Below are 144,179 nucleotides of genomic sequence, written 5' to 3' on the forward strand. Positions count from 1 at the left end.
CTGACCGTGGACTGCAGATGAAGGCCCAATCCCAATGTCCCCCTTAAACCCTAAGCCCTGAACCGTCACAGACTTTACTGACGTCACTTGGAAAGTGATTGAGTGGAAGAGGCTTCAAGGGCTCAAAATGCTGTAAACAGGAACGGGAAAGCACTTTGCCACTTTATCACGTTACCTTGACGACGCTGAAACATGTTGCACACTTATTTTATGTTTTTGCCTGATTTTTAAGTCCTGCATGCTCTTGCCCTACAGAGTGGAGGAGAGGTAAATGTCAGTATATATTTGTCAATAATCAATACACTATTGTTGGTCAAAACAGCATCATTAAGTAAAAACTAAAATAAATAGTTGAATAAATTAAGTGTGTAAAGGTGGTTGCTTTCCTCCGATTTCATGTGTTCTATGTACCATCTTAAGTTAAGAAAAATTCTAACAATGTTAACGTCAGCGTTGGCGTCGATGCTTGTTTGTTTACTGTTTTTCTTCTTCTTCTCTTATACCGCAGATTTGCTGGGATTTTTCTCTCGCTTCCGGGCTTCCCCTGGTAACCCTGTGTTTCACGCAAGCCGGAAGCTTATGAATATATGAAGCAATATGAAGCCGATGCGGAAGTCCCTGAAACCTGCATTCTATTGAAAATCCAGCAGGGGGCGACTCTTCTGGTTGCAAAAAGAAGTCCGGCTCCATTAGAAATAATGGGAAATGATGAGTTTATGGTCTCAGTGGCAAGTCTTCTTCAATACAAAATGATCATTTAGTAAATTATGGTCCCATTTATTTTAAAATAGACCACAAAGCAGAGTATGTTTCAGGGCGGGATTATCTATGATTTACAAGTCGTTACCATGGCAACCGGTCAATCAGGCTAGAGCCGACTCGTACCCTTGGCACTGTGTAAATTTAACCAGCACCATTGAAAAAGCTTGTTAGGAGTTGGCTGTTCACTTTCTCTGGTGAGTACATTTAGTTTTAAGACTGTTGTTCGCTAGACAAAGTTATCAGCCCTGTTAAAATGAGTTAACGTGAGTTTCAGTTGCACTCAACTAAGCATGCTGGCTAGCGCTGCACACGGCCGTTGGCTCCACCGTATCGTCACTTCCGGGCACTTCCTGGTTGCAAAAACTCAACATGGCGGCGACCTATCGGCCAAACTCGAGGCTTCAAAACGGGAGGCCACAAACCAACGGGTGACGTCACGATGACTACGTCCATTTCTTATATACAGTCTATGGTTTCATGTCATACCGCTATAAACTGTGGGCAATTCCCTCAGGCAAAGTCTGCAGAAATGCGGACTTACGAAAAGGGTCTAAAAAGGGCTCAAAAAGTCCGCGAAAGAGCCCTCACGCACTTGCCGATTTGACAGTGGGACAGCCCTAAACCCTCACGGACTTCCCGGGAATGCGCCTCAGTCTGTAAGTCTGTGAGGGTGGACACTGGGATTGGGCCAAAGTCCACTCATGGAGAGTTATGTAAACTGAGGTTCAGGAACAGGACCATGCCTCTTCCTTTCCTCTTCACTTCCTTCAGCTACTACCAACAGAGCCATTCTTCCTGAATAGGAGGCTTAATCTCTTCTTGTGTAGCTACTGCCACTAGTGTTGCTGTCCATTCAGCCACGGCTACAGCTAGCTAAGGCGCTGCACCGCATCTTTCCCAATCCACCGCACCAGCCATCAGCATCACCACCAGGACTTACCACGACATAGACTCATCTGTCTTCCCCCATGGCACCACTATGCCAAGCACCAATAGCCCCATCCTCATTCCCATATTCCAGCACTACTGATGTGCGATACCACTTAATTCCTATATGATCCAATACCAAGTAATACCCAGGCTGGTACTTACTTAGTAATACTTTTTACATATTTTATTTCTAGTTTAATGTGACCTCCCATTTATGTATTTATGAGAGAAATAAGGAGTAGGCTGTGCCCTTACCAATTCAAAATAATAGCTGCATAATGACAACACATCAAACTACTGTCATATTCTTTAATTATAATAAAAATATCCTGCTCAGAATTGCCGCTTCATAACATCATCCTATTATTGTGACAGACTTAATCTCAGATGTTTAGGGAAGTGTTGTCAAAGTATTTCACTGTCTTTGCACACTCATCACACACAGCATCATTATTACCTTCAGAGCTAAAATACAGCCAGACGTGACTGTTTCTACAGTCGGCCAGAGTCAGTATTCAATCGCAGGAAATGTAAAGGGCTGCAGCGCTCACTTTAAAGAAGCTGAGTTTAGAAATCGATCCTAGAACAGGAAACTTTGGTATCAGAAAAATCGATACTCGATCTGCACATCACTATCCAGCACCATGCAACCCACCCACATTCAGTTCAATTCAATTCAATTTTATTTATATAGCGCCAAATCACAACAACAGTTATCTCACAGCACTTTTCATAAAAGAGCAGGTCTAGACCGTACTCTATGATGCTATTTACAGAAGCCCAACAGTTCCCACCAAGAGCAGCACTAGGAGACAGAGGCAAGGAAAAACTTCCTTTTAAGAGGCAGAAACCTCCAGCAGAACCATGGCTCAGGGTGGGCGGCCATCTGCCTTGACCGGTTGGGGTGAAGGAGAGAGAGGGAGAGAGAGAGCGAGAGAGAGAGAGAGAGGGCAGGAGAGGAACAGAGAGAAAAAGAGAGGGATGGAAGGAGAGAGAGAGGGGAGGGAGGCAGCCTACACAATATACACACACAGAGGTACAGACAGTGAAGGTAATGTTGCTATAGACTAAATGAAAAATGGTACAGATATTTATAGTAGTGTTAATGGTAACCATCGTAATGTTAATGATTATAATAACAATAATAACAATAAGACTAATAACAATAGTCGTTGCAGCAGAGGGTGTCGAGCAGGAACACGGGGGCAGCAGGTGACCCGCAGCCACAGATCCAGGCTCCACAGCTCCAGAGCCAGAAACACCTGCAGGGTGGAGAGGGACGAGAAAGCACAGGACTACCAGAAAGGGGAGAAGTTGTGTTAGTAACATGCAATAATGGGATGAGGTTGCATACAGAGGGAGAGAAAAGAGGAGAGAGGAGCTCAGTGCATCATAGGAAATCCCCCGACAGTCTAGGCCTATAGCAGCATAACTAAGGGATGGTTCAGGACTACCTGAGCCAGCCCTAACTATAAGCTTTATCAAAGAGGAAAGTCTTAAGCCTACTCTTAAATGTGGAGATGGTGTCTGCCTCCTGAACCCAAACTGGAACCTGGTTCCACAGGAGAGGAGCTTGATAGCTGAACGCTCTGGCTCCTAGTCTACTTTTGGAGACTCTAGGAACCACAAGTAACCCTGCATTCTGGGAGCGCAGTGCTCTGGTGGGGTAGTAAGGTACTATGAGCTCTTTAAGATAAGATGGCGCCTGACCATTAAGAGCTTTGTAGGTAAGAAGAATGATTTTAAATTCTATTCTGGATTTTACTGGAAGCCAATGCAGAGAAGCTAAGATAGGAGAAATATGATCTCTTTTCCTGGTTCCTGTCAGAACACGTGCTGCAGCATTCTGGATCAGCTGAAGAGTCTTACCGGACTTTTTCGAGCAGCCTGATAATAAGGAATTGCAGTAATCCAGCCTAGAAGTAACAAATGCATGGACTAGTTTTTCTGCATCATTTTTAGACAGGATGTTCCTGATATTCGTAATATTACGTAGGTGAAAAAAGGCGGTCCTTGAAATTTGCTTAATGTGAGACTTAAACGACATGTCCTGATCAAAGATAACTCCAAGATTCCTCACAGTGGTGCTGGAGGCCAGGGCGATGCCATCAAGGGAAACTATATCTTTAGATAATGTGTCACGGAGGTGCTTAGGCCCCAGAACAATAACTTCAGTTTTATCGGAGTTTAACATTAGAAAATTACAGGTCATCCAGGTTTTAACATCCTGAAGGCACATTTGAAGTTTAGCTAACTGATGAGTTTCATCTGGTTTGATCGATAGATATAACTGAGTATCATCTGCATAACAATGAAAGCTTATGGAATATTTCCTGATAATATTGCCTAAAGGAAGCATATATAAAGTGAAGAGGATTGGTCCGAGGACAATCCTTGAGGAACTCCATGACTAACTTTGGCATGCATGGACTCATCGTTAACATGTACAAACTGAAATCGATCTGATAAATAGGACTTAAACCAGCTTAGAGCGGTTCCTTTAATGCCAATGAAATGTTCCAGTCTCTGCAATAGGATCAGATGGTCAATGGTATCAAATGCAGCACTAAGATCTAATAAAACCAGTACAGAGACAAGTCCTTTGTCTGATGCAATAAGGAGGTCGTTAGTAATTTTCACCAGTGCTGTCTCTGTGCTATGATGAGCTCTAAATCCTGACTGAAAATCCTCAAATAAACTATTGCTCTGTAGAAAGTCACACAGCTGTTTAGCAACTGCTTTCTCCAGAACCTTAGAGAGAAATGGAAGATATAGCTCTATAGTTGGCTAAAACATCCGGATCAAGTTTGGGCTTTTTCAGAAGAGGTTTAATTACAGCTACTTTAAAGTACTGTGCTACATAGCCTGTTGATAAAGACAGATTGATCATATCTAGTATAGAGGTGCTGACTAAGGGTAAAACATCTTTAAGCAACCTAGTCGGGATGGGGTCTAAGAGGCAGGTTGATGGTTTAGATGAAGAAATTATTGAAGTTATTTGGTAAAGACTGAGTGAAGCAAAACAGTCTAAACATATATCTGGTTCTACAGCTGTTTCTAAGGTTCCTGAGTTAAGAGATAAGTTGGTGCCAGTTGTGGGCAGGTCTTGGTGAATTTTGTCTCTAATAGTTAGAATTTTATCATTAAAGAAGCTCAAGAAGTCGTAACTACTGAGAGCTATGGGAATACTTGGCTCAATAGAGCTGCGACTCTCTGTCAGCCAGGCTACAGTGCTGAAAAGAAACCTGTTGTTCCTATTTTCCTCTATTAATGACGAGTAGTACGCTGCTCTGGCATTACGGAGGGTCTTCCTATAAGTTTTAAGACTATCTTGCCAAATTAAACGAGAATTTTCCAGTTTGGTGGAATGCCAAGTTTCCGCGATATTTGCTTTAATTTGCGAGTTTCAGTATTATACCATGGAGCTAACCGTCTTTGTTTTAGTATTTTCTTTTTTAGAGGGGCTACAGAGTCCAGTGTCATTCGCAGCGAGCCTGCAGCACTATCAACAAGATGATCGATTTGGGAGTGACTGAAACTAGCATAGGAGTCCTCCATTACTTTGTGACTAGATAATGTATTTAGAGCTGATGGAATCGCATCCTTAAATTTAGCTACAGCACTTTCAGACAGACATCTTGTATAGAAATTTTTGCCCAATGGCGTGTAGTTCAGCAATACAAACTCAAAAGTTATCAAACAGTGGTCGGACAAAGAGGGATTCTGTGGGAACACCACTAAATGTTCAATTTCAATACCATACACCAAAACAAGGTCGAGGGTGTGGTTAAAACAGTGAGTCGGTTCATGAACACTCTGAGAGAAGCCAATGGAATCTAACAGATAGATAAATGCAGTACTAAAGCTGTCATTCTCAACATGAAAATTAAAATCCCCTACAATAATAACTTAACCGTTTTAAGGACTAAAGTTGACAAAAACTCTGCAAATTCAGATAAGAATTCAGAATACGGGCCAGGTACACTATAACGAAGAGAATTGGTTGCAGTGATTTCCAACTTGGGTGCGAAAGACTAAGAACAAGACTTTCAAATGAGTTATAGTTTGGTTTAGGTTTAGAGCTGATTAGTAGGCTAGAGTCGAAGATAGCTGCAACTCCACCTCCTCGGCCTGTGCCTCGAAGAATGTGAGTATTAATATGACTGGGAGGGGTGGATTCATTTAGGCTAACATATTATCCATCATCCAGCCAGGTTTCAGTAAGACCAAATAAATCAATATCATAATCTGATATTAGTTCATTTACCGGTACACCTTTAGAAGAGAGAGATCTGATGTTTAAGAGTCCACATTTAACTCTCCTATTCGTTTGCACCATTGCTCTTGTGGTTTGAATTTTTATGAGGTTTTTATGCACAGCTCCTCTTCTGTTTACCTTTGATTTAAATAATTTCGATGGTCGGGGGGCAGACACCGTCACTATAGGATTTTCACTAAGTAACTCCTGAAATGGAGGAGCAGAGACGTGTGTTAGACTGCGACTCTGCGTAGGGTTTTGGGTGGGTAACTGCTGAAAAAGAAGGGCAGAGAAGTGTGTTAGACTGCCTCCTGGTCTCAACTCTGGGTTGTCATGGATTTGGTCTAATCTAATAAACTTGGCCAGATTTCTAGAAATGAGAGCTGCTCCTTCCCAAGTGGGATGGATGCCGTCTCTCCGGATCAGACCAGGTCTTCCCCAGAAAGTCTGCCAATGATCTACAAAGCCCACATCGTTTGCTGGACACCACCTCGACAACCAGCGGCGGAATGATGACATGTGGCTATACATGTCAGATTTGGCAGGGGTCCAGAGAAAACTACGGTGTCCGACATTGTTTTTGCATATGTACACACCGACTCAACATTAATCTTAGTGACCTCCGATTGGTGTAACCGGGAGTCATTACCGCCGACGTGAATAACAATCTTACTGTAGCCAGCAGTTACAAATAAGACTCATTGTCGCCCTGGCCCCAGGGATGCACTTAACTATGGCCGCTGGCTTCGCTAACTTCACGTTTCTGAAAATGGAGCTGCCAATGATCAGAGTTGGTTTCTCAGCAGGTGTGTCGCTGAGTGGGGAAAATCTGTTAGAAACGTGAACAGGTTGATGGTGACCCGTGGACTTTGAATGCTTACGACTATTCCTCCTTCGGACAGTCACCCAGCCACCCCCCCCCCCTTTCCTGGCTGCACAGGGGATGCCGGGGACGGCTACCAGAGGCTAACTCAGGCCGTTCTGCACCGACTACCGGGGACTGGCTAGCTACAGTAGCTAAAGACTGATCTACCAAGGTGCGGAGCCGGACTTCTAAATCACTGAGCCTCGCCTCCATGTCTATAAATAAACTACACTTATTACATGTACCATTACCGCTAAAGGAGGCAGAGGAGTAACTGAACATCTGACACGCCGAGCAGGAGAAAGTAGGAGAGAGAGAGGGAGAAGGAGAAGCCATCGCTAGCTGCTAAGCTAAAGTCGCTAACGGCTAAGCTAAAGTACTGTAGCGTCAGCTACCAAAACTTTAGAACAACTATGAGATTGAACAGCAGTCACTAAAAGATGGAAAGAACTGTGAGTGCTAAACAATCCGTCCACAATCACACGGTACCCAACGGCACTGTAGCCTTGTGACGCGAGTTCCTTTCTCCTTGGAAAGGCATTCCTTTCTCTATGAAAACCACATAGCCCAACCTGAAAACATCACATTACATCAAGGCAGAACCCTCACCAGTTTCAGCGGCCGCGGAGGCAATGCTTGCACCCGAGCAGCCGCCAGAACAGTCCTCACCCTCCTCCTTCTTCTGCCCTTTCAAACTGCACCAGATTACCACCGCTACCATTCTTTGGGGGCACGAGGTCCAGCCATCCGCATCGGGCACTAGACCACACTGCCGATTTCTCAGCCGTCGCTCTTCCCATGCCTACCATAGCTACATCCGCAATAACCATACCGACGTTCTTCGAACCAATTTCCGTTCAATCTGTAATTCTTTTGGGGGTTCATAAGACCAATACGCTTATTGAGACGAGCCCCCACCCTGAATCTCGACCCCTCGGCTTCCTAGGGGTCCACCAAACCCTAAACGCAGGTGGCGGAAAACAAATCTCCAGGTTCATTATGACATCTATAAAGAGAGACTTCGCATTTATAATTTAGAGCTGAGAAATGCAAGGCGGTCCTTCTTCTCTGACATCATCACCAAAAACATTAATAATGCACGTGCCCTGTTTGCTACCGTCGACAGGCTAACCAACCCTCCTGTGTCTGTAGCCTCTGAACTTCTATCCAACAGGGCCTGTAATGAATTTGCTTCCTTCTTCACAGACAAAATTCAAACTATTAGACAAGCAATCAGTGCCTCCATATCAGTAACAGGATATGTCTTGTCCCTGTGTCCACTTAAAAACAATTCATATAGCATGAGACAATTTGATTCTATTAACCATAAAAACCTGGAGGACATAATATGGAGGACATAATATTCAGAATGCAGGAAATTAATTGTTTAATGCTAAAAATCTGAGACCCCAGACCCCACCTCTAAATAAGTGTCTCCTCCAAAGGAAAACCTACACTCTTGCTTATTGTGAACTAACCTATAATATTCCATACATTTTCTACAACTGAAAGAGTCTCTGCATGTACCCCCTCTGATGACGATTTTTTTCATCACGCGGACTCTCGCGTACTCGGAAAGTATAATTCACGCATAGTAGTTGGAAAAGGTCAACCTCTGCTTTTTTATTTTCTCCAATACCATACCTTTTGGTTTGAATACAAATATGGAGTATTTTCCCCCAGTCACTTAGTGAGGCTCAAGTAAAAATATTTGTAGCTCCAGGGAGGGTCAGGATATATAAAAAAAAGAAGTCACAACTCAGCCACGCCCCACTGATTAATAAGAAGCATTCCCTAATTTGGAGTGAAGGTCCACATGGACATTTTTGATCCAGTTGATTTTAAAAGTGTAGTTTGGGCTCATTAAAAAAAAAAAAATCCTAAAAAAATCCTAAATCTAAATAATTAAGGCCGCCAGAGTCAACAGTATTTATTGTCACAAAGTTTTTTATAGGCTAATGGGTTTTGTTTTGCAAACAATTTTAAATAGCATCTTATCAACAAATTCACAAAGAGAGGACTCTGCATTTAAAGCAAGTGAAGCGTATGTTATCCTGGATACCTTCAGCTTTTGTTTTACTGAATGAATTAGTTTACCAGTGCAATACATTTACAGTGACCACCCAAAGTAGTCCAATTCAATACATTGTCTGTTCTATACTCATTGGTCAGATTGAATTTTATCAATGATGGAGCGGAAGTTCATATTGCATCCTTCATCTAATAGGCTACTTAAAAAACCCATGATATCAGGGATTTCACAGGAATGTCATCTAAACATGAATGTTTACACTGTGAATGTGTAGTGCAGTGCAGTGCAGGCAGTAGTGCACATTATTTATATTTAAACAAAGGTTTGTTTATATGCTGCAGAAAATATTTGTTTAGGTTTAATTGGGATTTGGTCCGGTCTGAATCGGAAACCGCAAAGACTTCACCTACCATTATGCCTTGTGTTGACGTAACGTCCGGTGGAGCTGTTGGCGGGCAGAACGGCATCGGTACTGGTTGTGAGCGACGCTCAGGCTATTGTGTTATACAGCAGCAAATCACGTACAGGGAGAGTGGTTCCAAAGCACGCCATTCAGCTCCTGGGTAGTTGTGTGTGTCGCCACTTGCGCGCCGTCGGCTTTTTCATCGTCTACAACAGACAGGTCAAATCACAGCGTTGTCACTCGGGCCTACCGTAAGCCCTTAAAAGCGCTGCGAAGCATTCTCTGTAAAGGTAAGGCTCATGTGTTAGCTAACAGTTAGCTGTTGAGGGAAAACACGCCAGCCATGTTGCCCTCTGGTTGCAGGGAGCAGGCCGACCAGCTCGTCTACTTGCTCAGGTTTTATTGAATTGCAATGTATTGTGGCGAAATCAATGAAATGAGTATCTGAACATACTTTGGCATTCGCCGACTAGCGTTATTTAATGCCGTGCGCGAGGCTACGGCGTGTGCAGGCGCTGTGGACAAACTGCACCACGCTGGCTTCGACGCTGCTCTTATGAAACACTGGACAGAACAGCTTTGTTTTACTGTTGAGGTAATGTAAGAACCCTTCAAGTCATGACATGGTGACTTAATTTGCCCAGGTGTGTAAATTGGAGTTGCGATTCCCGCTGTGTGTCTTTCGGTGGATGCAGCCTGCAGATCATGCTCAGTGTTATTCGAGAGGCATGGAGGGGGGCGTTTTTCTTTAATGTTAACCACCACATTAGTCCTGGTCATGTTAGCCGGCACATTTGGGATTTTCAAAATGACAAATGACAAAATGATAATCAGGTAGACTCTCTTTTGTTAACGGGGTTGTAAGTTAGCAAACAAAGATGAACATTAGACGCCACGTGACTCCAGGGGTTAAGGAGTGAAAGCGGATAGCCTCGGGGTCTGAGAAGTGCAGCCAATACCGTAAACCTGCATTCTGTATAATGGCCGCAAGGGGCGGTTTAGAGGTCTATGAAAAAAATGACCCTACGTCAGAAAAAAACATTTTGCTAATGAGTTTATGGTCTCAATTGCTAGTTTCAGGTTAATTTAGTAAAAATAGACTATAAAGCAGGCTATGATTATGGCATGGCTACCTTGTGGATGACAAGTTGTTACTACAGCCACCTGTTTGGTCAGGATAGAGCCCTAGCAATGCATATTAGAGGCTGACGTTTTTTCAGGATTCTTGATATTCCCCCGGATGGGCCCTGACGGGACAGGGGAGAAACTCGGTGTTGGGGTTAGCAGGTATATTTATATTTCTAGTAGCTTAGGTTGTATTTTATTGTAGTGTTTACTCACTAGCCTGCTTTCCCTTCAGTTCTCTTTTCCCCACATCCCCACATTGACACGCCTCTACTGCAAACACCCCCACCTCGTCCTGTCTCTCACTCCCTGTATGTGTCTGCTGGGTGTACTTTCTCCATCAGCAGTGGGCTACATTTATAAAGTTGCCAAAAAGGCATAGAACGCACAATTTCCACCAGCGATACCGTTTTCAGCCCCAGGTGTGCCACATGTGGATTTGTTAATAACGAAGCTTATCAAAATGACCAAAATTAACGTTGTACCAAATGACACCTCTGTTCACTGGGTCTGTGCTTGTAAAACAATCTGTGTGTCTGCATCTTATAACCTAATAGATAGCATCTCTCCCTATGTTTCTCTGTAAAATGCTCGCCAAATATATTTGGGTTTCCTTTAATAAAACCTGAGTAGCCCACGGACGTAAAATCTTGTGTGTGGAAGAAGCTGATATGAAAAAACATCCGTCAAGCCGATGCTAAACAAGTTCACAGTGCTGATTTTAGGCCTAGTCCACATGTACACGGGTGTTTTCTTTTATAACCAGAGTTTTTCCTCCTTCATTTAAAAAAAAAAAAATCTGTCGACATGCTATCAGGCGCTGTCAAGAGCATGCCAAACCACCAGACGGGGATATGACCCTAACCGTAAAGCCATGTTGGCCAATCAGAGCCTAATAAAATTGTAAACGAAGAAGGCAGTGGCGCGCACGCACTCTGACGTTACAAAGCAAAACTTCCAGTTTGTCTGTCTACATGACAACACTGCAACCAGCGTTTCTTAAAATCTTCATAGAATAGTCATGGTTTTGTAAAATCTTGTTTGTGTAGACAGGGTCTAATTCTCTCACCACCAGGTAAATCTCCCTGTATTCGCAGTAGTGATGTGTTTAATGCCCAACCGGTGATGAATGTTTAAAATATAAAATGTTACTTTTAAGTGTGCTGGTTTTGTTTTTCGTTCTGGAAGTGGGGGGGTTAGCAGGGGTTAGCTCATTAACTCAACATCGTTTATATTTTATAATAGAGTTGACGTAGCTGGTAAAAGGGATGGTGATATTCTTTGTCGTCGCAGTTGCTCATGAAGCCAATGCTTTGACTTCCCTACCCTGTCTGCGCCTCTCAGCTCCAAGCCCATTGCCCCATACTATTGATGTAAATATTTTAAAGTGGACCATCAATATTTACTGTATAAAAAAAAAAAAAGATTTGGGTCACTGTAGTTTTTAGCAAACATTGCAATGTGCCCGGTGCAACAATGTCATACGGTGATGAGTTTTTAATAGTTAGTTAAAAAATGGACGGCATGCTAGCTGTATTACCATACGACGTAACGGCTAAAAAGTGAAAAATTACTTTAGAAGATGATTTTTGGATGAAGCTAAGTTATGGGACAAGTACCCCAAGTACTGAAGGGCTTGTATTTTTTTTTTTTCTGTACTACGAAGCTGATTGTTTTGATTCTTTTAAAATCACAGTGGTTTACATTTATAATACCAACTGGTGTAGTGGTAAAGTAAAGAACACAATAGTTTTAGACAAGGCGGTGGTAGGAATGCTGAAATAGAGTTGGCATTGAATAACAGCGGCTAGCCTGGATGTGGTGTCATGACTTTGGCTCTCTAGTTGTCAAAATGGCTGCTGGAGTGGGACCACTAGCAGACACACTCCAGATGTAATAGTTAAAGGCTTTCACAGTGTTTGTCTGAGCCAGTCCTTTGAAACGGTACAGCTCTTTATCTGGTGACCCCTCCTCCTGTCTTTCTCTACTCAGGTTTCAGCTTCTTTTCTCTCTTGCCTGGCCTAACATGGAATCCCTGTGGCTTTTGATCTGGGTTGGATGGGGAGTCTGGGTCTTTCCTTTTTGTCAGATTATAAATTAAAGGACATACATACATTCTTTTTAAGACAGGTCTTGTGATAGGCCATCACTCCCAGAATCAAATCAAATACAAAACTAAGGATGCACCGAATGTTCAGCCACCGAAATTAATTGTCCAAAAATAGTAAAAATAGCACTTTCTGTGTTCGGTCAAAGTCAGATAAAATTTTACCGACCAATTACGTTGACATATCAGCAGTGTGGAAGAATTTTAAAGTGTCAGAGAAAGACGCAAAAATGCCCGTTTGCAGACTTTGTTCTGCTGAATTGTCCCCTAGCACATCCACTCCATCTGTGGCTGACTTCTTAGAAAAGGCAACAAACGGTCTGACCCATTTTGAAAATGTGTTTGTCTATACAATATGGAAATAAGATTAATTGAACTCTATTCACAGAAAGTATAAAATATATTACATGTGTACATTAGAAGTAAATAGACACATGTAATTTACTTTACCGGACTTTACCTCTTGGGCCTCGGACCCACCCACCATAGTCTCTCCAAATCCTGTGGGAAACACTGAGTGAAAAGGACATTTTTTCATTGTATTTGTTTTCGGCTTTGACCAAGAAATTTCATTTCGGTGCATCCTTACACAAAACTTAGCGGTAACCATTTCATCCCTATTTGAGGTAAATATATTGCATTGTTTCCCCTACCATTGTTTTTGAGGGGACAGGGAGTACAGTGCACTCATGTGTTGCAAAAAGGCATTCATTAAAACTGAGCTGCCCCAACGAAAGAATGCAAATATGAGTAATAAAGTAGGATGTTTAAAGATTGTGGGGTGGTGATGGTGCAGTGGATAATAGACATGACTTTGGTGTGAAAGAACCAGGTTAGATTCCTACTGTGACACATCTTGGGCTGAAACGATTCATCGATTAAATCGAAGAATTTCGATGAATTTGCAATGAATTTGCGTCGATGCTTTGTTTCATCCATGTAACTATCCAGCACACTGTTTAGCACGGACATTTATAACTGTCGCACATCGCGTTTACTCTGTGAACACGAGGTTATTATAATGGCACTGTTTGCAAAGTGGAGGTAGAAAGAGAAAATAGCAAGGGACAAAGAAGAAGTGTCCACAGTATGGGATTATTTCAAGCTAAAAGTAAACAGTTAATGTTACCATCAGTCCACCGTAAAAAAAACTTATGTCGCGTCCGCAACAGCACGACGGCATCTGATCAAAAAGCAGCCGGTGTTCTGCCAGCGGACCACGGACAAGGTAACAGCAACTTTAGCATTTAACTGAAATCATGATTGATTGGTGGGTTGAAGGCAAGCCAAAGTAAGCGGTGGTGTGGGGAGCTGCACCTTTTTACTCCCCTCCAGCTCTCTCTGTAGCTCAGACGATCCCTGGTACCTGCGTGTGCTCATCCATCGTTTCACCCACATTCTTTGTCTTTATAATTTCTATCTTTAGAATAACAAACAGCTGTTTCGTGTGTTTGGAGACCAGCGTCGGGTGACACAGCCGCTGTCAGCTCGTGTAGTTTCACCCTGTTACCGATCAAGGGACAGTGCACACTAATAATACAAAAATAAATGTTTGTGACAAGAACAATTGGTCAATATCAACAACAACGCGCACATACATACACAAGCCAAACTGTCAGTCCATATATCAATACAGTTTTGGACAATATAGCTCGGACAATGACGAACAACAGAGGTTTAACCTATCTAAACACAAATGAGCCACAAATGAACATGTTGGTATACTGGCTCTGGCTAAATGTACATTAGCAGAGGCTCTAATCACAACCTGGAGGAGGAACTAGTATACAAGAGTGTATAATATTAAAACAATGAATAGAGTACCATGGTCAGATGGTATACTGTTAGAATAACAATAATATATTAATTACTACATTCATTATAATTTTTGATATACTATTTAACCACTAGTTGAATAATAAATCCAGTTACAGCTGTTATGTTTTCGCATGTGACATCATCACGATTGTAGTTGCGATTAGATTAATCATGCAGCCCTAATTTTTACCATATCATAGTTGGAAAAGATAAAGCAGATTATATAAAGAACCATAAAGCTAAGGACTAAACTGGCTAGCGCTAACCGACTTCACTTTTCCAGCTGTTTGGAAAATGTGATGGACTTTTCTTGGTCTTGAGAAGCTGTCACACTGTAACAGACAAATACATGGGGGTGTCTCTCTCTCTCTCTCACACTCACACACACACTCACACATTCTGGTTAATACAAACTTAAAGACGACACCAGATTGAAATTTGAAGCAAAATAAATGTATTGCTATAAAATGTACTTAAGACATAACAGACTTACAAGATGCTTATTAATCATTCAACTTAAACCTCCTCATTAATTAATTTTTATTTTATGCTCTGCTTCACTGGCTTTAACGGAGGGGAACGTAGCAAACAGCAGGTATAAATAAACGGGAGATTTACGGGGAGATATTTTAATGGGGGGATACCTGGAGAGAACGGTAAAATATGGGAGAAGCCCGGGGGAGACGGAAGGGTAGACAGGTATGCACGTTATAGTGGTAACTAGCTAGTTAAATGCTAAAAACACTCCAGGTACTCCAAGCACGACTTGACGGCTCCCGACCCCAACTTCAATCTCCTAACGTCCACCCCCTTATATATATATATATATATATGCGCCAATCAGACACAAGTAACCTGAAATGAACATAAAAAACACCAATGAACGCCCCTAATCCGTGTTACACGATTTTAGATCAATGGGTACAGTGGGGACAAAATTAAGTGCGACACATGACAAAAAGAAATGCTGTTGTGTACCATCAAAAAGCTATTATGGCAATATCGTACTGAATAATTTACCCGCCAATGTGGCAGGTAGCCTTCCAACATTTGGCCACCAAATGCAAAATCTACCTGCATTTGGTGCTTGGCAGGTGTTCATTTCCACCCCTGCCTGTGAGTATAGCCATATAACTATAGTAAAAGACAAGACGGCTGCATGTTGCTGTACATGTAGCTTGTAGATCACCACTTTTCAGTTATCTTTCAGTCCCTACATGTCATGTCAGTTTTAATGCAGGAGATGCTTTGGCCTCGTAAGTGTTCAGGACTGGGCAGCTCATATGCCAGTGTGTTTTCACTATTCAAACAGAAAGTTATAGTATTAAAACATGCTATAAATGAACTATAATTCATTTATCACTTCATTATTATAATCCTTATCATTATCCACATGTTTCCTTGTCGGCCCACCAGAGGCGCCCTCAGCAGACTTCAAGCTGGCGACTGTTGCAGGAAAGAAGGGCAAGAAGGCTGATGAGGAGGAGCAGCCTGCCGCACCTGCAGCGGCACCTGCCGCCGCACCTGCAGCAGCGCCAGTAGCTGCAGCACCAGCAGCAGCAGCGCCGGAGGAGGAGGAGGAAGAGGAGGAATATGTGGTGGAGAAGGTTTTGGACCGCAGAGTGGTGAAGGGCAAAGCGGAGTTTCTGCTGAAATGGAAGGGGTTCTCTGAGTGAGTATGAGTTTCCACTAAGGTAACACTCTGTTGGTGTTCTAGGCCCTTTGGTATTTTAAGGATTTGTTTCTGGTAGCAAATAAGTTTTTTTGTTTAAAAATTGCAAATAAATGACAGCATAAAGGATCAGCATTGCATCATGCCCACAAAATTGAAAGTTTAGAATTTTGCTATAAAATTACCGGCCTGCAAATTACCTTAAACATTGCATTTTTATTAAACAAAGAAAGTATTAGGAATCAAAGCTACAAGCGGCATTGGACAGGGAGACAGCTCTGAATTATTGCGTAGTTTGGAGCAGTCATGAAGGAGTTAATCGTCGGTTCCTGTGTCCCCTATGTGGCGCTAGAGAACACCCGGTAATTCTGTTGTGTACATAAAGTGTGGACCACGCTATGAAAATGCCTTGTAAATCAGATGATTATCAGAAATGGCTTGCTTCCTGTTGCCAATAGTTAAGGCTATGGCATTAAGTGAATATTAGCATGTAGATGTGCTCAGGGCAGGACACTTGTCAAAAATGTAAAGTTTGGTGCAGGTCTGAGCATGTACACTGGAAAAACTTCCTGTTTCATGGCGAATCATCGATATTCGAGGCCACGCCATGGACACCCCTTTCGGCGAAAACTCACAGTTGGCACAATTTTTGATTGTCAATGCCTTTAGATTGCACAGCCAAAATTTGAAGTCGATCGGAGGAGTTTGTTAAAGTATGGAGCCTGGGAATCGCCAAAAATGGCCATTAAATTCAAAATGGCTGACTTCTTGTTGGGGTTCGGGCATCACTCCCAGAGGCTTTTTCGTAGGCCTGGACATGATGCATCTGCCATTTTGCCACTACCTGCGCCAAAACCATATTACATGAAAATTTTCCCCAAGCTTGAATTTTGTGAAAAGTTTCTTGAGTTTTCAAGCCTGTTTAGGCTGCCAAAAATGGGATTCATTTGGGGGGGGAAAAGAATAATTCCTTCTCTTTCAATAGGGTCCTCGCATGTTTCATGCCTTAATTAAGAGTGAGAATGTGTTCCGAACAAATGCTGACTGAACATGTTCCATTCATGTGTGCTGTCTGCACCCACCTTTCTAGTGAGGATAACACATGGGAGCCAGAAGAGAACCTGGACTGCCCCGACCTTATTGCAGAGTACATGCAGAAACACAAAGAGAAGGAGGAGAAAAAGAAGGAGGGCAAGAGGAAAGTCACCAGCGAGGCCTCGGGAGACTCAGAGGAGCGAGGGAGCAAGAGGAAGAAGGAGGAGGTGAGTGAAGGAGACTTCATGCTTCAAACTAAAGACTCCCAGCAGTTAGCTAGACCACAAATAAATTTACAATTTAACTAATTATATACAACGTCTACACTCACGTGCTTTAATATTTGTAGCAGCATTATCTGTTACCCGTCTGTTTTTTCTTTTTTGGTCATGTGGCTTCTTGTTTTTATACTTCCTGTCTCCAGGGTGAGAAGGCCAGAGGTTTTGGCAGAGGTTTGCAGCCGGAAAGGATTATTGGAGCAACAGACTCCAGTGGAGAGCTGATGTTCCTCATGAAGTGGTGGGTCTTCACTGTCATTTTATAAAGGTCCAGAGATGGCTTTGTGGTAGATTTATTTTTAAAGGTGATTTGGGATTCAACAGTATGTTTAACAAACAAAAAAACTGAGACAGGTTATGGATTGTAATTTGGAAACCCACATTTATAGCTCCTAGAGCAGTGGTGACAGTAACTGGTATAGCCTCAACGGTCCAGTTTTTCACCACAAGGGGCCGTGTTCACAATGGATCTTATCTTACCACTAGGAGTCCTCCTATATGTACACATCAGTGCAACAAATGAATAGAACTGGACAGATGTCAATTAAAATATGAGCTATTTTGTATATTAAATTATCATAAATGAAAAAAAATGAAATTTCATTCATTGGCTGGCCTACCTGCTTTTTATGCCAGTTCAAAATAAAAGCTCTGCCGTAAATTCTTTATTTTACAAAGTCTATTGTTGTTGACTGTTTGTTCAGTAGTGAAGCAAGCTTCCCCTCAGACTGAGGAGGAAAGTCCATTACAGTGAACAGATGTTCAAGAATGAAGGTCAGTTGTGAAGTTGCAGGTCGCAGCACTGAGGCCCATTAGGAAGTGGAAAACAGTCTTTTAAAATAAAAGCACTGTTGTAGAAATTCACAGTAAAGTTGAAAGTAAACCACATGTTCACGACCCACTCAGATTTCACTCACCAGTTGGGAACCACTGTCCCAGAGAACAACTTTGGGTGGTTATCCTTGTTAATTACCAGACTAAAACCTTTACTTTGTGTTTATAGTTGGAGGAAAGAAATGGCCAAGAGCCGATTGTCAAACACTGTTCTCTTTTGCGCTCTCTCTTTATCTCCCTCTCATTTGTTTGTCCTATCTGTTGTTTTTTTTGTCTTTCCCTTGCTCTTTACTCCTCCTTTCTGTCCCGTCTCTCTTGCATGTTGATTCTCCCCTTCTACTCCTCCCTCCTCTCTTTTCTCCTGAATTAAAATTAACAGGAAGAACTCAGACGAGGCCGACCTCGTCCCAGCCAAGGAGGCCAACATCAAATGTCCCCAGGTGGTCATCTCTTTCTATGAGGAGCGCCTCACCTGGCACTCTTACCCCACGGAGGAGGAGGAGAAGAAAGAGGAGGAGAAAAAAGACTAGATGAGTGGAGGAGGGGGCAGAGGTGCAAAGAGGAAAAGAAAGTATGGAAGTTCCAGGGCGGGAAAGCAACTATATGCTGGTGAACTGTTCAAGTAATTGATTCTAGCAGCCACTTTGGCAGGGAAAGTGGAGAAAATCCCAGATTGTTGGGAGTGAACTGCCAATGTAGCTGAAAGGAAAGAAGTTTGTTTTCTTGCCCTGAAAGGAGACTGGTGTCCTTTCCTCAAAAGATGCTCCCGCCTGTATCTTGACTGAAAATGTAAAAATATTTTAAAGAGGTATGTTGACACTTAGTCTTATTTTAATGTCTTTCTGTCACCAGGGACGTGTCGCTTGATGGGCACCGGGGCCTTTATTCTGCTAGCATTCCTCCTTGGCGTCACAAGATGAATATTGAACTGAATACAGTGAAATTACTTAAAGTGTTTGTCTGCTCGATTTGGTGACAGGTGCCTGGTGTTGGAAATACAGGACTACAATGCAAGCTGTCAAGCTACCTCTTTAACGTGTCCATCCACGTGAGAAGCAAGCTGAATGTTTCTCTCCCCCCGTACGCCACTCTTCATTTAGAATTCCTGTTTTTAAGAAATGTTTTCCAGCTGATGAAAGTGGCTCAAATTATAGCGGATCAGAGAGCACAAGCTTCCCTTCCTGCTTTGTTAGGATACTTCGGAGGGAACGTCTTTTGGAGGGGAGTGAAGTGGCAAGGTATTATGGAGGAATGAAAGAACGGACAAACCATTCATGTCTTTAAGTATCTGTTCTTTTCGTGCCACCTGGGTTCTCATTATTGCTGACTTAACACTGTTCTTGATCGAAGCTATTCTACATTTCATCTAACACGGACAGGTTGACACAGAAACCCGTCTTTGTTAATCTGTCCATGTTAGTGTGAAATGTACAGTCTACATGAAAAGACCACCAGTTGTTGGCTTTGGCCTTACATGTCCTACCAGCCAATGTGGCAGCCAACCAGCCAGTGTTCAAATGTCCTGCAGTTGTCTGCCAAAACAGTTTAAAAAGCTGAAACAGTGCAGTCATTCCAGCCATGGGTGATGCTACTGGCCAAACCCTGTACTGCCTGTTAAATTGTTTGTATTAAAATGAATGAAAGTCTGTTTTATCAAACCATTAGTTGAAGTATTTGTGCTAATTTGGTGGCGGTTTAGAGGCAAACGTGTAGCTTTTCTGTGAATGTAAAACTGTCCATCTGCTGTATTTTGTGTGACACAATCATATGTGTTATAGAAATTAAGGTATATATTATGATGTTGCAGTTTGAGTTAGTCTTGGTATTTTCTTGAACATGGTCAGGGAAAGTCAGTCATGTGGTAATACTGTCAATTCACCAGCCATTTTCAAGACTAGGTCACAGTATTTGTTTAGTAGGAAGCCAAATTGTCGCCCCTAGGACAAGAAGTAAAATGACCACTTACAGAAGTAGTGAACTATAAGTATAACCATAAGTGTACAGACTTTAGTTCCCAGACTTCTCGTGCCAGTTTATCAATTTTATTCAGTTAATTTTTAATAGAACTAAGGCTGGTTGGTTACCTGCCAGAGTGGCTGATAGTGTACAAACGGCAGCAAAATCAGCATCTGGCAGGTTTTCATTTTCCACTGCTAGATTGACGAGCACACTGACTTGAAGAGTTGCCTCTCATATGTCAAACCAAGGACTCCAGTCTAAACAAAGTGAGATGCTCTTAAAGCCGTAGATTAGATGGATCCAACTGATGATCGCTCCGACAAACGCATCATAAAACTGGAATGGACGAAGTGCTAGGCTCAGAATCGGCAGGTTTCCACTTCAGCCAAACTCTGATGGTAACCTCTCAGCGCACTGCGCTCCAATTGCATTTCTTCAGGAACCCTGATAGTGTTTTATTAAAAGCAAGCTGGACTAAAAATCATGTTTATTTGCAAGGTACAGCTATTGTTTGAAACCAAAATGTAAGAATAGGAAAACGAGTAGTATTAAAATATATATAATCTCTCTCTGCTGAAACTTAAAGTTTCTCTGTCTAAACGTGCCCCAGTTTGAACCAGAAGTGAATAGTGTTGGACAAGACAACCATCAGTGGGACACCTGACCAGCCATATGTCAGTGATTTATCAGATGTGATCTGCACATTCATCACATCTGGCTTATGGTGAAAGTTTCTGCTTGTTAATTCCTATGACCGTGGCTGGTAGGTGGATGTGAGACTGCGGCTCTGTAACAAACACAACTAGCTTTTATTGCTAATGGAGGAACGATTGAAAGTATGTTTAAAATCTTCATTTCCACTCCTCTCCGAACCATCACAGACACTCAGCTACGTGTGGTTTTTTTTTATGCTGTATTATTTTAGCTTGCACTGGCCGGGCAACACTCAAGACATGATGTTTCAGCACATTTAGAGTATTTCTTGGTTCATCTTGCTTGCGTGCAGACTGGTCCTATGTTAAAACACATTTTGATATTAAATAAAACTTTTGAATTCAGCATGATTAACATGACTGCTTCATATGAGAGGTCTTTCAGTGGTGTTCTCTCTGCTGCGTTTAATGTGTCGAATGTAGCCCGGCTGTGCTTATTTCTATGTATACTGTATTAAAGTTAGCATAGTAGCTTCCTCTGTTAGCAGACCCGGCTTAGCTAGTTACAATCCCTGATCTCTGAACTGTTGGTTTTCAGTGGCCTGCTGCGGCTGGAGATTAATGAGAGCGCTCACCTTTAAAGACATTTAATTCTGAAAATGTTTTCCTTACTGTAATGCAAATTAATTTTCAGTGGACATTCTTCTGCTTCGCCTTGCGCTGCCATGTGTCACATTTGAAACAGCAGCTATTTTTAAATGTTTACTTTTTGTTCCAGAAAGACTTTAATGAGCCTTAACCCTCAGTGACATTCTATGGAAGACATGTACAAAGCAGCAAGCTACATAAAAACACAGTCCCAATATTTCTGCCTATGTACTTCATACAACAAGGCCAGATGATGAAATGGGAAGATGCTCATTACACACTTGACCAAGATCAGCTCTCTGATGTTTTTGACCTCTACTTTGTTTCCTTAAGAGGCTGAACTGAGTTGAGTTTGTGTGTGGGATTTATCTTATTCTTTTTCAAAGTAAGTTGAGTCAGTTTAAAGAGTTTATAGCATTTAAAGTCAAACCTCTGACTCTAAAATTTCTGTGATACTCTGCATGTTAGTATCTGTATGTTGGGCCTAACCTTTCTACTTTGTCTGTTTTCAATTAAATATATTCAGTACTTTTCCTGAAGATCTTTTATTTTTTTTTTTAGAACTTCTGGCTGTTGGGACTTATATTTTCATGTACATTAGTATTGTAAGTAAAATGTCCTGCACTATGACTGCCTTCTGTTACACGTTACCTTTGATGGGAAGGGATTGGATCAGCTAGACCTGGGTTTGCTACTTAGCTTCTCTATCTTGTCTCTGAAACCTTTCTCTGTATTTAGCAGATTAGCTAGTGTTGTCCTGTTGCATGTTTATTGGTTACCCTTGCAGTGTCACTGTTGTGGCCCATCTACTTTTAATTGTCTGTTTTAGGCAATAAAGGTTTTTCGTTTTCGTAGCTATTTGTACTGGTGTCTCAATTAGTCTTTTTATTATTGTAATGACAACATAAACAACTAACTACCACAGTTATGTGAACATTTAGAAAGTTGTGTGATTGCTAAAATCTTATTTTGTGCTACCAGTGGGTTCTTTGTGCCAGTACAGCATTTTCACATGTATACCACATTGACAACTCCCAATTATTAAATACATGGTATTAGTCGTGAATGTTTAGAAGCCTAAAAAACACCCGGTGATGCCTGTGAGCATTGATTTTTCCAGTTGTGAAAGAAGTATCCAGTAATACCACAACTTAAAAGTCTTGATTTCAGAGTCCTACTTAAGTAAAAATAATAATTAATAATTTGACTTCTTTAGGCCACAGACAGTTAGTTATTTAAATGAAAATATGTGAGAAGTTTAGAGGGGAAGTGTCCTAGTGGAACTGCTACCAACTCAGACAACTGAAATGTGACAAGAGGCCCCAACTAGACATATTTTGGTAGGGGTCACAAGCCAAAAGTTAGTCATTCATTTCATCTTGAACAATTTAAGCTTGTGTAGTTATTTTTTTTAATTACGTTAAAAAACAAGAATAGCTGTCCCATAAATGTAGTGCAGTAGAAGTATAATGTAGCAAAAACTGGAGATACTCAGGTAAAGTGGAAGTATGTCAAAATTGTACATGAGTAAATCTACGTATGTTGCTCCGCTGCCTTTACCTTGCTTTTACATTTTACAGCCAACATTTGACTGCACTTCCTACAATACCTAGAATTCACTGCCAAGGCCGCATTGTAAGATCTACATGGAGCATTTTGTTTGTCTAAAAAGAAAATCTAATGTGCTTAAATACTTAATTACTTAACAATAACTTCATTTGACTAACATTGAGAAAATCAATTCTGACTAGCCCAGCTCATGTGTTCATGCGTATGTACCAGTAGCTGATGTTCAATTCAATTCAATTAAATTTTATTTATATAGCGCCAAATCACAACAACAGTTATCTCACAGCGCTTTTCATAAAAGAGCAGGTCTAGACCGTACTCTATGATGTTATTTACAGAAGCCCAACAGTTCCCACCAAGAGCAGCACTAGGAGACAGAGGCAAGGAAAAACTTCCTTTTAAGAGGCAGAAACCTCGAGCAGAACCATGGCTCAGGGTGGGCGGCCATCTGCCTCGACCGGTTGGGGTGAGAGAGAGAGAGAGAGATGTAAGGAGAGAGAGAGGGGAGGGAGGCAGCCTACACAATATACACACAGAGGTACAGACAGTGAAGGTAATGTTGCTATAGACTAAATGAAAAATGGTACAGATATTTATAATAGTGTTAATGGTAACCATCGTAATGTTAATGATTATAATAACAATAATAACAATAAGACTAGCAACAATAGTCGTTGTAGCAGAGGGTGTCGAGCAGGAACACGGGGGCAGCAGGTGACCCGCAGCCACAGATCCAGACTCCACAGCTCCAGAGCCAGAAAACCTGCAGGAAGTGATAGGAGAGAGGAGAGAGACGAGAAAGCACAAGACTACCAGAAAGGGGAGAAGTTGTGTTAGTAACATGCAATAATGGGATGAGGTTGCATACAGAGGGAGAGAAAGTAGAGGAGAGAGGAGCTGATGTGTGCCTAATCACAAAATCATCGCCAGATGGTGTTTCCCAACTTAACAAAGATCACATGTATGCGTCCATTTCTCAGCTACAATGACCTATTTCATTCCAGAAATGGGGAGTATGAGACAAAGCCACTGAATTAAAATGAACGTCAGTAACTGTGTGTACACCATAGAGGCAAAAATAGTCCATATTCATTGTCTTTTTATTTTTTTTCCGAAGTACAGAGAAGACAAGGTCCCAAGTCCTTGAATACCAGCAAGCACATTGGGTAATCACAACATGTAGACACTTAACAACTAATAAAAGCTCTTTCCGTCAATGGTAGTGTTGGCATGCAGGTTATTACACGGTAAATAGTTCATATTAGGTCTTCACCAAAATCCTGTTTATCTTTCAAATATATGGAGGCCATTGGAGCAGCTGTACTGGCGACCTGTCCAGGGTGTACCCCGCCTTTTGCCCGATGTCAGCTGGGATTGGCTCCAGCCCCCCGTGACCCTGTGCGCAGGATAAGCGGTTGATGATGGATGGAGCAACAGGTCCCCCACTAATTGGAGCAGTGGTTCGATCCCCAGTCCGCATGTCACAGTGTGTTTGGGCAAATTGTGTGAGTGTGAATGATTAGTTTCTTTCTGATGAGCAGTGGGTAGGGATGAACAGAAGTGAAAATTCTTGTCCGAAATCCAATATAATGAAAAAAAAAATTCCTAACACCCAACAAGTACATTCACAATGTTTCCATTTATTTTGCCTTTTTTTACCATTGCATAAATGAAATAATAAATTAAAATGTGCATTCGGTGCAGTTGGCGCCTTGTATGGTATGTGTGTGAATGGGTGAATGTGGCATGTAGTGTAAAGTGCTTTGTGTTGGTCGGAAGACCAGAAACGAACGTTACAAGTAACTCCGTTTACCATTCCACTGCATTTCTTCACTATAGAAACACTAACATCTGTTAGTATCTTGTCTAAAAAGAATCCAACAACATTACAAAGTAAATATGTCATGGCTGTGCTCATTCCTGAGAAATTCTAAATTGACTTTGCCAATAAAATCATTAATAATTAATTGCATGGCTTTATCAACTATTATCTAGAATACTGTAAATATAGGTCAAATGTGTTGATATGTAATTAAGCATCAAGAAGTCAAACTGCTGCCATGTTTAATTTCTTGTACTCCTACTTGGATTAGTATCTCTGGAGTTCTATCCTACTCAGCTAGAAATGCTGGTATTCAGATTTACCAAAGGCTGTCATTTTTACTGTATTAATTAAAGGTAGATTTGTTTGTATTTTGGGCATTTGACATATATTATTACCTATCAATCTTAAAACATTAACAGCATTACAATGTCAATTGTCAAGTCAATTGCTGTTTTGTTTTAGCCCATGTATTAAGTATCTGATGACAGTTTCTAATACTGGGTTTTGAATTTATGTCATGGATGTGGCTACCCTAGCCACATTTGGAACACAGATTCCCACTATCTTGTTTTAAATAAACAAGATTTCCACAGAGAGGCACAGGTAAAATCCATTGCTATCATGCTTCAGTTCCGAAGAAAAAAATAGGCACTACTACTCCACTTCTTGGTGTTTTGGTGAATAGCATGATTCATTTGGCAGCAGGGTGACATCATCTGGGAATCATCTGAACATACCCAGGTTTGATCCCCAAGTCTTTAGCCAGCTAAAGTGTGAGATGCTGCACCTCTACCAGCTCAAGGCAGCATGATCACAACTTCCCTTCCTGTGTAGCAGCAACCCTTCCTTGGCTCAGTCATTCTAGTGTCTGTAATTGTTTGGATATATTAGCAGCCAGCCAGGATCCAGCCTGCTGGCTTGTCCAACTCAATATTTCCAAGTCTCTGAGGTGCTGATGTAAGAGGAGCAGGAGTGTGCATAAGCATTGGTACAGCATATCAAAACGCTGGTCCCAGGTCCTCAGATCCTCATTCCACTGTGTAGTACCATTGTGGTTTGAGCTTGAGAACCCAAGTTGTTGGAGCTTCACATGAGTTGTCTCCTGTCCTTTTCCAGTGTAGAACATGTAATAATGAAGAATGGAGAGCAACACATCCTGGAGTAAAGGTAAGTTTCTTCCGTCCATTCAAGCATTCACCACATCTTTAAATAAAAACATCACTGTCAGGGATATCTGTTCATGGTACCTTTTACCAGATCAGCAGATAACAAATTTCTGTGTTCCTTTATTCCCCACTGCAATAGTATTTCCTGCATCTTTTGTGCTTTTGATCACACTCCTGTTAAGGGTTCTCTTTACGCTCCTTACATTTTGTAATGGCTTGTCCGCCTCTTCACTTCTTCTTGTCCCTCTGTTTCTTGCTGCGTTTTGGCAGCGCTGCCCCTTGTTGGTGTGAAGCCACCGTGACACTACCATCAGACTCAAAATGAAGCAGGTATTCCATAGCATCCAGCGGCCTCCCTTCCTCATCCCTCAGCCTGGAAAAGACTTCCTCGTACAACGTGCCCAGTTGCCGCTTCATTTCCAGCAGATTCCTCAGGGCTTCCTGTTTCTCTCGGAGCAGCCGTGAACGGTAGCGCTTTAAACTGGACACGTTATCTTTAAGTCCCAGCAGCATGTCTAGTTTCCTCTTCCTGCAGTTCTGGGCGGCTATCTTGTTCTTACCGCGCCGTCTTATGTCCCTGATGAGGGTAAGCTGCTCCTCATTGAGTTGGTAATTGGCCAGTAGGTCATTAAACTCCTCCACTGGGAGGTTAACAATCAGCTCATTGGAGAAAGGGACTTTCAGGGCTTGTGCACGGCGTTGATCTCGGCTCCACATTTTAGTCTCGGTGATGTGTCTGGAAGACGAATGGTGGTAAGGCTTGGCGGTGTCATGTCGCAGGGAGGATTTGGTGTGTTTGGTGGGCAGCTTGCCCAGGGATGGAGAGGAGGCAGATGACCAGGGCTGGTTGTATGTGTGATCGTGGCCAATATGCTCCAGCCAAGGAAAGCCGTTAAATATCTTGTGATCCCCATAGTTGGGAGGAAAGGGTTTCGTGACATCTTCGGGGTACTCTCCTCCTACTGCCCCCATCTCCTCCTCTTCCAGCTCCTCCTGCTTTATTTTCACCTCCACTTCCATATCTGAACCAACAAAGCTTTCATCAGCATCCTCGTCTTCATAGAAGGGACTGTCCACAGCTGACACACAAGAGGAAGAGGAAGAGGAATAAGAGGAGGCCTCTGAAGCACATGGAGAAGCAGGGCTGTGGCTGAAATCCAGAGAAAGACCAGAGTCGGAGTCTGCTTCATTCTCACCATCTAGGTGGAGGGAACAAGGAAAGTTAAAGTTCTATAGTTTTATGTATGAAGTACTTGAATTTAGCACTCTTAAAATCAAGGTACATAGTTGCACATTTTGTGAAAAAGTGTTACTATAGAAGGTCTGTTTCCTCCCTGTATATTTACCTTGCTGATGTCTTCTTGGTTGACCCTGATCATCTGTGATTGCCATTCTAGAGTCTGTGTCTCTGCCAGTTTCCTGTTGAGCTGTTTTACAGTCAAGGTAGCCCTCCTCCTCCAGCCTGGCTGCCATCACAGGACTGAATCCTTCCTCCAGAGCCAGGTCCAAAAATCTAATCTCATCCTCTAAGAGGTCATTCAGTGGGCTAAAGAGATCATCCTCATCCTCGACATCCTCCTCATCAACCAAAAAGACACTGGAGGATGACATCAGAAGGTCTTGGGTCATATCATTTCCCTCCGGAGATGGGGTGAAAGGGTTTTCAGGGTAGGGAGCATACTGTGAATGTGGACTGCGTTCCATGGGATCTTCAAGACCTTGTGTTAGCAGATTTACGTCAAAGGTATTCGAATTATCTTCTATATTTAGTCCCAGGCAGAAGTCTTCTGAAGGATCTTCTGCAAGCAGATCCATGTGGTCTGGAGGACTGTGCAAGGGATTCACATTAGAGTTTTTCAAAGTGTCCCTTATGTTCAAGGCTGAACTGTAGTCATCCAACTCTGCACTGGGGATGAGTGGAAGCTGGGTTGGCTCTACCTCTGACAGTCTTGGTGGCCCCAACAAACCTAGAGACAAAGATTCGTGTGGGTTAAAGCATTGGAAACAAGTAACTGCACCTTGTGTTCAGAATCAGCTTTATTGCCAAGTTAATTTACACATGCAAGGAACCTTCAAGCCAAATTTTTGAGGAGTTGTTGAAGTGTAAGAATACTGTCCACAAATTCTTAAACAAATGTCAGCTGCTGAATGGAATTACCATGCTGCCGGGGAGTCTCTATTTGAAGGACCTCCTGATCAGCCTCTGCTATCTCATCATCATGGTTGTTGCAGTTTTGCTGTGGAACACCATGAAGGGCCCCAGTTGCTCGCAAATTTTGGGTATCATCAAATGAAGTCATCATGTCAACACCCCTGTTCTAGAGAGGAAGGAAAAAACATTGATCTCAATTTATTGAATCTCGGCTTACTCATCTAATCATTCCCTTCTTTACTTTTTTGCCAAATGTCATTTTATCTATTTTCATTCGCCCAGTCACCTCCGGCTCCATGATAGCCACCAAGTCCTGCCAGTGGAGCTCCAGGTCCAATGAAGGGTTTCCATTGGGGATAACTGGGGGCAGCATGGGCTGGGGTTGATGCTCCAGATCTCCCCCGCCAACATCACATAACTGAGAGACAATAAAGTACATAAATTGTAGCCTAAAACATTATTTGCTAACAAAATCAAAACTATAGTGGAAATTACTATCCAATACTTCTTTATATCTTTATATGTGTTGTAATTTTGTCTATATCTCAATTCTGTGGTGTGTTGTTAACCATTGAAATTAGCCTAAATGTCTATTTTAAATGGTAAATAGACTTCTAGTCCTCCGACCATGTCACATTTACCCCATTCATACACTGGCAGTGGCTGCCAGCCGATCATCAGAAAGAAAGTAATCATTCTCACACACTCTCACAGCCTTTCGGAAGACATCTGGGGTTCAGAATCTAGCCCAAGGACACTCTGACATGCAGGTTCGGTTTTAGTCATTGCAATGAGCCATACTATGCAGCTACTGTATTGATGCATGTGTGTGGTCAGTTTACTAGCTTGCTAAAACTCGTGTTTTTCTTTCAAAGAAAACTATATTTCTAATTCAAGTAATATCAAGTAACGTTTTATTCAAAACACGAAACATAATAACAAATGAATACTACACAAAGACAGGAGTAGAAATGTGCAAAAATCTTATCTTCCGAGGGTACCAAAAAGTTATTTGAAACTTCCTCTGGGTTCAGCAGCATTTCTCAAAATTGAGAAATCTGATTGGCTTACAATAAAAAGTGTAATTTATGTAACGAGGAGCTTCATTGGAAGAAATGCAGCAAAAAATGATGTCGTTTTTGTTTTATTTGACACAGAAGTTGCAATGGCCTATATGGTACATGTGCTTAATAGGGACGTTTGCCCTACCTGTTCTTCTGTAAAGGGAAAGGTTTCCTCCAACAGTCTTAAACAATCCTGTAGGGAGACAGAAGTCTGCAAATAGAGAGAGAGAGAAAGAGAAGGACAGAGGGATAGAGTTTAAGAGAGAAATGAAAACAAGGAAGTTGCGTTGCGTTTGACTTAAAGCCACTTTTCACCAGCTGGGTGACTTTCCCACTGATATCCATATCTTTTTTTATTAGCCATGTTAGCCACTTAGTCGGTGCACCACTTTGGTCCTGACAGAAATATCTCAACAATCACATGGATTGCCATGAAATTTTGGGCAGACATTTGTGATCCAAAGAGGATGAATCCTACTGACCTTGGTGGTCCTGTGACCAGTCTACTTTAAAAGATCCTCTCCAGATCTGTTTTGAATAACACGGTCTGCCATTCAAAATTCCAGAATCTATGAATATGCAAATGTATTGGAGACAAGATGTCTCCTACTTCTCTGAGAAGTCCATTCTTAAGTTTTCACATGACACCTAATTACAGATTTAAGGTGAGCACAGAGAAGCGTTCCCCGTTCAGCTGATGGATGTGAAAACAAAATCATCAAAACCTATTATTTTTATGTTTTAAAACATGTCTGAAGAAGAGCTTTCTAAGTGGTGTGAGCAAGCATGAGAGATATGGAGAGATATGGAGAGAAGTGTGAAATTGAAACTCAAGTTTATTTACATATCATGTTTCACAAAGCACGTGCTGCAGAGGGTGCATTCCGGTGTTTGATCTGCATCCATCAACCTACGGAAGCGATTGCATTTCCCCAGTATCTCCAGGCAGAGGACATTTAGGGGAATCACGTTTTCTGAGGCTATTTCAAAGGTGAGTCAAGCAGGCAAAAGACTCTTAATGTCGTTCAGAATTCTTCAAAGTAAAAGCTCTCAATTTAACTCAAAAAAATTAATTGCTACGTTTTTATTTTGTAGGCAAAACCACTAAAGAGGAAGTGATTATGTGAGTAACTGTTGCTGTCATGACTAAAGTATATTTCAACACCCCTAAAGTATTCATTTATTATTATTTTTTGCCATTATCAAAGTACCATAATCTGGCGGCGGACCACATGTAAAATACGTAACGTTAGTTGGATATTATTATTATTATTATTGTTATTCTCCAACCCTGTACTTTAGCTTTGCTAAATTTGCTGATTGAACAATGTGGAGAGGGCCCTTTATATATGCCTTGGTAAACTTTCATTGTTTGTTTTTTTTATATTGCATTGCATAGTGTGTTTAAAGTGATCATATACCAAACAACTCATCAGTGCTAATGCTGTATGCTAATAGATAAAGGAGTCATGATAAGAAACTACATGCTTTGAATTCCTTAGATATTCAAAAGCAGTGTTCTAAGCTGACCGGGTGGCATGTAACAGATGATAGAACGCTCTTTACAACCATAAGAGACTCAAATATTCTGTGTCTCCAGGAATTGTACAGTATTATCTTCAATGGAGAAAACACATTCAGTACTGTAGCATGTTATTATCACAATGAATGATGTCTTACCTGGTCTATTTCATTCTGAGTTAGCTCTCTGTTGTTAGCACGGCCGTGGGAACCACCTGGTCTTCCTCCTTCCTCTGTTCTCCTGTAATGCCTATGCATCCTGACCAGGTCTTCCTCGTTGTCCTCCTCATCCTCCACTCTCTCATCCAGAGCACCACTTGGATTAAGTACATGATGCACTGCTTCCTGGTTGCAGAGACAAAAATAAAGAATGATCTCGTCAGAGCAGCCATTATGCTGCAGGGTCTTGATCACCAGTAACTTCGGGTCTTTTGTCTTGGCCAAAAAACAGTCCAGCTTACAACCACTGCATAAAATGTCAAATTTTAATTTTTATACTACAGTATTTGTTCTTGATTAAACAAACAAGATAAAGGTAAACAAAGGTAAAGCAATAACCACTACAATATGAAACCTGTTAAGCCAGAGCTATACTGTAGCTACAGCTGCGTATTTTGTGTCCATTTGGAGTGTTGGTTGTGCAAATCCTCAGACATTAATGCTAGCATCTGCAAAATGCATTATGCACATTAACAGTAACTGGGCAGTATGGGGACGTGACAGGGTCGGGGGTCAGTAGGTACGTCGGCAGTGACAACAATGCCGGAAAGTTTTGAAGACAAGCTAATAGATCAAGACCGCAGTTACCCGCATCTGTAAGATGTGTCAGCGACAAATATGCTTGGCAAAATAACAGGCGACAGATTAGTGCTTAGATTGACAAGTCCGAGACTGTTACATCCGTGCACTGTGGTAAACGCTGTGATCTCAGAATTAACAAAAAAGTAATCAATGGTCGTTATTGTTTACATCATGCAAATCCATACGGTCTGAGTTCTCTGGTGTGCCCTGTGATGGAATCTTACACCCATAGTACTTAGGCAAGTATGTGAACAAATGTGTTCACAACACAACCAGTTGTCTACAAGAATGTGTGGTTAAAAAGCAACCACATCTCCAGCTACGTGGACTGCTTTCTAAAATGCAAAGAAAAACTCCAGAGTTTGATGATTACTACTTTACTGTAATAAATATTCAACTCTAATATACAGCAACATATGATAAAATTCATATTCAACAACCACAGATCCCATGAGGCTTTGACAACATGTCAGTGGGGAGGCCACATGGGACACGTGTGGGAATTTATTGAGACAGGTTAGGCTTGTTCAACCACCAAAACCTATGATCACATTGTAGGGGCTGGTATCTTTTGGACATGTATTTAGCATATGTTATTAGTTAATAGAACAATAAAAGCAGGCATGCAAAGTTACAACAGAAAAAATATTTCTCCATTATATTCTCCTTTATGGTGACCATGTGAATGAAAGACAGATTTAACAGAAACAAATAGTTAATAGTTATGAACAATTCTGTTCACAACGTAGCCAGTTGTCTACGAGGTGGTTAAAAAGCAAGACAGGCAGCCAACTTCAGGTTTGGTTTGTGAAGTGTGGTATGGTGGAGTGGAGATGAGGTTCTTGGTAATTAAGGTGCAGTTACAACTGTTGGGCACTCCCAATGTGCACCCCCCAAACATGACGGTGCATCATGGCGGACTCTGTGCCTAAGGGTGGAGGTGGAGGTGGGCCTTTTGAAATGCTACATGAACAGCAGCTACTGACAGAATAGCTTTAAGGTGAAAGGTGTGGCAGCAAGCACATAGACAATGAAGGAGCTGAGTACTGCGGTACTTAAGTACACCACCATGAGTAAAAAGGTGTGTTGCATTTATTATTCAATGAGAAAATTATGCCGTGAGCGTAGTGGGAGACTTCGGTTGGCCACGTGAAGATGCTAATCAAACCCTGTTCTTCAGAATGAATATGTGATCCAACAGACTGACCCTGAGGACCAGGAGACTAGCATCGAGAAAGCGAACAGAGTGAAAAAAATGTTGGAAACCTAATATTCAGAGCAGTCTGAAGCCTGAGCTTTGTGGTCACAGGGATTCATTTTACATACATATACCTCATTTTTTATTACTTTGGACACATTTAGTACGAGCATCTGACATTGTAACCTTAAAAAGCATAATAGATCCCCTTTAATCTAAACAGCTGATGCCACTTGGCACAAGCAGGATTTCCTGTTTTCCTCCTGCAACACAGCTGAAAACGCAAATACAAATTAGCACAGCAGGCATTGGTGTACATTTGTTTACATGCCTGCTCCTTTGGCTCTTTGCATGAGTGTGTGTGTGTGTGTTGATGCAGTAAACAGGGGTCATTGCAAAACTCAGGGATGTGAATGTGTGTCAGGACGCATTAAGCCAGTGATCAGGTTTCAAAACAAGCCCGTCAGTCACGAGGCCAGGAGGAAGCTAGTAATGCGTTTTTTCCGTGTGTGTGTGTGTGTGTGTGTGTGTGTGTGTGTGTGTGTGTGTGTGTGTGTGTGTGTGTGTGTGGCTGCCATGCAGATGTACTGTGTAGGCATCCAAACTGTTGTAAAATGACTGATCTTCATCTGTATCTCCTAACAACAAATTGAAATACCTCTATCCTCAGATATATTGATACTACTATCCCACTATGATCATCGTTTCACTGTAGTGGTTCCATGGTGTAATGGTTAGCACTCTGAACTCTGAATCCAGCGATCTGAGTTCAAATCTCAGTGGAACCTGATTTTGGGCGGCAGTAGCTCAGACAATAGGGACTTGGCTTAGGAACCAGTGAGTCATATGGAGTGTGGTCTGGTACTTGGGGACGTGCCAGTTCACCTCCTGGACACTGCCGAAGGTGCAGTACAAGGCCCTACACCCTTAATTGCTCATGGCTCCAGCTACATGGCATCCCACTCGCTCCGACATCTCTCCGTACTTTAATGCATGTGTATAGGTCATGTTTGTGTGTGTCTGTGTATTTCGGACCTGTGTGTGTATAATAATAACCACAGTGGCCAGATTGCTCTGATAGCAGAAAAATAAAAAATAAATAAATTGATAACGGCTGGTGCTGAAATAGATCTCAGTCATGACAGCAACAGTTACTCACATAATCACTTCCTCTTAAGTGATTGTGCCTCTAAAATAAAAGCGCAAGAAGGTCTTTTGCAGCTATGCTTTATGTCGAGTTCATTGAGAGCTTTTACTTTGAAGAGTTCTGAAGGACAATTCAAAAGAGGCTCTGGCTTGACACACCTCTGAAAAAGCCGTCAGTAAACGTGTGATGTGATTCCCCTGAATTTTCTCAGGGAAATGAAAATAAGTGTCCATAGGTTTATGAATGCCGATCAAACGCTGGGACGCACACGCACTGCAGCACATGCTTTATTGTGAGCATGTGCAAAGGTGTCCTTTTATTCAATTTGTTTAAAAAGGGAGAAAAAAATGCCTGCAGGAAGTTGGAGTCGTTCTTACAACCTAATTAACAGGAGCCCCGCACAGTACCCACTGAGCTAAACGTGCATATGATTTGAAATAATTTGACTTTGTCAGTGGCTCGCCATATAACGTCTTGAAAGAAAATGGGCTTATTTGCCGACCCCTGCCTTAGAGAGCTCAATAAAGTTGTCTTTATTACCACACATTTGATGGTGTATCTATATAAATACTACCAGAAAGAACGTTTAAGGGATGACAAACACCTGTTGCTGGTAAATGTGTGGACAGGTCCAGACTGGACATGTAGGCCAGTATGTGGGCTATTTATATCTTGTACAGTCTGTTTGTTAGCAGCACCGGCCTATGTGTTGTGTCTGAGTGGGTGTTATGTTGTGTCACAGTGTGGTTTGCGTGATCCTACATATAGCGATGGAACTTGTTTTTTTGTCAGCTCTGCCCACTTCTTTGCATCTAGAATCTGCTGAGAATCATAAATCATAAAAGCTTGCTAGCTTAGTCTAAATCCTACTACAGTCTGAAGAAAAGACTTCCACTTAACTCTCCGCTGTGAACTGCAATTCTAAAGGCTTTTCAGTTTCAACATGTCTGAGTGAAGGATCTGACTGCCAGGTGATGTATATGCTGGAGTCTGTCTTACAGTCCAAAGCTTGACCAGGCATGTCTGAGGTGCTGCCATTAATAAATGGAGCTCACAGTGTAAGTTCATACAGGCAAGAACATGAAGGCAGTGGTGCCACCCAGATCAGATGATCAGCATCAGTGGGCAGCCGAAAATGCTGGAAAAACAACACCTGCATGTTATCCATATAAAGTTGTTGTGCTAAAAGTGTAAGCAAACAGTTGTCATGACATAATGAGAGCATAGAGAGTCAAAACTTCATACCGAGAGATGCTAAAATGCTGCATATAGCTGAGGCAAACTGCAGAGCTGTATGATCATTTTCTGTGGGTTCATCACTATGAGCAAGTCCTTTCACAATACATTCATTTGACCCATTATTAATGGTCAATGATGGTCTTACGGCACAGTAAGAGAGCACACATTTTTTCTCACTACAAGCAGGGTACTGTTCAGCTGTGGAATCCTTTCTTCAAACCTAGACATTTTGGATTTTGCATACAACAAGCAGTAACCGGTTTACTGAGGTGTAAACACAATCATTAAAAAAAAGTCTGTGACTCCCAGGCGACTTTGTGCGTGTTTATTTAAAAGGTGTGTTCTCTTCAGCAGGGTGTTTCTACTGTATTTCAACTCTGCTGATCACATTGCTTCATTTTCCTGGCGAGGTCATCTATGGTTCCTGGTGAGTCAGCTAACTCTGACTCATTATCTTACATGACATTACACTCAGTTTAAGTGACAGTCAAAAACAAAAACGGCACTCCTCTGCACATGACTCATTTATATATAATTAAATAGCTGTGTCTTCGGTTCTGCTTTTAAATCTTTGCAAGTGTCTGAATTTTATCGACTGCTGAAAGGGCTGTGGAAACCAGACAATTTTGGCCTCTTAAAGAAATGATTTTACATTTAAGTATCAGTTCTGGTTTAATCAGACTGCTCACGAGCTCTTGTAAAAAGCTCTTCAGTCTGGTTTCTAAGGCAGTAATCTAGCTGTTTTTCTTGAAGTCCTGGACTTCCTAACTGATTTTGTTGGTCATTTGGGGCCTGCTGAACCTACCTGTGAACACAATGTAATCATCTTTTAGTTATTAGCAGGCGTTTGCCTGATTTGCAGATACCGAGCAATATTCACATTAATTTGGAGTCATTTTTTGGTCTCCACCAACTCCTCATTAGCTGCTAAATGCTCTACTACTGCATGTTCACCAGCTAGTCAGCAATTAGCATCTAAAGTGCAGTGGTCTGTTGGGTTTGATCTATGGTATAAACCATGGCATGTATTCCCTTGTTTCCATTAACGCTTGCTTTACACGCTGAATGTCCGGTGTGGAACCATCACGTTAAGGTGTCGGTGCTTTTAATGAAGCCCTCTGTGAAACCCTCGGTGGCACCTTTCAGATATTGGAATCAGGGGGGCTACATCTAACTTAAGTCTCCACTTCTGATGCCACTCAAGAACAAGTTAAAACATAAATTCTAAATGTTCACACACATTGAATGAAACAGCTGTACCTCTTTATCCTCCTCCTCTTCTTCCTGCAGGGTACCAGGTCCGGCTCTGGATTCCACAGGTGGGGCGGTTCGGTCTCTCTCTACCCCAGCAGGTGCTCTCTCCCGTAGGGAGGGCTGGTCTGGACATCCCACAGGGAGAGGATCTGGCTCCCGCTGGACCAGCCACGTCTCCAGCTCTGCATTAGGAACCTGTGGAGAAAGGTATGAAACATTTCACAATTCAGTGTTTACTAAGTGGTATTCCTACCAAAGAAAGGATCCTACATGAGCTCACATGCTCCTTATCTATAAAGCAGGGGAGCTTGTGGGAGGTAAACACAAATTTGGAACTATGACAACATTTTATCAGGGAAAAGAACATCCAATAATAGTGTCTTATCTTTATGACCACCTTTTATCCCAAAAAACATCTACAACTCCAGGAATGATAGTGCGGGCAAGAGAAATGTCTACTTAAAAGAAGAGTTTGACATTTTAGGAAATACATTTATTCACTTTCTTGTCCAGAGTTAATTAAGAAAATTAATGCCACTCTTGTGTCTATAAGCTGAATATTAAGCTACAGCCAGCAGCTGGTTAGCTTAGCTTAGCATGAAGACTGGAAACAGGGAAGCAGGACTTCCTGCTGTCAAAGATTGTGTTACCTTTGGATAGAGCCAGGAATAGACTTTTTGGGAAAGACGTGTATTCATTTTTTTTTTTTTGCCAAGCGTTAGGTGAGAAGATTAATACCACTCTTACATCTGTACTGTATATATGCATTTGGAGCCAGCAGCTGGTTAGCTTAGCTTAGCATAAAGCTCAACAGCTCTGCTCAAAGCTAACTAAATCCACCTACCAGCACATCTTAAGCTCACTGATTAACGTAGAGAGTAAGAGTAAGAATGACACTTTATGGTTTTACGAGAGTTACATTTAATTATCAGTTAAGTTCTGTGTGTGTAGCATGAACGGACTACAGACTTTCTTTTTGTTATACAACCTTGTCTAGTATAATGATAAATAAACCACCTTGTACGTAGTTATGGGCAGGACTATTTCTTGGCCAGGAGCAGTGACTTCCTGGAGTCTCCACTGGTTGTCTGGCTCCTGATGCTTTGAGGCGGAATTTTGTACCTTTATTGGTACCTTTGGCCAGAGGCAGGTGAGCCGTGTCCCCCCTGTCTTCATGCTAAGCTAAGACAACCAGCTGCCGGCTCTAGCTCTATATTTACAGTCCCGATACGACAGTGGTATTAATCTTCTCATCTCACGCTAAAGAAAATGAATAGGCATTTTTACTTAAATAAAAACGATTCCATTAATTCCAAAAATTACATTTTTAAGAGCCTCTTTTAAATAGATACTTTACATACATAGGTACTGTTTGTACCTTTCCCACAGGAAGCCTTTGTCTCCTGCCAGGCCATTATTGTAAATAAGAAACTGTTTTTCCTGGTAAAATAAAGGTATAATTTAAAAATATCTTAATTCCGTCTGAATAGGACCATATAGATAAAGACACAGACATGTTTTCCTACCTGTAGTCTGTCCAGAGAGCGGACCCAGCCCAGCAGCCTCCGTGTCGTGAAGAACCCATCCAGGTCCACATTCTTGGGGTGCAGGCCGTGGGCTTCCTCCATGCGGTTGCGAAGGTTGTGGAACTGCGTCTGGGTCAGCGCAGAGGTCGGACCCAGGATCATCTCGTGCCAAGAGGGAGGCAGGTAGGGCTCCAGTCCCACATCAACCCTCACTCCACATAGGCTGAGCAGGATGGCCATCTGGATGAGGCCCTCCGTAAAGTATTTCTTTAGGTGCAGCATGGTCTTTAAGTCAGAAGACGTGCAAAGGGTCCAGGGCTCAGCTCAGTCACCAACACAATGAGGGTCTATTCTGTCGTAGCGTGCTTGGGCAAAGAAGTCCCTAGAAGATCTGTTAGACCTCCCCAGGGAAGGGGAGGGGAAAAAAAACACAAATCCCCCCTTCCTCTCCAACAACAAAACAATTCTCAAAACTGTCCTGGGTAAAAAATAACCCGGATGGGAAATTCTTTACTTGCTCTTGTAGGAAAGACTTAATAACTGCTATGGCATCTTGTGTCTGTGTAAACGTTTTTTATCGGCGCTGATATAAATATCTAGAAACAAAGACTGACTGTGAAACTTTCCCGTTCTTACAGACTCATCCAAAGCCTGTTGGTCTTCATGGAAACGTTTCTTCCTGTGAACGAAGAGAACAGCTTGCTTTAGAGGAGAAGACTGACTACACAAATAATATTAATATTACCAAATATTAAACAAGTTATTGCAAATATAATTTGGGATTTTAATATGCGTAATGTTTTGAACTAAGTGTACTTTCCTCTTAGAGCTGCTAACTACAATTTTCTTTATCGATTAATCTGAATCATCATTTGATTTATAAAATTCCTGAATATAATCAACAATCCAAAACCCAACGATATTAAGTTAACGATCACATAACTGTTCATGAAGCTTGAACTACTGCTCTCACTACTAATATAGATATATACCTATAGATATTGCTAATATAACACTACAGCACAATAACATTGCCACCACTGTACTAATGACAAGAAGAACGGCACTACAGTTCAACACTAATCTTCCACTGTCAGTGTGGCCTGACCTACAGACTATGGAGGCAGCAGTTGAGAGGTTTGACAGTTTATGTGAGGAGATAAGGCAGACAGACACACAGATAGGGCAGAGCCGGTCTGTATTACCACTCTCAGTAACTTCGACCTCATTCTAGAAAGGGTTTGGTAACCACCAGCCTGCCCCGCACTGCCTCACTGCAGCCACATGATGTAATTGCCAGTGTTTGCTTGGCAAAACCCTCTCCCTGTCTCCTCCCTCCTCCCAAACAGTGGGTTTACTTTTCATGCTATGGTAACCTGTTTACAGAAGCTGCAGTGGAACAGCTGACTAGAACTGGAGTTTGAAAACTTTTCAGCACCATCTTAAGACCCAGGGATATAAATAACTACATAGACTACTAATTTTTATAGTTCAGTGTAGTGTATGGTATCTTCTACTACATGGTCTACTCAAGTATAATTTTGTACTGTGTGGTCTAGAGGACATAAGGGTCTAAGTATTGCTACATGGCAACAAACTATACTGTATTGTAGTTGTACTGCTGTACTGTATACTTTATTTTATTTTGTTGTTTTTCATCTGTTTACATTTTATGGATTTTATTTTATTCCCGTCAGTGTTACATGCTGTTTGTTTTATTGAACTATCAGATGAAAAGTGACAATTTTCCATCTTAGTGAAAAATAAAAGTTTTATTCTATTGTATTCATTTAGAGTAAAAGTCTTGTGTACTCTGGCCTAACACTAATGTCATATAAACTAGCAGGATATGGTATAATAGGCTGCAACTGATGTGTAAGTGAATTAAGTATTCATATACTTTAATCATAAACGTAGCAATACCATACTACTATTGAATATGCTCAAAGTGTTAAAGTTGTAGTTAGTAGTAAAAAATCAAAAGTAAAAGTAACACTGTTGTCGTGTTTTGCTCTCTGCGTGAGATTCTATCTGTACATCAGCCAGAACAACAGGTTACACAAGGTTTTCTTGCAGATAGCCCACTGAACTGACAGCTGTAACACATTTATGACAGGGAAGCTCCAGAAATATCACGCAACGTTTTGACTCAATGCAGAAATCACTGCCACACCGCTGACAGTAAAATCCTTTAAAACCTAGACTGTCCACTCGCAGGAAATCAAAGATAGGCTACAACAGGAATATTATCGCGCTCCCGCGGGCGATTGTAAACTTTTAGAAAGCCATCTGAGTTGATGTGAGTTTTTAAGAATACCATAAGAATGTAATAAGAATGTGTCTCACCTTGCTGAGTGTTGAGCCGCGTGTCAGGGTCTCAGTTTCTGTCACACTGTCCCGGTTTCAGTTGCTGTTCTGGCAGACCGTGAGGGTGGGACCTTTTTAAAAGCGACACCCGTGTGTGTGCTGACGTATAATAACTCCTCCCATGGAACAAAAAAAACAAGCGTGGATATGGTGTGTTTTGCTCATGTCAGGAGGACTCTGTGTGTTGTGAGGCAGTTTTAATATTTGTGTGTGTGTGTGTGTGTGTGTGTGTGTGTGTGTGTGTGTGTGTGTGTGTGTGTGTGTGTGTGTGTGTGAGACCGACTCTTACAAGTAAAAGTCCTGCATTCAAAATCCTACTTAGGTAAAAGTACATGATGCTTCATGTAGTGTCAGCAGTAGGCCATTATGATATCTGACATTAGATTATTAATACTGATGCATCAAGTATAAGCTGGTTGAGGTGGAAGTAGTTTGAACTACTTTTGTATTCAATTAACTAGTTTAGTCCAGTGGTTCCCAACCTAGGGGTCAGAACCCTCAAATGCTCTCAAGATAGTCTGAGGTGTTGTGAGATGACTAAAGGGAGAGGAAAGAATAACAAATACACACATCTGTTTTCAGTTTTTTGACTTTTAAAAAAATCTTTTATTTGTTTGTGAAATAATGGATAGGATATTTGAATTTTTTTTTAATTAAACCATGTGAGAAGTGTAGATGGGAAAAGTCTCTTTGGTGGAACTGCTAACAACTCATAGAACCCCAATATACTTGCCTTTTAACAATGAACTAGCGTAGACAAGCGTCTGCGACGCAAACAGCATTGTTCACATACTTGCCTGCGTACTTTGCGTGTACCTGGAGCTTTAAACGTTAATCCACCAGGGGGCAGATCAGGGCCGGATCATCCCTCGCAGACACCAGATTGCTGTCCTTGACAACCTCTGAATTTGCACATCGCAAACAAACCAAACATAGCAACACTCACGGAGGTTATGATTTTATTGAGACATTATAGCAATCTCGGTAATTGCGGACTAGCTCCAGGAGTTTTATTGTAAACAGGCTGTTGGCAAACCAGCTGCATACCGCCACCACCTGGGCTGGTGTGTGGAACAGTAGATTGCTGCTGACCTGAGTAGCATGTAGCTGCAGTACCGGAGGCTGCAGTTTCAGGACCGCAATCCTAGGACCGGAACTGCAGTTCCAGGACCCTTTTTTACTTTGATACTGCCAGCTAGCTGACTGGCTAGCTAGCTAGCTATGTTAGTCTTTACAGCCCCCGAAGCCAATTACCCTTACCACAACCACCACCAAGTGTGTGCCTAAACCTAAGTTATTGATTATATGCATGTTGACCAGTTAACCCTACAGCTGCACACATCGGTCTCACGGCCAACGTGCTAGCTGACAGGGCTAACCTCCTTCGGGTTGCTGTGCATTACCACCACCAGTCCACTAGATGGCGCTGTCGCAAAAGAACTAGAACTGCGGTCCCAGGATTGCAGGGGTCCTGAAACTGCAGCCTCCGGTACTACAGCTTCATACTATTGGAAACTGTAGCCCCCAGTACTGCAGCTATATAATACTGGCTGACCTGCCTGTCAGGTCGACATACTGCCCCTACGTTCATGAGCTGAATTGCATCTTGCGGATGCGTAGCGTTAATTTCTGGAGGCGCACACAACCTATGCTCAAAAGGAACGCAGGATAGGCGTGGCAGCCATCTTGTGTACCCGACATCGTAGGCAAAAGTAAGTAAATCCAGGGCTATAGATATGATGAAACATGACAACAGACCTCAACTACAATTAGTAAGAGGTCATAGTCACTATTAAATAAATGTTGTGAAGTAGAGAATACAGTGTTTGCCTGTGAATTGCATACCTCAAATTTGTGCTTAAAGCCAGAGTGTGGGACTTTTCATATAAAAAAAAAACGTTGAATGTTACATTCAAGCTCTTGCTTAGTTCACACAATGCTGATTAAGCCTCTTAGCGCCAGGTTTAGCTCTTTGTATTTGCAACAATGTTTTTCAATCTGGTGTCTGTGGTGATGTTAAGGGACTGACCACACAACCCACATTACATACTTTGACTTTCCTGTGTATCCATATGTCCATCTTAGCTGTTGTAGTGGCCACACTTAAAGCCACTGAGGGTTGCATAGACAAGTCTCTAATTGACACGCTCGCCCAGCCGCCATACGCTACTAGTGTCATACGAAACAAAGTTGTTTGCACTTGCCGTTTTGTTTGAATTCATTATTCAATGATGACGGTTTTCAGGTAAATACAATAATCCATAATGCAATCCACTGAATCTTACACTTTTCCATACTACACTTGTACAGCTTGCCCAGCGTAGCGTGCCAAAGCGAAGCTGTCAAAAAACTATAAGTGTTCACCTCCATCCAGCAACACCTGTCACCTGTGCAAAGGTTCCTACTTAAATTACATTTGACCCAAAACAGACAGGAACCACCTACTGGCCCACTTCAGTACTGCCGCCAACACAAAAAACCCCATAATTGGCTGTTACACCACTCCTTACCTGCTCTTCCAAGCTGACCTCAACAGAGTACCTCACTAAACGGAACAACGATACCAAAGACATGAAAGCCCATTACTGCCAGGAAAAGAAAAATATTGACTGAATGTTAGAAAAGACAAAAATAATAGTAGTCTAATCATTCAAAAATCAGTCAAAATTACATGACACTAAATCAAGTCAGAAGTATGAGATAATCAGAATTTCAATTTCCTGAGTTAAATTAATTAGATAGTAATTCAAAATTATGACTTACCATACCATGTCCCAGCTTTGTGATTTTCTTACTTATTAAATATGATAAAATATTTCATAATTTTGTCAATTTTGATTTGTAGTTGAGTAGTAGACTATTTTAACCATCATTTTAATGTAGTCGTATGTAAAAATCTTCAATCAATTGTCCCACAGGTATGATTTGCTGTTTCAAAATAAAAGTATTCAAGAAATCTGAATTAGTATATCAAAGTTTTATTTGTTTTAATTGAAAAAGGAGAGAAGATAACTATTGATACCCGTTGTTGAAGAACTATACAAAGAGATTTGTGTGCATTTTAGAGTTTTTCAATATGTTTTTTAGACACCAGTGTCTTTAACCCTTGCATGCATGAATTATTAAATCACAAGGTATGTTTGATTTTACTTTCAAATCAGTGAAAAACTTTGCCTGTAAAGGTGTTTCCCAATATATTTAATTTTTAGTTTAAATACACATACAATTATAATAATAATAATAATAATCCTTATTTGTAGAGCACTTTTCAAAAACAATTATTTAAGTACAAATTACATCATTTTAAATAAAACATACAAAATAAGGCAGAATATAGCCTTTAGTGCAGAACATCCACTGGAGTGGAAAGTGAAAAAAAAATGTTCTTGTTGAAGTTTTATAATAAAGGGATAAATAAATAAAGGCATTTTACAATTATTGCTATGGTACTTGGCGCATCTCTACTCCCCTCCCTTATTTTGAATTTATGATGCAGTATATCAAAGTGACAGTGATGTAAAAGATAATAATGAAATGTAATTGCTTTGTGGTCTGCACGTGATTGTGGAGACATGGCAAATGGAGCTCCAGCCAGCCAGGAGAACTTCTGAGAAGAAGTCAACAGAGCTGAGGTAAGAATTTTTGATAAATTAGCAAGCAAATAAGACAAGAGACCAAATAGAATAAAAAAAATCATCCATAACCCTCATGATAAATTCATATTTCCATGGACTTATAATCATTGTTTTATCTGATGGGCTTGCTGCGTTGGCATTTGGCCATTGTGCCCTCAAAAAACTGACCAAAAGAAATTGTTTTTCTATGTGTCTGTTCATCCACTATTGTTGTTTATATTGAAATCAATTTGATCTACAGTTTAAACACAGTCACACCATAGGATAATTAATTGTCACCAATTTATCTATTTAGCTGCATGTCTTTGGATGTGCTCTGGAGAATCTGGAGAGGACATGCAAACTCCAGACAAGGTCTGTAAGTAGACTGCAGAGTCTTGAGCTGAGGAGTTGGCCCTTCTGTGTTGAGCCATGTGTTACAAACACAACATCCCTGTGTTTTTTAAACCCAAGAACACACTAAGACAGATGCTGGTCTACCCCAAAGACCGCACACCCAAACACAAGAAAAGCAATCTAGTGTATGCGGTCCAATGCAGTGAGGAATGCACAGACCTGTATATTGGAGAGACTAAACAACCACTACACAAACGCATGGCTCAACACAGAAGGGCCAACTCCTCAGGTCAAGACTCTGCAGTCTACTTACATCTGAAGGACAGAGGACACTCGTTTGAGGACCACCAGGTGCACATTTTAGACAGAGAAGATGGATGGTTTGAAAGAGGTGTCAAGGAAGCATCTACACCCGGGTTGAGAAGCCGTCATTGAACAGGGGGAGGGGGTCTACGCCACCACTTATCCCCCACTTACAATGCTGTCCTTTCATCACTTCCCAGGAAACTCAACAAACGTAACCTATTGGCCTCAGGTGAAGATACCAACGATGGTTGTTCAGTCTTGGCCACAGGTAGTCTTAACGACTGTAACGACTGTCGTCACAGCAACAAGGAACACTAACGAACCAGCGGTATCGATGACCCGGGCCAACGACCCCACTGAGGTTAAATAGCTGAGTTTCCCTGCCAGTCAGTCAGAACTGAAGAAGTCCTTTGGATGAGGGACGAAACGTCTTCCAGTATCTTCAACCAAGTCCAGTTGCCCTTGATTTTAACTTTCGTTGGATTACTCTGTTAATAAACTCGCTTAGTGCAGCTGGTGTTTGTCTCCATCACGATTGGATTTACCCACTGTCTCAGTTATGTGGAATGAAACAATGAATTTTGAAGATGTTCATTAAAAAGATATTTTTAAATTTTATTTACTGATAGATAAATTATAATTATAAATTTAGTTTTAGCTTTTGATAAGGCTAGCCGTGGCTCTCTCACCAGCCGGCTTTTACTTGATAAAGCTCTGCTGCTTTAGCTCTCTAGTTGGCTGTTTTTGTGTGACAGAATAACTGCACTTTTTTTTTTTTAAATGCTAGGAATTCAAAACATAAGATTTTGATCTGAACTCAATTTTGGTTAAATGTGTTGTGTGCTGTGACTTTAGCTAGCAGCTAGATACATAGAAAGTCCATACACACTGCAGTACAGCATTCATTTTTTATTTAGAAAACGTGTTATAAATAATGTAACTACCAGCTTTTGGCAAAACAGTTAAAGACATGGTGTTGGTTAATCAAAATTTTAACATTTAGCTGAATAGAAGGCAACATTGAACATTCAGTCATCACTTGTAAAACTTATGTCATTCAGAAATGTTCTCCTCTCACTGAACATTCAGCAAACGCTTAAGACTTACAAAGTTTAACAAAAAGCTTTTCTTTCAAAAAGTGTTTTTCCTGACTTGTCTTTAGTGATGCAGGCCCAAGAGAAACCACAAATAGGGCAGGCTGCTCTAGCAGCTAGAGAAACACGTAACAGAAGGGTCACATGTCCGAGGCCCATTAAAGCCATGTTCCCTGCTTCCACTGCCCACTGTCATGTGGTTGTGGATAAGTACATGAACGAAATGTCTAAAACATCATTGTACTGGCTAATTATCAAAACTACTATGGCACAAATCAAACCACTTAACAAGGTTATTTGTTTCTTCAGGGCACTGAAGCTAACACAGTCAACTATAACTATATGATAATCAAAAATGCACACATAAAAGCAAAAGCTTGCATCCTCGGCGTTTTATAAATCTGTCTGTGGAACATCCAAGGAATGAAAATAACACAGAGAAAACCGACTTTCATGAACACGGAATGCAGGGCTATGTTCCCACATACAAATGTTTAAAACAGGTTTCCCCATGTCTTTATGTTAGGTTTAAACAATGAAATACAATGCACAGTCCCCAAAACAGGCAGCTAGTATACAATAAAATAGCTTTCAATTAGTCAAATACCTTCACTCAGCTCAGTACAAAATTAATTGCTATAAAACTTCTTCCTTCATAGTAGTGTTTCCCAAATTTTCCTTCTAAGAACAACACAGGTCTTTTTTACATTTCTCCAAAGAACAGCGGTCCTGCATTAGGTCTACAGAACAGGGAACCAATCATGTACTGTAAATTACAGGGCTGGACAACCACCACTGGTGTCTGAAGTGGACTGATGTGTTAAGGTTTATGGAACATAAGCAAGGTTTTATATCCCATTTTCAATATTGGTTTAGTTGGTGGTGATTGTTGACTTGTCAGAAAATCTTTATTATTGATAAACAATAATTAACAAGAGTAAGAGTCTACAGAAACGCTTACAGCTCTGTGAGGCTGTATACAGGCACAGCAGTGCTTTGAGCTAAATGCCAATGTCAAAACATTTCCATGCTCACGGTGGCAATGCTAACAAGCTGATATTTGGAAGCTACTGTTCAGCATGTTCACCATCTTAGTTTAGCATGTTAGTAAGCTAACATTTGATAGCATTACATGTCATTCATTTTGCAGGCATAGAGACCCTGAAACTGGAACTTCCAGGTTCTGTTAGAGAAAATGCAAATTACAAAACACCCCTTAGCTCTGTTCACCCCATATGTCTGAATATGGGTAAGGGTAAACAAAAAAAAAGTACTATTACATGAAAAAAGATATTAGAAGAATGCACGAGTAGATATTGTGAATATGGCCTGAAATAATTACCTGCAAAGCTGTGCTGGTAAATTTTAATGGGAGCTATATTTGTGATTTAATTTTTTAAAAGCTAGTGCAGTTTTCAGAAAGAATGCTGAAAGAAAACCTTAATGCCTCCGTCTATTTAGCCATAAACCAAAATATTGGACAAATGGAAATGTTGACCTGATGATCTTGCTAGAAATGGTGTGCCAATCCATCTGGTAGATGTTGATATATTTATTTGGATTATTGAAAACTTGACATAATAGAAGATAGAAGAACACTAAAGTCAGTAGACTTATTCACTTGGTTCAGTAGAGATACTCCCAGTTGCCAGCACTGGAAGATTAGGCAACTCCCAGTGACGAGCAGTGGGGACTATGATGGGCAGCTCTGTGAGTGAAGCCTTTCATTCTACATAAATACAGTCTTAGAATTGTGCTAAGTGAAATGATTATTTTAAAACACTGGATTTGTTTTCTTCATATAGGACTTACTTCACCTCATTTAAACATGTAAGTCACTTTTCAATGTAGCACAAAGTAATGTAAACAATAAATGAAAAAAAAAGTTAATGCACATCACGTGTGTCATGATTGTGGTCCTGCCTGTACTGTATCACCTCCATCTGCTCTGCTATATATGTAATTGGTCATTGGATCACTGAAATTTCCAACATGATTTTTCATCAAATCAAATTAAGATCCTCCAGTAGGATGAGAAATATACGTTCTTTCCAAGGCTGTTTGGAGATTTTGGTGGCAAAATCTTGATAAAAGGAAGACTGCTTCACCGACAAACAATTCAAGATTTCAACAATTATGGACCTGTTAGAAACTTTGGTCGGTACAGTGGTACTTTTTTGTACATTTTGCTCTGTATTTACAGTATGAACATATTTACTTGCATGTTACACTGTTGTTCCACATGAATAAGATTTTCTCTTTACACTTGCTATGGTGAGAGAATTAGTACTACAACTACCACAACTATGGCACAGTATCAATACTTTGGTTTCCCACTGTTGCATATACACTGCATATGCGTACTCAGACAACCCATTCTCACTCCCAAGTTGTCACATATGGACGCATGGTCAAGACCCGTTGCCGTCATAGTTCAACACACTGTGGAAAGGCCTGTGTGTCACTTTTGAAGTCTAAGCGTAGGTGTAGGATATTTAACAGAAAATTTGGAGTAAGTAGGTGGTTGGGTGGAGGGTCAGACACCAGACTTTCACCCAGGAGACCAGTGTTTGTTTCCCGTGTTAAACACATCCACAGGGGTGCCCCAAGGCTCAGTGCTAGGGCCCCTTCTCTTCTCAATTTACACCACCTCCCTGGGGCCGATCATTCGCTCGCACGGCTTCTCTTACCACTGCTACGCAGACGATACGCAACTCTACCTATCCTTCCCGCCAGGCGATCCCACCTTCTCGGCGCGGATCAAACCTCTCTAAGACTGAAATCTTGGTCATTCCAGCCAAGCAATCTATCCACCATAACATCACACTACAAATTGAATCCTCAACCATCACTCCAACCAGGGTGGTGAGAAACTTGGGTGTCATGATTGATGACCAGCTGTCCTTTTCAGACAATGTTGCTGCTGTCTCTCGGTCATGCCGCTTTGCTCTATACAACATAAGGAAAATTCAGTCAGTAGTCAGTCCACCCAGCTTCTGGTACAGGCCATGGTTATCTCTCGGCTCAACTATTGCAATGGTCTTCTAGCAGGTCTTCCAGCTTGTGTGGTGAAACCCTTACAAATGGTTCAGAACGCAGCAGTGCGTCTGGTTTTTGATCAGCCCAAAAGGACTCATGTCACTCCATTACTCAGTGATCTCCACTGGCTCCCTGTGACCTCCAGAATCAAATTCAAGTCACTAATGCTTGCATTCAGAGTGACTACTGGGTACACAGTGACTACTGGGTCTGCACCCATCTACCTAAACTCCATAATACAAACTTACGTTCCTTCTCGGCCGCTACGCTCCCCCAACGAACTCTTACTTCCTTCCCTAGGTATTTAACCCATTGATGTGATATGTACTATGAGCTCTTACTAGTATTTATTGCTGCTCTTACTAGTATGTATTGACAATTGTAGATCTGTATTTGATGCTATGTTGATGCCTGTATGTTGTCGCTTTGGATAAAAGCCAAATGAGTAAATGTAAACCTAACCAAATCGCAATGTTAACAGCATGCCGTTTCAAAATTGCTACGTTAACTGTTAAGTACTTTTATTTTGAAAGTGTAACCGGATGTTGCATATGTATTGTTGCTAACTTGACAGCGGCCCTAAAGGGGTACCCAGGGTGTTAAAAAGCAGGGTAAAACCAAATCGTCCATATGTGACGAGCTGGGAGTGAGAATGTCTTGACTAAGAAGCTGGAGGGCTTTGCGTAGCAGAGAGAAGATACTGATGGAAATTATTTATTTCTGTTTGATGAGAGATATAGATAGATAGATAGATAGATAGATGTTCATAATTTTATGAGAAAAAGTCATAATATTTTTAAAATACAGCTGTAATTTTACATTTTACAATATTATATTATTATATTAAATAAGTACTTAAGTACTAACATTATAATCCCAGAAAAACTCAATATTTAAAAAGTAAAGTGATAACTTTACAAGAAAAAGTTTAAATTTCATCAGATATTCAGAATCTTTCAAGAAGGAAAGTTAATTAAAAACGTTAAGTCATACCATTTCAAGAACAAAGTTGGAAAATTAGAAGATTTTAATACTCCATTTTAGTATCAAGTTATTAAATTTAAAACCGGTCAGTCAGCTTTAATGTGTCAAATGAGAGCTGTGAATAGTGCTTATTGGAAGCATACTGAAATGAAACTAATTACAAGATGTTTAAGTCCATAACTGAATGCACTTTGAAGCATCAGCTTGAGTGCAGCAACATTACACCTTCAACTAAATCTTAAACCTTTTCAAATAATTTTTTTTTAAATATTATGACTTTTTCTCACATAACTTTGATATTATAGCTCCGTAGGCTTTGCAATGTTTAGTTATGAGTGAGTAGATAGATTATCAATCACTGAGGCACCAAATGGAGCACAAGTGAATGCGTATGTACACAATAAATCAAGGGTGAAAAGCGTATCACCGTAACGTATCAAGGCTCAATGTGAATATGCCCCAAACTAAACCAGTGCAAGGTCTGTCAAAAAGAAATCAGGGATGATTCGATCATTTGTTTGTGATGATGATGGGTCTCTTCCTTCACTGCTAACTTCAGATTAGTTCATTCTTACAACAAACCAAACCACCCTTTTTGTCCCTGATTCTTTATTTTTATTTTAATACTTCCTCTTGTCCTGCAATAATTCTGTTTTTCCTCTCCTCTTCCCATATCCCAATAACTTCACATGTATTTCTCTTGCCATTTCCCTCAGATGGTACCCAAACTATCCCCCATCCCTGAACGCCACCTCCTCTTTCTCTCTAGGATCCAGCCTCCTGTTCCTGTCCCAGGGCCTCTAACAGGAGTCCCATGGGTGTCCTCTTCAGACCGATGCTCTCCAGTTTGTTCTCCAGCTTGTTCTTCAGGCTGCGCAGCCTCACCGAGGCATGGAGCAGAACCACTGTGAAGGAGCGAGAGACACAGAAGGATGGAGGGATAAAATGCTGGCTAGTTAGCTAGCTAACACTTCACTAAGGTTAACTGAGCCGACACAGTTTACTCTGTCTCAAACCGTAAATCCTTTTCTCAGTACTGGCTGGGCCTGGATTTACCTCAACTGTAGAGAGAACCAGGGCTTTACCTAAGTTTATACAAAAGACAGACCTTTATTTCAACATATTTTCCTCATATTTTATTAATTTATTGTTTGTGACCTGCTACAGTTTTACTTGTGGTTTTGATAAATTCTGAATGATGTACATTTCCAAAGCACCAATTCCAACAGTCAAGTCATACTCGCCACTCTGCTGCTCTCATTTTCTCTTCTCTAACAGAAACACTGTTTCCATTCAGTAATAAAATCGAATTGTTTCCATGTTGTGTTTTTTTCAAAACACTGTCAATTAAACTCAACATTTCTTGCACAGGTGTGTCACAATAAAAGCTTTCCATTGGCACAAATGGCATAATCCCTCCCAGTCCAGCAGGCTTTTGATGCAAAATACCAGCAGGAAGTGTTGAGTTTCAATTTTCTGTAGCTTAACAGTGACGGGCGGGGGGTGAGGTTGGGGAATGTAAAAATGATAATTAGCGAGTGAAAACTATGCTGTGGTTGTACTGACGGCTTTAGTACTGTGTAAATGTAAATTAAGCTGACTATGTAAGCCTATCGTAGAGGTAAATCCATCAGTGACGGGTCTTGATTTGTTTGTGCTACTCTGGCTATCATTGAGAATTTTATTGTATGCACTATAGAGCACTGCAACTTTTCAAGCCACATAAGATGTCTTATCATAAAAGGAAGACAATAAATGGAAACACAAAATGTGGCTTAAAATAAAGAAAGTCAAGCTGGAATAACATTAATTACACCAGATGAATTTCTAGCATTTCTGTTTTAGTGATAAGATTTAATGCATGAGATGTGACAAAATGCATTTCATGCATTGCCATAAAATTTGCAAAACAATATGCATTTTGCAGCATGCCAAATTCTGTCCAATTAAGCGTCATCATGCAAGTGGGCAGGTTAATTTCATGCTTTGGTGGAATATGCAAGTGTGTGTGTTGCTCTCTCACTCAGTATAGGGAAGGCTATCCCAAACAGGAACACGGCCACGCCTCCCAGCACCGATATGAAGAGGTAACTGCCCAAAAGAATGGCCAATACAGCGACCGACGGGTGGTTTCTACGGAAACGGCGAATGGGAGCTTGGTTCTCAGCTGCCCAGACAAAACCCAGGAACAACAATGTGACAACCATCGCCCCGACAAACAACTGGAAGGGCTGGAAATACCTGAGAGAAAAGAGACATTTACCAACATACAGTAAGTGTTTGAAATACCCAGAGACATAAAAAATACAGTTGTAGAGACAAGGCTTAGATAACAGAGGACAAAGTTTTTTGTTTTGTTTTTTAAACACATATAACCCTCCAAATCAATTGTTTCAGAAGCTTACACTTAATTAAATAAAAATGCCAGCAGTGATATTCAGTAATCAGACATGAGAGAACCAGAGGAGGCTAGTCCATATTTTTTGAGAGGGAAGAAGATCAAAATATAACAAACAGTAAATGGTTGAAATAAACCATCATCAAATCTCAGTATCATTTATAAAATAATTTCTCTCTTCTTCGGAATAAATCCATTATTAAAATTCACCTGCAGGACAGGCAAGAGGGGAAAGTGTAGGCTGTGTGAAGTGGTGGCGAGGGCAGAGGACTACAGGGATCTCATTTCAATTCAATGTACTAGTCTTTTTCATGCTACTCATTTGTCATTTGTCAAAAGATGTAAAATGATGCCCCCAGTGGAGGGCGTCCTCCCTTACCCATGGACAATCAGAATACAGTCGAGTTGGTCTAATAATAATCTCATCTTCAAATTCTCTACCACTGTATTGTACAAGATGAACTGCTGGTAAAGCCATAGACAGAGTCACAATAGATAAAAGATAGTAAAGAAAGTAAAGATAGTTTGTAGTCCATGCCACACACACAGAACGTAACATATATTTAAGTGTATATTAAAATATGGTAACATATAAAATAAAACAATATATACTGTTATCTATATACATACAGAATATACATAAACGTATACACCCCGACAATCCGGCAGTGCATTTTTTAAATTTGTGCCTGGGGTGAACGTACACAGCAGCAACAAGATGTTAATATGGTTTCATCTTCACATAAAAAAGTTTGACATTTGGGAAACTGTCCATCCTGGCTGTGCTGACCACCAAGCATCATCAATGTACAACACCTCCTCTCATCTTGCTGGAGTCTTGTGCTGACAGCTCGGAGAAACGGACCGCCTGCCGAGTTCTCGATGCGGGCCATTGATCGAGCAGGTTTCTGTAAAAATGTGGGCACAACAGTCTCTGAGTTCCATTGCTTGGCCAACATGAGTCCCATTTTTTCCCAGACAGGACCTTCAGTAGCCATTAAGTTAAAACTGGGCCAACATGGCTTCTCCCAGCTCTCTGTCTACTCCTCTGAGCGATCGCTGCACCTGCCATGGTACCTGGTCTGGTTGATCGGTCCATGTGGATTCTGGTCCGCTGCTCTTTAATCGTAAAACCCCGTCTTATTTTCAAATGACTGTTTTTCTGCCACAGGTAACACGTGTTTCAGCAATAAAGCAAAAAAAACGGATGAAAAACAAAAGAGTAGCAAAGTTTGAAGGAGCTACCGGCTGCTGCATCAAGCGCTGCCACGTGCCAACAGTACTGTTCAGTAGCAGCATATTAGAAAAAAATTGTTAACCACTTTTAAACATCTCTTAAAAATTACATTTTATTTAGGCCTTTTCAACACAGTCCAAATTTCCTTTTCAGATTTGTTTAGTTTTTTTATTTTTATTGAGCAGTAGCTAGCTAATCGTGTTAGCCACCTCAAGAGTTAGCTTGTTGTAGCTGGTGTAGCATAGGGCCTCGCTGCCTCAGCTGAAAAGGTGAGGTTGCTGAAGACAGTTTACTGTCAAAAGTCCTACACCATGGCAAGGATGAGCACAGCAACAAGACACAAGGTAGTTATAGTGCATCAGCAAGGTCTCTCCCAGGCAGACATTTCAAGGCAGACAGGGGTTTCCAGATGTGCTGTCCAAGCTCATTGGAGGAAGCACAAAGAAAAAGGCAACGCTGAGGAACGTGGACACAGTGGTCGACCAACGAAACTTACTGCAGCAGATGAAAGACACGTTGTGCTTACTTCTTTTTGCAATCTGAAGATGTCCAGCAGTGCCATCAGCACAGAGCTGCAGAAAACAGTGGGACAATGGTTCACCCATCTACTGTCTGGAGAAGTCTGATCAGAAGTGGCCTTCATGGTCAAAAAGCCACACTTCTGACATGGAAACAAGTCAGGGGGGAGTCTAGTTCTGGAAAGGTCCTTAGACAGTTGACACAGACAGGAAGCAAAGCTAAACAAGGACACCAGTGGCAGACAACTTCAAAATAAAACAGGAAGCCCAAGATGAATGAATAACTGACAAAACCAAAAACAAAATCAAGGACAAAGAATGAGAAAAACTCAGCCAAAACAGGAAATACCAAAAGTCAAAATCACAACAGAAGAAACTAAATGCTCTAACCCATAGCTCTTTTTCTGACAGGAATGGTATGGAATCCCACATGCTGCTGATCTTTTCAAAGTGCGATCAGTGAATCCTACTGACAACACAATTTAACTCACATACACAGCTAAGATGAAAAAGAACCAGATGGGAATTTATTGGAACTTTCAGACAAAAAGCATTTCAGATAGACAGCAACGTTTATTCTTCCTGTGTTCAACATTTGCCATTTCTACAAGCACCTGCCAACACATTCAGGTGATCAGCTAAAGTTCATCTAATCACCGATTCATCATCAACACTGTCCCTTTCCACCCAAAAGCAAAATAAAAAGGAAAAAAGAGGAGATGTCAGTGAGACTTTTGTGAATAAGCTAAATGGCCATGTGACCGTACCTGATGCTTTACTGGATAGTCATTTTCTTATATGCTTCAAAAGGGAACAATATAGCCATACACATTTAGAGTTCTCTCTTCCGTCCTGTTTATAACAGTAACGGTTTTGTATACTATGGCCGTTTTTCAAGATAATTTGCATATAAATGATTCCTATATATGTGGCAAATGAATCAATGTGTTATCACATGTTCTGTTTTTTATGGCCCATCTCATGCTCATGTTCACCTGGCGAAAATGATTTTCTTAGCGGTAAATTAAAAGTGACCAGATGAAAATAAGGACTAAGAACATTCTGTTGTGTTATCAAGCATGAATGTAATTGTAGCCAAAGTATTAACAAAAAATAAACTACAACCAGTGAAATCTGACTGCCACAAACACGGTAGGGAATTTTTTTGGCAGTCACTCATTCTCTACTGTCCATGTAACAGACAGTTTACGCTAATTGGGGAGTAATTTGAAATGTCTGACATGTAGTCCATGATTCATCAGTTTGCCTTAGGGTAGCATAAGTGCAGTTTTTAGATGTCTGATGCAAAACCCAGGCTCAGGTGTCTGACTCTAGAAGATGATGTAGTGGTACCATGTACATTTTATTCTCTCTCTCTCTCTGATTTTACATCATAGTCACATCTGAGTTTTAGGATATAACAGAAATAAAAAAAACTATGTAAATTCTTAAATTGTGTGGCGTTCCCTTTAACTGACTGGCAGCCTCCTCTCTTGCCATCTGTAAAACTGTGTCGTGTTGACGGGACGACTCTCTCTCTCGCTGCTGTTAGAAATGCAAAGACACTGTGAAGCGGCAAAACAGAATATAAATGACATAACGCCAGTGTTTTCTACAGACTCACAATATGCAATACAGCCTTTCTGCTACCAGACCGAAGCAGGAGAAAGGGAGGGGGGTGTTGACCACGTCAGTATAATGAAACTTACCCCACTATGAGCAGGAGGACCAGCGCGGACAGGAAATAATTGCTCTGGTAGTACAGCAGGTTGTTGATGATGCGGTTGTTCCAGCGGTCCAAGTCGCGCACATCGGGCACGGCGAACCGGGCCGAGCTGAGGAGAAAATCATCCAGGCTCCGGAGGGGTGGCGGCTGCACGCCTGCCATCTTACCCAAACGGCAGTAAACTCGATTTCCCAGAATGCAATGCCGAAAACGCGTGTCGGAGCATCGAGAATGCGCTTTCGGTCCCGCAGTAATAGGGGGAATATATTCAAATAAAATATTTGTAAAACTAGGCCTATCTCTTAATATTACTTTATAGCGTGTTGGGTGACATTCACGGAGTTTTACGTAGGCCCATAGGATAGCCTAGAGTATAACCTAGATATTTCGTTTAGTCTAGTCTTCTGACTTGACTCATGACAGAGGTAGGCCTATAGCCCGACAGTTGACCTTTTGACATATCGCCTATTCAGGGCCATAACCAGGGTTTAGAAATGAGTGAGATCCAGATTGTAATTTTTTCATTCTATTCCTATTTACAATAATTCATACAGATAAACACAACCAAAGTTATAAACCACAGTCATACGAACTACTGGTTGTGTGAAATTCATACAAAAGTAAGCTGTTGGCAAACATACTTTTATTTAGCTGAATTTTGCTCTCTTCTTCTGTGTGTGTGTGTGTGAGTGTGCAGTGAAGGTTTAAACCCTGCAATGGGCAAAGCACTTGGTTTGGTTGAAGATCACACTACAGACATTGTCTTTCTCCCCACTGATTCGCTCACTAAATTGCATAAAATTAGAGATACAGATACACAAGCTATGATCTGGTAGTGCAAACAGGGAAATCTTGGTATAGGCTAATCTTCACAACATGCATTAGGCTAAATGTATCTGAAATGTAACCTTCCACTGTCATCAGAGGACTATACTGTTGGAATGAAGTGTAGGCTACAATGAGCACTATTGTTATTAGGCCTATATGACAACAAAAATACAGCAGGTTAGTGCTGAATTCAGAGGATGCAGCTGTTTGCACTGTTTTGTCACGATTACAGGAGCTACACTGGTGTGATGCGCGGATCGGCTCTGACACTATCTGAATAATCATGTACGCATAAATCATCCACCCACCCTCCACCCATCCAATTGTTTTCTCAGATTTACCCCACCTCTACCGGTCCTTGTAGCTTTCCAGGTGGTTTTGTTATTGGGTTGTATTGATGTTTTCTTTAACGGTTTACTTTTATGATTAGAGACGCTGCTGTCAGTCAATTTAAACGTTTCCATGCGCACAGTAGCCAAATGTCACAGCAAATTTCGGGGGACATTTATGCAGCAAAACAAAACAAAAATGTAGCTAAAAACTTGACAGGACAGACAGAGGACACTCTGCAGAGGAAACGGAATTCAACTTTTAGCCTGTGAAATGTTTGGATGCCCTGATGGAGCTCAGGATTGATCAGGAGAGCGGCTGCTTCGCTCCAGACAGCGTCACTTTTTCATGTGCTTCATGTGTTCTCCCAGGTCTGGACACTGATGGAGAAACAGTTTTTCAACTTGAAATAAGCCTTGCGTCAGTGTAATCAGCTGCGTCCGCATGGTCCTAAAGTCCTCATTTAAATGTAGCTTATTATCAGTGGTTTTTATTCGAATTTTTTTTATTAATAGGCCTACATATAATTACAGAGGTCCGTACCTCGGTGACCACATAGCTGGTTATGGCCATGAGCCTATTCCGCTCTTTTCAATGTACTTTTATACAAACACACACAATACACATTTAGTCTTTAATAAATGAAAGCAAGAGCGGCTGTGATTGCAACTCTTTCAAATTTCATACCAAAAAGTGCCATCCATCTCTTTTTCAAGGGCGCCCCGGCCAAGAAAGGCAGAAGGACAGTACAGACATAAAATTATACAATTAAAAACATCTACCATTTACCATGCAACAGCAACAACACGCTATAAAAATCTATAGCTGGGTAAGTTGTCACACTGTTCATAGAGAGTGTGCACTTGTGACAATTTGCCCCATCATCAGATAAATTGTCATAAGTGCACACTCTCTTTTCAACAGTCTACAACTCCATAATGAGATAAGATATGAAGATGTGATGAATACAAAATATCCTTCTTTCATTTGGTATGACATTTGTACCATTGTGATGTACGGTGCCCAGTTAATGTTAGACAGTGTCAACATACCTTCATACAGATAAAATACACTATTGGAATGCCTGCTCTTTTAAAACATTACATTAAAAAAAACCTGTAATCAAGGATTTGAACTTCGCAAAAAGGCACCAGCGCCTCCAACTGGGGGGTCGTTTGCAAAGAGTTCCAAGTAGATGGGGCACAGCAAGAGAAGGCTGTTTCCCTTGGGAACTTTTAAAAGCAGTAGCCTGGTGGACTGGGTACAATGTCTGCAAAGCTAAGTAGGCTACTAATGTAATTTGGTAATTTGCACAAGAGTGCCCTATTGATACAAATAGGCCTACACAAATGTAGCTGTCTCCACATAGCTAATGATAGCCAGTCCACCATTTCCATAGTAATAGCAAAGGTAGGTCTTTGTGTCTTTGTGAAAACCGAATTATCACAAGTGTGGCCAGTGTTTGCAGTTTATAGTGCAGTTTGCTGTCTTGCCGCCAATTTCTTTGAATTTATTTAACCCTTTTTCTTGGGTTAGATTTTCCAACCACAATCACAGCAACAGCCACCCACGGCCAAAGCTATCATCCCATGGCTAGTAATAATGACAGCTACAGTCTGTCTCTATCAGCCTCAGCAGTAGTCAGTGAGAGAGGTAGGTTAAGTAGCTCCACTTGTAAAATCTCTCTATAGGATTGGTGCACAGGAGATCGATCATCACCATGGTAAGTTGACAAGATTGTAAAGGGACAAATGTTTCTGTTTAAGACATTTATTGCCACCATGCACACATATGAGATGTAGTGTTGCGTCGTTCAAAGAACGTTTCGTTCATTTGACCTAATCTTAAATATGACTCAGGAGGAATGAGTAGTCTGAGGAAGTAATCCGTTCATTTTCACACATACGTGAATAGTCTTGTACTCTTATGTTCACTCGTCACACGGCAGCTTCATGGGCTCCGTCAGCACAGGAAACAGAATTGATTAGGCAGCACAGGAATAATTAGTTCACGACTCTCAACTGTGGGTGTCAGGGGACAGGGCTGTGCTGTTGATTCACAGCTCTTGACTGGTTTGTGTTTGAGAGCGATGTGCTCATGTTTGTTTCTCTCTGTCTGCAGAATGCAGACTTGATGTGGCCCATTCTGCGTCCAGACCTGCCAAACTGCTACATTTATATTATGTGTTAATATTTCTTAGTTCCTCTCTCTGTGCTGGAGTTCTTTTAAGAACTTGGTGGCTTGATCCAGATTATTATTAAAGTTGTTCAAATTTATTAATAGTGTGTTTTATTCATATAGTGTGTTATTACTTCATTATATTCCCAGCAAATCTGATGTTAATATACAGATGTTACCCATGGATAGGGACGTTAGACTTCTGTATGAATGAGCACTTTAGAGATATAATGATGGTAATTATAATTATATACATATAGATGTCTGGTCTGGTTGTACTGTGAAAATGGACAGATTTGGCCGGAGTAGTGGCAATTGAATACTGACAACATATTTCTGTGGTTTTTACAGGGTTTGAATTTGTTTGTGGCCCCATGGGGCTTTATAGAATAAAGAAAGATCAAGAGTTGAATTTGTGCATTATACTTTGTCAATTAAAGCAAACCAGCCAGACTTCCCTGTTTGAGAACTGCACTGTTTTTTAATCGCCCTCTAGAGGGCTGCAGTGCCGCATTAACCAGCCTAGATTGATTAGTTGATATCTAGAAATGAAAGAAATGACTCCAAAAAAAGATTAGTTCATTTCAATTAACAAGATTTAAAGATTAGAGTCAGTAAAAAGATACCATCACTAATGAGATGATGAGGCTTGACGGTTATGGTTTTCTACAAAAAAACAGAAAAACACACTTAATGATAATTAGTTAATACCAATATATAACATAGCCCTTAACAACTAGGTGCCTAACAAACAATAAACTTTAGTACCCTAACCAATGGGGTGACGGGGCAGGCGTACACTCCTTTTAACAATTACATAATATCAGATATATAATAATTCACCAAGAAATTTTAAGTTAGGTTATATGGTTTCCTGCATTTCCTTAAGAACTACAATTAAGAACCATGTGCACTGTGCACTTACACACAATATCATATCTGTAGTCACAAGGCAAACAATCAAGGCGAAGATTATAGCATCTACCAATATGTCCTGGTCAAGCATTCAATCAGATACAGCAAGTATGAAAAGGCAGTAAACTGACTTTATCACGCACAAACATATCTGACTTAAAAGAAACAGAGGGCCCTCACATGTGGTGTGTGTTGCTACCAGCCAGAACAAAGTGGATGGGTGGGGCATAAGAGTGAGTGAGATCAGGTAGGCGGGTCCATGCCATGGAAGTAGGCAGAATGGTATGGCTCTATTCTACACCACTAGTTATCTATCTAACTGCATAATTCAAAATATTATATCATAATACACTCAGCCTTTTTTATGGAAGAGGCAATGCAAAACACATAAAAGGAATTCCTATACTGTGACCTGTCAGGGGATAATTGTGGGATAAGCGACAAAAAAGTTACTGCAGCCATGGCCGCGTTCTTCCCTAAGAATATATTAATTGAATGTAATACATTTTTAGAATTATATTAAAATATTACATGTTGTGTAGTTTTCTTTTATATGACATTATTCTTAATAATATCCATTATCATGTTCATTGGACTACACGGTATTATTTTGTTCTTTTGTTGGCTTAAGTCCTTCCTTTGTTCTTTTATTTAAAAGGGCACTCAATTTTACAGGTTCTATTTACTTGTCATGAGGAGTGCTATTCAGTTAATTTAATTATGTCTTGTGTGGCTACATGTCAAGTCCATGAAAAAACTCCTGATGATGTCATCAGGTTATCTTGGATTTGGCTTGAGACTTCAAATCTAAAAAAAATAGAAAAAGGTATTAGTTAAAACGTTTGTTTAATTTTTGTGGCATGAAGTCTGAAAGGCGGGAAGGGTCTGAAGAATCCTATCAATCTGCATTATGGACATGACAGGATCCATTCTTTAGCAGCTTGACCCACATTACTCTGTTTTGTTTGCTTCAAACAAAGGGTTACTTTTTCCTTGTAAACTCGTCTCCGCTCGGGCTCCTCTCCCAGGCTGTGATATTTCTTCTACTCAAATTAGCTTAACTTGAATCACTTTGATGCTTTGAAGGAAAAACAATATGAATGAATGAAAAATGAATATTATGTTAGAAAATACAAAATTTGCCTGATGTAACGTGACTTCCTGTATTAATCAGGCCCACTTTTGGCCTTCTATCTGAATACAGACACAGAGACAACTTTGTTTGTTGACCAGATACAGAAGATGACGTCCCTGTACACTCTAGAAAGGCTGAGGCCAAATTGCATAGAATCTCAGGGCACACCCTTGAAGAGTATATCTTATCTTGTCTAGCTTGAGATATTGCATAAAATCCTGTGATCCAATGTGAATGCCTTGGGGGGAGAGGGTCTTTCCATCTAAAGAGCATAAGTCACCTGGCTAATAGAGTACAAAAGGCTATGGTACTTGTAATTACTTAGATGCACACCATGTGGTTTAACACCAAATGGAACAATACAACTCTAACATTTTAAAGAAAAATAAACTGCCAGAAGTGATGCAGTCTTGGGCATGTCCAAAACATGTTTAATAGCCTTGCAGGACCTTGCTTGCATCTATCACATGTAGGATCCAAATCTGGTCTAATTCTAGACAGTGTAACTTTCGACCAGTGAAGTCAGTCTACTATTGTGAATTGACAAATGGACAAATGCCATTGACAAATGGATAATGAGAAAATGCTTTGAATAATTTTCTGCCAAATTGCATCTGGAATTTGTTCATTCTTTTCCCATTTGACTGATTGATTGATTAGTTGATATCTTTATTTCAAACATGTAAAAGAGAAAAAAAGAAATGAACAACAAAAAATCCATAATTTACAGTACATGTGTGAAAAGGAGCAGGAAGAAGTAAATCTTAAGGCCAAGGTACTCTACCTCAGTATTTATTTATATTATTATTATAATCTAAAGTTGTCAAATTATGTAGATTGAGAAGGTTACACATCCTATGAGTCTGTGTGTCGTGATATAAAGGGAAGCAATCAGAGTGTGAGGCTACACAATTGCAGATATCTATAAAATTGAGACCTAGGGATATCAAATTTGTTTACTAGTAGTTGCTAAATTATTGTCTACGTAGAGGTCCTTTAATGATGGGATCCCACTCCTAAACCAATTGCCAAAGGCTCCGTCTGATATTTAAGGGGTAAACATGGTCAAAGCAGAGGCTGAGAGGTTGCAGAGAGCAAATGGTTTCCTTCACTGGTTCCAAATTTTTGCAGCAATGGGGTTAGTGTCACAGCCTGCACTGGTGCTCGACAGTTTTCTGTTTCTACTTTGTCCCCCCCCTTTTGTCCGGGCGGTAACTTGTCCTGGAGGTACACACCTGACGGCATGTTCCAATCAACCATTCTGCTTAAACACATCTTACTTCCTGATGCTGATTGCCAGATTATTCCTATCAGGAGCGGTACAGTACCTTGGTCAGCTTTGAGCTTTTTCTTATCTAGTTTGACTTGTGAGTTTCATGTTGAGTTGTTCCTCCAGTACTTACGTGTTTTTCTTCTGTGCTTCGGGATCTCTGCCTGCAGCCAGGATCTCCACACCAGTTACCACAATCTAGTTGTTCCAAGCCTTCACAACAGTCCACCTGCCTGCGTCTTGCTCACAGTTACCAGCCCTGGACTTTACTTTACTGGTTGTAAATAAAAGACTTGCCTTTACATCCTATGTATTAGTGTGTACAGTGTGTTCTCTGTCTGCCTTTTGAGTCCGAATAGTTAAATTCATTAAAAAAAGGATTTGTGTTTCTTATCTGCAAGTCTACAGTAATTGTTTTTATGTATCTTATTTTACACGATATATACTGTGTGTGTATATATATACACAATGATAATAGCTCAGTACATGTTTTGATTTCATACTTGCTTTGGCAATGTCAACGTTCGTTTCGTAATGACGCTCCACTGAACTGAGAGAGCAAGCAGTGGTGTTAAAGCAAGCAAGAGAGTGAAAGCAGAGAAACAAAACTTAAAATGTTCCCTGTCAGTGTTTATCTGATGTTTCTGGATTAATGTCACTGCTGCATTAATGTGTTGCATTTTACTGTAGATGTTTAAGGTTGAGCTCACTTTAACTACTGGGGTAACAATGCATCATATTCTATAAGATCATCATATGTTTGGGGTGGTGATGGTTCATTGGATAAGACACGTGACTTTCGTATGAGAAACCCGGGTTCAACTCCCCACTGTGACACATCCACCAATGTGTCCCTGAGCAAGAAACTTAACCCCTAGTTGCTCCAGAGGCATACATAGCAATTGTAAGTCGCTTTGGAAAAGTGTCAGCTAATTGTAGTTTAATTAATGTTTGTGTTACCACATATCTCTAAAAAGTCCACCTTTCATGCGGTCCGAAGGTCCGAGGTAAAGAAAAACTGTTCCAAGTGGGGTTTGAATTTTTTATTCAGCTTAAGAAGGAGAAGAATTTTCTCAAGCCAAGAAGGGACGCTTTATCCTTCAGTTTATTAGAAGTTGAAATCTGAAAAGTAACGAGTAACTAAAGCTGTCAGACAAAAAAAGTACAATATTTGCCCTTTAAATAGAGGGGAGTAGAAGTATAAAGTTGTTATAAAGTAGAAATTCTCATGTAAAGTACAAGTAACTCAAATTTGTACTTAGTAGTTAATGTAGCCTACTTGGTTACATTCCACCACCGCCATAACATAACCAAAGTCCTAATCCAAAGTTTGGAGCGCTGTTCGAGGGGGAGACAGACTTTGTTGGATTTACGTCCAGTACCATTACTTATTACTCAGCACCGCCACTTTCTAATGAAACGGGTGTAGTTATTGTGTAAAACCTGTTTCCTGTTTAAACCAGCTGTTGGAGGAGACAAATACATGCTATTAGTCTTTTGTATTGGAAATGAGTGATCTGTACCCTTAAATGAATGCCTCTTGTGTTGACGCTACATGTGCCTGCCGCTGAGAGTTGGTGTTGTATTGCAGTTCAAGCACTGCCCTAGACTTAAACAAAACCTGAACCCTTAACATGATAGAGGTGGCCCCCATTCCACAGAGAGTCTTTGGACGGTAGTAGTTCTCAAAGTAAGGTCCGGGGACCCCAAGCGGACATTGAGGTGGTTTCAAGGGTTCCAACGCAAAAAGGGGAACAATGTAATATTATACATATAGAGTTTTAAAGAGGTGGTATTCTGCTCATTTTCAGGTTCAAAATCCTATTTAGGGGTTGTACCAGAACAGGTTTACATGGTTTCATTTTCAAAAAACAGCATAGCTTTTGTCATACTGCACATTGCTGCAGCTCCTCTTTTCACCCTGTGTGTGAAGACTTCTTTTTAGCTATGGAGCGATACATCTTGTCTCTAAATGATGTTTGTTGGGAGCTGCACATGCGCAGTTCAGGACTACTAGTCAATCAGAAGCAGAGAAGGGCAGGCCAATGAGAAGAGATGAGCGGATGGGCTACAGACGAGCTGTTTTCAAGCAGTTCAGAGCAGAGTTTTCTGTGGGAGATGGGAACTCCCTTTGGGCTGGACTTTGGGCTTTTTCACTTTGCAAATATATTACATGCACATAAAAGGTATATACAGGAGAGGAAAAAAGCCAAAATACATAATACCACCACCAAACAAGAGGACTGGAGGACACTAATTTGATCTGCAACATTTAACTGTGCAAACATGGTGTGTTTAATAGGTAAGATCTGGGGGGGGGGGAGGCAAAAAGCATAGTACCACCTCTTTGAGCAGGTGGGGGGAAATGCTGTAAGGTAAGAATTCTTTCAAAAATAGACATGTTAAAATATTATATGTAGCCTATCATTAATAAATGCAAAGTGAGTGAACAGAAGACAAATCTAAATCAAATAATTTGGGATGACCACCCTTTCCATTGCCCTCATTTGCCTTTGTTACACCCTGTAAAACTTTTGCACAGTACTTTTTTTTTTTCCTCAGTAATTTCCTAAAATTGCTGTTATCTGTAATTTTTAGCAAACACAACTCCAGCAGAAACAAATACTAGCTTACATTTGTTGGGGACTATTTTCAGAGGTGGACTAAAAGCTGCACTTAAAGGTATGTTCACACTGAAAGCGAATCCAGTGTTTTAGGCGGCTTTATTACATACAAAGTCAATGCAAAGACTGGAATTCACTCTGGGCGGTGCGAAAGAGGCGTTTGTCACGAAATTCGCTGGTTCGTGCTAGTTAAAATTTTTCAACTTGGGCGTGAAATTCGCTTGACGTGATGTTGCGAAAGCCTATCAGCGGTGAGATTGTCCAAATGTCACCGGCGGCTTCCAAGCGTTGTTTGGAGAGGACCAGTTGAGCGGTGTCATGACAATCTGCTGGCTGATGGAGAGCTGCTAAAGAAGGGGGAAGTGTACGGGGAGCAGCGCTGCAGCTTTTGGACAAATAAACATCCATAGTCGATCTGGATTCTGCTCTGACAACTACACCGTTTATTTGCGGGAGGAGCTCAGAGTTAACTGCTTTTATTAAATTAGCTTTTTACTTTAGTTTTTGGAATTAAAACTTTAATTAATCTTCGCTCGCGCTTCTCTGCAACAAGCTTCCGTTCACGTTGTTGTTAGCTTCGGATGGTACCAGTTCTGCTGGATTACTACTTCATATTTATATAAAAACCTGACAAAACTGTACATTGCTGGGAGAAAAGAAAGCGAGGAAGTTGAACTTCCTGGTGAGTTCAGAAAATATGAGTCTGTAACTTTTTTCCAGCTATCGTTGTACTTTAATGTGAACAGGTTAACATAGCATAGCATAGCCCTGATGGATCCAAACTCCATTCAGAAAACAAACTGACTTGCTGAAAGACCTGACAAAGCATGAATTCATATGTCTAACAAAACGGCATCATATTGGAGTTATTTCGGCATCCGTTTGATCCGTTTATTGCAATTAAATCACAGCAAAGGGTTTACTTTGGGTTCATATAGCTGTAGTATCGGGCTGTGTTTATTCATTTAAAACGTCTTGTGTGTGAACACTCAAAATGTCCAGCGGTCAAACTTGCGTGAGTAAAGCAACGCAAATATAAAATTTTCCACATCAGTGGAAACCCTGTGTTTTAATGGCAGGTCTATGCATAAAACAAAACCAGTTCCCATGTTCACTGTAAAGAAGGAACATGTCACTCAGGCCCACTGATGTGTTTTTAATAATTGGCTTATAATAATTAGTTATAGCAAGTGTTGTGTTTTTGTGGCATTTGTTGAAAAAATTAAAAATATCACAGCTTTAACATCACGAACAGACTGTGGCGCTCATACTTTTATTGTGAAAGGCCAGAGAGCGACAGGCGGAAGAGTGTCGGGAGCGCGCTCTGCTGTAGACTCTGCGGGAGCGCGCCCGGGCGGCTCCGTGAAAAAAGGGAAAAAAACAGAAGCGCTGATCTCGGTGTGACAGCTCAGAGCTGTCCACGTCAACACACCGAGCGAGCACGGCGGCGGCGGCAGCGATGGACTCCTCGTCTCTGGTGAGCCTCTCCGCCGTTTCACCGGGCTCCGGAGCCGACACCTTTAATTTGGGGGTGGAGGGGTGTTATGTGCTCGGCAGTTTATGTATCGTGTTTGTACTGTTATTATTAGCATGCGGGACATTTGTTGCATTATGGCAGTTTCGATGGTGAGCAATACCGGACAGGAGGGGAGGGAGGAAGGGAGGGGGTGAGGGGCAGGGGGGCGGCTTGGCAGCAGATTGTTCATAAATAAGAAACAGGTTTGCCACAATTTATTCCTGAATGTATCAGTGTGAGTGCGATCCTGACTGTGGCCGTCTTGTTATGTGATTGTGGACGCGCAGGCCTGATCTGATCACGATGTCTCACATGCAGCCATCGCCTTTAAAAGCCACAGTTTTTTTTTTTCTTCTGTGCGTGTAAAAATACTAGGCTACAGGTTGTCGGTGCTGGTTATAGTGCGACAACTTATGGTGTTAATATAAGTCAATAATAACTCAGCTGTTACCCACTTATGCATAGTTAAGGGTGCAAAGCGCAACAGGACAGTACGCTACCGCTGTATAAGCCAAAGCTTCAGTTCCTGCAGGGATCACTTGTGAAGAGACATAATCCTGTTTATATTACACATCACACAAGCGCTGTGTGAGCGCCTAGTGTAGTTACAGCAGGTCTCTGTGTTTAAATGTCTGCTTGTGGGGAGCATATGTGCACAGATCGGTTGACGTGTAGAGCAGAGTAGGTGCCACGTCCACTGTTCTCTCTCTCTCTCTCTCTCTCTCTCTCTCTCTCTCCCTCTCTCTCCGCTCGTTTGCCTTGCGCACCATTTGTTCAGCCTCTCCCTCACTCCCTTACGCTTTAATCTTTTCTCACATTAACTCCATTCCTCTACCTCATTCTTTCGTTTTCACTCAGTATTGGAAAGCGACCTAGCACACAAGAAGCCTATGCTTAATATCATACTTGAGTACTTTCATGTAATGCTAATTACCTACTACTAGGGAAATATTTTAGTTTTTACTCCACTACATTTCTGAACTGAAGTTACTAATTATTTTACAAATGAATATTTTATATACAAATCTATGATGATCTTAAATATGATAAATATTACGTTATGAATTAAACTATTACTGTAACTGTTCTTAACGGTGGTTAAAACTAGCTCTACATTGAGAGTAACATAAGAGTAACATAATATAATAATTTAACACTGTATTTACTTTTAATACTTTAAAGTGACACCATTTAACTTTTGAAAGAAGAAATAACACATTCTTTCTCTAAAAAACACCTTTTCTCAGTGAAATAGAGAGCCCAAGTCCCTCCCTTCCATTTGAATTGTGCTCTGAACTGCACATATGATTTTTGTCAATTTAAAATATAAATTTGAAAGTCAAGAAAGTTGCACTTTGTTTCACTCGACTGTGAAAATACATGATTACAAAGACTACTGTTACTGACGCTTACGTCAAAGCGCTGTAGATGAGGTGATGAAAGGACCATGAGCCATTGGATTAAACACATCAGGTGAGATACATTTTTGAGTGTAACACGGCTAAGGTAGCCTAGGAGCAACCAAGCAATGAACATTAGCAAGCATTACAGTATGTGGTGATGTTTCAGGCTAATGTGCGAGACGAGAGATGTAGCTCATTGAGCGGTTTTACACAGAACTAAATATTACTTTACTGTTTTATGACAAACTGCTACTTTCCTGATGGACAAAATTAGCTTTTAAACTGACTGACATCGACTGTGTAATTCAGGTGCATATTTTTACATTGCTGTATTACTTCTTTGTAGTTAAGTAAATAATCTGAGGACTTGTTCCACCACTGCTCCTTCTCAGTCTCTTGCTTGCACTCTCACTTCTTTGGAGCTTTCTGGCGAAAGTACCTTTCTCAGATTCTGTCTCTCTTTATTCTCTCCCCTTGTTCTGCTTTCCTCCCCAGTCTGTCTCTGTTCTTTCTTCTTTCTCCTTCCCACCTTTCTTCTCTTTCTGTGTGTCTCTGCAGGTGTCATTTACATCACTGTGGGAAATAGTCTACAATAGCTTTTTGTCACTTAAAAGTATTCCATTACAAGTAAAAGTAATGCATGGAGTACAGCGATTTCCTATTGTGTATTACTCTCAAGTGATTAAAAAAGAATGGTATAATCTGTGTTGCAGAGGCTAATATCTCCTGACTTTTAGACCCTAGAATCAAGATAAAACAAAACTGAATCCTGTATTTCCCATAATGCAACTCAGTAGCATCTTTTTTCCCCCGGTACCCTGAGTTAGTAATGTAGGCTTTCTGTTATACATTTATAGATTCCAAATCCATGCCGAGTGTATCCTGATGACATCACAAGGGGTTAATTATGTTATCATGGGTGACGAGGAAGAAAAACATGTCCTCATCTCCAACCAACAGAATAGGACGATTGCCAGTGATTCCCAAAATGACAAACAGTATATGACCGTTCCCCAAAACGTCATGTTGGCCGCTGAAAAGTAGGGACAGGCCTGAAGTACATAACTTAAGACACATAACTAGGTTGAGTCAACAATACTACTTGGTTAGGTTTAGGAGAAGATCGTGGTTTGGATTAAAATAAGTATTATCTAGTACAACAACAACAACAACAACTGTAAAAGAAAAAAAAAATCAATTGAACAAAAACCCACATTATCTACACATTTGAAAATGAGCAGATATCAGTCAGTTGTTTTTGTTCTGTTAAAAAAGGTTCCACAAGTGACATAAACTAGTTGAATTCACAGACTGGTTTTTGTTGCTGTATAATGATTTGATCAGTTTATAGAAGTCCATCCGTCACAAAATGTGTCCACAATGTTTATTTTAAAGACTTTATTCTCACATCACGTATAGTGCTTATTATTATGAGCAATGAATTCATCTATATATCTGCCGCAATTCACTCAAACAGAAGAAAAAAGCTCCCAATTCATAAATCACCAACATTAGATGATCCATCCCAGCTGACAAATATCAGACAAACAAACAAAAATGTTGTGTCATGGCATGAATCACCTTTAGTTCTTGTATTTTCCATTATAATATAAATTTTGCAACAAGTGGCATAGTTAGTGTTTGTCAAAATTAAAGAAATGGTTTGCCATTTTGGGAAAAAGTGATTTTTGCCAAGAGATAGATAGAAGGTTTGATATCACTATTCTATTTGTCCAATAAATATGTGGCTACAGCTGGTTAGGTTAGCACAAAGACTGGGAACAGGGGAAATAGTTCTCCTGGCTCTTTTCAGGGGAACAAAATCCACATACCAGCTCTTCTAAAGCTCACTAATTAACATGTTGTATCTTGTTTGTTTAATCTGTTCAAAAATCGAAGTGTAAAACTGACATTAGCTTAGCTAAGCTAATCGACTCCTTGCTCCAGCTACATATTTACCAAACAGATATGAAAGTGGTATCAAAACTCTCAAAGTAAAGTTTTCATCCAGTAAATAGGCTTTTTGAATAGAATAGCTGTCAGTGATCTGGTTCTGTTTAGAAAAGCAGATGGAAGCAAAACATGTTAGAATTGTTTGTTAGAGAATTGTTTGTTAGAGAAAGTTCTTTATTATAGCAACTAAATGCCTAAAATGCCTTGTTTGTATATTATGCCCATTATGTGGTAGAAATCATTGCAGTTTAAAAAACTGGAATGTCCAAATTGCAAGAAGCTTTCATATTGTTTTTAGTGAGCTGTCTCCAAACAACTAAATTGGTCTTCTGGTTTTGTCAGAATCCTACTTATAAACATGCAGGCTACAGAAAATCATTATGTGTAAACAAAACAGCCATTTTTAATTTTATTTTAGGCATTTAGCTGATCCAGTGCAGTGAGCCAAAAAAGCGTTCTCTTTTTACAGTTAAATTTGACATTCAGACTTTAACTCAAACTGAGGCTTTTGTTGGGTATATGGTCTATATTTCATTTGATTAAATGATTATCAGTTCGTATTAATTGTCTATTGCAGAGAACACATACCTAAACAATGGATAATCCCCCCCTTTCCCCCAATTATCTAATGTTTACAGTATATATTAGTAAGTTATTTTAGTGATTAGGTGTGTTGTTCACCACCCATCATGTTATGTAAAGAGCTGCTCCCCCGAGGACAGAGTAAATTCAAACTTAGTCTAGTTAAAGTGTGTTTACTAAGTTGGGATTTACACATCACTAAATTAAAACATGTTGTACCTCAATAACTAGTTCTTCTATACAGATTAATTGTACTATTACTGCTACTACTAACTGTTAGGTATAACTGTTGCACAACAGTATCAACAAACTGACAAAACTAGATATTATACAAACAATTTAGAGTGAAGAGTAAAACAGGGTATGAGGGATATGTTTGATCTGATTTGATATATGATCTGACACTTGATTTAAGTTATGTTTAATAATGTAAAATGTTACTGTAAAAAAGTTAATGTATGTTGGCCCCTCTCTCAAAGAAGAACAATAGGTGTCAATTGTAACCTTAAAGGCATAGTAAGTAATTGTAATCCAATACATTTTTTGTTAAATTCAGTTAATATTTCCTCACGGTTCACTAGCTCTCCGTGTTTGTGTGCGCTCTAAAAAAAATCTTTCCTACACAGTCCCGGCTCTGTAAATGGAACACAAAGAAAACAGTGTGTACCTTCCCCACAACATTGTTCCAGCCAATCGGCAACAGGTGCTCCTGCAAAGGAGGGATGGGCGGAGGGGGCAGTGGGAGAGACAGTTCACATTTGTGCTGGCCTTCAGTGAAGAAGGAGAGATGGCCGAGAAACAGCCAAAGAGGAAGTCTGAAGAGCATAAACAGAGAAGAAAGTTATATGACCAGACAAGGGCGAGGGCGTTTAAACGGCGGAGAAACCTCAGAGAGGGGGGGGGGGGGGGGTTGGGGTGCATTCGTTTGGCAGTTGAGTTCAAATGTCAACAATCTTTCTGCAGAATCACTTACTCTCCCTTTAAAGTGCACATAAGTTATGTTTACTTTCAGCGTTTCTCACTAAAATGCATCGCCAATCCTTGATGCCTGACAAACTGTATTTCTATGCTCATACATCACTTGCAAAGCATTGTTTAATATTGTTTACATCCATGTTTGCTAGCTTTTAGTCTTTTCTTCACATCCTTTGCTGGCACGTTGAATCCACCACCTGGAGCCAGTCAGGAGCTAACAGCAATTATAATCATAATTAATAAGTCAAAATCAATATCAATAGTGGATTTCTCATTCTGAGAAGCACATTTTTAGCCGCCAAGTGACACAGCTCTAGGCTCCTCAATGTTGGTCTGCTGGTCAGTACACCACTTCCGTCCAGATTAAAATATCTGGATTGTGATTGACATTTGGTAGATAAATCCTAATGACTATGTTGATCCTCTGACTTTTCATCTAGCACCATCAGCAGTTAAATGTTTTAAATACCCACTGAAGCACTCAACATGTGCTAGATGGATTTGCAGGCATTTGCTTCATTCATTTAGTTTTCAGACGATCATCCCAGATGAATCCTAATGTTTTTGGTGAACCTGTAACTTTTGACCCATAATCAGGTCAGAATTAGAAATTTGTCTGATACATTCTCCTGTTTAAGACAAAATACTTGCAAAACTAATGACTTTCCCACGTGCTACTGTATATGTTGTGCTTAGTGCTAATTAAAAATGTTAGTAACCATGGCAAAGATTTTACCTATTAAACACACAATGTTTGCACAGTTAAATGTTGCAGATCAAATTAGTGTCTCCAGTCCTCTTGTTTTTCCCTTGGAAGTGTTTTAAAGTATTATGTATTTTGGCTTTTTCCCTCTCCTTTATTTGAGTTATGTACCTTTTTTGTGCATTTGGTTTGCAAAGTGAAAAAGGCCAAAGTCCAGCCCAAAGGGAGTTCCCATCTCCCACAGAAAGCTCTGCTCTGAACTGCCTGAAAACAGCTCATTGAAGTCCAGCCGTTTCCCTTCCTTCACTGTGACGTCACAGTTCCAAATCATCCTTTCAAGTTCAGCCAATATTAGACCAGTTTATTGGCTGAGATAGTATGTTTTATGGAACGAAGGCTCATTGCATTTCATACATACATCTTCCTCTTCATCATCATCTCCATCCTGCTGCGAGCTGGCAAAATTGGACAGTGGATGCTGTGAGTTCCTGGTCCAAGTTCTGTGATACACTCTGACTGTGAATCTATGCTAGTCAGTGCATAACAGAACTTTGTCCCGGGTCTGAAAACTCTTCGCAGGGACGAATGGATGGATGGATGGATGGATGAGTGACGGAGTGATGGAGAATAGACATTTCCACATCTGGAAAAGAAAGTGCAAAACAAAACTGGATGAATGACGAATGAGCAAAACTTTGCAGAGGGAAAACAAGTTAATGTAGCCTGGGGTCGAAATATAGAAACAGTTTGGACTGGATGGCTCGTGTGTGGACCAGAGTGAATGTAGAACAGGCTGTTGCTGGAAAAGCAGGAGGATTTGATTGTGGCAGTGGCATTATGAAGCATACTTCTCTGAGTCCTAGGTGTTTCCCTGAGGTAACACAGCAAAGTTAAAATATTTAAGATGTTTTCTCTATTTATTGTCGCAGGAACCTTCCCTCTACACAGTGAAAGCTGTTTTCATTCTAGACAATGACGGCAACAGACTTCTGTCAAAGGTAAGGTTAAAGGAATCTACCAGTGATCACATGTTTTAGCCCATTAAATTACCTACATCATTCTCTCCTGCTGACCTTCCAAAGCATACAAAACACAGGATTCATTTCATTTCATTTATTGGGAAAATAAACTTGTAGTCCTTAAACTCCAAAGTATTTAATATGTGGATTTCCAAGCCAGACTTTTGTGTTTTTCCTCATAGGGGTTTCAGATTGTAAAACTGCCACAAAAAGCTTTTATAATTCCTCTTAAAGATAGTTCACTATTTTGGGAAATATGCTTATTTGCTTCCTTGCTGAGCATTAGATGAGAAGATTGATAACACTCTTATGTCTGTAGAGTAAATAGGAAGCAATGCATTCGCTGATTATCTTAGCTTAGCACAAAGGCTGGAAAGAGGGGGAAACAGCAAGCGTGGCTATGTCCAAAAGTAACAAAATCGGAGTTTCTTTTGAGTGACTCCTTTTAGTTGAATTCTGTTAATGTGAAACAGTAGCAGTAGGAACTGTTAAAGAAGTAAAAGATTACTCCACCAATTAAGCATTGCACAAACAACATTGTCATGATGGACAGTTTTTAAAAAAGGATCAAAATAGATGCAGCAAACCAGAGATATAATTTTTATATACTATGTATTCTACTTCCTTGTCAAATCATTGCGCCTACACTATCCACAATGCAACTCGACTGGTGACAATTTGGTCGAAGATTGCAGTGTATTATGCTACTAGTGGCTAATATAGCCTCGAGCTGCTAGCCTCAAGCTGAAAAGACCCCCAGATATTTTTTATTTTCAGACCCAGCCGATGCAGACTCAAGTTACATCGCTTGAGGCAATCTATCAGACTTCACACAGCTCCCTCTGGAGCCCCAAAAGGCTTTATGCAACCTTTTTTTCACATATGCAGCAGTATTCCCCAACACCTGTAAACAGACTTTGATGTGGAAAATCAGGTTCCATTTTACATCTGGATTACATACGGCATTGTTTCCTGTGAATCCCTCGTGAAGGCATTTCGAATCCAGTGCGGGAATGGTGCACTCCTCCACTAACAATGAAAACTACTAGATAAAGAGTTTATTGAATGTAAATACATTGAATAGCTATTGCTGAAAAAGTGCCGACCATAAATAGTGTCGAAAACAGGCTTTGATGTTATGAACATTTTAAGGAATATAATTTTAATGGTCTAAATCATGCGAGAACGCTGGTATGGTCCCCTGGTACATTAATCCACACCTCCTTACAGGACCATACCATCTGTTCTTGCATGCACATTAGTGCTAAAGCTCAGTCACTGTTTCATGTACTGTATGTGTCTGTTTTAGTACTATGACCGTGAGCTTTACCCCTCCATGAAGGAGCAGAAGAACTTTGAGACGAATGTTTTCAACAAGACACACAAAGCAGACAGTAAGTTCCTCTCTGTTTCTGTTTTTGCGTCCGCTGGATGTGACCCTCTGAACTCTCACACACATATCCAATGGCATCTGTTGCACATTCTACTGTTTGGTAGCCCAACACTTAATGATATTAGCCTAAAGCGGAGCCAAACCATGCTAGTATTATTTTAGTGTGAACCTTGAAAATCTAGAAAATGATGACTTCCGATTTTCTATTAACATTTGAACCAACAGTAGATTCCTTTGACTGTTCAGAGAAACATGGTGGACACAGCTGACACTCGAGTCTCTGCCCCTGGCCTCCTTATCACCCACCCAGTATATTCCTCCTTTTATTCTAAACTCCTCCTTCATTCCTCCTTTTCTCCTCTTTTTTTCTTTTCTTTCTTCTCCCCTGTCATGCTATATTCCCTCTCCTTCCCTCCACCTCACCTTCCCTTTGTCCTGCTCTTCCCTTCCTTAAACCACCTATTCACTCATTCTTCAACTTCTTCTACAGACTTTCTCCCCCCTCCCCCTCACTCTCTCTATTCCTCTATTAAATGTACTTTTGGATTATGTCTTTGTATGTGAAATAACATACAAAACAAAGTCAAAATACGAATAAAAGAGAGGGATGCTTGTCCTTTTTTTATCCCTGACCCATCCCTCTCTCCTTCTCTCTGTAGATGAGATAGCTTTCCTGGAGGGAATGACCATCGTCTATAAGGGCAGTATAGATCTCTTCTTCTACGTGGTGGGAAGTGCTCAGGAGAACGAGGTACAGTAAATTTAACTTTCTCTGCCTAAAAAATATTTTTTACTGAAAATAATCACATTTAATTTAAATGATTGGATGCACCATTTCAATCCTTGAAGCAAGGCTGTGTGTTAGTCTGTAGATTTTTTTAGAAAAGGTTCCGTCATTTCCTAAAACATTTTGATCGTGAAACACTTCATTTCCCGCAATCTGGTGAAAGATTCTGCACCAGTTTATGGTGGAAATGTTTTTATTTATTTCAAAGGAAACACAACATATAGAGTATACTGCAGTGCAGCTCTCAGGCATTCTGTGTTGCTTTCAGATCTGTTTTTCCTGAAGATCAATTTTTGTCATCTTCTATCATCCCTGCTGAAGCAATACATATGTAGGCATGATTTAGTCTTACTTCCTCTTTTGTCATGTTCACAGGAAAACTTGGCCAAAATAAACTGTGTCAACTTCTTACAGTTACTGATTGGTGAATGGACTTTTTTGAGTCATTTCAAAATCAGGAGCTTGTTTTTTTTAGCCTAAGTTCCTTTTTTTGGCAATGCACATTTGTTTCTTCCATATTTTAATTGCATTGCATGTTTTCTAAATGTGCAAATAAACCTTTCTAAAGGCATTTTCATTTATTATTTAACTGCAAGCTATATTTCAGAACATGTTTTAACAAATGATGCTTTAAAAACGTTTTAGGGACAAAATCAGCCATTTCAAAAAGTGGTGGGGACAGTGTAAATGACACCAATGGACTATTCCAGTACGATTCCAATAATACATTTTTGGTGCAGGAGGACAGTGTATGCGGTATTGAGTCAAAAGTGACATTAACCGTTCATCACCAGCCATATCCTTTCATTTGTATTCCATTTTGTGGGCTGCTTTCTTCAAATTTTTGAACATGAAAACTATTCCCTACTTTAGTCCTTTTCAGGTCCAAATTAAGAGTTACCATTGATGTCATTTTATATTATTTAGGTGTTTTTTAAGGGAAAACCGTCAATATATTAAAATACTTAAATGTAATAATCATAGGTGTCATTTATGCTGGGGACTCTGGGGACATGTCCCCACCACTTTTTGAAATGGCTGATTTTGTCCCCATCACTTTTTGAAAGTATTTGTTTAATGTTCTGATAAATTGCTTTCAACAAGAAATGTTAACTAACAAATGAAAATGCCATGAGAAAGGTTTATTTGCACAATAAGAAACATGCAATGTAATATAAATATCTAAATATCTATAGAAACGATTGTGCATTGTCCAAGAAAGCTCAAAAAAACAAGTTGCTGATTACTACGTTATATTACATTATATTTTTATATTTTGTATTGTCACCTTACACCTGAATTTTGTGTTTCCCTTTATATATATAAAAAAAGACATTTAAACCATAAATTGGTCCAGAAAATGTTTCCAGAATGCAGAAAATTAATTGTTGATTCCTTCTGGGGGAGGACCCCTAGACCCCCGAAATCGTATATCACAGTAGTGAATATTTATTCTAATATTTTCTTGTTTTGTTCACGTCTCAGGAGCAAGTGTATCCCTGCACCCCTAATCAGAGCCCTTAAATGTCCACACCACTTTTCAGCACAAAGTGACGCCCTTGGTAATAATTAATGTACAAATTAGGGGTAAACATATGAAATACCTGAATACTGAATAAGAACTTCTTAGAATAATATTAATTTGCATCTGATGATCACTAATGTAAACCACAGCAAAGTTCCAACCATAAACCATCACTAACGTCCTTTTCAATTTCACATATTTATCATGCCTTAATGGTAAATGGACTGGATAGCACCTTTCTTCAGACCACTCAAAGTGCTTTACACTAAATGTAAGATTCACACCCTGATGGCAGAAGCTAAGGTGCCAACTGCTCATCAGAAACAGAAACTAACATTCACACACTATAGCAAATTTGGGGCTTCAGTATCTTCCCCAAGGAAAAACCACAAAAATAAGTTTAACATTCATTTGACATGCTAAATATCAGATTTACACTGGCCCCATGCATGTTATTAATTTTACATTGACATGTTTTTTTATCCAGTGGTACCAAACATTTAACATAACTCTTTATTGTTTTTGAGATACAGCCATTCTGTATCATACTATATAAATATAACACACTAGTGGAAATACAGATTCCTATGATCACAAGTTCAAAAAAGCATGCACGGGACCATACAGGAAGATCTAAGTAAGAATAAATTATAAAAATTTGTTTGCAGTGCAGTGTTAGGGAGAAATGATAGCAAAACTAGCTATATGACAATGAGTTTCCATGCATTTCTATGGGGTTTATGGGGAAAGCTGTATTCTGATTAACTAATCTGATGACTGTAAATGAATAACTGTTTCACAGTGTAATGATCTGGAGATATTAAAGCTTAAAAGATAGTCAGTAAAGTTCCTACTAATAAACTTGAATGACTTGTAAATAAATGTTGCCTATCCAAAAAACATCTACAGGTGGCAGGTGGCATTTATAAACTTGCCTGAGGATTTTCAAGGTGCTGTTATCCCAGTATTTTTTGGAGAGCTCTCTCTGTGAGCCTGAAGAGGTGGAGTTCTCGCTACACGAGATTAGGGGGATTGAAAATTTTTTAATGTGACATTAAATAGCCTGACAGTGATGCTAAATATAGCTACAAGAGAAAAGTGGTTGACTTGAGGCAAAACACTACTTCACCTGTTCAGAAAATCTTAAAGGCAGCAAAACACACAATACTGTCCAGCTGGTGAATATAGTGGTGCATTTGGCTGCAAAACTTCCCTCCGAAGATGGTGGAGACCAGAACAGAGCTATAAGGAGAGTTAATATTGGACAGAAACATATGTAAATAGGTGAATTTTTGCCAGCATGTTAGCTGTAACAGCAATTATAAAGGGATGATATGTCAGTGTTGTATTTTCAGATTGTTTCACTGCAAATGGCCCAAAATTGAATGCCAATGTTGCTCTGTGTCTGCTGGATGTCTACACAGGAACTAACACAGTAGCCATATCAAATTACTTGTGTACTTTATAAACTGTTCTTCAATTTTGCCAAGTGGCCATGAAAAACCAATGCACCTTCAAGGGCTATTATCTCAAAATTGGCCTCTTTTTTTATTACAGTTTGTTCTTTTTCTTTCCCTAGCTGATGCTGATGTCAGTACTGAACTGCTTGTTTGAGTCTCTTAGTCACATCCTCAGGTACGTTCTCTCATCGAGACTTAAATGAACTTATTGATACGTACATATTTTGAATCAAAAAAATAAAAACAAAGGGGTGACCAATAGGACAGGAATCAGAGGAATTCACAATCTTGTTGTCCAGAATGCTTCTAAATGAAAAATGCTCTTGGATGTCTGACAGCTTCAGCTGCTGAATGGTGCTGGAAGGACAATTACATTTTTCACCAACTTTCCATGCACATTCGTGATAATAAAGCATTCTATTACATGTACCCACAGCATCATCAGTGCTAATGATAAACCACACACTTCTCCAGACTAACACTGCCATCCCTCCACCAGAGACTCTCAGGGAGATAATGTGCCCAATGTTGAATTTGAAATAAAACAGCAGTGTATTTTGTACCTGAAAGGCGATCATGATTTAATTTGAAAAAGAATGTCTGACAAACAAGGCTGCATGATAACACAATGAGACCATGTCCTAATTTATTTAACCTCTTTGAAAGATTAGTTTGCAAAGCCATATATGTGTTCCTGTGTGTGTGTGTGTGTGTGTGTGTGTGTGTGTGTGCACGCGCTGCACACCACGATCCCTCACTTTTGATTGCAACATTATCACCCAAACAGCAGCTGATGTGGTTGCTATGGGAACTCATGCAATAGTAATGCGGAGTGTGAGCGGTAGAGACATGAAGAGATCATATTATTATACAGTATGAAGTATTATGAGCTATTCTACCGTGCACAGTGCATTATGTACAGATTCTAGCTGTTGAATGGTCTCATTTATTTTAAACCTGAATAGTAGACACTGACCTGTTAATGATAATGTTTGAGTGTATTATTTATGAGGAACAGTTTGACATTTTGGGATATACTTCTTCTTTTTTCTGAGAGTGAAATGTGAAGATCGACACCACTCTCATGTCTTTGTGTAGTAAGTGAGGAGCTGGAGCCAGAAGGCGACTAGCCTAGCTTAGCATAGAGACTGGAAGCAAGGGGAAACAGCTAGCCTGGCTCTGTCAAAGATATTCTTTAATTCCATAATTAATATGGTGCATCTCTCTTGTTTAACCTTTACATAAACAGAAATGTAAAAAAGGATCATTTGTAGTTTTATAGGGAGTTACATCTTGGAATTTATTTCTTGGAAATTACTGCAGTCGCAGGAGAATAGAGCTGTTGTGATGGTCAGTGACTTCTAGGGACACACCCATCTGACTCCCCACCCCCCAATTCCCTGATTCCAATACCCAAACTAAGGCGCTCAGCCAATACTGAGTACATACACAATCTCTTTAATACGGTCAGACTTCCTGTAATATTGATTTGTGGCTACTACTCTTGAAAATTGATATGATATTCAAGGTAATCCAGAGTATTATGGGTTAGATGTGCCTAATTGACGTGTTTCTTCTGCAGGAAAAATGTAGAGCGGAGGTCTTTACTGGACAACATGGAAGGAGTGTTCCTGGTTGTGGATGAAATCATTGATGGAGGGTAAGAGAGCAGTAATGTTTACAGCAGGTTGGAGCTAAAGAACAATATGCGCGAATGTTTCCATCTATAAGTTCAAACGCGTTAGTGACAATCAATCTGTTTTTAAATAATTGTTTATTCTATAAAATGTAAGAAAAGGATCCCGGAAATACTCCCAGTCCTGCTTTTGCTGTACTTGGTCCTGATTGGTTGCTTTATCCTGTTGCCAGGGTGATTCTGGAGAGTGACCCCCAGCAGGTCCTACAGAAGGTCAACTACAGAGTAAGATGACTGTCTACTGTTTCTGTTATATACATAGCCTACATTTTTGACACTTGCACATTTTTGACACTTACATTTTTAATTATGCACCAGCCCACATCCTCCTGCTCAAGATCCCCCACACCAGTTCAACTGTTAGTCACAGTTTTACATCTGAAGTCGGAAGACAATTTTGATAAGATAAGCAAGGTGTGGGTTTGGCTAGCTGGCTATTTAGCTATATCAGGTGCCTTTTGTTGAAACATATTCGAAATGATATAGCCAATGAGCTTTTCACTGTGAACCAACACAGCCTGGATAGGGTACTACAGCAACATTTTTAAATGTTGAACTCATTGTTGTGCAGGAATGGCAATGATTGTTGACTAGTTAGTAGGCGTCTTAGCATTAACAAATTAAAGATGCAGCCAGGTGGCTACTACAGAACCCTTTCCCCCGCAGCTGAAAGGAAATGCTAGAGGAAACTCTGCTGTCAATCATTCCCTACTACCAATCATGTAAATTTATTTATTTAAGTAAATACAAATGTTATATTTTTTTAAAAATGACAAGATTCATACTGTAGCTTCCCACAGCTTTTCTCATTGGCTTCTTGCCCACTCTTACCTGGTTTACCTTTCCTCCTCTGCTTCTTCCTGTTTCTCTTCTTCTGATTGTTGTCAGCTAATGTCAGAACCGGCCTATGGCTTCGTCCTGATTGATTACATCACCAGTAACCTAGACGGACAAACAGACAAGAGCCAGCTGCTGTAGACAGACAGGACAGGCAGACAGAGGGTGAGAGAGAAAGGGACGAAGAGAAAGATAGTGGAGAGAGAGAATGAATGAATGCGAGTGATATGGAGACAGTGAGGGGACGGAGGAGGGATGGGTGAGACAGATGAGGTAAATGCATGTTGAGAGAGCATGCTGACTAACAGAGAGGTTTAAAGAATAAGGCTGCCATTTCTTTATATTTTAAAGGTTTGACCTGTTGGTGGCGCTAGAGGAAAAGTCAGGAGCTCACCAATGTCATTTTGCTTTAACCTATGGGGTGTCATAGCAATCCATCCAATAGTTGTTGAGGTATTTCAGTTGGGACCAACATTGCTAAACCTTGGTCCACACCACTAGCATGGCTATGAATAATATGATTTTATAATAATGCAAAATAAGTTGTGATTGGCTGAGCTGTTTACCAATGAACTTTGAATGTTCCTGATCCACCGTATTTAATGGCATTTCTACAGATCTAATGGTGTTTGCAGTGCTCTGCTTTTGTATTGTTTGTGTGTATATTGTGTGTGTGTGTGTGTGTGTATCAAGTATTTTGCAAACCTTTTGCATTTTTCTCTTGTACACACAATGATATCATTTTGTTTTACAGGCGGATGAAAACCCATTATCTGAACAAAGCGTGGCCCAGGTAACACACATACACGTAAAGGACACGGATAGAGTTATATTGTGCGTGCACAAAAACACGCATGCAGATACACAAATGAACACATGTACAGAGTAGATGCACCTTCTGTTCAGAAAGAAGGTCTGCTGCTTTATTTGTCTTTTAACTTCTTGTCTGTGCCAGAAGTGGGAATGTGTCACGTTGAGCTGTCAGACATCTACAATTAGTGATCACGTTGAATTTTAGAAAATAAATTTACAGTATAACACACTGACTGCTAGAGCTGGAGGAAAATTGGAGCCTTATAATTTAAATGGTGGTGATGGGGCAGTGGATGAGGCACGTACCTTTGCTGGGGGAGACCCAGGTTCAATTCCGCTGCAACACATCCACCAATGTGTCACTGAGCAAGACAGCCCCTAGTTTCTCCAGAGGAGTGTGACCTCTGACATATACAGCTAGTTGCTTTGGTCAGCTAAATGATTAATTAATTTAAAAACTCTGAGTGAGACAAACATCAACTGTTTACTAGATCAGTGTGCCTGCACAGTGTCATTATACTGTAGTTAATAGTCATGATAGCTGGTCAGAATGCACAGTGTTTTATTATTTGGGCTGCAACTAACAATTATTTCCATCATTAAAACACAGATTTAACTTGCAGTTTCAGATGGAATATTAAGCCTCATTGTTCTCTGTTTTTTACTTTATGAAAGAAGCTAGCTACTGCTATAACACCGTAATGTTACAACACAAAGTAGGCTAGTTTAAAATAGTGATGTAGGTAATTAGAGAGAGCCGGGTGCTCCGGCTTCCTCCCACCATCCAAAAACATGCAGTCTAGGTTAACTGGCGACCCTAAATTGTCCTTAGGTGTGAGTGTGGGCGGGAGTGGTTGTTCGTCTATGTGTGGCCCTGCGATGGACTGGCGACCTGTCCAGGGTGTACCCCGCCTTGCGCCCAATGTCAGCTGGGATTGGCTCCAGCCCCCCTGCGACCCTGTATGCAGGATAAGCGGTTGACGATGGATGGATGGATGGATGGTAATTAGAGAGAGAGAGAGGTATCAATCTTCTCGTCTAACTCTCGGCAAGAAAGCAAATACGCATGTTTCCCACCATGTCAACCTATTCCTTTAACCCTGTACCTGGGTTGAATGGGGTAGTGTCAGGCCATTTATGAGGAGCTCATATGGCCAGTCAGGACAGTGAAATTAGTTTTGTTTTGTATTGCTCGCAATGGGGACTGGAAGTTAAAAGACAAAAGCAGAAATGAAACTTGGTGGGTGTGTAGGTTATAGAAACTTGACTTTTAACACAAACACAAACTCACAGAGATGCGCAGAAATAGTTATACATATCCATAAATACTCAGCCACTCATACGGACAGACATCCTGTACTTCATTTCTTCATACTGTTATTAGTCTGTAAATCTTACAGTGGCTTCTCTCTGACACCGTTAGCTTGAAGTATAACAGAGCTGAACTCCCACACACTGTTCAATCAGAGGAACACACTGACATGGCAGAAAGCTGTTCGCTGATGGAGTGATTGGTAGCAGTTTAACATCTGTCTGCAAACTTACCAGGCTGCATGCTAATGCTTTAGCTCACCATGCGTGTCAAGGTAGCTGCTAGCTTTGCTTCATCTCCAAGGCTCTGGACAGCACTAATAGGCTCAACTGGATGGATTGATGGATAAATTAACGGATAGTTGAATTAACATGCTCTAAAGCGCTGTGGCTGTCTAAACACTGGACAGATATAAAACTGCACAGCCAATCAGAGAGCTTATCTGCCATAAAGTGTTCCTGTAGCTTTATTGCAGACATTGTTTCTCTTATATGCATTTTTCTCTGCGTCTTTAGCTGATGTTACGTTGACATGTGCATGGACATGTTTCCATGCTTGCTCTTGAAGAAGAGTGTGTGTGTGTGTGTGTGTGTGTGTGTGTGTGTGTGTGTGTGCGTGCGTGCACGTGTACTCATGCTCTAAGCTTTTCTTTATCTGTTGCTTTAACCCTGACAGCACATAACAGAGAAACTGGCTCTGACTACTAATGTAAGTCTCTACTAACTTCACAGCCCTACACTGCACTACAAAGCTTGTTCTACTGTAGCACTGTATGCCACACACTGACATAATGCATAATGATATTTTACAGTCAGACCTTTTTGATGTTTTTAAAGGTCAGGGAAATTGATTTAGAATGTCATTTCTTCCATTTCTATAGGTAGGTATACACGTCACGTACAACATCAAATAAAAGCTATAAATCTTACAAAGTGGTCATTTATTAGGCATGTTTGCCTGAAATAGTATCCAGACAGATCAAGATTAAGTTTTTTTCTGTTTAGTGCACAGTGAACCATTTCAAAAGAAATTACTAGCTGCAAACTGTTCTCAATTGATTTATATCCTTACCTTATTTGTATTATGTGATTTTAGGGTATTCTCAATTGATTGACATTTGCTAGTTTGGAGATCAGGACCCCAAGGTTCAGAGAATGTTGTGAATCTCTGATATAGTCTTAACTAAAACATACATGACATACCATGTGGTTAAGAACTGCATAGTGAAGCAAGCAGTTCCATACCACAGCACTGTGTACAACTGTTACAACAGTTAGTGGCACTAAACAGATGAAAACAGAACTAGAACTCTGGATGGCCCTGATTTGACTGCATTTCCCAGGATGCCACACTACCACGACTGTTACCTGAGCTCCATGTGCCCCCTTCTGTTAACATGGGGAACAACAACCATAGTGCTGACACTAGGTTTTGATTGATCTTGGTGGATTGAGGACTCAAATAAAAAAAGATATACCTTATCTGTACAGCAGTACAGAGGAATGTAAAAGAAGAGATACAATCAAAGTAGAATCAGTAACAGTAACTTTCTACATAGATATATACACTATATACCATCAATATATATGATAACAATCAGGCCTATTTACCGATAAGTCAAAAGACTACACAAACTTGTTGATCATGAAAAGAGCAAGAGGATACATAAATAGATGAAACTTAGGCCACTCAGGTTAAATAATTCAGTAGTTGCAGTAGTTTTTCTCTCCTTACAGCATTTTACTTGGTACTTTGTGTGTGACATATAATTAATTGATTTGGTTTGAGAGTGATGTTCGTCTGTACACATCTACAGGTGTCATTTTAAAGGCCAAATGACTCCAGACAGTGTTCAAAAGAAATGATCAATTTAACACTTAATTAAACTATGAATAACTGAAAATGAATTCAAGTAGCTGTGGGACTGCACAGAAGGCTGAAAACGGCAACATTTTTCAAAATGGCTTAATGATGATAATAAATAGTTGTTTGATTTTTAATTAAAACAAATAAATCCTATTTTAGTGTGACAGAAAGAATCTATTTCTGTTCTGTTGTATTGTTTGATGGCACAACAGGTGATGCACATCACAGTCCCTATCCTTTTTGTGCTCAACATGGCGGCGCGAAACGTCAGAGGCTCAGTTGTCTGAACATGTGCTCAGACTGACATCTTGTGGGTGAACAGTGGTACTGCAACACTATACAAGTTCCCGAACAGTTTAAACGTGATTTACTGCACTGACCTCAAACATATATTTCTATTATTAATATTAATATTACAGAAAAAAGCAAGTCAGTAAACAAACAAACAAACACTTCTTTCAGGTTTTCTCTCACTTGAGCTGAGCATGATATTACTATCAAAACTAAAAACAAGAACTAGGTTTTTATTAGGTAACTGTGTATAGTGTCATAATAATGACATGCAGTTAATTGCAGATGTTATGAGTTATATAATAAAGTCTATGGAGGCCCATTAACTACCATTATATTTATAACAGCACTTATATACAATACAAACTCCTTTTTTCAAAATTTCAAAAAGCTCCATATTGCACACTGATTAACTGGGCTATATGCTCATGGTGACATACATTTTATTAGTGTCATAATACTGTAAAGTCTATGGAGGCCCATTCAGATCCAATGCAATCACACACATTTCTGAAAGAAATGCTTCTTTAGATTATATTTTACTATATTGTATTTCATATTTAATGGTGTTTATGTATTTATAATGTTTTAAAGTTTTGACTTATTCTCTATTTTCTGTTTTTTCTTTATTACATCATGCTATATTAAATTACCTATATTTTTTGTTCTTTCTATATGTTTTCCAGGTTCTGCAGTCAGCCAAGGAGCAGATCAAATGGTCCATACTGAAATGACTTGGACCAGAAAAAACAGGATTCTCAAGAAAGCTCTAGAGAACATTCATAGTCCCAAAGCTATTTCTTTTTTTAGGGAAGGTCGTCACAAGCCTGTTGGCTGATAGGCTGCTTTATATAGCAATTAAGCAGCCAGTAATAGGAATCTGTTGCTAGCCTGATGGCACTTTGTTACATTGTGTGTGACATGCAATTAATTTATTAGTTTCGAGTGATGTCAGTCCGTACTCGTGTAATTTACCAGGCCAGAAGATACCAGAAAATTAAATGTAAAGTGAGTCTCAAGGTCCAGCTGTGCTTCTTCATCAGACTGAGCTGATATCAAGTACCAAACTAACGAAAGAAAATATTAAAAGATAATGATCTGTAACTTGTATTTTGGTGGTGCAGGATCTTCCATGCTCATTTACTCAAAACAGAAATGCAGCACAGATCTGCAAAGTCAAGCTAAAAAGCTGAAAATCACATACAAGAAAATGTTTTTATCATTTAAACCATGTCATTTAACAAGGGGGTTGTTAAATTTTTTAATTTTTTAAACACACACACAAACACACACTGACATCATTTGTGCACTGAGTTTAATACATTTTGTTGTTCTGACTGGGCATTGTAAATGACAAAAATATGTTTTGTAAAACTATTTAAAGACTGTAAACGGATGTAAACATGCTTTTTGACACTACACAAATGTTAGCATTGTGTGTGAGAGGCAATATGTTACTGTCAGTAAAACCCTTATTTACCTTAAAATGGAATTCCTTAATCTTTAGAATCAAAGGGACCTTAAAAATATTAAATATCACATAGGATGACCAGAGTTATAAAGAATAGTGTCTATTTTCTCATAGTTACACATGTAGATATATTAAATATTTTCTTAGTTGAAAAGAAGAAAATGCCAAAGACAAAGTAATTATTTTGTTTACATTTGGATGTTGTTGAAACACTAGGCCTACTAAGCCATACTGTCTGACACAGGGCATTTTGTCGTCTGCTATTTGTTAAACTGATAATAAAACTGTATATTTGTCCTGGATTCAAAGTGTCTTCTTATTCCTGAATGTATTCTTCATTATTTCTATTTCTGTTGTTGTTTTTAAAATTGTACTCTTTTTTTATGCTAAAATGTGAAAAAAGAACAGCGTAAAAATGTGAGACGTAGGATACTTTTCGTTTGCCCTCTGTGCGTCTGTCGTCCAATCAGGATTTAAATCTACGACCCTAATGAATATTAATAAGCTCCATAGAAGAAAGCGTAGAGCCGTGGGTGTGGTCATGGACGTTATTGGTAGAAGCCAAGCGACGTCAGGAGACACGTGGCAGTACTCCCCAAGCCAATGGTTCGTTCTGGTGTGATTTCCGTGTAATGTGATTGGTTGGATGTCTCTCAACAAGACTTCATGACAGCAGAGAGAAGAATTAATTAATTTATCATTAAAACCTTCAGATCATTCTAATATGTTTACTTACTGTCACTGGATGTTATTAGCCTAATATACGAATTATTATGACGGATTTGGAGAAAAAGAAAATAACTATTTAGTGTTTTAATATTAGTCAGTGATAAAATATTAGAAGTAGGACTTATTATTATTATTATTATTGTTGTTATCTACAATTATTTTCAACATTCTTTATTCGTGATGTCAATCTGAAATCCTCATTCAGTATTTATTTATTTGTTTGCTGTAGGTAAAAGAGTGATAAAATAAAATGCCTAATAATCCTAATCAGCAGGTCAGCAGACTTCATTTGCTGCAGTTAGGAAGACATTTATATTAAAGTCAAAGGCATCTGAAACTGGAGGAAACAGGATGTAACCCGCAGGTTTCAGTACAAGTGGGAATACTGAAATATGAGGGGGAAAGTATGTCAGTTGTGTGCTGTAACAATTTCTTTTAACCTTCAACCCCTCATAATCCCGTTTCTCTGTCATAACAATCCAGCACAGTCATGTAGGCTTAGTCATTATTAAGCAAATGCACAAATAAGTACAATAATTGATACATTAATGAAACACAGAAATTAAATGTTTTTAAAAAATGTGTTTAATTTATTTATATATTTTCAGTATTTTTAAAAGTGAACTTTTAGTAGCTTCTGTATTTTTAGATTTACACTTTCATTTGTTTCTTTAAGCCTACATTTCTTCATTCATGCAGTAGCATAGGCTTTTCTCAGTGTCTTCAGTGGCCTACTTTATTTTAGCAAACCAGGCTGCATAGCTAAATTTTTAATATAGAGAAGAAACTGCCAAAACATAGAGGTCTTTTTTTTTTAGTAGTTTGTGGTACTGTAGTAGACCTAGAAATTGATAGTTCACTGTTAACTAGCCATATTTTCATTGACTTTAGAGTTTGGCATTGTTTTGACCTGTTTATATAAATATTAGTTATCTTTCATTACTGACATGATGCAGCCTATGATGATACACATGCAGCTGGGGTTAGCTGTGATTACTGCTTTATTACCATGTTGTTGCCATTGGTTATAATTAACCATAACTTTACAAAGCACCCTCAGTCTACTTAAACAGTATACTGTTAGTAGCCTTGCATTGCAACATTAGAGCATATTCTCATGCAGCCTTAGCACACAATGTGAGTGTGTGTGTTAATATAAATAAATTCTTCATATGTCTGAGTAACTGGATTTTCATCCCACAAAGATATGTTAAAATATTTAAGTCTTTATTACTGTAATGGCTTCCAATAACAATAATACACAATTGTATTGATATGTTGTAAACTGTGCTCTTATACGTCTTATTTAAGTCACTTCTGACTCCTCTGCCATGTCCAACACTGTCACAAGTGTTGTGGGAGCGAGGACACCACCACTGCAGTCCCAGAACCTATTCAGAGTGTCTGCAACTTCTGCTGCGCCTGTGACTGCACCCTCCATTGACTGAAGAAGTGGAGACCTGGCTCTTGGCTACTGGCAAAGATGAAGAAGACCATACACCAGACCAAAAATGGATTCCAGCAGCTCTGTGCACCTGAAACTGAGCTACGAGCCACCAGAGTCAGCGTTCATTTATCATCAGACCACTGTTTCACCCACCGGCTCAGATGCTATACCGACCACGGAAGGTCAGGCTGTCCAGTCCTGTGTGTGGGGACACAACTCACAGACTACAGAGCTAACAAGAGAGCCCACCAGGTTCTGAATGTGGACAGAAAGTACTTGATGATAACCAAGATAACCAGTTGCATGTCTATTAGTAAGACCATCTTAAATCAGGGTCAACTTTCCTGCGTCTATTCATGTTGCTCATGTATCTCTCCCACCTGTACAGGAACCGCACACCCAGAGCCTGGCCCCCACAATCAGTACCACTTGCTAAAAGTACACTGGGGCAGGTAGTGGTCAGAAGGAACTCTGCAGCTGCACTTCACCCACATGCTGTCTGTCCACCCTGAGGCCGCTAGCTCAGAGGCAGTTGTTTTCCAAGCAGGGACCTCCATATACGTCAGCCCCATCCCTGCCATTAGCCCACTTATGTTTTTGGAACCCACAGATCCCAGCCAGCTGCTGGCCCCCTCTGCCATTCTTTGTCTCTTAGTATGTAGATAGTGTATATAGTTTTAAAAGACAATTCACTACTGGTTGTATTTCAGTCTTGTTCTAGTAGTGCGTTGCTGTGATTATTTCATGGACATGCCATATAACTGACCTGGTATTTAAGAAAAATAAGCACAACAGAATATCATTCTTTATTCTCTTATTTTTGTGCGTGTTATCGTTACTAGAATATATGTGTTTGTGAGAATCAAGGTAAGGTGGAATGGGTGAGATAGTGTGATAGATTAAATTTTATCTATATTATAGTGATGGGAAGTAGCCTTTTTAATTACTCTGATCTGTTAATCTTGGTAAAATGAACAATTCAGTTAGTGTGGCGCTGTTGCCATCTTGTGTGCAATGTAAAAAAGAAGGCTGAAGGCTACATGGTTTGCTTCAATTGACAAAGTATAATACACAAATTCACTTCTTGATCATTCTCTATCATCATTCTAAAGCCCCGATGCCACAACCAAATCAAACCAAGTGAACACCTTGGGACCTGTCTCCCCGTTACAGGCAAGATGTCACATGCTGTTAAGACCCAGCACAAAAACAGCACTTGCTTTCCTGGAGCAAGACAACCAAAGAAAACAGCAGCAATACGAAGTCAATATTATAAATAGCCAGTAATCTGACTAAATCCGTCCGTTTTTGCTATCTTTTCTTATATTCCAAATTTAGAACTCATGAGAAGATATACAACTGCCCTGCGATGGACTGGAGACCTGTCCCGGGTGTACCCTGCCTTTTGCCCAATGTCAGCTGGGATTGACTCCAGCCCCCTGCGACCCTGTACACAGGATAAGCGGTTGACGATGAGTGAGTCGATGAGTGAGTCAGTGAGTGAGTATACAATCTGACCAATCAGCAATAAATTACAGACTACAACACAACGCCACGTCTGTGCCTACCCCTGAAGAGTCAGAAAAAATGATATCTCAGTGTCAGTTTTTCCTGGGCAGTTTTGACAGGACATGTTGACAGCTAGACTGGGAGGCCTTTAGGCACTGACCTGCCAGCTGGGGTGCTAATTAGGCTACATCTCTGAGTTCTCCCACATCTCAATTTTTCTCCGGATTTCGCATTGTCAATTTCATACTTAACCATCAAATCAAAATTAACATCCATTCGTAGCTATTTCCTGTTTGATTTCTAAGCTAGTTAGACCTGTGTTTTTTAGTCATTCACTAGCCAGCTTGTTACCCACATTCTACCAAAAGTAAGTTTATAGGAGGGAATTCCAGTCAAAAATGGATTTCCCTCCATATATATATACATACATATACACACATATATATATATGTAATTTTTTTGCTTTCAGCTGTCACTGTTATGGAGACAACAGCAGACACGGTGGCAGGAGTTAGATTTCACACAGGAGATTTATTGAACAACTATCAGAATAGTGCAACTTTGATATCCAGAAAGGCTGCGGCGGAGAGCGGGCAGGCTTGTGGGTAAGTACCAAAAAAAAGCAATTCTAAGGGGGGAGAGCTGGGGTTCAAGCCTGGTGACGTTGATTTTGGAAATAACTTGAGGTGCGCTGGGAAGCTCTAGGTGATCATACTAATTGGTGCCTGCAGAGAAGTGCACCGCCATGCCCACACACATGAACAGGAGACACATAACAAACAGACAGAAACACTGGGAGGGGAAAATGCAAAAACTACTAGGAACTGGGATGAATGCACAGCCAGATCAGATCATAACAGTCATTTGAAAAAATTAACGAAAGACTCAAACCCGGAAAGAGCCACAGTTATGAGCAGTGCTTGAAGTGGGCTGGTACCACCTGTTCACAGTACCAGCACCTCCACATTTTACTCTTTACCAGGACTTTTTCTTGCATACCGGCACTTCTCACAAGCTGCCGGTACTCTTCGCTGACCTCTCCATATCAGGTTTTCTGGGCATAATGCGACACTCACCTGTTCCTGTTCTCACCTGTTCTCAAGCTCTGGTGCCTTTCATGCAGCTGTGTGAAAATTTAATGCCTTCACGTCGCCGGCAGCGCCTCCTTACCACTGACTTTGTAATCGCGCCGCCCCCAACCCTCACTTTGCATTTGGTCTGAAAGAGCAGTAAGAGTCCAAGACCATTCACACTTACATGAAAATGAACGAATCACTCACTGAGACTACTCGTTACTCCCGAGTCATATAAAAGACCAGTTGAAAATTAACTAATTGTTCATGAACGACACACCACTACTATATGTCATAAAACATTAAACAACACAAACTATTAAGATCTGTCTGTTTAGCATTCACAATGAGCCCAGCACTTATTAAGTGATATTAGAAAGATTCATAACATCTGGTAAGAGTTTGGGTTAGGACATGTTCTGGTTGGAGATCAAATCGGTCAACTTTTGGATCCACAGTGTCATGTTTGGACATAACTTCTGGTGGGTGAGTCAATAGTACCTCTCAATTCCCTTAATTTTCTCAAAATGTATTTTATTTTATAATTTCAAGTCAATTTCCTATTATATGTCCTCCCCTGCCCTGACCACATTTGCTACCCATCACATGTCATGAGTTTCTGTTTAAATAACATTATATAAAAAATCTAGTGGCCTCTCTTTATACCTCGGTGAGAGAAGGCGTCACCTCTCACTGCACTGATATCCGCATGGATTTGATGTGAAATACTATTGCAGAGAAAGTCGAGTCACATCAGGGTGGATGGTGACAGCAGTCAGGGCTTAAAGATATCTGATGTCAACACCTAAAAGCACCATTTTCACACATCTACATAAGAGTTTCAGTATAATGTGTCAAATGTCAGAAGTCAGTACATATTTTAGTCACAAGAATATATTAACTTAACTCATTTCTGCAGTAAAATGAACATACTCAAAGTAAAAGTGAAATAACCTTTCCACCAGGACTAGATGACTCTAACTGTGTCTTTATAATGTTTATATTTCTAATATTAAACAACTCCTGTTTCGTGTCATTTTCCGTGTCACTTTTCACGTGTGTTTTCACGACAAATCATGGTTTGGAGACCAGTCGTCGGGTGACAGACTCGTTGTCAGCTCATGTAGTATCGTTCAGTCACATAGTGACACCATCAACTTCTAGACTCCTGTTTGTCTGTTTTGGACAACGTTGAAAGTTGTGTAGTCTGCACTGGGCTTAAGATGTTCAGCTGTCTGGAAGATCTTGCTCATCCCGAAGGTGTTGGTATTCATGAAGTGTTTCAGAAAACTTTGTTCTTGTAAGCAAATCATGTACAAAATCTCACAAAGGTGATTCTGTACAATTTAAAAAGGTTCTATTTCACGCTTGTGGAGGGCAGGCCTAAGGAAAGCCTCTGGGACGTTAACATTGTTGTCTTGAAGCTGTTTCTACTGAAGCCCTGAGAAGCAAGCAAGAATTATTTTTTCTGGTGATCCGTTTTCTGAGTCTGATCGTTTTTTCACCTGTGTTTATGGCTTAAGAACAGGTGAAAAAAAAGGTTTTGTCAGGGTCACTTTTTACAGAGGAACAACACAAGGTACATATAGTATGTTAGCAAGTTATGTAACAATACTGTCAAATATTTCTTCTGGCAAATGTATTTTAATCTGCACTTCACCTGGAACAAAACATGAATGCTTTTCCAGCTCCTCCCCTCTGGTAGGTGCTACAGAGCACTGTACGCCAAAACCAACAGACACAGAAGCAGTTTCTTCCCACAAGCCATCACTCTGATGAACAGCTGATTTCTGACTCACGGTGTCAGGAACAATTCCTGTGCAATAACCCAATAACTCTGTCTCTAATCAGCCACCTGTTTACTGGCTAACACTTATTATTTATTTATTCACCATTCTCTATTTCAGTGCTGTTCATACTTGTTATATTGTAGATACTGTATACCAATACACCTACCTCTGGTCATAAGGTCATAAGTCTTATTTATTTTTTCCAGCATCCTTTGCACTATGCTCGATCACACCGTGTACATGTGTACATGTATGCATGTATGTGTACCTGTATATCATATCCACCTTCAACATGTACATAATGAGAATAATAATTTACTCTTGCATCCTTTGCACTCTGATCACTGCACTATTTATCAATATGTCTATATTGTTTTGTTCATAGTGTGTATGTTAGGGTTTTCTATTCTGTAGTTTGTGTCTTTATTTTATTATTATTTTATTATTGTGTTATGGTAATTTTGTTTAAGTAAGCATATCATGAGCAATGTACAATCCTGAGTCAAATTCCTTGTATGTGTACACATACCTGGCAATAAAGTTGATTCTGATTCTGATTCTGATTTAGAACAAGGGGTGGTGGTGCAATTCAGCCTCTTGTGGCCAAAATGAGTATTACAACAACAGACACTTCTTAAAAATGATACTTCCAAAAAAATCTTTAGATCTGACTTTTTCTTCCTTTCTTCTCGGGGATTCTGGACTGGCTTTATGTGTGGGCTCATTAGTAAAGTTTGTATTCAAATCTAGAGCACATTTCAAGAAAATCAGCAAGTAAATGCAATTCTCTATCTGCTACAGTTATGTGAATTTTAGGGCATTGAGTTGGTGGCACTAATTCTCCATTCGGGTGCCTTAAACCACCACAGAGGAAAAGGACACAGTGAGTTTGTTTGTTTTGAGAACGGACAAAAAAACACTTGGAAAACATGATTGAAACATGATATTTCTGTTTGTTTCTTGTTTTATTGCAGAGGAATGTTACAGTATCCTCACTGCTCATCACAGATGTGATGCGTCTGTCTGCCAACATTTTTCACCTCTTCAGTGGAGCTTTATGTCACATGCCTCATATATGTCATGATTTATTTATTATGTGTGTTTCCATTGCAGGTGGATGGAAATGAACTTCTGTCTTGCTGGAAAACAGATCTGCTCCCCGTGGCAGGCTTCCTGCTGTCTACATCAGGTTTTCCTCCCTGTACTTTTTTGCAATCATTTCCCTTTCTCCCCTCTCAAGGCTTCCAAGGCCTACAGCAGAGAAGTGTGTGCACAGCTTGACGCTGCCACCATCGGGCTTTGGTTTATGGTGATGTGAAATATGGCAATTAGTCTTGATGTCTTTAGATTATAGAAGCTTCTGATTTCAGAGTCATGCCTTATGACAAACTGTAGCTGAGATGTCATGTGAGAAGTTACTTTCTCTTCGCCGTTCTCCCATAAAGCTGCAACTAGTGAAGCAGGCAGAGTGCTGTAGTAACTCTCTCACACTCATTTATATACCTGTACCTCATACTACAGATACACATGTATTTGTATTACACAGCTGCATGTACACTACAGATACAGTCGTATTTATAGTACAGAAAAAGGTGTATTTCTACTACAGCTGTATCGATGTTACAAATACAGATGGGTGAGAATACTTCTGCAAACATGTAAAAATGTGATCACCTTAAATGGCCTTTTACTGTTTGATCTGTGTCAAAAAAGCAACATTAAATTTACTTTTGATTAAGCATGTATAACTTTTATAGGCTATTTAAATGCACTGTATAGCAGTCTGAAAATGTAACTGTTTCTCCATGTGGATTTGTTAATTAGGGATCATCTCTCTTGTACTGTCTGCACTGTGTGCTCTAGAGCTCTATAGTGTTTCATAACAGCCAACACTGAGATGAGACAGAGTCCCGCAGAAATACAGAAAAAATGGAAAATATGCACTCAGAGAGGAAATGGGGAGGGGTGGGAGGTGTATAGTGTAATTATTGGCTTTTGACTTGGTGCTGACTCAACAGAAAGAAATAGCTCATCATCATCACCATTATCATCATCATCATCATCACCGTCATCTCTCTCAGATGGTCTGGCTTTCATCAGAGCAGGTGTATGTATGCAGAGGGGAAATTCTGCTTTTTATATTGTTTGAAATTACTTACCCCGTTTAATTTGGCATTCAATGCGGTGTGTCTGTGTACATGTGTGTTTGGAGTTGGGGGGGAGGGGGTTTAAGTTCTCTCCTTGAGGAATCATTACCACAGCAGAGAGCAGGAAATGATTTCATAAGAAATACACTTTTCCTTTCTCTCTTGTTGTACCTCTACTTCAGCATCGTCTTGCCCTGCCTTTCCCAGAGTTCACCTGTCAATCAAATGTCATGGGCAGGACTCAGACAGTTTGTCTGTGACATCTCTTTACACTCTCTGTTGATGAACACTTTCTTCAACAGGACAGTGAGCAACAGGGACATGTTTCCTCTGTCCTGATGTGTATATGTGCCTGCTTCCCTGCTTGCCCGGTTTATATATTGCACTAGCAGAGCCACGCTCACTGCCGTTGGCTGGGAAGAATTAGCATACAGCAGCTGATTTGCGAGGGCTTTGACAGTGACGGATTGGCCTCCTGGTGATTGGGTTATTAAGCTGTGATGTCACTGAATGTGGCTTGGGCGAGAGAGAGTGGAAGAGAGAGGAAGAGAGACGCTGAGAGAGAGAATGGGAGGGGAATGGAGGGGACAGAGGCGTGTGTGTGAGAGAGAGAGAAAGTGGGAGGGATGAAAACGATAAAGAGACCAAGCGCTTATGTGTGAGAGGAAGAGAGAGAGAGAGAGAGAGAGAGGGTAAGATGTGTGTGAGTGAGAAAAAGCAAAGTTGTGTGTGTGTGTGTGTGTGTGTGTGTGTGTGTGTGTGTGTGTGTGTGTATGTATTACCAGTAATCAGCTCAACAAAGAGAGTCATTATTCTGCTGGAGCATAAATAAAGTGATTGAATTACATTATTGTTTATTGGCTGCTTGCTATTTGTTTGATTTTAGGTGAAAAATGGAGGGGAATGTCCAAGAAAAAAAAGCAGTGGAAACACTCAGCTCAACTATTTTTTATCTATCACTAGCTTGGTCAGTGATGTATTACTTATACAGGGATAACATTACATTTAAATGCTCCAATACTTTCTGAAAATTTAGGGGTCCGTTTGTTCACTGTCTTACCTGGCGGGTTAACATCAGTTTGTTCTCCCTGCATTCAGTTGACACACTCATCACCTACAGAACATGTTAGCTTGGCCAGGGTATAGAGATGAGAAATGCGATTTCTGCTACCAAGAAGTGTGACTTGATGTTGTGTCTACTGATCTGGTTTGCTAACATTAGCCACTGGTAATGCTACAGGAATCACCTGGTTCAGCTCAGAATTGGTGATGATGGGACTACTGGCATGAAGTTGCTAGGGCTCATATTAAGCTAGCTGTTGTTACACCTTTGACGGAGGTGAGTAACGAAAGTAAAGTAATCAGTGTCGTAACTGTTGTTGAGTAAAGTAATGTTATTCACTGGTAACAGTTGCATTCACTTTTATCCAAAGCCCTTTACAATTTGCCACCCATTCACACACAGCAACAAGATACCATGCAAGGTGCGGGCCTGCGCATCAGGGTTCAGGTCATGACATGTGGACAGGAGACCTTGTGCATCACAGGCACACTTTATTACTTTGTCAATGAGTAGTATGTAATGAGTAACTGATTATTTACCACAAACTACTCCAGAGATGAGATATAAGACTAAAAACTAAGTAACTAGACCCATCTACTTCACCACCGATTACAAGATCAACGCAAACTAGCAACTTGGCTAGTAGCAGTGCTGCTGAATGCTTCTTTTGAGTACTACAGCCAACTAGATTCCTTGCACAGCCTTGAGAAAAACCAAGCTATCCTATAGGCCATCAAGTCAAAAGATTTAGTTAAAAATCTATCTATCTATCTATCTATCTATCTATCTATCTATCTATCTATCTATCTATCTATCTATCTATCTGTTCTGATTTATGTGACTGGAAACTGGACTGTCGGTTAGAGAAAGCATATAAATGTTTGAGGCATATTAAGCTACAGTTTTAACTTTTAAACTTTCCACGTGGCCTCTCTCTGTATGACTAAATGTTCTAGCCAAAGGGCCTATGAGTCAAGGTAACATTAGACAACATTATTTTACAATGCAACTCTTATGAGAGATTGTCCTGTCTCTGTTGCTGTGATATTTTAATGTCTTGTAGCATGACATAAGCTTCTTTTTTAAAGCAGTGGTGTAACATTACTGTGTCTAGCTGGCGCTTCAGCTTTCCATTAGGCTTGTCTCTGCATGGCCAAATGCTATGCCTGCAAACTGTCACCTTTAATATGATGTGGAAATATAATTATGTTATTTTTCTACAGCAGGCTCCAGCTGGAGGCCTGGCTGTAAAAATTAATTTGCACCTTCAAAACGCCAAGCCTCCGACACCATAAGGAGTCAAGTGACACTAGAAGAGTCATTGCCAACAACAGCCGGCAACCGCGGCCTCCAGAAACCTCCAGAGACTGAGAGACCCCAGAAAAATCTGAAAACCCCCAGAGAGCCCCAAAAGTACCCATAATGAACATCCTAAAAGCAATAGTTAAACATTTTGGCAAAAATGCTTATTCGCTTACAAAGTTAAAAAAGGATACTGACCATGAAAAATCTTGATAGACTGAGAAACCTTCAGAGATCTCAGAACGTCTTATAAAACATCTGTAAATTTTAGGAAACTTTCTGATAACTTTAAAACCCTTAGATATTTTCAAAACTTACTGGACAACCTTTGGAAGTCCAGCACCCAACAAAACTTCAAATTCCAGTGACCTCGCAAAAAGGCTAGATAGACAGAGAAACCTTCAGAATAACCTACAGAAACGTGTCCAGAAAGCAGAACCAGAAAACTTTCACAAACCTCAATGCTTGGACTGGTTTCACATTCACTTTTGGTGTCAGAACAGAGGTGTCTTGTACGTCTAAAGAAGTTAAATCAGATTCTACCGATTGTGTTCAGCCATGCTGAGGTCGGCTCAGTACCGCAAAGAGTTGAAAACAGGATCTATACAGAGTGTAATGATCCAGTCCCGTTGGAGTGCCCAAGAGGGCCAAAATTGGACCTCATCACTGAACTCCCATCATTCCTCATTCAGCAATGAAAAGAGAAACACAACACATGGCCTTTTCAAATACAAACTAAATAAATATAACTCAGGTCTTGGCTGACGCAAACTGAGGGGCCCCCTTGCTTTAATGTACTTTTAGAAAGTTAAGGATAAAATCAGCGTTCAAGAATTCATTTAAACTTTATCTTATACTGTAGCTTAAGTCTAAGTTTAAGTGTAACTGTATGCATCCTGAAAATAATCGTAATTCTTTGGGATGTGCTGTACTCGGTGTGACATTTTAGACCCATGAGGCAGCAAAAATGGGTCACACACACACATTATAAATGATGCCCCTGTGCTTGAAAAAACAAACGGGTTCCATGCAGGATCCCAGAGCTCTGATTGGAGAAACACAAAGCCAGCCAAGAGAAAAACACGCAGCCGCAATTAGCAACAGAAAAACCATTTATCCCAGTGTCAAGGTAAACATATAGAGACAAGTTAGTGAAAATAGAGGAGAGGGTAGGTGGTGGTGGTGTGTGTGTATGTCGGGGGGGGGGGGGGGGGGGGGGGGGGTTGATAGACCCAGAAAGCAGGGGAGGGCTTGAGTTTGACTTTGTAAGTCTCTAATGTTATAGGCTACAAAACCAAATCTGCATAAAAATATAGCTGTGAATACTATTGAGTGAATCCAAATTTCAGATCTGAAACACTTTTTACAGGTGAGGAGATGGATTCTGAAATAAATTTTCTTTGCTGTGTTCTGTTCTGCATTCTTCATAACCAAAGCAACACAACAGACATGTATATTTTTGTTTGCTTGCAAATGTAAGTCACATTTTAATAGTATTTTAATAGCTTTCTTTAACCAATTCATCACTAGTAAAATCATGTATTTACTGTATGTTGTCGATGATGTACAGATTCAGTGATGATACAGTTGATTTTTATTACTGCTGTAATATTGTAAGCTGTACTGCTTACATTATTCAATGATTTTGAAAGTGGAATATTAATAGTGTAGAAACGTTTTTTTGCTATTGACTTTTCGCCATGCACTTCCTCCTTGTAACCACTAGATGATGCAAAAAGCCAGTTTACAGCTAAGGAAAACAGTCCTTATTATCTGTGCGTGTCTGTCTTAAAAACTGTGCACTGCATGGTTTCTGTTACAGCCTGTGTTAAGTCATGTGCCCTACGTATGCACCAAACATATAGACATATACATACAGCACAAACCAACAGACACAGTACTCTAGGCCACGACATTACAATTTAGCCACATCCAGTATATAGCCATGTATTTAGTAATATGGCGTTTCTGTTTGTGGGTTGATGGTCCTTCTATGTCTCAGAATTTAACATTATGTTTTGACTTCTTCACAGTATGCTTCCTATTAGTTTTTATTTACATTAGGAGTTAATCACAATGTGCTGTTGTGTCAGAGACTGACTGTGCCAGATGCGTTTTTCAAGTCTATAAATATAGCTTCAACCACTCACCCTTTATCCAACCTGCATTTTATTTTATTTTATTTTTTACAAAATAACAAATTGCTGTTCCTGTTTGGTGATGTGCTGTGAAACCAAACTGCATTGGGTTTAATGATCAAGTAACTTAGATTCACTTACATAAAGTGGGGTGACTCACCAGAGATGGTCAAATAATGGTCAAAATGGAAGCAGAGATGTTCTGACTTTAAGTCCCTAGTATGGGTCAAGATTCAAAACCTTCCCATGATGCAAACCATATCCTTGATGACATCAATATGACTCTCTTTGGCTTTGCTCAAATTTTGAATATTAATTACATTTATAAATGGGAACTCTATTGATTTTGCACATAGATAAAAACACTATGAATTGTAGGTTGTTATACCGTGGCATTATTAGGCTTATTCTGGCTCCTTTACAGTTTGTTTTCTGTTGATGAGTGAGCACAGGGCTTGACAAATAAAAGATAACAATAATTTAAAGGTCAGTTTATTGAGTACTATTCACTAAAATGCAGGTATATAATGTCCTCCGTGGCTCTGGACGAGACTACTAAATCTGACAAAATAACCCTGATGATGTCAATATGGACTGACAGTCAGAAAATCTCGCCCTCTGCTCCCTTGAATTAGATCATTCTTGACTTGATTTGTCCACCAAAACACAAAAGTGCAGTGGTAGAATGTTTAGACTATAGTTCAACTATCCGGACGGTAACCTTCTTGACGTCGTTGTCATGTATCTCATAACCACTGTCGAACAATTTGCCAGCTTGCATTAAACTCTATGGAAGCACTTGCAGGTGTTGTCCTTTCTCTGTGCTGTCTGTTTGTGCCCCCCATCCCCGTGTCTGCCCCCCCTGTCTGGTGACAAATCAGTTAAAATAAATAATAAAACAGACAAAGGAGTATATTAATACTCTCTTGTTAAAGTAAAATCTGTCTGGCACAACATGGTATCCAGCTCCTCATACTCTATACCAGGCTGCCGGGCAAGACAGGTTTAAAAAAAAAAAATGTGTGTGTGTGTGTGTGTGTGTGTGTGTGTGTGTGTGTGTGTTAAGGGAAAATAAAATTGGTAAAATTCATCATTGCAATGTTGTTACTATGTTGTTGCTATGTGTTGTAGAGACAACTATGGCGCCTTGGTCAGCTTTGATCAAATAGGGTCTGTCACACTCACTCACACACACACACACACACACACACACACACACACCAAGCCTTTGCATGGCCAAATACTATTGTTTTGTCAGTTGCTTCTCAGTGATTGTCACAGTGGCATTCACACACATTTTCATTTTCACATGCACACAGCCAGGCTTTGAAATGCTTCTCACTGACTGTCATGGCATAACACACACACACACACACACACACACACACACAAACACACACAGTCGTCTGAATGGCTGTCAGTTCTGCTTGTCTAAAATGACCAAAGGGTGTCCAGGACAAAGGAGGAGTGACAGCGCTCTCTGATTGGTCATGGCAGACTTTGACTGACATGTGATGGCAGCTGGGTGGAGTGTGTGGGAGCTGCACCGCCTCACAGTTAAGTCTTGTGTGTGTGTGTGTTGCGCTGTGGTTGCTGAGCAGCACAGACCAGACAGGGTAACAAACAATGTCATAAGTTGCGTTAACTTTCTGAAATAGAGCGTCTAATTGTACCTGACAAATCAGCTTTATGAACAAAATTGAAGTTGAATTAATATTAAGACTTCCTAGTTAATGAAATCAACAAGATAAGTATCAAAAATACAAGCTAAAAACTGCAGACTGATTTTCTTTCATTCTAATTTACTGTAAATTACAGTTTTTTACTGTTTACTTCCAGCTGCTCCAGGTTGATGAACACTGGGGGAGTGATTTTACCTGACATTGTAACTGCTACAGTGCAAACTTTAACTGAATTTGACTACTTTTACCACTTTCTTTATTTCACATCAACTGACAGCTGCGTTCATATTTTTATTTTAAAATAACATTTCAATTCCTTTCAATGCCTGCATTTCAATACTTAAAATCCTTTCAGGTCTCAGGGCTTCACCTTTGATATTCAGCTTTACCAATTACCGTCACACACAATTAACATTTCCTGCCCTTTAACTGATATTCAGTGCTTAAACTTCAACCAAATGTTCAACTCTTTCTAGCACTTTCATTCAAACTGATACATTTAGCTGATGCTTTGTGTATTTGGATTTTTTTTATTGAACGGTAACATGAATAAACGCAAAAGAAACCCCATCTACAGTGACAAACTACATTTATCAGAACTGTCGAGGATAACACAAGGAAGTTACAAACATATTAGTCAGTGGGGAGATCAAGCCTCCATTGTGGAGTGGTTGCTGGGCTCCCCTCGTAGTGAGGGTGCAGCAAGCCCATTGGCAATAGAGGACAGGCGGGGATGTTTGGTTTGACCATGTCCTAGATGTAGGTTGGGCCTGAGCCGTTCGCAGCATGGCAGGCAAGTACCAGTGTTGGATTCGAGCAGGCACCGGTGGCCAGCGCAGGGCGCAGAGGAGTGGTGCAGTGTGGGAGAACTTGGTCCATTCTGCATTCTGATGAGCTGTAGAGTTCAGATGTCGCACGCAGGCACGCAGGCCAGGAGCGAGTTGCAGTAGTCTGGGCGCGATACTTTCACTCAGCTGTTACACTTAACATTGACACTAAACAGAAACTTAAACTTATTTCAGCACTTCCATTGTAACTGCGGCTTAAAATGCTTTCAGTGGTCAGCAGAGTATAAATTGACAGCTACTTCAATTACAACCTCAAATGTTAAATTGGGCCTTTTGTAGTTAACAGGATCTATCTATGTTTAATACCTTCACATAACCAAAAAATAAAAATGCAATTTTAGGGAAAGTCACAGGCTTGAACTATTGCTTGAGAGTGTGATTGACAGTTCTGTGCATGTGTGTGGGACAAACTGATTGACTTCTGCCATGTGTGTACTTGTACGTGTACTCGTATGTGTGTGTCTGCGTAATTTATGAGCAAAACACAGCTAATTGCAACCACTTGTTAAAGGCTGAGGTCTGCAACTCTTCGTATGTCATATTACACGCACACACACACACACACACACACAGAGACACATTCACCACAGTAAGTCATTATTCCCGACATAAACCTAGAGCCAATCATTAACCTACAACTCTTTGAGAGGCATATATAAAACACACACACACACACCATCATGTTGTAGCTAATCATGAGCCAGTGTTCATTTATAATCAATCTCACACGCTTGACACTAGAAGTAAATAAACAGACCTGTGTGTGTGTGTGTGTGTGTGTGTGTGTGTGTGTGTGTGATTTCCATATGCCCGGTGTAGAATAGGAAGCAGGAACGTAGTCCCGGCATCTATCCATCACTTTGACCGTTCCGCAATTCACGCGCCTACTCTGTGTGTGTGTGTTTGTGTGTCTGTGTGTGCGTCTTTCCCCCTCTGATTGGTTGTAATGTTTAACACATGGCTGTATGGTGAAACTAACTTTCCCACAAGCACACGCACTCACACACTATTGTGTTATGTTTTTGCTTGTTTAGCTCACAACAGCTTCAAATTCAAAAAAATAAATCTTAGTATAACCAGTCCAGCTGAGCAGGTAGTGTGCAGCAAGTTTAGCCAAGCTATTTCACTGAACATGGCTGTCGGGAGCAGTGATAGTGACTCAAACAGTAAAGTTGTGGGTTGCACAACCTAAAGAATATGCTGAAAGATGCTTTAACGCTGAAGGGAACGGCTGGTGACAATTCCCTGTGGGTTCGTCACTTCGAGCAAAACACTTTTCATATTAAACATAATGAATTTAGCCATTGTTGATCTATTGATTTAAGCATCTGTAAAGGAAAACTATCATTCATCAGACTTAAGGTTAGGTTATTGGTTCTAATGGTTATTATGACATTGTACAAAGCTGTGATCTTGAAATGTGGCAACAAGGCAAGAATTGGTCCTTCAGAACAAGAAACATGAGCCGTAATATGATCATACTGCCAATACAGATTAGCTGCTATTTTATTTGCTAAACTTTTGCCTCAAACAAAACTGCCACTGTTCCGACTGTTTATTGGTGTAATACTTTCTGATCTATCTGGTGACATAGGTGAAACACAAACAGCATTGCAGGAATTGGTAAGGTCCCGAGTTTATTTTCCTTGCCTCCTCCTTTTTGGGGATATTTGATCAAAAAAGACCTATTATTATATTATATATATAAACTTAAGTAGTAAGGCAGTAGCCAATGCCATAATTTCTGAACGAGGATGCTTATCTTTGAAGCCACTGATGAAATATTTCAATATAATCACAATCAAAAAAGTGTTTATACGAATGCCTATGTAAGAAAGCATCAAGGTTGGTTTTTATATCAAGATATTCAGCTGAAGTTGGTGTTTTGAAGTTTAGTTAGTTTTAAATTCATTTGACACAGATTAGGGTGTTTCTTTGTTTTAATGTTTACATTTTGTGAATGTTCTTTGAACAAATATTTAAATGATCAGGATAAGCACACATTACAAATTACTAATTAATGTGAAATAGAAGGACCTTTCTAGCTTTCTGTCTGTTTTAATGTATTTAACTCTCTCTCTCACTGTTTTCTCCTCCATCCATTTATTTCCAGATGGACAGATCATCTTGGTGCTTGCCCTCCGGTCACATTTGACCTGGATGTGTCGTGATTGGCCCAAAGGTCACAAGACCGGCTTCTCATTGGTGGAGAGGTCATTTCATTGGCCTCCATAGGCCCCACCCCCATCCATCACTGTCATTATTCTTAAGTATGTGGCTATTTTAAAGCAGGGAAAAGTAGCTCTCTCTGCCCTCACTGGTCTTTCAGATTGTACACCTTCTTCCTGGTGGAGCCGAGAAGTCTTGTCTAAATGCTTGATGGAGTTGGGCAGAGCTTTTTCTGTCTATAAAACCTGCCAGTAAATTAAAAAAATGGTCCTAACAGAGCACACATGCTTTCCTGTCAACCTTTCGTGCTCTTGGCATCGCTTTTTATCGTCCAGGCTACCCTTTAGCATCATCACAATTTGACTTGGTTAGGTTTAGGAAAAGACCATGGTTTGGGTTTAAAAGAACCAATGTTGACTTTCTGTTTCACAGGAAATTATTTAATGTTTTTGTTATTTGTAATAGGCCTACTTTCAGCAACAATGATGCAGAAGGGCTTCACCCATTGCGTTGAACTAAGACTCTAAAGTGTGCGTTGGTACCAGACGCCAAAGGACATGACAAAGCATATGTGTAGCACAGGTGTCCTGCGGTCACCCCAGCACAGATGCCTACACAGGAGGTTGTCACCACACCAGCTCTTTGTTTAATATTGCAGCCGCATACACACACACACACACACACACATTTGCAACCAAAAACTACTTCAATCAGCATATCTTGAGGTCCGGCCAGCTCGCCCACATTGTCCAGCTCCACCCCAGTTCTATTGCAGTCCAACAAATAGTCCTCCAAAAAGCAGTCCGCAGCCAACACGGCTCTCTTTCCCCGAGTGTGTGTGTGGCAGGCTGCCAAAAAGTCATCAGAGATCCAGCACGCTACTGCATATTTTTTTTCACTTTCTGAAGCGTGATTTGTGAAACACAATTCTATTGCCCATTTCATCATGATTTGGGCTAACACGCTTAGCTCCATTTACAGGAAATCTTAGTGCTACAGCCTACAATGACATTTACCCAACAGTCAGTGTCAACAATTTGTGTTGGTCACTTACCTTTTCAACATGACATTGCCCATGTGCACAAAGCCCTCGCCATAAAGAAATGGTTTCAGGTTGGCCAGACCTCATCACCCATCATCAAACACACTAATGCTATTGTGGCTGAATGAGGGCGAGATACTGCATCCAGGTTAAGTTGGGCAGACACTGTGCACTCCCACTTAGTGTCACAGAAACACACAAAAATGGCTGAAGCTCTTGGCAAGCGATCTTTATCACCATCCCAACCACCCGCTTCTGACAAGAAACCACATTCCACGGCAAAGAATATAAGCAGTAGAAGAAGAATCAAAACAACCAAGTAAATACTGGCGAGGCTTTCCACAACTGGAGACGGCACTTGGCAAGTAAAGAGATGCGGTTTGATGCTTAGCTCACAACATTTCTATTAGACTAGTAAGTAAGATCTAAAATTGGCTATTAAGCAAAATGTATCTTTAGTGCAACTACTGACAACACAAACCATACCAATCCAAATGGTGATGATATATGGTTTATATGTGGCTGGTTTCTAGCTACTATGGTTTTGCTAAAACTGAGCTACAGTAAGCAAGCAGAAGATTATAATATTGCAGTATTATTGAGACCTGCATTTTAGCAGTTTGGTCGAATTTTGTGTTGTCTTGCCCTGCTGTTAGTAGTTAGGGGTAAGGGTAAGTTTCTTTAACTGATTGTATGGACCCAGTAGCAATTACTGTTATGAGAAGAGACAGGATTTGACGTTTGGAAAGTTTGCTATACATTTTTGAGGACATGTCCAGGTTTATTACGCATGTCCAACAGTACACAATTGTCGTGGACAGTGTCATCTTGGACAAGGTTGAATGTTGCCCCCTATTTGTTTGGAATATGTGCCCAGAAATTACACATTGTACCTTTATTGTAACATTATTACAATAATATTAAAAGAGGTCACTACAGTATATAACAAGTCTTCAGACAATAGCCAATTTGGAAATCGGACCATGGAACTGCTCAAACTGAAAGAAAGCCAACTAAAGTTTCTAACCTGCCAGATTGTGGATTGTTCCGGTAATTAATCAGGTATTGTGACCCCCCCCCCCTAAACTGCATGTCAAATGACACGCAATCTGGCAGAAATTCAGCCTGATTCTAAAATTACAACCAATTCTGTGTTAAAATCAGGCTTAATCCATACATTGTTGGAATCACATGTTTAACATGGGTGTCCTCAAAATTTGTTAGTGTCCACATATGAAATGTCAGTGTACATAAAAACTCTTTCAATTTCATTTTTGCAATATCCTTTGATTTCACTGATACTATCATCACTGATGATATCACTGTACCAGCTGCATTCTGGGAATTAACGCCTAATTAAACTGGCGGCCTTCTGTCTGTGTGTACTGTATGTGTATACAATCATTTTGTGTATGGGTGTGTCTACATACATGAATGACTCTCCTCCCTCCCATGCGTATTTAAGACCATCCTTTCAGTTTGCATGTTTGTCTAGCGTTGTTTGTGTGGGTGAGTGCTTTCCTTACTAAGTATAGCATAAACCAGTGGCTCTCCTCCCCGGGGGCTGGGACCCCCCAAGGTGTCAGGAAGATATATCTACGGGATCACAAGATAAGTAACATGTTTTCTCCAGTCTTTGCTTTCTATTTGTAAAATAGCTTAGCTTTACGCAAGGGCACAAAGTTTGATCTTAGGGAATAAGGAGATAATAATCTGGGAATTTAAAAGACATTTATACTGTAGGTATAACAGGTCCCTATTCTATTCTAATATTAAAGGGTCCATTATTCAATTACAAAGCTGGACATTTGGGGAAAGATTGGATAAGTAGTTCTGTGGCAGGCACATGCAGGTACGTGAACGGCCACTAAATGAGGGGTTTCAGTTGTTTTCATTTAGAAACTTTGAATTCTGAAACGCAGCTAAAACGCTGTTGTGGTTTTCAAACAAAAAGTAGTATTGGATGTAGCCTTAGGCCATCAGGGACAAGGTTGGGATACAATTCATAGTTTTCACGTGACATCACATTCCATGAGGAACGCAAAAACTACGTTACTTTCCGCTGCCCGCCAACTAGGAAGCAAGTGATACGCTGTTAGTTTCAGTTTGTTACTTTTGTGTTGCCAAAATGCTGGGTGGTTTTTGTGCTGTCAGATGCACTAATCGACGAGGAGACAAACCTGGGCTGTGTTTCTACAGAATACCATCCGATAAAGAAAACCTTGACAGCAATGTAAAATGAGGGATTCCCTACAAGGTAAAGGTAACATGACCGCAGTCGAGCGCTGGCATGGACCTGGCGGTCTTTAACGGAAGAAACACGGCAGCGGGTGATGCATGTGGATCCCAAGTGCCCAACACTTGCAGTTTGTGTCCATATCTTTGTGTTTCTTGAGTTGAGAGGTGATCCAAATAATCCTGAGAAGAGAAATTTAACGGCTTTTGCTGCGTCTCTATGGGGAGTCCAGTGTGAGCCGCCATCCTGCTCTGTTGTTCTGCCCTCCAGGTCACCACGCAAATCATGTGACCTAAAACTGTGAATTAGTGGGGCTCCCGTCAAACACCATATTGCTATGACCAAATACTGAAATACGGTGATTATCAACAGTTACAGACAAGGGGCCTCCTGCTAGTAGTCGAACAGAACCCGCCTATCCTCTCAAAAAAAACATGCACAGAATAAAAATACCAGAGACAAGAAGGAAAACCACACAAAAACAAAAGGAACACTCCTCAGAGTGATACCACTTGTGTCATATGATCAAACAGAAGCAAAAGGATAAAGAAACTGCCCAAAACAATATTTGTTGCATGAAATAAGAATCCCCATACTTGTGACTTAGATAGAATAAATAAAATAAACTACACATAACAGTACAGATGCTATGGGATAAGGAGCCACGGAATTGTAAATAAACAAAATAACCACAATGAAACGTAGACTGTCCCAAACAATACCCAATGGACAGAGCAGGCAATTATAAATCAGAAATGAAATGAATGAAGTCAACCACGTGGGAAAAAGGCATGTAAATAAAAATCAGGGACAAAGGAAACACAACAACTGTAAGCCCAACTCACAATGCACATTCATTTTAATAAAACTGCCCGACTAAGAGTCACAGCTATGTCAGTGCAGAACAGTTCATAAAAATACCAAACAATAGCACAAGCCAATAGGAAAAGCAGCAGCTGGGTTGCGGTGTGAGCCAGAACAGCCGTCGCAGCTCCCCAGTCCAGCTGCTCAACACCAAAACAGGCCCGAAATCCCAGTAATACATAAACATCAAGTTAAAGAAAACTACATACCGGGAGGGTCTGTGAGCTCAGGGGGAGGGAGGAGAGCCTATGGTGTTTTTCGGCTAATATGAGTGATTACCTTCAACAAAACACCCATTAAGCTAGTAAATGCAATATGAGAAGCTCATCAGACAAATCACTTCTCTCTTTTGTCTTGTTAAATCTTAGTGCTGCATTCAACACCATTCACCATCTTATCCAATTACAGAGACTTAAAGGAATTACTCTAAGCTGGTTTAAGTTCTATTTATCAGATCGAACCCAGTTTGTAGGCTACATGTTAACAATGAATCCTCCATGCACGAGTTCCACAAGCTTCTGTGCTTGGAACAATTCTATTTGCCTTATACTGTAAATGCTTCCTTTAGACAATATTATTAGGAAACACTCCATAAACTCTCATGCAGATGATATTCATGTTGGGATCAGGGACCTCACTGATGAAGTTGTTCATTTGTGATCATTACTGAACTCAGTTTCCCTCAATCCTCCGGGAAGTCAAACCAAGGAGCCACGGACCCAGCTTCAGCTTTGACCTGTGTCGTCTGATTTTATGCCCTCATTCATACAAACTGCAGCAAAATGTCGCCTCTTTTCTCCTCTCTTCTTTTAATTTTAATGTGCAGTTCCCAATATCTCACCAATATACTAAAGTGAAAGGCAAATGTTTCTTATTTAAAGACTTACAAAAGTTCAATTTAAAAGATGAACATTCTCCTTTGGAAAAATAGATCTGTTTATCCGTTTGAAGAACACACACATGCAAACACAGAGCTCAAATGGATGTTGTGTAGTGGTACAGAATCAATATGTCCTTTGAACCTGCTTATCACACACACACACACACAAAGTCAAACACGCACCCACACCACCCTGTCATTGTCAGCGTTACATGAAACTAATCCATTAACATGTCACAATCATGGCGGATAAGTTTCTGTGTGTGTGACCTCCAGATTAACAGTAATTATCTCCTCACATCCTGCGACCTGATGTGATTTCTGTGTATTTCTTTTCTTTCCCTCTCATCTTTGGAGAGGGTTTAGTTTTTCTACAGTGACCACCAGCAGATTGTGCTGGTTAAGAATAATGGTATCAATAATGGCAATTCAGTGATCGGGGAAATAAAAACATAAAATAGCCTGAATCCAAATACAACCTGAAAGTAACACATCAGTGCTACACAAGTGACCATATGTCCAATCACACTGTCTCTGACTTCCATCCCAAATTCTGACTGGACGCAAGCAGATGATGTTTAGAAGTGAATCTGTGGTACTGAACACTAGAGCCTGACCAATATATTGGCCGATATGAGCTATTTGCATTTAATCAGCGTTTAAAACAGCAGATATAGGACTGTTGATAAAGCAACAGAGAGACAGATCCTTCACTCACGTCATGAGTGTTGCATAGTTTGCCCACCAGAGGGAGCTCTGCAGCTCCTCTGTTCAAAACACTGCCTCACCACAGAAAACACAGAAGAAAACAATCAGCTGACCAGAGTCTACCTCAGTCTACCGCAGCGTACTGCAGCACGTAGAAACACGCAGAGGGCTGTGTCAGCTGCTGTGTTAGCGGTGAGTCGCTACTTTGTCACGTTAATTACATGACTTAAATAGTAAACAGACCCAGTCACTTCTCCTCTCCTTAAAACTTTCATGACTTGCTAACCCTCCCGTTTTTCACTGCCCTATCCCAGCTTCCTCCCAGCTCACAGCAGTATGTTTAATCTTACGGTAGCTGGGTGTTGAAAGCTACGCTGCTGACATACTGATTGTAGATTTATTTCTGAAACAGTGTGGCAGTTCTAGAGAACGGTGTTCATTTGTCCCTAGTTCTTCACTTCTGAATATTCTCTAAAATCATGTAATGTTACAGCTGCTAACGCTGCCCGTTGTTAAGTTGAGGAGTAATGAAAAAAACGTCATAATGAGCGGTTAAACTAGAGTTTCTGATGTATTCTAAATTTATCTGCAAACCGCCTGTCTACAGTTGTAGTCGGCGTGTCTGGAATTATTAAATCAGAACAGTGTAAATACTTATGAGCTGTGTGACGTCAACCCGATCGCATCTCATGCGTCACATATACACGCTTTGGAAAAGCCGTGTCTATTGTACGCAAAATGGCGATTTTGCGTGTATATGATACGCTGCAGTTTGCAATAGCGTTGCAACACAAAGGAGCCTACCAGCTGTGCACATCGGTTAGCCGGTCGACATGCATATATTTACTGACTTAGGTTTAGGCACTAACTAATGCCATGGTTGAGGTTAGGGAAGTTGCCTCGGGGGGGTTGGGGGGGGCTGTCAACTCCTTAAACAAAAACATCGCTAGCAAGCTAGCTACTAGCACAACGACGCAAAATCGCCGTTTTTGCATACAATAGACACGGCTTTTCCAAGCGTGTATATGTGACGCCTGATCATGAGAACAGGCTGGTGACGTAGATGTGAAACGTTATAACATTAGTTTAAATTAATTAAACTCGTTAAACTGTTAATTAAACAGTCATGTAGTGTTAGATGCATTCAGCAGCAGGTCACTGGAACGTTATCGTAGACAGCATGATTTAGAGCCAGCTGGTGGTTGAGAAATGTTTTTTTTTGTAGCTTTGGATATTATTAAAGAGTGCTGGTAAATGGATAAACTAGATGTGAATATGCTACATTGAATATAGTTATTAGGGCAGATTATGTGTAAGGTAAAATACACCTAGCCTACGCTTCTTCTGTTGACAGTTGCACCTTCCTGCAGCAAATATTTACTGATGTGCAATTGTTTATATGTTAAGCTTTTATAGCTTTCACTATACTGTTCTAAGTGCAGGTTGGACAGGAAAGGGGTCTACTATCCAAATCATTTTCAAAATCAAAATATCGGCTCATTTTAACTTTAATATCGGCATCGGCATTGGCCCCCAAAATCCCGTATCGGTCTGGCTCTACTGAACACAGGAAGTGGCAACCGTCCAACATTGATGTTCCTGTCTGGTGAGAGGGTTGGTTAACTAATTATGATTGCTAGCAAATCAGATTTGTTAACAACACAAAATAAATAGTCATAGCTGTAATTCTTTCTAGCGAACATAGCTAATCAAGTCAAGTTGTCAGAAATTAAAATATTTTACTCCACTGACAATAACTTTAACTTCTGCACCACACTTTCATTTTTCAGTTTAAAAATGTTTCTCAGTCCATGGTTACCTTTGTTAAATATACTGTTTCCTTTGATTTTGAAAAGCAGAAAATGCAAAACGGTTTGTTCAGACTGAACATAAGGTGAATTTTAGACATGGCGCCAACTATATACAAAGTCAAGAGAAAGATGCGCACATAAACTCAGATTCATGCTAAAAAGCTGCCTTTCATGAGATGAAAATGCTTCAGCTTCAAGTCATGCTCATCCTGGGACTTTGCCTGAATTAAGCAAGCAGTCTGACCCCATCTTTAGTCCATTTTTATTGTCAGTTGATTACCAACAATGTTGTCTATGAAGATTCTCTCATCCAGGTCATAGTTATCCAACGCAGGTAAAAGTCAAGGGCAACTGGACCTGGTTGAAGATACTGGACGAAACATCTTCCAGTATCTTCAACCAGGTCCAGTTGCCCTTGACTTTTACCTGCGTTGGGTTACCAAAAATGTTCTAATCAATTGAAACACTACCAAACATATTGCATCCTGGAATTTGAATATCAAAAAACATACAGTAATGAGTTCTATTTGAAGCTACAATCAGTTGTTTGCAGCCATTGTTTCTCAGAAGCAGAAGACCTCCAAAATGGCCGCCAGATGGTGTAAAGTCACCTGAAAGCCCGCTACAGTCAGAAGACATTTTAATAAAATCCTGCACTGTGTCCATTCAGTCATGTTGTTTTATGCCTCTTCTCTTCGTTTTCTCTCTCCTCCTTTATCCCTGCCTCTTTTCTTCTCTTCTTTGCTTTCTTCTCTCAGACGCCTTACCCCGCTCATGTTGCCAACTTCCCACAATGCTGAGCATAGCGGGGAAGCACGACAACCGCGGTGCGTCTCTTTCACGGCTCCACGCGTCATTTTAGTGTCACATTTATCTATCTGCGTGTGTGATTGCGTGTCAGGTGGTACCTAGCCAGCCGAGACCCAAATGGGTCTATGTCCCCTGACACACACACACACACACGCCACACTAGCTCTGCCAGCTGCCCTTGCCTTCTACAGGGAATTGAATACACTTCTACCACCAGCTGAGCTCAGAAAGAGAGAGAGAGAGAGAGAGAGAGAGAGAGAGAGAGAGAGAGAGAGAGAGAGAGAGAGAGCATCTGGCAATGAAGAGGCAAACTCACTGTCACTGTGTATTTGCACAAGCAGTGTTTGTGTGCAAGTGTGTGTGCTTGTGGTCACCTTTATGCGTAGAAGCATACTTGTGAACTCCCAGATGTATGTGCCTATTCGTGTGTGGCATTGTGTGTGTGTGTGTGTGTGTGTGTGTGTGTGTGTGTGTGTGTGTGTGTGAGGCCGTTCCAGGGGGTTAGTTTGATTAATGCCCACCCCGCCATCACTCCACCTTCTCCCTGAACAGAAAAAAAACAAAACACAAAGAGAGAGAGAGTGAGAGAGAGAGAGAGAGAGAGAGAGGGGTTAACAGATGGTGATGCTCTCTCTATCTTGCTCTCCCTCTCTCTCTCTTCTTTTCATGTGGGCCCCACATTCTGTCAGAGCTGATTGATAGCCAAGACAATGATTGGACAGGAATATAGAGAGAGAGCGAGAGAGAAAAGGAAAGGGGTGGAAAGAGAGAGAGAAAGAGAGAGATTCAGCTAACCAATCAGGTTGCAGAAAAGGGGTTGGTTAACCAATGGTGGAGAAGAGAGAATGGTTGAGCGAGAGTGCGGGCGGAGTTTGATCGCCCCCTGAAGCACAAAGAGACAGGGGAGGGTGGAAAGAGAGAGAGAGTGTCTTTTGTTATTGAGCTTGTCAGGTTTTTTCAGTCACATATGTCAATCCAACATCGGTAAATCTCTCTTTCAATGTGTGTGTGTGTGTGTGTGTGTGTGTGTGTGTGTGTGTGTGTGCGTGTGCGTGAGCGTGAGCGTGCATGCACATGAAGATGTAAGAGAGAGAGCGAGTGGATACTAGTGTGCATCATCAAGTCTCAACCTCGCACACACACAAACAGACACACACTTCTCTTGTGGTAACAAATGATAGTGGTATCCCACAAATAAACAGAGAATAAACTGGAACACTAATATTAATAACACTCATCATGAATGAATATTTAGTTATAAATATTTAAAATATATATGTAAAATATAGTGAAGATATTGATATGGCTGAGAGTTAATTACCAGAGTTGCAATGGAATAAATAACAATTTTATAAATATGGAACAAATACTGATTTAACAGTATACAAACAGTAAACAGTTAATTAACTACAGTAAAAAGATGATTTACAGTTAATTTTTTCATAAACTAATATATGTACTACAATAATTACCTCTTAATGTAAAAGTTCTTTATGACCCAAGAATTAAGTGAACTAAGTCTGTTTATGCTTTTTTTGGTACATTAATTAATTGTGTTAATTAGTTATGTGAGCATAGAGTTTATTCTGGATTTTAGAATAAGTCCTGAAGTTTTAAAAGCTCAAGGTCCATTCACAAGCTTTTCCCAGAGATACAGCAAGTTACATTGAGTTACATTTGTTTTGTCAAATGAATTACATATTTCATATAATAATCCTAAAATAAAGACAAATTAAAACAATATAATAATATAATGTGTAAAAAAGAAAATACAGCCAATGACTGTCATATAAACACACAGTAAATGATGATGGACTAGAAAGTAACAACCACAATTTATAGTAAATGATGGGATATGAACTTATAGTTCTCTCAAAACTAACCATATGTAAACTCTAAATTACATAGTAAAATATTGGTACTTTATTTGAATTATACATTAATGTCAACCTCTTAAATCTAAGTCTGTATGGACACAAATGTACACGGGTAACACTGTCCATTATACACTACAAATACAGATTTACAGGAGTGGTTTTAAATTTTATTTTGTATGTTAACAATTCCATACTCCTGGTTTTATGTGTAATTTATTTTTGCCTGCCATAAAGTGAGTGAATAGGAGCTGGGTGCAGGCTTGCTAAATGATTATGTAAATGTTGAATTAATCTTAGTTTTGGTTCAAACTTAATTTTTGACATTTTAGAAAATGGAATTCCTTTATTTATTTAATGCACATTTTTGTTTTCCACTTAACTTTTTGTTTTGGAGCAGATAAAATTCCTCCATGCCACCATATTAAGGCTTTGCCAGCACACACACACACACACACACATTGTGCTGTCCTTATTGAGTTAAGACAGCAGGAACACATGCAGAGGGCCTCGTTGATCAGGGGGATATTGTAGTGGTGGCGCCGTGCTCCCTCTCTCTCCCTCTCCCTCTCTTTCTCTCTCTCTCTCTCCCTCCCCGTCTCTTTCAGAGAGAGACTCCTGGATAAATTCAGTTGGTGTTGTTCAGTAAATGTGATTTGGAGTACCAGGTTTGTGTGGAGAGCAGGGGTTAAGTGAGGGGCAATGAGGGGGTGTCTGAGTGTCCTGGTCCAACAAACACATCTAAAATCAGCAGATGTTTCTATTCTACTATGAAGCAGGGTGTAGGAAAACTTTTCTATTTTTCCAATAGCTAAAATTCAAAGTACATTAATTAAATGAATGAATGTACAGGAAATAATACAAGGACAGATTTCATTCACATTGAGGCTTTGGAACAATAATGCAAATTATATATATTCCATTAACCTTATAAAAAGCTAATAAATAAGAATTATTATGTTTCATGTGTCACTCTGGACGATCTGAAGGGATATTTAAGTTTATGACTCTCCGCACTCTTTATCAGTTGTTGGATTAGGACAATCCTAATTTGGGCAAAGTGGCTGGACCTGTGTGGAGCTGAATTAAGAAGAGCAAGCAGCAAAATCTACTACTGACTGATGGAAAGATACAGTCACCTTAATCTTTAGTTCAACAAATCAGCCCACATCCAGCCCTGTTCTCATGTGGGTAATAAGTAGATATCAAGCAGCGTGATCACAAACTATAAACAGTAGTCCAGTAGTGTCATATTCTACAATTCACAATGGTGAATTCTGAACAGCAAGCATGCTGGAACCATGGTGAAGATTTCACCACAAAAACACATGCTTGAATTTGACTTCATGCATGCATCCCATGATGTGGATGCAGGGTAAATTAAATTGCAGGGTTGTCTGGCAAAAAACTTGAACTACATTTGCTGAAACACAATTCAACATAATCTGGCTCTGATCTGCTTTGGCCAGATCAATTAGGTGTACACACATTTCTAGTAGATTATTTTGTAAATTGAAAAGGGTAATTCTACTGTTTACCTCACAATTGTTGCAACAGAGGCTCAAATAATTGTCATAACATGCCAGAGTTGACAAATCCTTTTATTTTCTGATGAACCTTCGAATTTATACATCTATTCCTCAAAGCTGCCTTTCTGGATTTTACTTCAATGCAGACCCCTGAAGGTGGAGGTATGCTGAAAAAGAATTACTCCACCACATCAGAAGGAAATAGATTTATAGTTATTTGGAACAGCCACACATTGAGAGGCGAAGTGAAAACAGGCATCATAGAGAGGGGAAGGCTATTTAATAATCAATCAAATATGTGGATAATGGCATGCACTTTGTGTTGTCGTTCACAACTGCTGATGTGTGTTTGCAGGTGTTTTGGCAGTTACCAAACAACTTCAGGTGCATTACTACCACCCCCTTCTGGACTGAACTGGATGTGGGTCGGCTGATTTGCATGTTGCCTAGTTGCCTAGCTCTGCTGGGAAACTCTTAGCTAGCTGTAAATGTATGAGACTGCGAAGGCGCTTGAAAACAGCATCCATCCTCTCAATGAAGCACGAAAAGATTTTTAAACTAGAAGAGCTGTTATTTCATGCTTTCAGGTGCCAGACAAAGTGCTGAAGTGTTTCTTTCTCACCTTCTTTATGGCTTTGCTGTGTTTTCTTTTCCTTCAAACACTGCAAGGCAGCTGGATGGAAATTCACACTCTACATTCTCATAATTTATCACTTGTCCACAGAGACTGCCGCCGAGGTCAACATGAAAAAAAGGTCAATAATATTACTTTACAAAAAAATCAAGGAGGTCATAGGTCAGTGTACCATGAAAAAAATGGAAGAAATATTCCTGTGCGCGACAATTACCATGGGTTTCATAAGTAAAAATTAATAAAAACAAGGAACTTTTTTTAATAGCTTTGTGACTAGACACCCACTCACACCAACACACACACACACACACACACACACACATACACACACACACGCCTTAAGCCAAGTAATAAAAGTTACAAGCCGATAATCAATTATTCCCAAATTAATGAATATCCTGTCTTGTTGGAACACACCCACTCATCCAGCACAGCACAAATAACAATTCTTACACACACACACACACACACACACACACACACACACATAGAGCCTACATTGTGTTTCAGTGCTGTCTGTTTGACTTATTTTGCCTGGTTTAATGAGAAATATCACATTACCACACGTACTGTAAGCAGTGAAGGCTGGATGGAAACCAGGGTCTGAGATGTCTGAGAAACTGAACCCAGAGCTGCACCAACTTTACTTTTCACAAGCATGAGAAGCAGCTGGGGCAGCGCACAAAATTCTGGACCCTGTACATAAGCATTCTTGCATTTTCTATTGGTCCCTCCCCGCAACCACGACAATTCTTTATAGTATTTTTGCGGTATACTTAGCCCCCTTTCCCCCCCAGTCCTAAGCTCCTGAGAAGCAGTGGTAAAAAGTAGTGGCAGCAGCAGTCATAGTAGTTGTGATCAGAGCAGCTCTTGTAGCAGTAGGAGTAGCAAAAGGGCTAGTATAGTGGTTGTAGCAGTATTAATAAAAGTAGCAGTAGGAGTTGGAGCAGCAGCAGTAGTACAGTAGTACAGTGTTTGTAGCAGTCACAGTACTTATAATCGTAGGCTAGTGGTAGTAGTGAGAATATTACAAGGGGACCCTAGTGTTGTAGTCAAGACCACCCAAACCGAGAAGAAGTCATGACCAAGACCAGAGTGTATAGAGACCGAGACAAGACCAAGATTTTGAGGCGCTAATACCAAGTTAAGACCGGGGGCAAGACCGAGTCAAGATAAGGACCAGTGCACCGCACTACATGAGACACGTTAAAATGTGGAACATGCAACTCATAGGCACTTCTCAAATTGATCTGAAAGTTCCACTTTCCCCCCAAAACAAACTCTAGAAGCTAAAATCAACGTTAACCATCTTTAGTCAACACTCCTTTCCCATGTTCTACTCTCCACCTAACTCAATACGTTTTTTTGTGCAAGCATTAGGTTTTCTGATATCCATATTTGATCCTTCATATTTGATCAGCAACTACGTATTCAAACTCAAAATTAGCTCTCTTAAAGCAACGTGCCATGTGCCCATGGCCAGACAGGTGGAGGTGCACTACTCTCCCCCACATGATGGAGCAGTAGCACGGCGCTTAGCTTTAATATCGGGAGCTGTATGCTGCTGAAATTAGCTAAGGCTAAGGTGCCTCTGCCTCATGACCACCCTACCCCGTTGTTATGACATCATAACAACAATCCAAAGACAGAAGAAGACAAACTCAGTCGTTTGAAGGAGCTGGGCAAATTGCATGTATTGACACCAAGGCTGTATTTTGTTAAATGTCTTTATTCAAATGACAGGCTCAGACCCAGCATGAATTCAGACAGAACTGAATGATCAATGATCAATTCAAAAATTTTGGAAGAAAATAGTGTCCATGTTATCCAAAATCATTAAAATAAACATTCCATTGGATCCTAAATTATGCATCTTGAATTATATGGATGATAAAAACTTTAAAAAAAAAAGATGTGTCGGTTGGATTTATGAGTGCAAAAGGAGTTAAAGCAATTAATTGGAAGCCAATTAATAATATAAATAATAATATAAACTTTTGAAAAATTATTAAGCTTAGAACAAATGTCTATGCACCTTCTCCTGTAACTTGGAATCAGATTAATACTCAGATTTACAACATCATTCTGTCCTGACTAAATAATTATTAAAGCAACATTAACTTTTCAAGTTGAAGATATTATTTGGGGGAAGATACAACGAGCCAGGAATAGCTTTTTTTCCTCTCTTTTTTATTTATTTATTTTTTGTTATTTTGTTATCATTTTATGTATTTGTTAATTTATTGTTGTTCTGTTCTTTGACCTAAATGGAATATGTTTTTTTTGTTTGTTTGTTTTTACTTCCCTGAGCTTGTCTTGTCTTGTTTTGACTTGTTTTGTATTAAAAAAGAATAAAATCCTTGAAAAAAAGAACTGAATGATTTAAGGCACAAATCAGAAAGAACTAAAAAGCATGAGCAAACTAGGGTCCTCATGGAAAATGCAGTGGGACTAGCCATGGTTGTGAAAGAATACATACCTTAAGCTTAAATTAACTAAGCATGTATTATTATAACAAATGTTCATTCAGCTCAGCAAATATAAATAAAGGCCTTTTCATTTTTGTAAATACAGGATAGAAAATTTTACAAGATATCAACAAAACCAACTGACCATATCAACAGACAATTAAACTAATAGAAATTCTTGTTCCTGAATGCTTCAACTTGTAACTTGATGCACAAACTGCAACCTCAAGATAATCATGACAAACAAAAACTCAACTTTTAAAATCAATTAATGTACCATTTATTGAGGGGCTGCTCACTTACTTGATTGTTAACGGATTGTGAGAGAACGTCTCGGGTTACGTATGTAACCCTGGTTCCCCGAGAAGGGGAACGAGAGACTGCGTCGGCCCGCCGCACCTCTCTCCCCGCCTGAACGCCTGCTTCATAGTTTAAGCTAATGATGAGTGTGTACAGGTGTGCTTTATACTCCTCCGGTTATTCCGTCACACCTTACCATTCTAGCAACAAGCCAATAGGATTGGAGTGATTTCATTCACGTTCAGACCTGCTTCCAAGGCGTTCCCCTTAGTGTCGTAACCGACGCAGTACGAGTTCCCTCGAAGGGGAACAATAGTGTTAAAGGTGGAATTGTGCTTCTCCAGGCTGCATGTAAGCAAACATACACGGATGTTCACATGGGTTTATTTTATACTTGAATGGATTGGGGGTATAATGTATAAGCAGTTTCACATTTAGCAAACCACAACGTAAAGATAACGCACGGTACAAAAAAAAACAGAATTTCACCCCGGTGACTGTGTAAACAAACCCTCCCTCAGTTACATCAAGTAATCTTATCAAGTAAATGGATGAAACAATGGCAAGATGATCAACAATATAAAATGCCTTGAAGAGGAATTTTTCTTTTCTGTGCTAGCATATTACCTGTTGCAGTACTACGCTCATGCCATAACTCTGAAAAAACAAAAACAATCCTACAGGAGGTTAGATCAACCAGTCAGTTTGCTTGACATGCAGATTCGCAACACAAGTTGTTGAGATCCGTCCAGCTTTAGAACATATTTGTATTTTCAAAATTAAGTCTAAAACAATAGCAGAAGTGCTATGCAGTAACAGTGAGCTGCGCTGTTAGGTGTGTGTGTGTGTGTGTATGTGTTTACGTCCATTGCTTGCTCAACACAGTACAAACACACGTCCCACCCCTAGTGGTTGTGTTGCTGGAGGCCTCCTCTGGTGCTGTTAAGTGAGTCCTGAGTGAGACTGATGGGGGTCAAGACCCCTGTGCACACACTCTGACACGCACACATACACGCATAGATGTACACGCTCACAATGTATTAAGCATTTTAAATGTGTACAGAGACACTAATACACACACACACACAGCACCAGAGTCTTTACTCTGAGGCAGCACAGTGTCAGACCCCCCACCAAGAGCTGCAGCTGTGCCAGCTCTACCCACTCATAAACCCACTCTCTCCTTCTGGTTGCATGAGTCTGTGTATGTATCTCTGCACATACATGTTAGTGTTTGTGCATGTGTGTGTGCATGCATGCGTATAAACAATCACAAACTCACTCACCAGGCAGGACAAACAAAAAGCCTCATGCCTGCAGCACCCTTCTCCCGCCTCCTTTTTCTTATCCCATTGTCCCCTTTTTTATCATCTCTTTTTTATCCTTGCCACGTCTGTTGTATCTTCTTCAGCTACAAACAGGCAGCGAGAGATGGAAAGGATGGATGCAGAGGAGGGGGGAGAAAGACGGCTGAGATGGTCTTTTTTACTCATCATAGCTTAAAAAGGCACATCTACCTACTGTAAATCCAAACCACAATGTTTTCTTAACCTTAAGCAAGTAGCTATTTTAACGCAAACCATGATCCATCCCTAAACCTAACCAAACCTTAAAATAAGACCTTATTGATCCCCAACAGGAAAAACTGTTACGGCAGCACAGAGACAGTCCAAGATACTTAAATAGCTAAAGACAACTGAACTATTAATACAGTATTTCACAAGTGGTAGTGCAGACAGCACCCCCCCCAGAAATCCCAACAGGCCAGTAACTGAACTGGGAGTGACAAACAGGCAGGACTGAAGGGCTAAGCAGGTCCAGAGGGTAACCGGTGATGAAAGCAGAACCACTCTGGAGGCCGGCAGCATAGGCAGTACCATTCTGGAGGCTGGACACAAAGCTGGAGTGCAGAGCAGGTGGCCGACGATTGGAGAGCAGAGCAGAAGGCATTGGCCGGGCGGCTGACAGAGACAGGTCTGGAGCAGCAAGGACGAAGAGCTGGGCATTGGCGAGGACGAGGAGCTGGGCAGCAGTGTGGATAAGAAGCTGGGGATCAGTGACTCAGTGGTGCTGGGTAGTGTTTAGGAGATACTGGGGTGTTAAGAGGCTGAGACTGCCAATGGCATTGGGAGCCATGACAATCTTGTCACTTCTTGTGCCCTGGGAACCCGTGAAAATCACTAGATGAGTACCCTCAGAAGGTGACTGCTTCACTCCAGGATGTTTCGTCCAACAGTTCATAGGCCCAAAAAAATCAGTGAAGGTAGGCTGCTAGTATGCTGGTGGCTATCGCGAGTCAGGGGTTTTTGAGGAAATCTTAAGCCCACCCAGGTAAAGATTTCTTCAGCCAAGGTTTCATGGACACTTCCCTGCGTGCCACACTCTGAGCTGCCTCTTTAGAGTCTCTACTAGGGCCCAACTACCTTGGAGGCGCAGGAGGGTGTAAGACATATCATAAAGTTCATCTTCAAAACATTCATCTACTGGGTAAATGGTTTGGGAGTGTATTTTGTCACAATGGGCTGTGCCGGACAATGGGGATTGTCCAGCAGGTGCAAACCAAAGCAAAGCAAAAACATGGCATCTAGGCACATGGCAACTAGGATGAACTGGCATACAGGTGCATCTCAGAAAATCAGAATGTCATGGAAAAGATTTTTTTCCCCTGTAATTTAAGTCAAAGAGTAAAATTTTTCCAGAAAAATTATTTTCTCAAAATAATAGAATATTAGAATAACATAATAAATGTCTACCCGAGAAGAGCCTTTAATCTCTCAGTCTGGTTTAGTACACACAACCAGTGGCGTAACTACCGTATATGCAGGGAATACAGTTGCATAGGGGCCTGCAGTAGTTGCAGGGCCAATAACATAAGTAATCTGAATACTTACACTGATATATTCTTCAGACATGGGATTTTCCATGTGTTGCAGTAGGTATTTATAGTACTTAGTGAGTTAAGCCCCTTGGTGTCTCCGTCTCCCACTTGATATCACAAACATTCAGTAAAAATCCAATAACATGAAATCCTTGGAAATGTAAATTAAGTTTAAATGATGTTGAATTTTTGGGTGATTTTATGTTAAAGTTGTGCAACATGGGCCAGCACAGAATTCTGGGTAATATTAATTGACTTGTTTTTTGAGCAAGAAAGCATGTTATGTGATATTTACAAAATTACATAACCTCCACATTTCCCACGCAACTCTTGTCATTCCGTGGGTGATTAACAGATTAACAATTCCTGTGAGTGTGGCCTCAGCAGAACGATCTTTTTACAAACTCAAACTTATCAAATCTACCAGGTTTATGTTTTACGTGTTTTTGTGTGAAGGTGCGCTGTCACCGGTTAGCTTTTGTTCTAATCTGTTTACTTAATTTAGTCAAGTAGTCCAGTCTATCACTGTCTTAGCCTTGCTTTTATGACTCATATTCTTTATATACTGAACAAAATTATAAACCCAAAGATCTAAGACTTTCTCTATGTACACAAAAGGCCTATTTCTCTCAAATATTGTTCACAAATCTGCCAAAATCTGTGTTAGTGAGCACTTCTCCTTTGCCGAGATAATCCATCCACCTCACAGGTGTGGCATATCAAGATGCTGATCAGACAGCATGGGGATTGCACAGGTGTGCCTTAAGCTGGCCACAATAAAAGGCCCTTTTAAAAGGCTCGAAAATGTGCAGTTCCATCACACAGCACAATGCCACAGATGTCGCAAGTTTTGAGGGAGTGTGCAATTGGCATGCTGACTGCAAGAATGTCCACCAGAGCTGTTGCCCGTGAATTGAATGTTCATTTCTCTAAGCTGTCTCCAAAGGCGTAACAGAGAATTTGGCAGTACATCCAATCGGCCTCACAACCGCAGACCACGTGTGACCACACCAGCCCAGGACCTCCACATCCAGCATCTTCACCTCCAAGGTCGTCTGAGACCAGCCACCCGGACAGCTGCTGCAACAATCGGTTTGCATAACCAAAGAATTTCTGCACAAACTGTCAGGAACCATCTCAGAGAAGCTCATCTGCATGCTCGTCGTCCTCATCGGGGTCTCGACCTGACTGCAACTTCGCACAGCCATTGAAGAGGAGTGGACCAACACTCCACAGGCCACAATCAACAACCTGATCAACTCTGTGCGAAATAGATGTGTTGCACTGCGTGAGGCAAATGGTGGTCACACCAGATACTGACTGTTTTCCGGATACTGCTTTTATTAAATTAGCTTTTTACTTTAGTTTCTGAGATTACAACATTGACTTATCTTCACTGGAGCTTCTCAGCAGCTAGCCTCCGTGCATTTCTGGTTTCACTGTTGTTGTTAGCGTCGGTGGGCACCCAGAGCTCCGTTGGACTACTACTTCATATTTATATAAAAACCGGACAAAACAGGACACTGTTTGGAGAAAAGTAACCGAGGAAGTTGAACTACCTGGTGAGTTCAGAAAATATGTGTCTTGATTTCGGCTATCGTTGCACTTTACTGTGAACAAGTTAGCATAGCATTGCCCTGATCAATCCGAATTTCATTCAGAAAGAAACACATTTTAAAAGTTGTTGTCCTGGTGACTTTCAAAGCATGAATTCATATGTTTATCAAATCTGCATCATGTTATAGTTATTTCAGGATTAGTTTGATCTATTACTTTGATTTATTACAATTAAATCTGGGGTGGCAATGGTCCAGTGGATAAGACACATGCCTTTGGTGTGAGAGTGCCAGGTTCAATTCCCTACTGTGACCCATCCACCAATGTGTCCCTGAGCAAGACACTTAACCTCTAGTTGCTCCAGCGGCATACAACCTCTGATGTATATAACAATTGTAAGTGTCAGATAAATGTAATGTAAATCACAGCCAAATGTTTACTTTGGGTTCATACAGCCGTAGTTATCTCGGGTTGTGTTTATTCGCGTTATGTACAAATACTTGGCAGTAGTCGCGATAAAACCCCCGCGAGGAAAGTGTCCCCAGGATTAAATTTGTGTGTGATCTGAATGCACAGTAAGCCACAGTATATTGCTGAAAGGGTCGACTGTTTACAGAGTACTGTATCGATTGGTAAAGCAAATTCTTGAGAGGATTGTCAAGCAAAGCAGATTCAAGAACTTGGGGGAGCTTCACAAGGAGTGGACTGAAGCTGGAGTCAGTGCCACCAGGCACAGACAGGTCCAGGAAGTGGGCTGTTGCTAGAGTCATGCCACTCCTGAACCAGAGACCTCAGAAGCGTTTTAGCTGGGCTAAGGAGAAACAGAACTGGCATGGTGTTACTGTGCTTGATTGGCCAGCCAGCTGGCCTGACCTGAACGAGCTGAAGGCCGCTATCAAAGCAACCTAAGCTTCCACAACACCTCAACAGTGCCACAGGCTGAGTGCCTCAATGCCGCATCGCATTGAGCAGTAATTTGTGCAAAAAGAAGCCCAGACCAAGTGCTGAGTGCATAATATTTCACTTCATGTGTAATGAATCTTGAATATGTGAATGTTTCACCTTTTCACCTGACCAAAACTATGGGAAAAATGTCTATAAAGATTCTCAGTCATCCAGGTCATAGTTATCCAACGAAGGTTAAAAATCAAGGGCAACTGGACTTGGTTGAAGATACTGGAAGACGTTTCGTCCCTCATCCAAAGGACTTCTTCAGTTCTGACTGACTGGCAGGGAAACTCAGCTATTTAACCTCAGTGGGGTCGTTGGCCAGGGTCATCGATACCGCTGGTTCGTTAGTGTTCCTTGTTGCTGTGATGACAGTCGTTAAGACTACCTGTGGCCAAGACTGAACGACCATCGTTGGTATCTTCACCTGAGGCCAATAGGTTACGTTTGTTGAGTTTCCTGGGAAGTGATGAAAGGACAGCATTGTAAGTGGGGGATAAGTGGTGGCGTAGACCCCCTCCCCTGTTCAATGACGGCTTCTCGACCCGGGTGTAGATGCTTCCTTGACACCTCTTTCAAACCATCCATCTTCTCTGTCTAAGATGTTTACCTGGTGGTCCTCAAACGAGTGTCCTCTGTCCTTCAGATGTAAGTAGACTGCAGAGTCTTGACCTGAGGAGTTGGCCCTTCTGTGTTGAGCCATGCGTTTGTGTAGTGGTTGTTTAGTCTCCCCAATATACAGGTCTGTGCATTCCTCACTGCATTGGACCGCATACACTAGATTGCTTTTCTTGTGTTTGGGTGTGCGGTCTTTGGGGTGTACCAGCATCTGTCTTAGTGTGTTCTTGGGTTTAAAAAACACAGGGATGTTATGTTTGTTGAAAATCCTCCTGAGTTTCTCTGATACTCCAGACACGTATGGAATCACAATGTTGTTGCGTTTGACCTTCTTTTCCTCCTCCCCTGTAGTTTTGTTCTTCTTGGATCTTGTGGCTGTCTTCACAAAGGTCCATTTAGGGTATCCACAGGCTGTAAGTGCCCCCTTCAGGTGGTTCTGTTCCTTCTCTCTGGCTTGGGCGCTTGTTGGTATGTTTTCCGCTCTGTGGTGCAGTGTTCTCATGATCCCTAGCTTGTGCTCCAGTGGGTGGTGTGAATCGAACAGTAGGTATTGGTCTGTGTGTGTGGGTTTTCTGTAAACACCAATCTGCAGGCTCCTGTCCTCTTCAATGTGTACAGCGCAGTCCAGGAAGGTCAAACTGTTGTTGTGAACATCTTCTCGTGTGAACCTGATGTTACTGTCCACAGAGTTGATGTGTTCTGTGAAGGCTTGCACTTCCTCGCTTTTAATTTTGACCCAGGTGTGTCCACATATCTGTACCAGTGGCTCGGTGCTATTCCTCTGAAGGAGTTGAGGGCTTTATTCTCCACTTCTTCCATGTAGATGTTTGCCACAATCGGGGATACCGGTGAGCCCGTGGCACAGCCATGCTTCTGTCTGTAGAATCCACCGTTGTACTGGAAGTAGGTGGTGTTTAGACAGAGGTCAGGTAATTTACAGATTTGGTCAGGGCTGAGGCTAGTTCTGTTGTCCAGGGTGTTGTCTTGCGTTAGCTGTTTCCTAACGGTTTCTACTGCCTCTATGGTGGGGATGCAGGTGAACAAAGAAGTCACGTCATAGGATACCATGGTTTCATCTGGATCCAGTTTTAGTCCTCGAACTTTGTTTACAAAGTCAATAGAGTTTTGGACGTGGTGAGGCGTGTTTCCCACCAAAGGAGCTAAGATGGTAGAAATGTGTTTGGCAATGTTGTAGGTTACCGAGTTAATGCTGCTGATAATCGGCCTGAGTGGGGCTCCTTCTTTGTGTATCTTGGGTATTCCATAAATGCATGGAATGGCTTCTCCTGGATACAAACGGTAATATTGTTCCTGGCTGATGAGGGAAGTGAGAACAGGTTTACAGTTGGGTCAGGTGATACGGAAATGAGGGAAAGTCAGGGCCAGCGTGGGGAGCAAGAGGCAGGGACAGAGAGCAATGCAGAGGGCGGGGGATGAGACAGAATGAAGAGAGGGACTGAGGACTGAGAAACTGTGACAATATAGTATTTTATAAGTATAAGATTTAGGCTTATCTAGATTTTGGCCTTTATCTATTGTTGAAACAAAAACATGGGTCTTCAAACGGTTTCCCTCACAGTAAGCTGCTGTAGATCAAAGCCACCGTTAAATGACTGAAATGCATAATGTTAATGTGAAATAGTGATTGTTAGATACTCTGCATGCTATTAAGAGAACAGGACCATCGGACTTATGGGTCAATACCTGCCCACACAGCATCAATCCAGCCCTTTTAGCAATGACAAGAGGGTAAAATGCTAATATTGTTACTAATACTGTTATGCCATTTGTCTAACGAGACATCAATAGTCTGCCAAGCTGTCGATTTCCTGTCCCTTTCTCAAGTACTTTTTTTCACCTTTCCTCTTGTCTGTGGCTGGGTTTGGGTCACAAAATGTAGGTAAAGATATAGTGAGTAGAGTCTGTGTGCTCCATTCAAGTTCGGGCTGTTTTTCTGGCTGCTCAAACGAAGTCAAGATGGACTCTGTTTCCCAAATCTGGTTGCTGCTGTTTACATTCACCCCAGAATGTTTGGGGTGTATATGTGTATGTATATAGCCTATATAGATAATTCCAAAACGGGTAGCTCAAATCAAGCAATCTGATTGGTTCATAGTTGTGATATAATGAGCGTATACAAACGGGTATGAAGTTGAACTCCTTCGCACAGATCCGTATCATTCTGTGACAAACAGGGTTTGAGTTATAATCTGAGCTTTGTGGGGGTCTCACGCCCCCATTTACACCTGGTATTAAAATGTGATCTGATACAGATCTGATAGGCATTTTACCGGCGGAGTTAAATAAATAAATTAATAATGAGAGTGAGAGAGAGAGAAATAGCAGTCCAATACTTGCCCCAGATGTCTGCGAAATTGCAAAGTTTAAGTTTCAATAGCCCGTTCAAAAGACTATTGCTCAAAGAGAGACGCAATTCCGCCCTTTCTGGTAGGTATAATATTAAACTGTTCTTATTTTAAGCACTGCTGGCGGCCAGCACACAGTAGCAAGCATATTAGGGGGCCTATAAGTTCAAGTTACCAAAGTCAATCTCCTGACGCTGGATAGTTTTTTAGTGGCTGCACAACAAAGGGCAACGTGCAAATAGATATAAATAAATAGTTCTAATAATTCTAGCCTTTGATGTGTGTTGCTTAGTAACCGTCATGCGCTATGTAGCCTACCGACAGCCTGGTGGAACTGCTTTTTGTATTCATAAAGAAATGACTATTGATGAAATAAAGTCAAATTGAAGTGTGTGTTAGCCTACTTTTGCCATGCTTGGTAACCGTTTTAAAAAAGCAATAGCTCACAAGAACTGTGATATAATAAGCGTATACCACGGCCTGTCGTGAGCTATTGCTGAAATAACTGTATATATTGTTTTGTTACCAAGGCCTACACTTAATTATATGTTGTGTGTGTGTGTAGCACAAAGGAACTACAAATTTCGTTTCGCTATGCAGCCTTGTGCTGTGCAATGACTAATAAACAACCTTGTACCTTGTACTTCATATGCTGTGCTGTCTGATTTATGGTTAAGCTACATCACTTGACCAAAGGTATATGGATGGCCTGTCCTTGTACCTTAGAGTTATTTTGGTCTGGGGCTGTTTTTATTTTTTTGGTTAGAGCCCCTTAGTATCAATGACAACAATCTGTTTTGCAGTACAATTACCAATATGTTTGTGTTGTGTTGTTGAGCTGACTCTCTTTTATCCCTCTCTCTCTCTGCAGTGTGTAATGTTGTTTGTATACATTAAAGCCTTTTGTTTTGGTCTTGTCGCAGCTGTCACTTTTCTTTCCCATTTCTGGGGGCCTCTCCTCTTTCTCACTCTGATTTACAATATCGTTACTAATACATTTATGTCAATTTCTCCCCTCCACTTTAAGGACTTTGAAGAGAAGATCATTGATTCGAAACAGACGTCAATGCAGAACTCACAGATCAATGGTTCACTTATGGGCAGCTTCAGGTCAGATGAGGCAGGAGCCAGGCTTTAAATATCCAAATAAAATCCAAATGCTGAAATCAAGTTGATGTTCTTGAAGTCCATTTTTAATCTTACCAATTTCTTTAGCCTTATTCATAAAACTCCTCAACGCAAGTAGGGATGGAGTTGCACATAGTTAATCACGCTGCTGTCAGATGCTCTTGTAGTCCTTCCACATGAGATACTGTTCTCCGAAAAAAACATTTCCTCAGAAAATGATTTGTACTCCAGACAGGCTTAAGCCTTTATGGAGCTTAAGCAAAGCCAAACATCTTAAAAATGTACATAGTCACAATAATTACAATTACTGATAATTAAAACAGCTAGAGAGACAACAAGCAAACTACCAGGAGGCCAAGAGGGACAAGGGGGAGCAGGGGCACTAGAGGTGCAGCCACAAACGTCTGCTGTTTGGAGACCCTTTGATGAAAGAGCAATGAAAATTCAAGATGCTATACTGGAAGTAAGATCCTATCTTGAGGAGCCCCTTATCCAAAGAGCTGCTAACCTGTTGAGCTGGTTGGAGACCAAAGCTACAATCTACCCACGACTTGTCGAGGTAATGGCAGGGTGATGTGCATCGTAGGGACATCAATCCCGTCAGAAGAAATCTTCTCCAGAACAGGACAGAGAGAAGAAACCTGATCAGTCTTTCTTAATGCCAATCTGCTCTAAAGACAATGAGTGACATGGTCAATGAGGCCTCTTCTTTCCTTCTGTTATAATGTTACACTGTTGGTAGATACAACTGAAACTGTTGGATGCAGCTGTTTTGCACATTGTAATTTATCTTTTATTTCTTATACTGGACAACATGCTCTCCATTTTGTATGAACTGACTCACTAAAAACTCACTAGACCTAGACAGTTCCTTATACCCCTTTCAGACAGCAGACGTGTGTGTAATGCAGGTCTATTTAACACATGTTTAATCCGCGTTAGACCCATTCGTATGAGAGTGATAAACCTTAGAATTACATTGAATGACACTGAAAAAATACCAGCTCAAAGGAAAGTTTGTTTCATCTCTTGCTCTGTCTTGATCGCCGATGCTTGACTGCTTTTAATTTATCTCTCTCTGTCTTCTTTTAAGCAACTCCATTAAATGTCTGTAACACTGAATTCATTCCATTCCTGGTAGCAATGCCAGTTCACCAAAGCCAGATAGCCTCTAAGCTGCGTCCACCCCTGGTAAAGAGGAGGGACATGAAGGAGGGTATGTTGCTGCGTACATTCATGTTCCTCTCAAGATGAATTGTATTGTATTTTTTGTATTGTACATTGACTGCCATTAGGTGAACTTTTTAATTGGTCCAACACTTTGGTTTCAACCAAATACTTGCAAAACATACAAAATTCCAATCGCTGTTCCTTGTCTTTAGAGACAATTCTCAAATGTTACTGTAGCTGGCTGGTCCTGGTTGGTAGCACCCTCAAGAATTGCAAATATATATAAAGTAGAGCCTTTTCCTATCTTTGTTTTGCATAACATACATATTTTTCAATACTTTGGATTATGACTAAATACCTGCTAAATGACTGACTTCCATTTGCCTTAGCTGCAAATGTTAGCATGCTAACATGTTAACCATTATACCTGCTTAACATCTGCATGTTTACGTGTGCTATTTTCTACTGTTGTAGTACTTGAGACCGGTCTTGGTCTCAAGACCAGTCTTAAGACCACTTTTTGATGGTCTTGTCTCGGACTCGACCGAATTAGTGACGGACATTGAGGACTTGGGATTTTATTTCAAGACCAGTCAAGATCATAACTTTGGGAATATCAATAAATTGCTTTTGCATTGTCTGATTAATTTATTTTTGCATTGTCTGATTAATTTGTATGAAAATGTAGCTTCAAATGCAACCACTAACCCTGATTAAAAATGTGTTGTTACCGTTAACGACTCCCACTCCTCCCTGCCATGGTAAGCATGGAAAAGGAGTGTTGAATAAAGATGCTTACGTTGATTTCAGCTCTTAGTGTTTGTATGTGGGTCTTTCAGATCAATTTGAGAAGTACCTATGATCTCGTTCCACATTTTATTCTGTCATGTAATGTGGGAAACTGGTCTTGGCCCTGACTGGGACTCGCTCTCCCTTGGTCTTGGTCTCAGCCCCTAAAAGTCTTTGTCTTGTCTCGGTTTGGGCAGTCCTGACTACAACACTACTATTTTCCTCAAAGTACAGCACCAGACGGCCGCAAGCATGACTGTAGACTCCTAGTCTTGTTTTACTTTTAGGGTTTGCTTAAATATATTCAGTGTTTACCATAACATTCACAAATGTCATGTTTATTCAGTGTTGTCACCCATAAGTTTTAAAAAGTACATCCTCGAAAAAAAACTGAGGTGGTCTCAGAAATTGTCTGTCCTTAGGGCTCTACAAGTATTTTGTTTTTCCACCTCATCACTGTATGTCTAACTATTCTCTGTAAATGTCCATTCATCCTCTCTCTCTGTCTCTCTCTCCAGGAAGGGAGGGTGTGTTAGGCAGCTAATGGCTGGAGGCTTTTTATTCCTCTGAGCCTCTAATGTGGTACACACACACGCACACGCACGCACACACGCACAGAAGGACACTTACACACGCAAATCCTGCTGTGACATCATGATGGAGTGTCAGGTGCTGCTGGCTAATTTCAGCCTCGACATGTGTGTGCAGGAGAGGTAGAGTGGATGGGTATGAATACTAAACAGCAAGCTAATGATATCTGTTTTGTATGTGTGTGTGTTTGTGTGTGTGTATGTGTGAGTCAGTGCACCAGCTAGCTAATGATAGCTATTTTCTTAGTGAACAAGCCCACTGTGTATCTCTGCAGAGGCAACTGCTGTTTTCCACCTCTCCTGCTGACTGCACCAACACACACACGCACACACACACACACATACATGCACACAAAAGGTAGAATACAGATATCAACACGAACATTCATCCTACTCCCACAATGCTTTTAGGCAGCCTGACATACAAAATGGCTCTGGCTATAAATGAGTGATGGTGAGATTCCAGTTTGCATGAGATTGTGAGGTGGTTTTACTGAGCTGAATGGATATGCTTTTTTCTGTTGCGCTTGTGGTTCACAAGATATTAGAGGAAACAGGACAACTACAATATCTAAAATGGAGGCGCCCATTTTTGCAATGCCGACATCTGAACAGTGGTGACAGCCAAATGACTCCGCTCCTCTTTACAATTAAGTCCAGCATGTAATGATTAGGTATTGTTTTAAAATCAGACTATCCTATAAAGACTGTTGCCTCTCAGAAGCAAAGATGTTGTGGTGTGCCTCATCAAAAGGAACATCAGGGTGGGGCAGATCAGAAACAGCTCAAATTAATCAGTTTTGTCACATCGATTTGGGTCCTTTTCAAACGTGATGACAACCTCTTTTGTTGTTTACGAGGCTTCAGTAGAAGTACCTGTCAGATCGTCTGACTGCATCTGAAACACCATTTGATAGCTGATAGCATCCAACATTTTTTTTTTTTTTACTTTCCAAAACAACACGTTACACATAAGTTGTTCTGTCACTTTGTGTGCAAACAATGGATTGCAACACCATGTCTGCATTCTAGAGAGACTGTCTGTAAATGTGCACCGTTATGTTCATTTGTATGATTCATCATGTCTCGCCCCCCTCCCTTCAGACTCTCCCTGCAGACTTCACTCCACATTTCAGCACAGGTGTAAACATCCAGATTTGGACACATTGTACAACTGCCAAAATATTTTGGCCTTATTTAGGAAAAAAAAACAGTTTTAACTTATTTTCCACAACAAAAAGTTTAATCATGGTGTATACTTGATACGTGATGATAATTAGAATATACCAAGCCATTTTTTCAACCCTTTACAAAATTTTAACATAGATTAAAATGTATAACATTAGCCATTATTGGACCATAAACATAAACACATAAATACATAAACCGAGCTCTGCATTTGCTTCGCTAAAACTTTCTGTTCTTGGGTCACTAATGCAGGAATACCTGGAAACAGCAAGGACTAGGCTTTCATCCATGTTGTTTTGGCTGTTTTGTCGAGCAAAGAGCTCACAGAGCTTGCATCAACATTAACAGTCAACCAGAATAGTGGGGCATCTCATCAAAACAGTGGTTAGAAAACAATTCAATGCTACTGTATGTGGTTTGTTGTATTCCTAAGATTGTTACCCTTATTTAAAAATGAGCAAGCTATGCGTTCCACCATTCCTTAGGAGGATCTGTATGACTTATCTGGCTTCATCACAGATTTTTTTAACAAGACTATAATGATCAGGCATCTTCTAGTGGATTTTAAAGAGGTGGTATTCTGCTCATTTTCAGGTTCATAATCCTATTTAGGGGTTGTACCAGAACAGGTTTACATGGTTTCATGTTCAAAAAACACCATATTTTTATCATACTGCACATTGCTGCAACTCCTCTTTTCACCCTGTGTGTTGAACGCTTCGTTTTAGCTGTGGAGTGATCTATCTCACCTCTACATGATCTTTGTTGAGAGCTGCACAAGCGCAGTTCCTTGCTAAGGACTACTTATCAGAAGCAGAGTAGGGCGGGTCACTGAGAAGCCGGTAAACACGGCTTCGGTTCAGCTGTACATGTTGCCGACCAGCTTGGCAACATCGACTGGAGCAAGAGTTTCAGAGTGGTGAGTTATTAATCTGTAACAAAAGGATCTTTCATCCATAAAGTTTTAACTGAGCTCTGTCTCTACATCACAGGAACAACTTCCTGTCCACTGACTGCCTGGAGGGTAGCTAGTGTTTGGAAGGGAGAGGAGGGCTGTGTGCTGCAGCTCACTGTTTTTCCACCGGTGTTTTTGAGGGCGTGTCGGACTAGCCGCTAGGCAAGCATTATGACGCGTATTTCGCTGTAATGTCACAGCAAAGTGGAAGTAAAGGCTGGACTACAAACGAGCTGTTTTCAGGCAGTTCAGAGCAGAGTTTTCTGTGGGAGATGGGAACTCCCTTTAGGGTGGACTTTGGGCTTTTTCACTTTGCAAACCTATTACATGCACAAAAAAGGTAAATAACTCAATAAAGGAGAGGGGAAAAGGTAAAAAGCAGAATATGACCTCTTTAAAGCATGTGGAGAAGTGAGTACATTTGTCTGTTTAAACCCATTATGTAATTGTATATTAATATAGAGGAGAGATGCTTTCTGACTTTTTGCATCATGATCATGATCCTACTAAGTCTGAATCCCTCTCATGTCTCTCTTTCTCGGTACAACACAGACACACACCACTACTACCCCCATGTCACGATCTTTGACCTCCCATAGTCATGTCATTCCTTTGGCCTGAGGCAAATTGACCTCCTGGAGACATGGATACAGGAACCCTCTGTTGGTCTCTGTGTGTCTGCCTCAGATCTGTACAAGTAGTTCAGTAGGAGTTGTTACATGCATGTGTGTTCAGTGTTTGAACACAAGTCCTTGCTCTGTGTGTGGCCCTGTGTTTGGCCCATTTACACACAGGACCTGCTGCTGTCCCATAATCAGATTGTAATATTCCTAATGAAATTATCAGAATTCTAGGGCAGATTATGACAGATGGAGAACAAAAGTCAGTCTTTTTCTTACACACACATGCACAATGGGATTCTCTATCTCTCTCCATTGCTCATCATCTCGCTCTCTTTAAACTATGTAGTGTCAACCACACACACACACACACAAAGACACACACATGGACACAAAAGGTTCTGGTAGATGCATAAATACTCTCTTTCCTATGTCTTTCACACAACATACACACACACACACACTCAAACACACTTCTCAGGATGCCGTTCATCACTGTGGCAACAGCAGCAGGCTGGGAGGCTGACCTTTCACCCCTCGGGAGGTCAGGTCCCAGGGGTCGGCATGGCAACGATCCCTGTTGTTTGAAAAGGGAGACATGTGAGCATCTGGCTTGAAACAAGGAAGGTCTGTCTGCATTGTTTTATCATGTATATGTGTATATATGCTATATGTATAATGCGTTATATACATATCTGTAACATCATAAGAGCATATTAGAGTTAAATCTATTACCCTAAAGCTCCACCACTCCACCATTTCACTTATTAGCAGGCCAACGTGACATTTGCAACATTTTGCAGCCCGCTTTACGCACAAAGCTGATGATGTGACAAAATTAAAGGGTACAGACCATGCTCAGGTTTACCCAGCTTTTCTGAGATGTGCAACTTGACATGACCACTTCCTTGAAACTCTTTCAAACCTCTAGTTTGTAACACAGGTTTTCTGTTGCTGTGTAGAACTCCCTGTGACGCATACACACTTTGCATAAAGTAGATGCAGTAACCTTTAATGTGTGAGCCAAATGCCAATAAGCTGCAGTTCCTCTAATGGCCACTAGATCTTGGTTCTAAAAATAAATAAATAAATAAATTTAAAAAACTGTCCTGTCCAGGGTGTACCCCGCCTTTCGCCAGATGTCAGCTGGGGTTGGCTCCCATCCCCCGTGACCCTGTACGCAGGATAAGCGGTTGACGATGGATGGATGGATGGATGGAAAAAACTGTATTGAAGTTAATGGATTGCATTTTAGTCCAGTTTTACTCATCTGTAACACCTAGAAGCTGCCCAGTAAAACCAATCTGATCACTGGTCACAGAGCAGGGCCACTGAATCAGTTGGGGGTTAAGGGCACAGCTCGAGAGTACCTCAGATAAATTCAACACGATACTAAAAAAACAGGATACAAGTAATGTCACTTGTGGTTCTCCCTCTGAAAAACCTTTTCACATGATGAACACAACATAAAGAAACAACAAAAGTATACATTTGAACATTTTTTATTCCTCAGTGTAGGCTACAGGGCAACACACCAAACAACAAATTATTCTTCCCCTGCACGCTGTGTTTGGTTTGGGACAGGCCAGAGATTCTCGTCCTCCACCCCCTCCTCCCATCCCTACTCCTCCTCCACCTCAACCTCCCCTCTCTACTCCACTCCTACTGTTCCCCTTCCTTCACCTCTTCCTCCTCTCCCTACTGCTCTTTCTCCTCCTCCTCTCTGGTGTCCTTCAGATTTCTGGAAACACACATATTTCGCATTAAAATTTATTTCTTTTCTTTTTTGCGACATTTCAAAAGTACGCTTAAAATTCACATGACAGTTCAGGTGTGATGGCTAATGCTTTTTCTGAAGCCGGCATGACATGACATATCTATTTGCATCACATGACACACATAGACACATGCAATTAGCACAGTCAGAAGTAAAAAGAGAGACATTTTTTCTAATTTACATTTGAAAATAATGAAACCCAAACCCAACCAGAGCTCCAAGCTTAATGCAACTAAACTGGCAGAACACAACCCAATACTGGAACTCACTGTAGCATTATTTGTCAAGTCATCCTTATGAAAGACATTTGTAATCTCAATGACACATCGTTAAACATGGTTAAATAAAAGTTGTTTCATTCCACAATAAAACCCTTCCTGTCTCCACAATAAAAGCTCCAACCTGTTTTTGTTTGTTTTGTTTAGTTTTTTTGGATTGACAGCATTGCTTCACCCCTTACTGCTCCAGCACCCTATGTGCCCCGCCAGCTGTCCGTCACATCAGTTCCCGCCGATGACCCTTTCCCATAACCTCTTCCTCCTACACACACACACACACACTGAGACAGAGAAAGAGAGTAAGAAAGAGAGAGGGAAAGATGGTAAGAGAAGGAGAGAGACTCTTTTACTAAAATGGTGTCAGTGTTGGATGTATCAATCAAAATGACAGAAAGACAGACAGGAATTACACACATAACCACACACACACACACACACACACATATATAAATACACACACAGCTACACACTCTGTCTCTGCCTCTCTCTGTCATGCACCCATGCAGACATATAATCACTCCCACCACCAAATACACACAACACGCACGGACACACACACACACATACACACTCCGTCTCTGTCTCTTTCTCTTTCACACACACGCACACAGAAGCAGCCAGTGTGAGTATGAGTGATGGTTGCAGCTCGTGTCTATCCATTACAGCGGTCTGGCTGCAGACAGGTGAGCAGGCTGATACATGAGCAGGGCTTTATCTGCACTCACCGACTCCCCACGCCATTTCATTCAGCAGCTCCGCAGTGTTAACAGCCCCCCGCCCCCTCCACGCACACACACCCCAACACCACTTTCTTTTCCACAAAGAAAGATTTTACAAATGCAGCTACAATTTAAATATAATTTCATTATCAGAATTTCATATTAATGGTAGCTGAGAGAGAAACATGAGGTGGGTGTTATCTGCGCTCCACACTGGCCCCATCACTCGCTGTTTCCTTTAATTGGTAATCAAACACACAGAGCAGGTGAAGAGCTTGTTTCTCAAAAAACATATTTACGTGGCAGTTAGAAAAAATAATGAATTAATTGAAAGAAATGAATATGCTTAAGTTCATATTTCAAGTTAAAGTATAGAGCACTTTAAATACAGTGCAGGATGAAAAAGTAGCTGGGTGTCCCCTTTTTAAATGAATGGTCATTCTGAAACCGGACGTTTCATTTATAATTTTTAATAATCTAGCTTTACTGCTACAGCAAAAAAAAGGCTTGCCTCTATCATCATTGTGCCCCTTGTAGGGATTTCATTTGCAGATGATTAAATAATTTAAAATGTGACGCTTGTGTAAAGGGCTCCTATGTGTGCTGATTATAAACTGTTCAGGGAGTGATCTTATGATAGGCAATGTATATATTTATGTAAATAATTTGGTAACCATGGTAACATATGTAGGTGTTCATTACGTCCATTTAAAAGTGTGTGACGTAGAAATCCCACAGTAATCCCACCTTTTTCTCGTTCTGTCTCTTCCTGTCAGTCATTATTCATTATTTGCAGTTTAATGATACTAATAATTACTTATTTCTTGTTGAGATCTTTATGACCACCAGAGGAGATCAGGTGCAGTAATGTTCTACATTTGTTTGATAAAAGTCAGTTTGAAAATGTGCAGGACCGGAACTGAAAGTCAACAATGTGTAATCTTTTCCCGTTGGACTGTATCATAGTTTGCCTCTCAGTCTCTTCCTGCAGCCACACTCTCTCATCCCCAGCCCTCTGCGTTACACTCCCTATCTGGCGTTGTCTCTGACCCCAACTCCCCAGACCTGCCATCCTGAAGCTGTCCACCAGATGCCCTCGGACTTTCCCTCCTTTCCTTATTATGTGACTGCCACGCCGTGCCTGTTCACACTTCCCTCACCTGGCCCACTGCGCTCACTCCTCACCTGCATCTGCACCAGGATCTGTCTGCTTACGAACAACTGCCTTTAAGCTCATCCATGAACAATAAATCATTGAACGGCACCAGTCTGCCTGCTCTGTCTGCGATTGGGTCCAATCATTGCCCTGCATAATCCACTGTGACATAATGGACCAAATGAACTGAACGAAAATGCGTAAAAGTGCCCCAAGTGAAACTGAATTCTATTGGTCAAAATGTGAACATTAAACGAAGTATATAACATTAAAGATTTCATAAAATGACAGTTTACCATTTTACAGGGGTTTACTGTATTTACCGGAATATTTTCCAGTAACTTTCTCTACTGGTTGCCTGGCAAGGCAAAGTTATAGTCCATCACACAACCCCATTAAACACACAATATATAAGACAAGAAGTGAGCTTTAGAGGTGCTCGTAGGCACATTTTGTTACCTTTATACAGAACCAGGACCATCTGCTGACAGGGGCCGGATATTTACGGTACAGAAATGAGAGTGGTATCAATCTTGTCATTCAACTATAGTTAAGAGACAATGTGTCTTTTTATTAACAAATAATCAAATACTGGATTGGTTCTTGCTTCCATTCCAAATCGACTTTGTGATCAGTCCAGTCAAAGCAAAATATGTTTTACAATCACAGAGAGGAGGGAAAGAGGTAAAGAAAGGAGAGAATCAAGAATCAAGGTAAATGTAAAGAAAGGGATGAAAGAGTGTGCCAGAGGGAGGTAGACGAAGGATCAGAAAGCAAAAGGGGGAATGAAGGGGCAGGATTGAGGTAGAGAGAAAGTAAAGTCAATTGACAAAAACTAAGATATTAGTACACATGGAGCATGTACGCACACGCGCGCGCGTGCAGACACAGGGTCTGTGCAGTGTCAGGTTTTGGCACACACACTCCTATTTTAGTAAAATGGATGGTAGTGTCACACACCAAGCACTGTTTAACTTCAACCAACTCTGTACAGCATAGCAAGTGTGTGTGTGTGTGTGTGTGTGTGTGTGTGTTTGTGTGTGTGTGTGTGTGTGTCATATCCATCCATCACACCTGAATGGTACTAATTGCTGACAGGAAATGCCCAATGGCCCTCCTACTTCCTGACTGGCCAGACCCTGTGGGCTACCAGCATGGACTGGGGTTAAATGGTAAGAATAAAAATCACATGTAGGTGAAATCAAATATTTCATATTTAAAAATGCAATGGGCACTGTTTACCTTTGGGTGTAATTAGTCTTCAAAAGTCAAACAGTTACCACTTGCTGCCACAGAGACATCTACGTGAGAAGATACATTGTGGATAATAAGACTGCAAAGAAATATAAGGAGGTAACATAAGACTGGGCTTGTGGGGGGTTGTTAGTTTAAAGTTCTTGAAATGAGGAACATTTCCTAACACCAAACTGCCTTTGAGCAAGGGACTAAATTCCAAATTGCTTAGACGATACCTCCTCAGATTTAGAATTGCACTCCTATTGACCTCCTGTTTTTGTTGGTGGTCAAATGGTATTATAGCGCCACGCTACATCACAAGCCGTGTTTCAATCATAGTTTTTTTATACGCATTTTGAAGTATCGCAATAGAAAAGGTTGATGGAAAAGGCAAAATTCGGAAAAAATCCTTAATTTTGCAGAAAAGTGTTTACGTTCACTTGAGGTGGTTTTTGCCTTTGTCAGAAAGAGTTAATGCTCTAAATGGGAGATGGAAACACTTTTGCCAAATAAATGCTGATGTAGCAAACTTGTAATTCACGTCTGATCAGCTGTTTCCGCTGTCAGCCATGTGTAACATCAACTACTGGCGTAACTACGCTTGCTGTAGCCTGGTTATTCACGCACGTATTTCGCATTTACTTTTCTTTTGTTTTTGCGACATTTCAAAAGTACGCTTAAAATTCACATGACAGTTAGATGGAAACATGGCTAATGCTTTTTCTGAAGCCGGCATGACATGACATATCTAATTGGCACATGCAATTAGCACAGTCCGAAGGAGAAAGAGAGACATTTTTTCATTTACATTTGAAAATAATGAAACCCAAACCCAACCAGAGCTCCAAGCTTAATGCGACTAAACTGGCAGAACCCAACCCAATACTGGAACTCACTGTAGCATTATTTGTCAAGTCATCCTTATGAAAGACACTTGTAATCTCAATGACACATCGTTAAACATGGTTAAATAAAAGTTGTTTCATTCCACAATAAAACCCTCACTTTCTTTGCTTGTTCTTTTTCTGTGTGTGACTTTGTCTTGTTATTGCTCGCTATTGCTTTATTGGAAACCCTGAGCACCTTTTTCATTCCTGAATGACTTCTATGAAAGACCTGTTTCCCCATTAGGAAAGGGGGCAAGAGAGGCAGAATCCAGGATGTTTTGTAAACATATGGGACGTGTTACGTTCCACCGTTCTCCTGCAGTTTACACTGCCTCCCACCATAATCTTCATTCCTTATCGCCATAGAGAAGTTCTTTTCCTCATGGAGGCGGAAGGTTTATATCCGGACATATCTGGGGACGGATCAGGCATGAAACAAGATTATTCCCAGGTGTACTGCAAGAGAGAACATAAGGTGTGATGCGGATGAGAACTTGTGGCCAAATGCACACAGGGTCTGACTACTACTGCTGTATTACTAAATCTCTAGTCATACTTGCCAACCCTCCAGACTTTAGCAGCCAGGAGACTCCCGTTGTTTTGTTTCCTCTCTGGATCACAATTCTCTGTCGCATTTCTCTTAGTTTATGACAAACTCCGTGTGTCCATCGTGTGTCAGAAGAGCTGTAACAAGAAACTTTAAGCCACTAGATTCAATCTCCATCCATCCATCGTCAACCGCTTATCCTGCGTACAGGGTCACGGGGGGCTGGAGCCAATCCCAGCTGACATTGGGCGAAAGGCGGGGTACACCCTGGACAGGTCGCCAGTCCATCGCAGGGCCACACATAGACAGACAACCACTCACATTCACATCCACACCTAAGGACAATGTCGGATACACCAATTAATCTAGCCTGCATGTCTCTGGATGGCGGGAGGAAGCCGGAGCACCCGGAGAGAAATCACGCGGACACGGGGAGAACATATAAACTTGACCTTCTTGCTGTGAAGCGACAGTGCTAATCACTGCACCACCGCGCCGCCCAGACTCAATCTCATGATCACAAATTTTCACTAGTTTCACTCACTATTCACAGTTTTTCTGATCCGAACGAACAAATTGAAAATAAAATCCATGAAATACTGGGCAAAAAGGGGTTAATTATTTTTGACAATACACAACATACTGACTTGCAAAGCAAAGTGAAAGCATGAAAAATCACATTCATTAGTAACAAGTACACACACACACACACACACACACACACACACACACTCACATTGACCTGAACCATATTGTTGCCTGGACAAACTACATAAATGTATTATTGCATGATATAGCCTGCAGCAATCGCCATTACCATAATAATTCATGGTGGTAATTTTCTGTGTTTTTCCATATTTTCACTGTCAGTGTTATTCTTCTGCAAGAGAGACTGCAGATATTCCTAGTAGTCATGCAATGCATTTATCCTATTGTCTTTCCTGTCCTGCTCTATGATCATTCTTTGTGTCAGGCACTGTGACCTTTTGACCTTTAACATCCATATAAAGCTGAAAGGTTATTTACTAAGCGATTTAATTACTACACTCGCTGCCCTAAATCCTGGTTTTATTTCCTGAAACGATTATTATTATTAATGATAATTACCCCGTTTATTTTTACAATTGGTGACTCTTTTTTAGAAAAACTCTTTCTCACAGTTATTCTCATATCCAAAATGCTTGCATAAACCAAGATTCCATTACAGCAAAAAGAGTGACACCTCTTCTCAGTATTAGTATAATATGTGTACATGTTAACATGCTAAACATGAAAGGAAAGCTACAGATATAGATATACAGCGGTACTAGTCAGCCTTTCCTTATCATCCACATCACACCTTATGTCCTCCCTTTTCCTCACCTGGCACAAGTCTTTCATCGAGGTCATCAGGATGAAAATGAGGTGCTCAGTGCTGTCTGGCCCAGTTAGCAGTTTATGTACTTTAGGTATACATTTGGCAGAATCTAGTATTTACAGTTCTGCCGTTGTGCTGAGTTTTTAAAAAGCAATCTAAGTACTGAAAAATGCATGTCACCGATTGTCTGTTGTAATGTTTGGGGTCTAACCTGCACAGCTGATTAAAGTATCCTTCTGTAGCTACTGACATTGTGAATGTCACTACAGTGTTTGACAAACGTGCAGTGCTTTACCTCCCACTGCAAGGAAAAATTTATTATAATAATAAACAAGGAAAAGTCAAGTAAGACAAAAAAATCCAGTTCTCCTTTATTCAGGAGGGGGGGGCAAAATCCATTAAATGTATAAGCTGTCACACTATGTACAGAAATAGTATTCATTGTGGTACATTCCTGCTGATTTTGGAACTCTTTACTGGAAGCTGTAGCATTCTAACAACATACTATACACACTAATAGAGATCTGTGTGAAGACGGCGCATTTACTGTAAATCTTATGGCGATAAAAAAATTTCACTGTTTGGTCCAAAAGGTTAAGCAAGTTTCTAGAAATATTTAGAAACAATATCAAGGTTTACATCACAGGCAACCACATTGTGCATTATTTGTATTTAATGTAATACAAATGGCTTGCTGCCATTTACTAACCCTTTATTTAAAATCATAATGTCAAAAAAAGACAAAACAAACAAAGAAATGACCCAAACACATCCCCACATGATGTAAGTGCATGTTTAATGCATTTAATTCCTACAAACAACTAACAGTAATGTATTTAAATAGACATTTTATGTGGTTACTTTTACATCAAACACAGATAGATCAGTGTCTACCTTTTAGACAAAAAACATTTTATTGTATTAAATTATATTATATTATCCACATCCAACATTGAGCCATGGCTCGTCAATTACTATGCAAATGACATCAAGTGAGTGTGTGTGTGTGTGTGTGTGTGTGTGTGTGTGCGTGCGTGAGTGTGTTTGTGTGTGTGTGTGTGTGTGTGGTCTGTGTCAGATAGTATGTAATGAATTCATTAGCCAGCTTTTATTAACTGGTCATTTGCATAAGGCTACAAAGCTACAAAGCTGAGCCAATAGAGATTTGATTTACATAAAAGAGCGGACCTCCAGTGTGTGTGTGTTTGCACATTTTTTTATGCATGCATGCTGGCACTTGCATGAGAAACAGAGAGAAGTGAAATCAGGAAAAGGGTCCAAGGGAGAGAGGGAGATCTCAATCTGCTGCACCTCTTTAAGATGTATTATGTCTTGTGTGGTTCTAGTGTGTGTGTGTGTGTGTGTGTGTGTGTGTGTGTGTGTGTGTGTGTGCGAGTGCATGCTTGTCCAGAAAAAATGTGCTGTTTGTCCTTGTATGTAGATGAGCCTGTCCAGAACATGTGTATGTGTGTGTGCTTGGAGAGGTAGGTGAACACTTAAATAAAGCAGAAAGTGTGGCCACTACCCCATAAACCGTTTTTGAAAACAACATTTTAATTTCAACACTTTGTTAATGTAGCCATGCTACTGTTTATGACTATATATTATTAATAAATAAAGCAAGCAAAATGTTCCAGTGTTGACATTGCATTGTGGCACAAAAATGTGCTGAAGACGTTCCAACATGTCAAACTGTGGGGCCCCACAGTGTCCGATATTAAATGAACAAATAAGTAATTATAAAATAAATTGTTATTGTTATTATGACAATGAATGATGAAATGACATTTCATAATAATGAGTAGAATTTTGAGAACTTTTCACAGCTATTTAACAAGGTTTACACGATTTATTCACATTATTGTTTATTTTTAAAACAGTGTTTAATTTAACATTGAATACGTTGTGGTTCCATATACTGTACACCTAGTAAAATAAGTCCCAGCATTTCAAACTATAACTATGGAATACGACTGCAACTTACCAAGTCGGAGTTATG

The 144,179-nt window shown here is 40.4% G+C and overlaps 4 protein-coding genes, 1 long non-coding RNA gene and 1 other non-coding gene across 7 annotated transcripts; 4 read left to right on the forward strand and 2 right to left on the reverse strand.

The window, feature by feature from the left end:
• Positions 1-13,604: 13,604 nt before the first annotated feature.
• cbx1a (chromobox homolog 1a (HP1 beta homolog Drosophila)) lies at positions 13,605-22,239 on the forward strand. The gene is made up of 5 exons (XM_038737167.1): positions 13,605-13,710; positions 15,717-15,972; positions 17,063-17,234; positions 17,432-17,526; positions 18,499-22,239. Exons 1-5 carry the CDS (start codon positions 13,605-13,607, stop codon positions 18,647-18,649), a joined length of 780 nt encoding a protein of 259 aa, XP_038593095.1. The 3' UTR covers positions 18,650-22,239.
• Positions 22,240-25,673: 3,434 nt separating this feature from the next.
• On the reverse strand, positions 25,674-40,289 carry nfe2l1a (nuclear factor, erythroid 2-like 1a). The gene is made up of 9 exons (XM_038691972.1): positions 40,188-40,289; positions 37,842-38,520; positions 36,322-36,510; positions 30,836-31,021; positions 29,301-29,366; positions 28,378-28,509; positions 28,098-28,257; positions 27,286-27,906; positions 25,674-27,138 (listed from the first exon to the last, which is right to left on the reverse strand). The coding sequence occupies exons 2-9, from the start codon at positions 38,121-38,123 to the stop codon at positions 26,168-26,170; spliced, it is 2,607 nt and encodes an 868-aa protein (XP_038547900.1). The 5' UTR covers positions 38,124-38,520; positions 40,188-40,289; the 3' UTR covers positions 25,674-26,167.
• On the forward strand, positions 33,392-33,463 carry trnaq-cug. Its single transcript has one exon. It is a non-coding gene; the product is annotated as a tRNA-Gln (tRNA).
• A 1,237-nt stretch (positions 40,290-41,526) lies between the features above and the next one.
• LOC119917118 lies at positions 41,527-44,724 on the forward strand. Its single transcript, XR_005447226.1, has 3 exons — positions 41,527-41,920; positions 43,779-43,840; positions 44,683-44,724. It is a non-coding gene; the product is annotated as an uncharacterized LOC119917118 (long non-coding RNA).
• A 5,478-nt stretch (positions 44,725-50,202) lies between these two features.
• On the reverse strand, positions 50,203-55,667 carry praf2 (PRA1 domain family, member 2). Its single transcript, XM_038691980.1, has 3 exons — positions 55,465-55,667; positions 51,626-51,843; positions 50,203-50,507 (listed from the first exon to the last, which is right to left on the reverse strand). Exons 1-3 carry the CDS (start codon positions 55,641-55,643, stop codon positions 50,368-50,370), a joined length of 537 nt encoding a protein of 178 aa, XP_038547908.1. The 5' UTR covers positions 55,644-55,667; the 3' UTR covers positions 50,203-50,367.
• Positions 55,668-66,096: 10,429 nt separating this feature from the next.
• On the forward strand, positions 66,097-86,665 carry copz2 (COPI coat complex subunit zeta 2). Of its 2 annotated transcripts, XM_038691993.1 has the most exons (10): positions 66,097-66,238; positions 72,823-72,891; positions 74,222-74,306; positions 74,965-75,056; positions 78,197-78,252; positions 79,660-79,737; positions 79,947-79,998; positions 81,365-81,403; positions 83,411-83,443; positions 85,579-86,665. In XM_038691993.1, exons 1-10 carry the CDS (start codon positions 66,221-66,223, stop codon positions 85,624-85,626), a joined length of 570 nt encoding a protein of 189 aa, XP_038547921.1. In that variant the 5' UTR covers positions 66,097-66,220; the 3' UTR covers positions 85,627-86,665. The 2 variants fall into 2 exon arrangements, with proteins under 2 accessions (XP_038547921.1, XP_038547927.1); XM_038691999.1 differs by lacking the exon at positions 83,411-83,443.
• Positions 86,666-144,179: the final 57,514 nt, after the last annotated feature.

Source organism: Micropterus salmoides, unplaced genomic scaffold (genome assembly GCF_014851395.1).
Source record: "Micropterus salmoides isolate LMB-PRFRI ecotype aquatic unplaced genomic scaffold, ASM1485139v1 Ms_hic_scaffold_10, whole genome shotgun sequence".
Classification (NCBI taxonomy): domain Eukaryota; kingdom Metazoa; phylum Chordata; class Actinopteri; order Centrarchiformes; family Centrarchidae; genus Micropterus; species Micropterus salmoides.

What these genes read in the sequence shown, in the direction of transcription:
- cbx1a (XM_038737167.1), top strand. Translation starts at nt 13,605, where the DNA reads ATGTTACCATCAGTCCACCGTAAAAAAAACTTATGTCGCGTCCGCAAC. An exon ending in GCCAGCGGACCACGGACAAG is followed by an intron (nt 13,711 to 15,716) that starts GTAACAGCAACT and finishes TCGGCCCACCAG; the next exon opens with AGGCGCCCTCAGCAGACTTC. An exon ending in GCAAGAGGAAGAAGGAGGAG is followed by an intron (nt 17,235 to 17,431) that starts GTGAGTGAAGGA and finishes TCCTGTCTCCAG; the next exon opens with GGTGAGAAGGCCAGAGGTTT.
- nfe2l1a (XM_038691972.1), bottom strand. Translation starts at nt 38,123, where the DNA reads ATGCTGCACCTAAAGAAATACTTTACGGAGGGCCTCATCCAGATGGCC. An exon ending in CTCAGAATGAAATAGACCAG is followed by an intron (nt 29,367 to 30,835) that starts GTAAGACATCAT and finishes CTCTATTTGCAG; the next exon opens with ACTTCTGTCTCCCTACAGGA. An exon ending in TTCCCTTTACAGAAGAACAG is followed by an intron (nt 28,510 to 29,300) that starts GTAGGGCAAACG and finishes ATTGTCTCTCAG; the next exon opens with TTATGTGATGTTGGCGGGGG.
- praf2 (XM_038691980.1), bottom strand. Translation starts at nt 55,643, where the DNA reads ATGGCAGGCGTGCAGCCGCCACCCCTCCGGAGCCTGGATGATTTTCTC. An exon ending in GTCCTCCTGCTCATAGTGGG is followed by an intron (nt 51,844 to 55,464) that starts GTAAGTTTCATT and finishes CTTTTCTCTCAG; the next exon opens with GTATTTCCAGCCCTTCCAGT. An exon ending in GATAGCCTTCCCTATACTGA is followed by an intron (nt 50,508 to 51,625) that starts GTGAGAGAGCAA and finishes GCTCCTTCACAG; the next exon opens with TGGTTCTGCTCCATGCCTCG.
- copz2 (XM_038691993.1), top strand. An exon ending in GCAACAGACTTCTGTCAAAG is followed by an intron (nt 72,892 to 74,221) that starts GTAAGGTTAAAG and finishes TGTCTGTTTTAG; the next exon opens with TACTATGACCGTGAGCTTTA. An exon ending in CAAGACACACAAAGCAGACA is followed by an intron (nt 74,307 to 74,964) that starts GTAAGTTCCTCT and finishes TTCTCTCTGTAG; the next exon opens with ATGAGATAGCTTTCCTGGAG.